The sequence below is a fragment of the Eutrigla gurnardus genome (assembly GCF_963514095.1).
Source record: "Eutrigla gurnardus genome assembly, chromosome: 7".
Taxonomy (NCBI): domain Eukaryota; kingdom Metazoa; phylum Chordata; class Actinopteri; order Perciformes; family Triglidae; genus Eutrigla; species Eutrigla gurnardus.
The window spans coordinates 19,813,649-19,935,544 of NC_139921.1; the positions used below are offsets into that span (position 1 = coordinate 19,813,649).

The 121,896-nt window shown below is 42.5% G+C and overlaps 4 protein-coding genes across 8 annotated transcripts; 1 reads left to right on the plus strand and 3 right to left on the minus strand.

Annotated features, from left to right (window-relative positions):
- Positions 1-23,975: 23,975 nt before the first annotated feature.
- On the minus strand, positions 23,976-63,472 carry dcdc2c (doublecortin domain containing 2C; the record flags this gene model as incomplete). 4 transcript variants are annotated; one of them, XR_014597423.1, is made up of 12 exons in its annotated part: positions 48,686-48,805; positions 49,892-49,947; positions 54,607-54,705; positions 54,963-55,091; positions 55,532-55,632; positions 57,342-57,471; positions 61,119-61,167; positions 61,294-61,449; positions 62,010-62,141; positions 62,276-62,352; positions 62,645-62,693; positions 63,192-63,472. XR_014597423.1 is itself a non-coding variant. In XM_084013432.1 (11 exons), the coding sequence occupies 10 exons, from the start codon at positions 63,470-63,472 to the stop codon at positions 54,616-54,618; spliced, it is 1,194 nt and encodes a 397-aa protein (XP_083869558.1). In that variant the 3' UTR covers positions 23,976-24,233; positions 54,607-54,615. The 4 variants fall into 4 exon arrangements, 2 of the variants coding, with proteins under 2 accessions (XP_083869558.1, XP_083869557.1); XR_014597424.1 differs by lacking the exon at positions 48,686-48,805 and adding an exon at positions 51,957-52,026; XM_084013432.1 differs by lacking the exons at positions 48,686-48,805; positions 49,892-49,947 and adding an exon at positions 23,976-24,233.
- Positions 63,473-64,946: 1,474 nt separating this feature from the next.
- colec11 (collectin sub-family member 11) lies at positions 64,947-67,897 on the minus strand. The gene is made up of 7 exons (XM_084013327.1): positions 67,695-67,897; positions 66,997-67,158; positions 66,818-66,889; positions 66,270-66,341; positions 66,142-66,195; positions 65,917-66,012; positions 64,947-65,749 (listed from the first exon to the last, which is right to left on the minus strand). Exons 2-7 carry the CDS (start codon positions 67,127-67,129, stop codon positions 65,358-65,360), a joined length of 819 nt encoding a protein of 272 aa, XP_083869453.1. The 5' UTR covers positions 67,130-67,158; positions 67,695-67,897; the 3' UTR covers positions 64,947-65,357.
- A 1,210-nt stretch (positions 67,898-69,107) lies between these two features.
- myo6b (myosin VIb) lies at positions 69,108-99,796 on the plus strand. 2 transcript variants are annotated; one of them, XM_084012770.1, is made up of 33 exons: positions 69,108-69,247; positions 72,057-72,204; positions 73,926-73,995; positions 74,084-74,157; positions 74,554-74,683; positions 74,834-74,939; positions 75,109-75,164; positions 75,259-75,356; positions 75,442-75,606; positions 76,279-76,359; positions 77,868-78,048; positions 78,151-78,295; positions 79,763-79,920; positions 80,198-80,289; positions 81,023-81,095; positions 82,146-82,273; positions 83,052-83,147; positions 83,410-83,580; positions 85,204-85,242; positions 85,337-85,430; positions 86,005-86,135; positions 86,297-86,374; positions 86,495-86,624; positions 87,673-87,763; positions 88,233-88,383; positions 89,594-89,802; positions 89,916-89,994; positions 92,813-92,973; positions 93,111-93,161; positions 95,496-95,599; positions 96,993-97,127; positions 97,879-98,097; positions 98,591-99,796. In XM_084012770.1, exons 2-33 carry the CDS (start codon positions 72,088-72,090, stop codon positions 98,788-98,790), a joined length of 3,813 nt encoding a protein of 1,270 aa, XP_083868896.1. In that variant the 5' UTR covers positions 69,108-69,247; positions 72,057-72,087; the 3' UTR covers positions 98,791-99,796. The 2 variants fall into 2 exon arrangements, with proteins under 2 accessions (XP_083868896.1, XP_083868897.1); XM_084012771.1 differs by lacking the exon at positions 93,111-93,161.
- A 695-nt stretch (positions 99,797-100,491) lies between these two features.
- On the minus strand, positions 100,492-121,559 carry impg1b (interphotoreceptor matrix proteoglycan 1b). The gene is made up of 18 exons (XM_084012772.1): positions 120,932-121,559; positions 116,864-117,079; positions 115,287-115,453; positions 115,129-115,157; positions 114,853-114,887; positions 114,697-114,743; positions 114,439-114,585; positions 113,270-113,328; positions 112,836-113,029; positions 112,371-112,748; positions 110,444-111,090; positions 109,937-110,026; positions 105,161-105,380; positions 104,115-104,325; positions 102,578-102,763; positions 102,266-102,449; positions 101,555-101,638; positions 100,492-101,082 (listed from the first exon to the last, which is right to left on the minus strand). Exons 1-18 carry the CDS (start codon positions 120,996-120,998, stop codon positions 100,999-101,001), a joined length of 3,045 nt encoding a protein of 1,014 aa, XP_083868898.1. The 5' UTR covers positions 120,999-121,559; the 3' UTR covers positions 100,492-100,998.
- Positions 121,560-121,896: the final 337 nt, after the last annotated feature.

Genomic DNA, 121,896 nt, shown 5'->3' on the forward strand with positions numbered 1-121,896 from the left:
TCTAGAGAGGAGGGGAGGTGATAAAAGAGAATATTCCTCAAGGAGGATCAATAGTTGTTATTCAGACCTGCATGGGTCCCTCCATAGGAAGCACTGACACTGTCCTAAGAGTCTGCCGGCTGTATTGATTTTAATTTATTTTTAACTTAGTGATGGATATGGGACATGTCATGAGAGAGAGGCATTGGTCAAATAATTACCAACATCTATTCATTAATTGGAAGGCAAAAGAGATAGAACACTCAATATTCATTACGGCCTGCAAAGACTTTGCAAATGTGCTGTCTGACACAAGGATGTCAGAGAAATATGTCGATCACCTAATCACGCAATGCAAATCTGTCCCCGCGAAGCAAAGTGCACACAACACACCGGTTTCTCTCCATTTTTAGAGGAAAAATAACCAACTTCAAAAAGATTACATATTGGATTACGCTTTATTATCCATCCCATCTTCTTGATTTTTCCTGCTAAAGAGATTTTTACAATGTCCTGAATATTGATAATCAACACACATTGAGCAAGACATGCTTTAAAATACCACTGAAATGATTCATGATTCAACATCGCCAGTAAAAAAAAAAAAAAAAATCTATCACCATTAAGCAGCATTTCTGAAGAAGAAGAAGAAGAAAACATTTCTTTTTTCGTCTGGAGGAACAAATATTGACGCGTGTCGTGTGTGTAGCGAAGCTGTTTGGTCAAAGTGGCTTCAGGCAGAGACGGGACGCTCCGACGCACACAAGAGGCGACGCTTTTCTGAAAAGCTTACAGATTGTGTAAACAATCTGGTTTATGAAATTAAATCCCAAATAATGAGCTGCAATTAAACGGATGCACTCTGTGAGAGAGGTAAATCTAATTAGGCAAACACGCAAAATGTGCTCAGAAGTTTCAGGCCCCCGCCCGAATTTGAATCAGACTATCCGGCAGATGGAAGGTGCGGCGGTTGTTGCTGTAACAGAATCGGCAGCCTTGTCATACATATGCCGCATGAATATATCATCAGAACCTGTAACCTGCAATAATTCGCTTGATTGGCTCAGCGAGTGAGAGTTCCTTTGGTGTGCATCAAGTCAAACTGACCAAAGTGGCCTGTGGGTTCCCGCGGACGGGCGCCCGTGGTTATTGAGCACAATCACAACACTAATTATCCTGCATGCAAGCTACTGCAGGGCTTTGCCCTTTGAGGGAGGCAATCAAACAGCTGACGAAAGGCTGAATAATCACACTGCAGTGAATGTGCAGGGCACAGCACGTGTGTGTGCGAGTGTGTTGAATACCATACATGAACTTCAGTAAAGCTCACATTATTTCTCAGATGCCTTTTAGGTGGCAATGCAATAACAGTGGGTTAAACAGGGCAATGCAGTTAAAATACATTTGGTGATTTTTTTTTTTTTTTTAGAAGTTGTGCTTGGATGACAGTTCATGTTTGTTTGGGGATTTGAGAGAAAAAAGCAAAGAGGCTGTGCGTCTGTGTGAGAAACCAAACAAATGGCCCCCATGAGCTCTTATCTCGCCTCGTGTTGCATCATAAGCAACGTTGCCGCCTCCTTTTTTTTTCCCACCCAAGCTAGGGCAAGGTCGTGGTTAAGTTATGATTACTGTATGATGCACTCAGTGAAGACGCGCTATAAAGAGGTCTCTGCTGAACCATAAAACTGTCAGGATACATCACAAAAGCGTCAGATGCAGCCGGCGCGACATCGCAACAACAACAAAAATAAGACGCGCTCGCCTCTCCAGGCAATCATCACTTCTTCAACTTGACACAGGCAGAATATTATATTAAAGGAATATGAGTTGGAGGAAAGAAAGACTTCATTGATTTTAAAATATCTTGCTTCGGCTATAGGGCCGTGCAGGGTAATGATCAATCATTTGGCCTCTGACTGGCCTTCCTTAAGCCTCTTCTCTACAGTACCAAGCCGACAGTAAGTCACCAAAGAGAATCCACTGATTTAATACTTGACTGTTCAATCCATTTAATGCTCCCATCATCTACCGAACTGGAGAAAGTCTGGTTCTTTCTGGATACTGTGGATAACGACGATTTGTTAAAGTAGCGCGCAGACTGTACTTTAAATACAGACAGAGCTATTAAGCTGTAAAAATTCATTCATCAGCAGCTGCAGTATGTAGCTAAACAGATTTAGCTTTTAGCATAGCAGCGCAGTCTGCTTATTTCTCAGAGAAGGAATGCTACAACTAGACACAAGCTAAGTTCCTGCCTTGTTGTCATCCAAGAACACTTAAGGTGGGCTGATCTTAAAGGTGGACCAGCGCTATTCTCCCTTACGACAAGCTCCTCCTGAATCTCTTAGCTTTAATATTTCTTTTAACTCTGTAACTGATGAACCACGATTAAATGGTTAAATATTAATATAGCTAGAGCAAACTCTGCTTTGTTTGTATCAGGAAAACACAAAGTTGAATGTATTCAAAGTTATTGTTAGAACTGTAATGGTATTATCAAGTACTCATATCAGTACTCGGTATTTAAGTATTGGAAAAAGAGTGATAAGGGTGCATCCGTATTTGTCGAGGCTTCACATTCTGGTGCATAATACGCCTTCCGTCATTTATCTTTCTGTTCCCACGACAATATACTGAGAAAATGGGAATTTTACGTATATAATATATTTACATTTATATATTTATTGTAACAATAGGGACGGCCCACATTTCCCATCATGCTTGGCTAGGGCCTAATGCCTGATTAGTTCATTAAGTTTGCTGTTTTAGGTCCCAAAATGCAAATGTTACTTTTGTTAGCGTCATTTTTGTGCTGGTTTATAGACCATTAGTGAAGCTGCTGTTACATTTCTTGGGGTTAGGGTTAACAGCTGCTACATTGATTTGGTTGATTTGATTTTTGATTTGGCCCTGTGTTCTGTGTATAATGTAATACCAGGTGGTAGTGCTGTTCTATGCAGCAAATGTTTTCCATCTACATGTATGTAGTGCTTCGTGATACTGCTGCATCTGCGATAGGCTAGTATTGAATTAATTGACAACTAGCCAATTAAATCTGCCAGTTGGATACATCGGTCAGTCAATGGCGAGAGGCAAACAAAATGTAAAGTAAAGCAATCTTCTGAAGTTCTATATTAAATGTTACCACAAAAGGTGTCTTTTCTGTACTTTGAATTCTAACATAACTGAGAGCAAATGTGCCATTACACTTCACTGGCACCTGACATGGTCTCATTTCAAAGCGATTAAGATACTTGTCACATTTATTTTGCTGGGAAACCATCAGTGAGAGGAATACGATTTTTTTTTTCTTCAAGGTCCCTGTAGAGACCAAATTTTGACACATTTCCACACTCAGTTTGAAAGCAGGACGGTAAATCACACTACACCACAGGGGCCGTGAAGCAAACTGCACTTCGGTCCAATTTTTAAGCCTGGCTCCAAACCCCCACCCCCTTGCGCCTCAATCCACTGGCCCAATAGAGGAAGGCAGCCTAAATGCACCATCAGCACTGAGGTTTGGCTGAGCTGCTACAAGGGTATTATGTTCCAAATTCTATCCAGCTGGAGTAAGGAGAGGCTTGCCCATCTCCTTTTTTTTTTTTAACCCATTCCCAAATCACACAAAAAATAACCCCTGCTTCTTTTGAACGCACTTCATCCGTACCCGTTCCTGCCTTCCCTTTCTCTATCAGCACAATTCAACATTTAAACAATCATGCGCCTGAGAAGTAGCGTCTGAAATTTGGGGGGCACGAGGGAAAGCCTTCTTATACTTATATTGGACCGGGGGTGGGGGGGTTTGACAGAGAGGGAGAGGGAGAAAAGGGGGAGAGCTGCTGGGGCAGGTGAAAGCCGTCCGCATACAAGGTGGCGATTAGGGGAAAGTGGCCCTGTGTGAGGCAAGAGGAACATCTGTGCCTATTACCGCAGCACACAAAAGACCAGGAGGGGGGGCAGGGGGAAAGACCACGGTCTCCAACATGAGCAGGGACTCACCAAACACCACAGGCTGAATTGCATGGCCCAATTTGGGGCTTTCAGCGCTCCTCATCATTAGCATTTGAAAAAGCAAGGCAGGAGCTAACTCAGTGAGTAACTCCTAGGTCGGAGCTGGAGTGTGACTTAAGAGCTTGGAGGAGGTAGAAGCCCCCCAGACCCGACCCCCAAACCCCATCCCATAAGCACCTTTCAGGCAGAGCTCTGTTGAATGGAACATGACGCGGAATCATATTAATGGTACCGCTGCTTAAGATTCAGGATGATTAAGCAAAAGTCGGGGGAAAAGAATGTGAGAATTCAACACAATATGGGAAATGGCTATTATTTGTGCTGATAAAACTTCAGGAATAGCACTCTCGTGAAGCTATAATATTCCTTTCCAAGTAGTTGTCACCACAGCACACATCCAGCAGCTTCTAACCATGAGCCGACTTGCTCCGCAGAGAGAGAAAAGCGTGTGATGCGCCGCATCCGTACGCATCACCGCATTCCCGTATCTCAGCATGGCAAATGAATGTTCAATTTGACTCCAACATTTTTTGAATAACCGTATTTCAAAGTGTGTCAACCTGGTTCAAAAACACAGCTAATGGATGGCAAAAGCATGAAAAATAAAGCAGTCGTTCTGGTGAGCCGTGCATCAAACTTGTATACTGGATTGCACTCTTTTTCTGAATTGAGAACACTTGGGAGGGAGATGTATTACTTATTTAAATGCCACAAGGCAATATATCTGTTTGCTTAAATATTCCAATTTATTCCAAGACAGTAAGTGCCTTGCTGGAGTGAATTATGGATGGTAAATCAAGACACTGAGTTATTAGTCATGACACCATAAGGTTCCGTCTTAGTCTATATGTCTCTCTTTGAGATTCTTTAGATGGAAAATATTTGGCTGAAGAGAAATCCAGATAAGAGGAACAGACTACACCTACAGCAGGCAACATGAAATATTATAAAAACAGGTAACGCAAACTTGAGTTCACAGCAAAGCGAAAAGGAGAAAAATGAATTATGATAGGATTTACTGTTAATTGAGACCACTGCGGTTCCGTTTGCCACGAGGAAGGTCATATGAGAAGCAGACCAAGCAGAGACATGCAGGTGGACTTCAGGCTTCTTCGCACCTTCTCCTTCTTTTGAAAAATGACCTTCCTTTTTTGCCACAAGGCCGGTGCCCAGTAACGCTCTCTGTGGGACTCATCTGTGAGAACAAACACGGCGCCTCTTACAGCCCAGAGCCAAGCAGTCTCTGTTTAAAAGAGAGAGAGAAAAATGGGTTCGATATTTTTTAACTATTAAAAAGAAGAGGGAAAAAAAAAAGTGTTTTCAATGAATTTCGCCTTAGGTTTCAATTTAAGCACTTAAACACAAATTTGTGTTCTAGGTCACTGTGCACAAACTATATGCTTTAATTGAATATTTACAACGCTGCTTGTTTAATTTTCAAACCTGCGATCGTGTGCTCCAAGGCCGAGAGTATTACCTGATTAACTAAAATTTTGGAATGCCCTGAACCCCAGCTATAATGTTTCGGTATTCTGGATGCAAAACAGGAGCCTTGGAGTCTGTTCATTTTCAGTTGCGGCGGTGGAGTACGATGGTTATGTATGTAAATCACAATACAGTCCCAGTATGCAGTACTTGTAACAAGTTGGAATTTCAAAATAATGCATGATTACCCCCAATCTTAACATTTTGAGCTCTTAAATCACTTTACTCTCACAAATAGCACTGCCTTACGGATGGGAACACAAGAGATTGAAGTCGGTGGGAGATCAGCAGGAAGGGCTGACCTTTTTTTTTTTATTTTACACAAGAGCATTTTTTCTTGATCTTGAGCTAGATGTCTAAAGACATAACAATACATTATGCATGTTGGGAAAAGTCATTTGGTCCTATCTGATGAAATCCTGCATTAGCGAACATTAAAGCAGGTAGGTTCAAAGGCAGGGTCTTCACGCAACTATGACCACGCACGCCGGAACGGAGAAGATCAACAAGGAAGCATCCCCGTTACTTCAGATGGCACGACAGCATGGGGTTCTCATCATTAGACTGTTTGCGTTATCGGCCCACGAGGTGACAATGGTGAAACATTAAAGCGGGGGGGTTTTGAACTGAATATTAAAACCCTCCACATCGTCGTTTGAGGGAACCACTTTCAAAGGGCTTCAGGATTTCAGGGCACATGAATGTTTGATATGCTGCTGGAGGAGCGATGCATTCGGCTACGTTGTGCTTAAGAGGCACGCGGTCTGAAGGTCATCAGATCTAATTGTCAAATGGACCAAGTCTTGGGCGTTTGCAACAAATCCCCACACGGTTCACGGGAATGCCCGATATCGCAGTGTTTTCGTCAGCGCATTTTCATGTTCGACTGAAAATAAAGCAAAAAGAAGGGCATTTAGGTCAAGTGCATTGGAAAGAAACACCGATAGAATCCAAACATGGCAATGTGTATTGACAAAACAGTCACATTGTCTCTTCCATAACTGTGAAGGTGTGTATTCTTTGATACACAATGTGTCTACTGCGTGTCTATGCACTTGGTGAAGGATAATAGTTATATGCATCCTTGCAAATAGTGATCAATGCACACTAGCAGTGCTCTAACCTCTCCATCAGTGCAGCAAAGCAGGCGTCGGCTCAATTCCTTCCCAACATATGATGTAAATGCTCCGTGGTGCAAATTTAATGTGATGTCATTGTACTATTGACATCCGGGGATGGACCGGCGGCCGAGGCTGATTTGTTTAATACCTAGTTGAGAGAATTCTATTGACTTTCCTTCCCCTCCACCCCCTCCTCTGCTTTGCAAGATGAAAACATATCTTCCTACTCAGAAGTTCTGACCTAATATGCCTTTCTAATGTTTTTCAGAAGGACATGCTATATTGCATTGTGTGTGTGTGTTTGTATGCACTGTATGTGTATGCATGTGCGTGTGTTTGGCTCCATTCAGGACTTATATATCGATATAAGCCAGGCTTAATCCTTTCACTCTGATGGCTTCAATGACAGCAGCACACCATCAGATAAGAGGTCATTGAACTGCAGCAGCCACCTCTTCATTCAGAATAAATGGGGTGCACCAAGAGTGCACCTTACTATGTGGCGCATTGCTCTGGTCATAATGAAAATGTAATGCATTTTGGGTTTCCAGCTGCCATCGCTACCGCAGTAGATGGAGCCGATACTGTTGATATTACTCGTGTAACTCGCCCACTTGGCCCCCGCAAATGATGCACATACAAAACAGAACATTTCAGCATTTGGTGTGTGTGAACTTACTCTCAGTGTCTTAAAAAAAAAAAGAATTAAATTCAACCTATTTGTGAGCTTCTTGGCTCAATCTCAGCTGCACATTTCTATTTAATGTACTTGTTGTTCAGCTTTTCACTCTGAAATTGAAAGAACTAGATGCACTTTCTAAATTCCAACTGTCCATCAACCTCGAGGCCGATATCAGACACTCATCGATCAAAGACCAAAGTCACAATAATGCTCTTTCCTGTATCTTGGCACAGCGTGAGCACATGGAACTTGAGATGTTTCCCTCTGCTCAGCCAACCAGTCAGGTTGAAAGGAGCTTCTAGCATGGGGTGTTTTCCAAAAAAACAAAACAAAAAAATGAATTTAATATCCACACGGGTGTTGCTTTTTTGCTCCGTCTGTCTCCAATCTCACTAAGGCACATGAAAACCAGACCACAGACAACCTTGATTGAGGCACAGCTGAAACATGCTAATGCCCTGATTTTGTTTTCATTGGGCGGGCTCCCTGGCTGTGGCATATCATTTGATTTTTGCATGCATCGAATCACTCCGTGTGAGCTGTCACAACATGTGTTTCTGTCTGCTGACGCCTCAACGAGCACTTCTCTTTGAGCAATCATCTGGGGGGGACAACACTGGATGTTTATTTTGGCAGAAATCCCATCATGCATTCATGCCCATTTCCTTTGGTCCAAGTAGTGGCCCTGCATGTCATCGCAAGCTCGACTGGAAATAGAAAAATGCAGATATGGAGGCCTGAGCTGTGCACAAACAGGATGATTTGAAGATCCCCGCAACCTATAAAGTGCTACAGAACCTGAGCAATTTGCAGTAAACTAATTATAATCCAATTTCCTAATCTCTCTCTCTCGCTGTCGTTTGCTATTTTCCACCTCTTCTCTCCACTCTCGATAGTTTAAGCCCCAGCCCATTAAAACAACCGGCGCTTTTAATGACAGCGTGTTAACGCGACACAAAAAAAAAAGAACGTTCTCCTTTGCCTTTTTCTTCATTTAAATTCAATTATCACAGTAGAGAACAGTTAGACAGCAAGAGAATAATAATAATGAGGGGTTTGCACGGGGATGAAGGTGTGCAATGGCCGTGCCGTGACATCTTTTGTTCTGGGGTGTTTTTTTTCTCGGATTGGCAAGATAATGGCGAAGGGCTGGCTGTGAGGGGGGGCCGGGGAAAAGTGGAGCTCACCGCGCAGGTTATCTTTCATGGTGTACAGGATAATCACGGAGTGGTGAAAGCTGGGGAGCAGCAGAGACATATCTTCTTGGAGATCAAGGTCAAAACAACTCAAAGGAAGGTGGAAATTCAGTTTCAAAAACACTCACAGCTGCCTGAAACATATTGATCTCGCTCCTCTTCCCTCTACCTCCAAAGTCATTTCTCTGATAGACTCTGGTAGAAATACATTATTTTCTTGTCATAGCCTCCACAATGGATCACTGTTAAGAATATACTGCGCTTATATAGAGAGGAGAGGGAGGAACGCTAAGAGCGCGGCGTGCTATATTTGAAATAACAATTCACAGAGTGACCTCTGCTTCCCATCAGTCCTGTAACACTTTCCCCATTCCGCAAGCTGAAATTTCCATCAATCACAAACACATGACTACAAAATAAGAGCGTCAAGAAAGTGGACGTCTGAGGAGACAACGGAGCGAGGTGAGCACGGAGAATGCCAATTTGCCGAGCGTGGAATTGCTATAATTAGGGTTTAGGGTATAGATAAATGTTACGTGTCCAGTCTGGACTCGAGCAAGCCTTTTAAAAAATGCATAGCTGCTTTATACACGGAATCACTCTGCAGAAAACTTTACACAGACAGATCAATAACAACGCCGAGCGCTGAGCCCTCCGAGGCATCGCAGTAAGCTCAGCCACTGATGTATCTGAGCCAAGTGGCCTTTGCAACAAAGGGATAGCAACTCCCTCTTATTCCTTTGATTTATGCCCTTGGAAGTTGGCACATATTCCCACCAAAGAGTGTCTAACTATGTGATTGAAGTGCTTGATGTTAAGCAAAATTGTTATCCTTAATTCACAAAGAGATACAGATCAAAGTATATGAGACGGGCTTCAGTGAATAGATCATTTTGCATTTGATTTTAATTCCCTCAAACCGATAAAAAAAACACATTTCCGACGCTTAGCGGGAGGTGATGGGGAGTGACCGCGCTTGTTGGGCCCCAAACGGCGCTGCCAGATTTCATATCAAAAAGTAGGGAATTTAACTCTGTTGCCTTCTTAAAATCGTTTATTGTCACGTCGTATTTGAGTCATCTCGGGCTGACTGACTGCTGGATGTTGTTCACACATTGTCACTTCCGAGTCCTCCACCTCTCCTCCTTTGTTCTGAGCACAAATCCTCCTTTTATTATCCAGGCAGCAGCAGAAAGGTCCTGACCCCACTTCCCTGTTGCAGTATCCTCCATGTTTGATGCCCCCCCCCCCCTTGGATTATTGTAATACTCTATGCACTTGCTTTGATGTAATGACTATGAGCAACTTGTAGTCGGTGTGGAATTTGATGGAGCAATGACCTGGCAGATGAGACAGACAGAACAACAGACGGCTTGTGTCAAATGTATCCCGTGTTTTCGGATTTGTCATACGAGCATGCAAGGATTTGTGGAAATACTTCTTATTTTTATTATTCTGGTCATATTTATGGGTTGCTAAACATTTTTATTTGTCTTGGACAAAGTCTCTTGTACTTACAGCAAGCCAAGTAACTGCACTTTCACAGTAATCACATCGAGTTGAGAGTTGTAAATACCGCAAATGATCCATTGCTGCTATTAATAACCTTGACTATATTGAGCGAGGAGCAACTTGGAAACAATTCAAATGAACATTACGGCCGTGTATACTGTCATATGTGTAAAAAGGTATGGATTTAATCATTGGGTCCATTTGTCAAAGTCAAATTCAAGAGTAGGTGGTGCCACTACTGTATATACTGTACCTCTTATTATCTTCTGCCAGTTTCATTTATTGACTGACGACGTAATTGATTCGCCGACACAATTCCCAAAGTCACCCCAATCAGAAATGTTCCAGAAGAACAACACTGGTGGATGAATAGCTTATCAAGCCAATTAAGTGTTAAATCAGATGAAGATGCATCTAATCATCTATTTATGGGATAATCCTCTGACCAAAAAAATAAAATGTAAATGGCTCATATAAAGCCCAGCATATCATGAATTCTGATGACTTGTGCAGGTGTGTATATAGTGACATGACATCACGCTATAACGGTTTGCATCCTACTAAATCTGAGCCATGGATACAACGAGTCCGTCACTCTCCTCAAGGTTGAGGCTTTTTTCCAGTATTGACGGGGGAAAAAGTAAATTGCTTATGGCCAAAACCCTGACTTCAAACAGCACAGCTGACAATGAAGTCAATAAATGGGTCACATCAGGCAATGCTGGGAGCAGAGGAGGCCAGGCTATTCTGAGATCAGAACCCCCCCCCACCCCCCCAAACACAAGGCATTCTAGGTGACCGAGTTCGTGTTGATGAAACTCACCTGTGTTGGGATCTGACAGGGCAGTTCTACCGAGATTTGAACACATCAATCATTAATGAGAACAATGCTGCTCCGATGACTACACAGGGACCTGCAAGGAGATGGTGACACAGGCAGGCACTCTTTGAGTCCTTCTCCCTGGCGCACAAACGCGCACGGCAAAACAAGCCGTTTTCTTCACGAGAATAATTGCGTGCCACCCTCGACTGTCAAGCTATGTCACTGTCTCGTTAGTGCTGGCGTCGGCTCCGTCGTACCTGGTAGCGTCAGGAAAGGTCAGAGTGGCGGCGTCTGCACTGTCACACTGAGAGCAGGCTGGACACAGGCAGCAAGCTCTGCCTTGTCCGTCTCAGCGGGCCGGGTTATTACACAAACACCTCCGAGGGGAGCTGCTCTGTCTGGTTACAACCTGCCAGCTGTAAACATCATATTTAAAAAAAAAAAAAGACCTTTTTAACATGGATAATGTATGGACTCAAATGAGGCTTAGGCAGCATGACAACATTTTTAAATGTAGCAAGCGGTATAGCGTCACCAGTGTTTGGCCTTGACACAGATTTTGCCAAACCCCCCTTTGGGACACAAAGTCTCGAACACTGGTCTCCTGGTTGAAAAACCTGTGTATGCTTGACCCGTCCGCCTGCTGAGCCAGCTTCACGGCTAACTTTTGGGGCCAACCCCTTTCACTTTAAATCAGCAGCAGGTGGCGAGCAAGGCGAGCCGCGGGAGCCGGAGCATTTATTCACCGACAAATAGCCTCGGCTGTACACACACACGGCTCCGCTCCGTTCACGTCGATAAGGTTACTGATAGCTGTACGCTCGCTCCTTCTCAGTCTCTTGACCGCACGCTGGCTGATGTCGCACCGCACGCAGCGGGTTACCCACGGTAACACATCGGTGGGCTGAACGTGGCGGTGGCAAGACTGGAAGTTGAATAGAATATTTTGTATTTTAAAGAAAGGCAAAACGGGACCCTCAAATTGCAATCACCTCAGTTACAACAATACATCCTAATAACATAATAATAACTATATTCATGGGGATAATAAAAATCCTACTGTTGGGATTGCTAAAAAACTCCGGTATACCATAATACTGTGACAGCGCCCAAGCCTCACTCAAATAAGGGTGATTAAGATTTTGACATCTTTGCGCATAAGTTCTTACATTTTTTCACTTAAATTTCTCATGCAGGATTTTACAACTGATAATATATTACCATTGAAATGATATTTGAACATCCTTCCACAAGATGAGTATCTTACTTACCCTTGTGTAAGTGAGCCCATAACATTGTTAGATTGAAGTAATTTGTGTTAATTACGCCACCGTTTGTGTCCCTATGTGTGTGACTCTTCTCTCACACACACACACACGTACACACACACTCCTGCCATATTGTCAACAGCCGCTCATACTCCATGTTTCACACCGCTGTGCTCTCACCGTCTCGTTTCCCCCTCCTTCGCAGATCAGAGCTCGACTCGCATTAGCAGCCCCCCGAATGTGTTTGGAGTTTTTTTGAAACAGCGGTGATAACAGTATTCAGATTGGGGAGTGGATGAAGGCTGACAGGTGGAGAGACACAAACAGGAAACCTTTGCTGATGCCCTGTCTGCCGAACCCCTCCGATACGTGTCCAAACTCTGACGGGAGTGAGACAAAAAAAAAAAGCTCCACCTAATTTATTTCACTCTGTTGCAAAGCCTTTCATTTTTGTGACTGGCGCCAGCGCGCTTATCAACTGCAGAACTATTAGCTGCATCAAATCAATGTGTTCGTTGCTCTCTCCTGCCTCCATTGCTCTCTTTTCCCCCCGTCCCTCCCCCTTCCTCTCTCTCTCTCTCTCTTTCTACCAGACAGGTCAGATATTAGAAACCTGTATTATCAGGTCTTCCCAGGATGCTGGTGGAAAAGTTGATTTGCAACGCCCGATTGAATCTACTTATCCTTCATCCCTTTCCAACCCCCAGCCAGCTGCCCCAGCAGACAGGAGCCCAATGGCCTATCTACACTGAGGTGCCAAGGAATAAAAATATCTATCTACAGAAAGGAGGGGGGAGAAAGGAGATGGAGAGAGGGAAACGAAGAGAGGGACAGAGAGTGTCGACCCACATGTCAGAGCTTTGGACAGCTTGGGGGAAGCGAGCGGTGGGGGGGCAATGTACTCCTTGCCTCTTCCTATCCCAACCTAAGCCCATCCCCTTTGCAAACCTTTATCTACTTGCATTATACATCCATTTATCAGTCAGCAAACAAAACATGTCACACCCCCCCCCCCCCCCTTCCTGAATCCCACACACACACCCACCAAACCTTTCAGGCAAAGTTAAATTAGTCAAATCCCCCGAAAGGAGGCAAGCGGAGCAAAGGTCACAGAGGAAATTCATTAAATGACTGTAACTTGTGCTAATTGAGGCTAGCTGGCGATAAAGGAGGACGGAGAAAAGAAATATTTATCTGTTGACTGGGGCTGCCATGGCTGAGTGGCCGTCAGCGGCACAAAGGGAGCCATTATGGCTTTATCTTCGTAAATAGGAGGGGGGGGGGAAGTGAGTCTCTGCTTGCAGACGGAAGGATGAAGGGAAAAACGGAGTCGTCGGAGGGAGAAGGGGAGGAAGTGGGTGAGGTGACTGATGAGGAGTGTGTGGAACTGTGGCTGCTGGAGGAAAAAAAAAAAAAGAAAAGGGGGAAGAATACACAGAGTGGCAGCAGAAGGGGGGGAATAGCCACAGAAATGGCGCCTTCATCAGGAGGCGATGGCAGGTTGTGAGGGAGGGGGGCTCAATTTGTGAATGCAATTACTGTAGACCTCCCAAGTTTGACTACTGAATCGAATCAACACTGTGGTGGCAACTGGAGTGCCTAATTTCATTCTGCGTGCCCTTCATTCGCGAGACAAAACGGACAATTAGAGTAATGACTATGGCAGGTGTCGTCGCATAAAGAGGTGTCACCAAAAAAAAACTTGTCTGTAAGTGCGACGGGCTATGACACGTAAAACGCCGCGTTGCCAGAAAGCCGAGTGGCTCGGAGCTTTGTGCGTTGCCGCGGCGACGCGGCCGCAGATCTAAGAGGACAGCTGTCGATGGTGACGCGGGTGTCACCGGGGCCAGATGTGTGGTGTGGACAGGGCTTAGTGAAGTTCAGCGCTTTGACTTTAATCTCAGACACAGTTGCCCCCAATAACAAGCGCTCCGTGTACAGAACTCTTTGAGTTATTGGCACGGGTGCACCTGCAATTAAAGCCCCCCCCAAAACAAACTCCATTACCGTTTTTTCCCCGCAGACGCTTTCTGACGCCTGAGCCAAATGATGTTTGACTTTCGGGCCTTGGAAACTTTTAATGGAGTTCATTCCACAATCAAGCAGGCGGTGGGGGAGCCGAGTGAACTCTGACTTTGTCATATTGATCTCCTTCCAATGTGTTTACTGGCTGAGGTCACCAGCATCCCTTCTCCGGCCTGTGAAGGGGTCAATAATGTCAATACAGTAAATTAGGTAATTCTGCTGTAAAACATCCCCGGATGGTCAATTTCCATTTTAGTAAACTTTATATGCGGAACATGCAATTACGTCCACGCGTCGACATGTCAAGTTGTCACATACTTTCACTGGACAGAGCGATTGAATCGGGACCAGGCGGCAGGATGTGTATCTAAAGGGGCGGATCTATGAGTAAACAAATCACCTTTTGTCAAGTCCAATGATAAATCACTCCTCTGTAGAAGATGGAGGATTAGTGGCGTTTAACCCTTTACTGCCTTTCCTGGATAGAGATACGGGTCGATAGATTATATTTGGTGCTGCTGAACAGTGAATTTCTGCTCTTTGGTCAAATGAAAGTAGACTAGTCAGTAACAATGTTTTTACCCACTGTTTTTTGTTACTTCCTCATTTCTTGTGGTTTTACATATTTTGTATTTTATAAGGTCGATGCATGAACAACTGATGTATGTTTTTTTTTTTTTTTTTTTTTTTTTTTTGGCCCAAAAAAAAACACATTTTCATTCATGAAAAAAAGAAAAGAAATCACAGACAAAGAAATGCACGGCATGTTATCCTTCAAAGTGACATTACATATGTGTGGGCTCATTTAGAACCCACAGGAAAAGCCATCAAAGTGCTTAATTTAATTATGTTTTTAAAATGAATGTCATTAAAAAAAATGGCACGGGGACTCCAGGACCTCAAAAAGGCATTAGAAAACATTTCTTTACATTTGGAATTGTTTAAGGCAGAGAGACAGCAGGGCATGGAAATAAAGTTCTGTGGGCCATAATCAGGGATACTGGTTAATGGTATGCAGCTGTAATCTGGCAATTCAGTAGTGAGGGATTTGCGAAAGACAGATTATAAGAAGAGCGGTCAAAATTTAAACAGCAGAGGCCTAAATATTCTGACGTTTAGTCTATAGTGTCAGTCCAAAAGACTGGATCTGTATATTTCCATAAGGCAACTCAATGGTGTCGTTTATCAGCCAAGGGTTCCACTTTTTCTGAACTCAAGCATCCTTTTTGTTTAATAAATCTTAACCTCCAAACTGAATTGACGGCATGGATTACTTTAGATGACTCCCCTGAGCCACAGACAGTTACTGCATATTCCATGCTGTACTATAATGACGATATACAGTCAACCAAACACTGCACATCACTTTAATCAGCAATCAGTTATTCATTTCCAAGAAAAAGTCTCTCTTTTTACTTTTGGGGAAGGAAGATTATCAATCTGGCGCCTTGGAGTCATTTTCATAGTTTGTGCTTAACAGCAATTATAGTCAAGAATAAAAAGAAGCATCAATGGCAAGTATTACGTGTGCTATAGTTGAATTTACATAAAACGTTCAGCACTTAATAATGGTAATACAGCTCCAGATACAACTTCCGTTCACTTTTCTGAAATATAAGACTACTGATCAGGAGATAAGGCCTGGCACCATTCCTGTGGCCAAGATACTAGGTGGATATTTTTTGCAATTTCTCTCTGCAAGATAGCTCTATAATTCTGGACTGCAAGATAAACAACCCCCCCCCCCCCCCCCAAAAAAAAAGTGCCACAATTTTCTGAAAGCACTGTCCATTTAGTTCTGCCCAGGGTGGACACAAAAGGTTGAGCCAGCGGTGAATATTTGAAAGCTAACGGTAGGGTTTGTGTAATCATTGAGAATGGTCGGGGGGCGGACAGAGGCATCAAGCTCCTGTAAAGCACTCCAGACAGACACACATCACACCAGGCCTTCTGAGATGGGAGTCCTGGGTCGGGCCTATTGCTTGATACCACAGGGGAAATAAACTGCCTAAAATAGGCACGAGGGCAGGAAATGGATTTTATTGGAGAACTAATCAAGGGGGCCGTTTTAGTGGGGCACAATTTAGATTTTGATTGGATTCCTACTGACATCGGGGTTATCAATGTGTCTCATACTGGGACGTGTAATTTGATCTTTGATGTCCACACAGTGGTCTTGATGTATGTACTGCTGCATGGGCAATGACTGCTGTGCATGTGTTTGCTAGAGCAGCGCGCGGCTGTGTGTGTGCACGTACACTGTGTGCGTGTGTGGGTAGATGTCAGGCAGGGAGGTGCAGATAATAGCCTGCTATTGTGGCTCAAGCCACTGCCCTCTTTGGCTGAAGTGCCCTTCCAGTGCAGATTCAGTAAATAGTAATAATATTTCTAATTATTATTCATAGGAGGATGAAGGAGAGCTCAGGAAGAAAAAAAGAAAAGAAGGTAACAGAGGGCGAGCGTCTGTCTCTCAGAAAGCCACAAGGTGAAGATGTCCTCTTTGAGTCAGCGTTTCCTTCTTCCAGTGACCTCAACAAAGAACATATTTTCCTGGTTGAGATTTTTCCTCAATACTATCTAAACCTGTAACTTACTTATTGTTATTAATTGTGCTGTTATTCTTCCTGTATTAAAGTAGCCTTAGCCGTTAGAACTATGATTATTGCTTGAATATGCTACTCACGTACTATAAAAAAAAAGTGCTGAGTAAAATGGTTACATTTTAGGAAATTGGGGAGTAGAGTAGTACAAAGTAAACACTTTGCGGTCTTAGCAACTCTTTATCCAACACAACAGTCGTCCTTAGAATACCCTCGGGAGAATGCACCAGAAAACAGGACATAACTCAAGACAATTACAAACAGGAATTAAAAACAGCTGACACCATAGCAGATGTAACAAACAGGAATTAAAAACAGCTGATATCACGGTGAATGTAACAAACAGGAAATAAAAACAGCTGACACCACTGCGGATGTAACAAACAGCATATGCACAGGAAATCAAAACAGCTGACATCATGGCTGATGTAACAAACAGGAAATAAAAACAGCTGACATCATGGCTGATGTAACAAACAGGAAATAAAAACAGCTGACATCATGGCAGATGTAACAAACAGGAAATAAACACAGCTGACATCAGGCAGATGTAACAAACAGCATACACACAGGAAATAAAAACAGCTGACATCAGGCGGATGTAACAAACAGGAAATAAAAACAGCTGACATCACGGTGGATGTAACAAACAGGAAATAAAAACAGCTGACATCACCGCGGATGTAACAAACAGGAAATAAAAACAGCTGACATCACCGCGGATGTAACAAACAGGAAATAAAAACAGCTGACATCACGGCGGATGTAACAAACAGGAAATAAAAACAGCTGACATCACCGCGGATGTAACACACAGTAAATCAAAACAGCTGACATCACGGCGGATGTAACAAACAGCAGACACACAGGAAATAAAAACAGCTGACATCACGGCGGATGTAACGAAAAGCATGACGCAGCAGAAAAAACATACTGGAGCAGAAAATACGCATGCAGCAACATGTAACTCCACAGGGCTGCAGCCATGAACGTACACAGTGGAGCGCGACGCTACGTTTGCGCAGCGACGAGACGTTGCCCAGCAACGTTACGTTGCCCAGGCCAGCAACGTTCCCCAGCTCTGTGTCAAAACAGCAGTTTTTGTTGTTTCACCTACCTGCTTGTTGTTATTCTGTCAATCTTGCAAACAGCGCAATTCCTCCGCCGTCCGCTCTGGGTTCAAGTTCTCAGATCCTCCATCCCCGCGCGTGTAACCTTCCGCTCAGCCTCTCTGGTCCCTCTGCGCCCACAGTTTACAAACATTTAGGAGCTCGCCTTTTCAACGATTCTTGCGTTGACAGACTGTCCTCACTTACAGCAGAAGGGCTTCGCTCTCCTCACCGAAGATAAATGTTTCCGAGTGAACACAGACGTCACATGCAGGACCGCGCTGTTAGCATTTAGCATGCTAGCTAGTCAGCTGTCCCAGCGGTCCCAGCTGGTCCCAGCGGCACCTGTTGATTACGTAATGTCCAACGTGGGTCGTTTGATCTTGCGTCGCTTTGCGTGCTGGTTAAAGGTAGATGCACCCCTTTTTTTGCCTGTGCCGCGTTAACGCCCCCCTGTGACGGTCAGTGAACGTCACATTTCTAAAATAGGCTACCATTACCTTGGCTTTATTTGCATGTAGCATGGACATGGGAAGTTGATTAAAAACAACGTTTAAACAAAACATCAAATCTAATGTCTTCCTATTAACAAGAAAGCCTGAAATGAACAAAAGTTACCAATAATGTCAGAAAGATCAGAAATGTTTGCAGCATTACATCTCTGGCTTCTCAAACACAGCGGGAAGCTGGTTGATCTTGGTTATCAATAATGGAGAGCGTTAATCGTTGCATGCATAAACTACTGGCTGCATATTAATTGCGATTAAATAATTTCAACAGTGATTGGACTGTTTGCACTCATATTCCATCACTGCAGCAGAGAAAGACTCGACGATGCCTTTTATATATATATATTAAAAAAACCCACACTGAATAAATTCCCAATAAATTAAACAACAGACATGTTTTTTTTTTCTTAAAGCCCTTTTTTATTTGTGTAGATACAGGATCTGTCATTTTCCTCGCTAGCTTGTGCAGCAAAAGCATCATTTCTGTTAATGATTCTGTGTTTATTTATTCATTATAACAATTAGTTCACAAAGACGTGTCAAGCACACCAACAAAACAGCAATAATAATGAGAATAACACAATTACTAATAAAAATGGTATTATCGTACAGCAGAGAAAATAAATAAATAAAAAGTGAATAGAAATAAAAATGAATGTTGGACATTTTTCAGGAGACTAGAAATGCCTCTCCAATAGGATACTCATGTATCTTGGATGTGCACTCATGGTGAATTGTTTGTGCTGTTCCAGCCTTCTCCCGGATCAATATGAAGCCACGAGTTGATGAGCCAATGTGACTTCGAGCTATGTTTCTGAAAGTTTGTGTTGTGGCCTCAGCCTTCACAAACTATCAAATGCTGCTTTAAAAAGAAATTAATCATTGAGCTTCAGAGTAGCTGCATCTGTTCCAGCCTCATCATGGATCAATATTACAGATGAAAAGCTGTATCCCAGCTTTTTTTTTTTTTTTTTTTAATTAAGAAAAAGAATAAGCAAATAATATAAATGCACATCCGTCAGTACTGAATTCACTCTCATTTGAATATTGGCTTCTATCCTTCACTTGTCTAAGTCCTGCCCATACCATCAAGTGTCATGAAAAGTGTTTTTTTAATTGAATTGGACATCTGGTGTGCTGACTAGCAATTTGTGAACTCAATTAAGCTTGTGATAATGTTGGCATGTTCTGTTAAGTTTCTGTCCAAAGAGTGTGCACTTGACTGGACACTTACTGAACCGGCCTATTAAAGGTAAGGTATAAACGTCTATAATGTCCACGCAGCAGAATGGCAGAGGAGGAGGGAGTTTCTGATAACACACAGTGTATGCAGAGGTTACGTGGACCCTGTTCCTGTTTTGCAGTTTCCTTTAACATGTCAGAAGTTTTTCCTATAAGTTTTGACATTGAAAAGTACTTATAATATCCTGTTCTGCCGAGATGAAGCGCGGCGGCCCTTTTTTTTTTCTTCTTCTAACGTGCAACACACTAATCCCATTTTAGTTGCAGCCAACGCTGAGCAGTGCCAAAATATCATCAAAACCAGGCGGCTTTGATGCCCGGGCCAAGACTTTAAAGACAGAGGAATGTGGTAGTGAGGGCTAGCGCCAGGTGTATACCACAGTGTAATTAGGTCTGAATCAAATTATAAAGCATATAAAATCGAATGTCACTTATTAGCAACATCTTTTTTAGCGTGTTACTGTTTCTAAAGGTGCTTGAGGTGCGATGCAGAGAGACCGTAAGCTAGGTTCAAACTCCTCTGCACATAATAAGCGTGGCACTCGAGCGATCCACATGAGCGAAGAGAAACGTTTTTCCAAAAGACGCCGAACTCAAGTGAGACTAGGCGAAGAAGGCATCAAGTCTTTTTCAAAAAGCACGGGCTGACCCCCGAGCTGCTTTTCACGGCTTGACAGCTCATTCAGCGTCCACAACTGTTTTCATGCGTGGGGTGTTCGCGAGATTAAAAGCACTTCAGCACAACATGCGATGTTTGCATGTGAATGGGAGCCATACAGGGAATGTCACATCACTTATCTTTTGTATAAAACTGTGGTGCTCCTCTTGTCAGCCGCAAATAAGCCCATTGTATCCCGCTGATAAAAGGCAATCAAACAAAGTATATAATTGTGAAGTCAAGCATTAATTGCCTGTATAACTACCGCCTAATGCTGAAATAATTAAGAATGTCTCTTACTGGGGACTGGCAATGCAATTATCACCTTGATGATTGCGCTTCACAAAGACATTCAGAGGAGGGAGACAGAAAACGGGAGAGAGGCAAATAACTAAAATGACGGGGATAATACAATTAGAACATGGCTGGGAGGGGGAAAGAAACAAAAGGGAGGCAGCCTGGAGGCTTTTTTTTTTTTCAACTGGGTTGCCATGTCTACACACTTCATTTGCATCCTTATAATGCACAATTATACTAGATAAGTATCCAAAGCTGTGCGAGGAGCTCGGGCAGCCCTTACATAACTGTTTTAGTGTCTTTACGCCTTGCATTACCTCCATGTTTCTGCAAAGAATCCGCTGCTTGACTTCCCGTCTCCAGCCAGCCAGCTAACGCGAAGTTCGTTCAAAGCGAGCAGGTGTCATGCAATGCCTCACTTTGGACATTTACTTAAACCTTTTCCCATTCTGATTCATTACATTTCAATGAGAGTAAAAATGCCCCAAGGTGAGGCGTAATATGGTACCATTTTTAACTACACCTATATTATATAGAGAACAGCTTGTAATGTAATATGTGATATACAATAGTGGACAAAGTCATCATCTATAGGGAAAAAAAGGACGAATGTTCTATTCCTCATTTTGCATTATTAAAGGTGGAGATCAAATGAAATATTCAACAGATGATATGCTGCTTTAATATTCATAGAAATGAACTTTATATTAGAGAACACATTTTTATGGGAAGAAGACTGGAGGCCACTGATTAAATTTCATTGTTTGATCACTATGCAGGGACATTATGAGGTATTACGGAGGCCAGCCGGTGGCCCCCCTCCCCCTTTAGCAAACATTTAGGGGCGGTCTCAGAGGCCACGCCACTTTGGGCGAGGCACATCACAAGTTTACGCTACTTAGATGCATTTCAAAAATAGAAAAACGCCGGCATTTTAATGAGGCGCCTGAAACTTTTTTTTCCCCCTTCCCATGAATAAAAATCAGTGGATGTTAAGGGAAATGTGTAAGTCATAGCATCTTTCAAAAAGCAGTGATACATATTCATGTATTTACTGGCAAAAGACATCACCTAAGGCAATCATGATTCTGTAAATATGAATAAATCAAATAGGTCCCTGTAGTGCACTTTCTGTACTTTTAGAAGCTAGAGTGGTTCTTGTGTTGTTTTGTTTTATTTTGTTTTTCTCATGTTTACATTGGAGTATTAAAGAGTTAATTAAGTTTAAACTAAAAAAACAAACAGAGGCGCCATTACACAACTATCAGGAGAGCCCCCACAGATACTGATTTATTTCAGACGTGGATGAGATGTAGACTAGCGGCTTTATTGGTTATCCTTCCGTCTCTTACTCAACACACACACACACACACACACACCAACTGGTCAGAGAGATCAAGAGAGGGGGGGATAGCGGTCCCTGCTGCGACTCTTAACAAGATGGCATTCTCCGAGGTCACAGAGGTTGCCAGAGTTCGTGTCTACTTTTAAGGGACGTGAAACTCCATTCACGGTTTTCTAACAGTTATCTAATTGGATTAGGTCTCAAAGAGAGGCCCTCCTTTTTCATCCCCGGCTTTTGTCCGTTTGCCTCAGCGTCGAAACAGAGCTTAGAGGGCTCCAGACACTGAGGACAGGCGATGGATTAGGTGAGGTATCCTGGCCAATTAAGACGAGGCCAGGTGTCGTGCTGATTGCGGGAAAATTGAGACCTCCACCTGACATGTGTCTAATTCCCCCCGCTCACTGCCCCGCAACCGCTCATTTGCCTCTCTGCCACACACTGCTTTCCTCTCCCCCTCTTTTCTCTCTCTCTTCCTCTCCACCCCTGCCAAGGTAACCCGAGCTGCCTTCCCCCTGACCCTTCTCTTCCGTGGAGAGCTAATCAGACTCACCTGGAGCTCCCTGGGGCTCGGTTGGCCGCCGGCTCAGCTAGCAACAGCTGATCTCAGGAAGGAATCCCTGAGGCAAGCGCTGCAGGCCTGGCACCCAACACACAGTGACTCAGGATCAGCCGGGGAGATTTTCCAAGTGATGGTTCACTGAACCTCGAGCAGAAATCGCCACGTAGCCATGAGAAGGAAGTGTGTGTGTGTGTGTGTGTGTGTGTGTGTGTGTGTGTGTGTGCACCTGGAGTCTACTAGTTTGGTCCAACACACATGGGATTACAAACCTCGCTGTTTATCAAACAACTCATCTCCCAGGCTTTCTCTGAGTAACTGGAACAAACTTAAACAAGTTATATTCAATATGAACCAGGTGGCCAGAAATATGATTCTAAAAAGATTGCTAATGTTGCTACACAACTGCTTGCAAACAAGTTCAAGATATCAACTTAAAAGGGTGATGTGTTTACAACTTGTTTACAATGCCCCCTAGTGACCAAGAAATCAGTTATTGCAGTTTTAAATATTTCATACTGTATTTATGGAAATGTTTCATATGGAATATTAGTATTGAAGATAGTTAATGCCACAAAGAATTTGCCATTACTAAAAAACACAACCGTATGGCCTTGCTATGTAAACCTCTAACACCTTATTTTATCATTTTAAATATGCAGTACACACACATATATATAGGTATGTGTGTGTGTGTGTGTGTGTGTGTGTGTGTGTGTGTGTGTGTGTGTGTGTGTGTGTGTGGACTTTTCCTTTACACAGCCGTTTCACATGCACAGGCTCACTAACATCACAGTCAAACAAACTGTCAAATGCAAACAACCTCATATGCGATAATACATGTAACACTGATTCCCTTAACTATTTATCAAAAAAGCAATAATAACAACTGCTTTTTTTCCCCATACTATTTGGAGCATTAAATTATTCTAATATAGCCGGGGGCCAACTGAAATGGAAAACGGAAACATGCAGATCCAGTCCATTATGCATTGTTAAACGTTGATCTATGGTTTAATATTTGCCTCCCAACAGCAATGACAATGTGTTATTACCTTGACAGAGGGCCGTAATGTGAGCTGACACGCCGGTGATTATTTAAATAAGCTGCGACAATAAATATGGCTCCACATGATCTGGAATATGAGCCTGGCGGAGGAAGAAATGTGCAGACGGAGGAGTAAATCCCCAAGTTTGGGCGCCGAGGTTATGAAATGTTGAGAGTGAAAAATATCAACGAGGTGCGTCAGAAAAGCGGAGAAAGTGTAATCTAACAGGGAATGATGTGTTCGCATCCGAACGCATTAAAGCATTCTTGTCAACGTGTAAATAACTAACCCTATATGCCGAAAGGCCTGAGGAGTTAATGAAACCAGCAGGGCTGCTCACACATTGGTTAATCCACACAGCTGTGCCGCCTATGTGTCTTTCTCTCTGTGCAGAAGTTTCTCATAAATAGTTACAGAAAAGATACTAAATCAACATCAGATTGTTACTGGAAGTTTGTTAAAAAAGCGGCCACGCGCTGCTGCTGCTGCGAGGCGCCTCGGAAGCAGTTGGCATCCACGCTGGCGAGGGATGCTCGCCTTTTTCGATTCGACTAAGGATGCTCGAGTATTCCTTTGACAGAGACACAATAAGTAGCAATGCATCAGCTAAAACCAACATAAAAAGCCTCTTGCCAAACACCAACTGTTATGAAAGGCAGCAGATAACGAGAGCATACTGGCAACCGCGGCAATTAGAGGAGAAGGGGTTAGCGAGGGCTCCGCCTGTCCCAGACTTGCACGCCCGCTCCCACACCTGTTTCTGCTCCTGGTCCAAACCAAACAGAGAGAGAGAGAGAGAGAGAGAGAGAGGGAGAGAGGGAGGGAGAGAGGCTGGTTACTTTGACGCGGTGCCACCTTAGCCCAGCATCGTCTAATGAGATTAGATGGTTCACTAATGAGCTCTTCAGTGAGGAAAGTCAACTGTGAAGCGAAGGTCAGAAATTTCATCATCCAAATGCGCTGTTGGACTTCAGGAGTCATTAACTAATAACAAACAAATGATTTAAAGGAGCCAGGCGATGGTAGTTTTCTTTTTTTTTTTGTTATTCCCTTGATATGCTTCTCCCTGCTCTCTGCTTTAACGAGCATCTTAAGTATGAAAGTAAAATAAAAGCCAAAGACCAGTTCGCTCCACTTTCGCGAATGGAATTGATTACGGCCGGTCCGTCAAATGCTTTTCAATCAGCAGATATTACGACTGCAGAGTTGTAAAATCATACCTGGAAATTAACAATGCAGCCAGTCATTTTGATATTTTTTCTGCAGATCCAATCATAAATGTAAGCATGTTGTATCCATTACGGCTCTCTGAGAATCTGCTGAGAAAGACAAGCTTTTCCAATAACTTTTTTTTCCTCCCCCTAACAGTGATCTTTCCTGGATGGCCCAGTGGTGAGGTAAGTATCAGGGCAGAAAAGCCATTTTGCTGGCACCTTTAATAATGTGCTGACACAAAGTCATACATGTTTAACCAGGTAATAGAAGGCTGTAAAATAATGATCCATATTGGCTCTCAAGACAAGGTATTAATCTTCAGCATCCTTTTTGCCCCCTTTCTCTGCCACTTCATTCAGCGGGGGTTAAAACAGGATGACCTCCCTTCAAATAAAATTAATTGTTTTTCGGTATTCATTTTATTTGCCATAGAGAAAAAGCTGCAAAGCTGGTGAAATGTTTACCTATATGTCAGCATTTCCTCTTATTGGCACACGACTAAATGTTTTTTTTTTTTTTTTTTATCCCGGAAGGATTTCTTATGATGTGTAATACCCTGTTAACCGATGATGAAATACACTTCATTCAGCAATATCAGGAAGATGTGATCAACATGTAATTTGCTTAAGTGCACAAAACTATCATTTTTTGTATCGCGCTGCATATTTGCCGAAGAAATATTGCACGCCAGAGTGTATTAACGCGAGGAGGGCGCCGTGTGTCTTCGCGCCGGACCTGAGAGATCTTGTCACCGCTATCTCCCGTAATCCGTTTAATACTGTTTATGTCCGTCCAAATTGAACATGTGGGATGGAATGACTAATGTCAGTCTCATAATTTAGTCATAATCCGCGGGACCCTATAGGGGCCGTGTATGGATGCTCAGTCCATGAGTGCACTGCATGAATAGTGATCCATTCACCCCTCACCTTTAAAAGCCCTGATGGCGAGCCCCATTCGGCTGTAACCGCTCCGTCAAGCCCAAACCATCCTTCAGATAAAACAATAAATGTGCACACGTATGCATGTGTGTGTGTGTGTGTGTTTAGAGCTAGTTCCTGCGTGAGGATGATCTCACTGACCCACGTGCTGAAGGAGAAAGAAAAAGAGAGCGCTCGAGGTGATGACTTCTCCACTCACTTAGGGAACTTTGACTTATGAGGTGCACTGCATTTAGCCAAGTTAATGCAAGCGAGGGGCTGTGCCATTAACCTCGGGAAGAGAGGCAGGCCCAGGCAGTATGATGCATTCAGATTGGCAGAGGACAATATTTCACCATGACAGGCATTACCAATGAATAATTAAGTGTTTAATATAATGATCTTGAGAGAGAGACCGAGAGAGAGAGAGATAGAGGAAGGCTGGAAGGAGAGAGAGACAGAGAAAGGAGAAAATGGTAATTCCACAATTCATTGCCCTTAAAACCTATCTGGCATTATTACCCAGCAGCATTGCATGGGGGAGAGGGCTTTTGTTGAAACAAATAGGTTTTTGATGGCTCCGCTAGAGTAGTAACGGTTATTAGGTTTGAGAACTCTTTCATGATGGAAGTGGTATCCTGCCGAGCGGAGATCATGAAATTTTAAGTGGGGAATTTACAGCAGAAAGACTGCGGGACAGTGAGGCCGTCTGGGCCATGCCTGGGGACACATGTGTTACGGTGAAGCACAATGCCGGTCTAATGTCACCTCGGATAAATAGTTAACAAGCTGGAGATAGTTGTGCTTGTTGGAACCGCAGCCTGGCTCACAAAAATATCTTCTCTCTTTCTTTTAGTTTTTGGAACGGGAAGAATTTTTGTTTTAGAGATAAAGTGGGCTGAGAGATGTAACACTTGTGCAATAAGGTCAAATCATACTGTAACAAAAACCATGCGAAGGAGCAGAGTTCTATCAAATAGCAATAACAGAAAACCAAAAGTGATGCGGACATAAAGCAAAACTGTTCAGGCTCCCTCGGTATGACATCATGTCGATACAGTGCAGATATCTGTGCTCCGTGCTCATTTGTTTGAAAAGAAAAGCTGGAGAAGTTGTGCACTTTTGTACTCATCAAGTATTTTAGTGGGAGTGAACTCCATGGCTACAGTGGACACTGTACTGCAGGCTATATCCAAATCTGTGACCTCTGGAAATGTGGTGTTTTTCTACCCTAAAATGACAAACAGTCTTCCTGAAATTGACAGATAGTTAACCCAATTCTACATGCATCACCTTTAAACATGCAAATAAGGCTGCACTGACAATTATACCAGGAAGACAAAACATGTAGCGTATCTCGAGCGCGTCCTTGGTATATTTCGCACCAACTTGGACAATCCCCTCCCCACCCCCTCCGCCTCTAATAAAAACAGATAATAATAAGTGGCCAAACTTCTCAATCAACGTTGTCCTCTAAAAGTGAGCCAAGGACTAAAATTCACACATTAGCATGATTCGCAGTCCGCCCACGGCTTCCAAACACAGTCTTACATGTCTCCGAATGCCCAACAGAGAGCTAATTTCACTCCTCACACTGTGACCTTTGGCATCATATATATGTAGTGCTTGTTGCCTGTATGACAGATTCCCATGCATATTCATAACTACATATGGCCCCGCCAGAATGAAGCCTGTCTACTTCCTGCAGATTCTGTAGCGTGCGCGCGAGGCAGTTCATTACTGAGCGTTCTCAATCGGGTCTGGTCGAACCCCGAGGATTTGATGGTGTGCGTCTGTGAGAGGGTGATGATGGCTGTTGGATGTGCATGGGTTGTATGTGTGTGTCTGGGAGGAGGGGGGGTGTATCCATGTGCGTTTTGTCGTGGGGAACGGGGCTGTTGTGTTGAAAACGGGCTAATAAGTGTTTGTGACGGAGGGGGCGGTGGGAAGCGTGCGTGTACATGGTTGGGGGGGAGGGGGGGTGCGTCTGTGCATGTGCTGGTGTCTTTGAGCGGCGTGTGGGAGTGTGTTTGTGTGTGTTGTGGCACACGCTCACAGGCTTCTCTTGTTTGTGAGGTGAGAAGAGAGGAAAGTGGAGTCCCTCAGCATGCCTCCACCTCCTCTTGCTCCATCTGCCCATTTCGCTCGCTTCTCCATAAATTAAAAAAAAAAAAACCCAGCTACATCTGCTTTGGGGTACATTGTTAGTTGTGTGCATTTGGTGGTTCCTCTGATTATAAAAAATTAAACACTTTTCTGCATTCGATTATTCCTCCCCCCCCCCCGCCCCGACTCCCGAATGGCCCACCTGCAGCAGAACGTGGCCCCCGTGCTACACCCTGCCATGCTGAGAAGAAGAAGAAGACGGGAGCATCCACCTACGAGAGTGAGGAACATCTCAAGTAAAGTAAAAAAAAAAAAAAAAAAAAAAGTAATTAACATCTGTTCGTGGTAATAGAAAGCACATGTGTGAAGCCTGGAAATGCCATTCAGCATTGGCGTGATGATCTGCTTGCACAGCAGTAATCCGCCACAGCCAAACCAGTTTGATAAACACTGACAACAGAAATCAAGTGCGCTACATGTGTTGTTATATTTCTCTCAACTGTGGTGTCAGAAAAAGAGCAAATTAATGTTCATATATTAACTTAAAATAGAATGAACGAGGGGGGAGGGGGATGTCACTATTTCACATCAGCTGTCAATTATACAGTCCCCGTGTGCAGCCAAACTCCCAAATGTGCACTTGTTCCCATCCCCAAATGGAATCACTGACTGGCCTGATGAAATATGCTTTTTGTAGTAAGTCAGCGCATCTGTATGCAAGAAGATGGGTAGCTAAAGATGAATGGATAATTGGGACAAAAGGGACCGCGGGATGGCCCCTCAGAGCAGCCATGCCTTGAGTGGAATAATGAGTGTAATCAGAGGTTGTGGCCACAGCGTTGCCCTATACAGAACACCCAGGTCACTGGGGAGGACCCGTGTTTGTCTTTGACATCAACACACGCGTGGCTCTGGGGCAGTCATATTTGGCCATGGTTTGGTAACTGTGAGCCTCGTGGCGGAACAGGTGTAGCAGGCCGACGAGGCCATCAATCTCTCGCCGGCCCGTCTCTGTAGGATTCAGGGTTAATTATCGTCAAATAAGCCATTAAGGAGACGGATGGACGTGTAGGGGATGAGGGAATGCTCACCTTGGCAAAGAGGGGGACAGCTGGGTGCCTGAGGTAGGTTAAGTTGGCTTCGATTGTGTTGCTAAGGTACCGATTCTAACTTCTTCATGCGTAAATAAAACTGGAAAAATAACATTTCAAATTGACACGTTTACACGATGTTACATTGTGTTATGGTCCTACATTCTTAATTCATTAAAACTGGAGACATATATCGACTTTAGTCACGTGTAAATGGTTGCAAGCAATCAACTAAGTAAAATGAAAGTCACTAGAATCACAAGCAGAGTTATTATTTCTACCTGGAGGTGTGTTTTATTCATAAACATGCAGAGAGAAATATGTGCTTTCAGAGTAAGAAAAAAGAATTATGCTAACTTATGCTAAGTAGTAAAAAGCATCATGTCAAATGTAATTTGAAAAATTCCCAATTTATCTTGTAATTAAATAGCATTTGTATATAGTTTTAGTGCAAAATGTCAATAATATTCTATATAACATGTTACTCTTCAGTCTAATTCGGTGAAATATGGTTATTTTAATCATAAGTTTTGAAAGTTAGCTACATAACGGCTACACATGGCTGTGGCTTGGTGTAGATATGAACTAAATATGAATATTATTACGTCGTGTGAGGTGTAAACTCACAAAGAGCTAGAGCAGCTGGCGTCTGGTGAGCGTACAGATGCTTCAAACACTTTTGCCCAAGAATACGATGACAAACGGTAAAATAATTTGCCCACTGTGCTCGGGTTATCAATACACATGAACACATGCTCAGGTAAAAAGTAATGACTGAAAGAATCAAAGGTTTGAGTCTGTGTTAGAATTACATAGATTCATACCTTTATAAAACACCCTCACGGAGCGCTCCGTTTTATTGCGGCGCACCTTTAGTCTTAACGGTATCCATCTCATTGTGGATTGCTTCATAATGCACAAATGGAAAATGCCATTAAGGGTTTCTTTTCATGCTCTTAACATATTAATTGGCATTGCGGCGAATGTCAGAGCGTACAGTAAATTGTATCCGGTGAAGTCAGTGACACCTGACCTATTGAAAATTTTACAGTGTGCTTATACCTTCATTTATCTACTCAACGTGCCCATGAATATTTAAGGTTGACAATTAAACCCCAGCTGACCTGCGGGACGGGAGCCGGACCCAGCGCTGTCAAAGTGAGGCAGCATAAATGCGCCCACGCAATCACACTCATCAAAAAAACAACCCGAAAATGCAGCCTCCCTGCCTCCCCCCCCCACACTTCCACCTCCCACATGTACACAAAACAGGCGCGCAGGCATAAGAGCTCTGTCACAATGTCACACGGACCCGGTGACACGGCCCGTGTGTGACAGGCACATCACATATGTGTCATGTTTATGGGGGCATCAACAGACGTGGTTTGTGTTTTGTGTATGTAAATGTTTGGGCAGGGTCAAAGTTAATGCATGTCAGTATCCTCATTCACCTTGGTTTGGTGATGCAGGGCAGGACGTGTGTGGGGGGTTGCGACGCTAAACCTGAATACTGAACACTGGATGTTGCATAAAAACAGCACCACACCGCGCGTTACGGCTTTGCAAAAAAAATTAATAAAATAAAATAAAATACATATTTATGTATGTTAAGGTATAAAAATAGGAAGGTGAGTGTCTTAAAGTGGCTGTGATCAATATTTTTTTATCTACAACGGATCACATGACTCCTCGTGTGAAAGGAGTCGCTTATAGTGACAAACACGATTATCAAAGAGTCTGGAGTTCCTTTCATCTCTACGAAGCGTTTAAGCATCTTTCAGCTCATTGTTTTGGTTTTTCCAGCCCTGTGACTGTTTCGGTTGACTGATCAGCATCAATTTCAGCTGCAGCACACAACTGTATAAAAAAAAAAAGCAACAAACATACAGTGACTGGCTGGTGGAACATTTAGCCGCTAAAGATATTTCCCTGGTGGTGGTGGAGACCAAAAACAGAGCAAAAAGGGGATGTTACGGTTACGGAACTTCGCCAATGACCAAATGACTCACGACCCACGTGACTATCGAAGAGCCTCAGGGGACTCATGTGACTAGTTACTGACATGACTCACATGACTAATGATACTAATAACAAGTCACATGACGTGATGAAAAATAACTCAACGCGGGACATAAACCGTTGTCTCCTGGGTGAAAAGCCTATGTTTTTTTCCTTTTTTAACCTATCCACCTCAACCCATGCAGCTCTTCTAGGTCTTTATACTACGTTGCTCTCCCCATCTAACAGTGACGTATCATTTGAAAGCCACTAAAAGGTGCCTCCATGCATCAGTATCAGATGATGAGAGGCACCGAGCAGGCGTTGGTGATCCCCAACTCTCTCATAATTGAATAAAAAGTGTTTGCAAAACATCTAATTATTAACCACAAGGGCAATGTTGTGAAACTTGAAACTGATGCAGCCCAACACTTATAATGTATGGAGTTCAACCAGTGTCTCCCCGATGTCAAACTCTCCACTATATGTGATGTGATCTCGCGCTAACAGCATGCCATATTCCCTGACAGATATCCATATATACAGCCAAAACGTAATAACCATTACATTATGCAAGACAGATCCGACTGATTTCAGATATCTCTTTGCAAAGTGCCCATGCTGTCACCTTATTTTCATCTCCAACCTAGTATTAATGCATTTGTCCCCCTGAATATGGGTTATACAGTAGTCTTAGTTTTTAATGATGTAAATAATGCAGTAATGCCATTGAAATTAAGCAATCTCATACAGATGTCAGCGTCCTTACTTCCATATCCAGCATGAGACACAGCCTCTATAGGTCAGATTACTTTTTCAAATGGTATGAAATATAAATGAACCAAAGCTTTTTCTACCCTCCTAATCACTTCCTTATATTTATATCACAGTGGCCGTGAGGATGGAGGGGGAATGACTTCCCATTCTAATCATATTGTCATACCCTCAGGTTAGACCTTCCATTTTGCATACCAGAATAAAATGGCATTGGAAGGGGAGCCTTGATATACCATAAGTGTTAAATATATGTAGAAAGCATTCCATTTATTCATGCTTCGGCAGTGCATTACATCAAATGTAAACCCTTCAATAAAAAAAATTGTATTTAAGACTTGTTCAAACTTCTTCTAGGCTGTGAATGAAACTTTCACGTCTGCACTGATTCTATACTCAGATGTGAACTCTATTACCTAAACGCGTTCCGAGCATCCATGATGCAGCAATTTCGTGCAAAAACATTTGCTCTAAATTGTCTCACACTTTGACATCCCCGTTCTTGACTCTTTCCAAGCCCAAGTTTCCATTTATGAAAAATGCTTGGTTAGGGATCTATCATTACGACAATCGCTCCCTCACTGTTGTATAATTTCTCCTCAAACACGCCTCATGTGAAAGCATGTAGACCTATCCTGGGCCAAGTATTTCCAGATACACTATTATTTTTACACAAATCGTGATCTCCACCGGCAATCTGCATCTAGCCGTGGTGTAGAAATCAGACACCTGTCGGTGCGGTGGGAGTTTCTTTTTTTTTTTCTTTTTCCTAAAGCAGCTTCCACGCAGCCAGGCATATCAAAGCAGCATAGTGAACATTTTCTCCTTGTGGAGCAAGACAAAGTTAGGTTGTAAAATAGGAAAGGCATTATGGCTGTCAGGCATCGGGGACTAATAACACTGCTCCTTGTTTCCTCCATCATCGCTGACATCTGGGACAGTAATCATACCCTAAACGGAATCACCACGGTGATGACAGCTTTTTAGGATACATCATTTTCTCTAAATACCTCTACAGTATATTACTCTGTCAAGTACGGGGGATATGTAGGACTGGGAAACGGGATTATGCATCTTTCAAAAACACTAAAAACGCACTCAGGACCTTTCTGATGACCCTAAGGTCTCGGACACAGATAATAGCATCATATCAAAATGTTATTATTCTTGTGCCTGTTTTTACATGTATATTGCAGATTGTGGCAGATGAAAGGGTTTATACATCTATTGACTTATTTATCTTTCTTTCTTTCTTTTTTTTGCCCTTTCTGTTAAAGGCAGCGGTGTGACAGCGAGGTTTGAGTTACTAGCGGTTTGGATCGGTCCGTCGTCTAAATATCTCCCCTAAGGATTGTTTCAAATGTGTGATTCCATGTCCTGAGGGAAATAACAGCATGTTGTGAATGCCATATTGACGATGTTCTGTGCTCCGGTGTTTTCACTGTGAGATCTGGATCCACTGTAAAGCACAGGGAAAAAAATGATGTCGCCGGGTCACTGAATCGAATCCATGGAAACTGAGCACATGGATCATGTGAAGACGATGTGAAGGAAAAAGGTGGCTTAAATAGCACGAAATCTCCAAAACACAAGTCACAGTGAAATGAGAAAAAAATAAATTTGACAAGTTCTAATCCTGTGAACCTTTGTTCCATTATTAATTTCTGTTTTTACATAAAAAAAGAAAAAAAAATCTTTTCTTTTCCTGTAAAAAGTTAAAATATTTTTGATGACTCAATGACTAATATCATTTTAGCTTGTTTACATTTCCAAGGAACGTGGTTGAGGTCTCATTTATTCATTTAACCCTCCTCCTTGGGTGAGGGAGGGGGGTGGAGGTATACAGTACTACAGCTCCATATCCCTCCACAGCGTCCCCCCCCCCCAATCCAATCTAATCCTACTCCACTGTATTTATTTGACTTTTATAGTTACTTTTTTACATTAAAACATATGTTTCAGTATACTACTATGAAGTATCTAATGCTGGCTCCACATTGCCAAACAAAAAATACATGCATTTGATAAAAACAGAATGATATACTGATCTGTAATAATATGAGTACTTGTACTTGAATTACATTTTGCTCATAACGTTTCTGTACTTTTCCTAAAGTAACTATTTGAATTCAAAGTTGTTATTTATAATAGGGTATTTATTACGATATTTTTTACGAGTAAAGGACGTGAGTACCACTTCCTCCGCTGGTAGTGCATATGTACAGTATAGCAGTCCACAGGTAAGACCTCCATTTATTCCGAAGCATCTGCACTGCCTCTATTACATACATAACGCTATTAATCCTCGTCGAGCATTTTATGCAAATCCAATTCCACTCTTAGCCCCGCAACTTCATTAATCTGCGGTTGCATCCATCCTGGTACTTCTTGATCGGGCTGCGGCTCAATACCCTTCATTAACCGAACCTTCTCCAGTGGAACATCCAATCTAAACGTGAGTCAGGTCAAGAAGGACCACGCGGCCGGAGATTCCGATTCTCATCGTGTCGACGAGGGCGACGTACACCCATACATGTCTAATTGGCTCATGTGCCCATGTTGAGCAGGTGCTGATAACATCCCACATGCGCCGTTTCTTTACGAGTCCTCCACCATCACCTTCCCCCTCGCCCGAGAGGAGTGAAGAGGGCAAGTAAATGGATAGTCTGCTTGAGATATCCTCAGAGTAATTTCCTCCTGTATGTTTGAGGCTTTTTAGTTGCTCCAGTTGGAAAACCCTCCCCACTCCACACATACACACTTATATAGAAAACATTATTAATATTCACCGGAAATTACCGAGGAGCGCAGGAGAGGGTTGCCATATCCAGATGGATGCCCCTTAAATCGGTCTTCAATTAGTCTCCACTAACTTACATCTTCCAGTTGAATTCTGATTAGCTGATCTGGCAATTTACTCAGCCCAGGCTGGAGAGCTCTTGGTCCCCCTCCTGAGTGCAACCTAGCTGCTTTGGAGTATTGTGGACCTTTGATCAGTGGCCCCTTATTACATATAAAAGCCAGTGCCATTAAATCCCACATTGCCTCATCTCCTTGTCCATAGCACTGTCCCCTCTTCTGTATCAAAGATCACAGGCTCATGTGATAAAAAAAAAGAAGAAGAAAAAAATCCAGTAATGTGTCAAAGTAAAGCAGATGATAATACCTTCTAGTTAATACATCTCACATATCTCTCCAGTGTGATTGTGAACCTGCTGCCCCGTGTTCCGTCTCTGTAGCTAGCTACTTCCCTCTTGTGGCCAACTAGGACACGGAGGTCCACGAGACACTTACTGAGGTCAACATTTTCACTTTCCTCCCTCCTGCTTTTTTTTTTGTAAAGCAAGAAGAAGGAGGATTAGAAAATGTGTACAACACAACAACTACTGACATTCATCTTCAGTGCCGGCTACATGCTCCCCCCTCTGCCCTCAAACCCCCCCCCCCCCCCCTCCATCTCTGTAAGAAAGTGGATCACCAGGGGAGCTAAACCCTGCCCATTAACATATAGAGTCTTTATTTAAATCCCATTCACTTTTCCATCCATTTAGAAGAGTAATGCCAGCAGGTTACAGCCATGGCGTTGCGTGAGGCCCTGATTGAGCTTCAATTTGATCATTTTATCTGATTGTGAGGTAAACAGTATCATGATGGATAAGATCTCATTACAATGGGAAAGTGAGAGTTTAATTTCCTGTACATGTTCCATCTTTATTAATGTCAGAGGCAGCGGGTCGTCAATTGCATTAGGGTGCCTTGATGCTCCGGCTAGGCATCCTGCTTGACACAAATACAGCCGGCGAGCCTGTGTTGGAGGGATTACAATCCGACAGACAATTTCGGTGTGTTACCGCCTCGCGCAGTGTAAAAATAAAATATAAAAAAACACAACAATAGACAGCGTTCAATTAATTAACACTATTGCCTCCAATCGGATGCCTTGAGATTGCTGCCATAGTGGCGAGAAAAAAGGCTGGGTGTAGAAACAGCCCACTTGTTGGAAACCACAGACGAAGAGAGTGACTATCACACCCCGACACCACCACTCCAGTGATAGAGAGAGATGGGAAACAAACCAAACTTCAATAATAAACCTGTCAACACTCCAATCTGAATACCCAGGAGCCATAACTGTCTCAACTCCCCTCCTCTGGCGATAGTCATCATCACGGACCCTCCCCATAGAGACAGCATCTCATCTATCAGTCAGTCACACGCACACACACACACCCCTCACCACATCATCTCTATTTGTCCCATTATATCCTTAACACAGTCTAAAATACCTCTGCTGCTCCAGGCAGGGATCTGTGGAGGGCCGAGGGGGGTCGCCGAGGTGTGTGTGCCATCAGTGGCTTCATTACTAGCGCCGGCTATTGGCTGTGCCTGTCGCTAAGACTCCGAGACAGCCTTGTTTGTTTGCTTCCCCCCCTCCTCTCCCTAATCCTCGGTTGAGGTTTTGACGTGCGGCGCGGTGCCTCGGCTGTGTTACCCACAGGCCTCTGGGAGCCGGAGAGCAGTGGCATGTACCAGGAAAAGAGAGAGAGCGAGGCACGGGAGACTTACACCCCCTGCACCTGATCATTACCATGCTAAATTTATATTGATTGCTGTAGCTTAAGAGCTAAATGTGAGTTATTCCCCGGACTCCCCCCCCCCACCCCGTTCTAGGATCTGTGGTGGTGGGCTTGCTGGTAATCCAGAGAAACCACAACATGTGCACTGTGTTTGGCCATAGATGTTAGCACATATTACGCAGTACCAGGGAGCGTTTATGTAAACCTGACCTTCCAGCGGGGTTTTTTTTTTTAAATGATGGGTTGCTCTTGGATTTCGCATCCCCATCCAACCATGCTTGCGGAGGCTTATACGGGGGAGGGGGTGGGCTGTCCTGAAGGCGTGGGCGGCGGGTTGGGTAGCTGGTTCTTAGAGACAAGTTCCCAGCTTTTTTTTTTTTACTACCCTTGCTCCGCTGGATAAAGTTGTGTGTTTGCGGCGTCTCATTCCTCCTGCAGGCAGCTTTCATCACACATATGCATATGTGCTTGCCCTTGACATTATCATCAGCAGATTTGTGCGAGGGGGCCCCGAGGTAAGGTTGAAATACTGCTGAGGCTTCTGAGAGAGAGTGGCCTGCTTTAGAGTGTCCGAGGGCTAAATATTCACCCGGAGATGGAGGCAGAGGAAGGGGAAAAAAGCTCAGTAACTGAACCTAACAGAGCGGCCCTCAGGGGACAGCAGTAATTAAACAGTGATTAAATTAAGGGGCAACGCGGGCAAAACGCAGACTGATTGACACTCTGCTGGCTCCTCTCTCTCTCTCTTCCTCTCGCTGCCTTCCTATCTCGCTCACTCTCTCCCCCTCTCTGCGGGGTTCAGCTCTGTCGTGGAGCATTGCTTTCTATTGACCTCCAATTACTCAGTCAATCTGAATTCTTCAAGGTCCAATTTTCACAAACTATTTTTTAACAGTGTTAAGAGAAGGGATCACTGCACATCTGCTTGTGCAATAAGGCTGAGCTGCTGGACCGGATCATAACGGCTGAGTAACGGCCAACCCTTAAATGCATAGAGTGTCTTCCAATAATATTAGTGTTTACTTCAGACAAACTCTTAAACTTCTCCCAGTGATTTAGAAAAAGCGGTTTCTTGAGCAGTTTTTTGAGCCTGTAACTGAGCATGTTTAGAAGTGCCTTATCACATACTCTCCTGGGGGGGGGATACTATGAATTACCTTTGGTGACTCCTTAAACCCAAAGCAAATAGACAGACAGAAGGGCTGAGCAACGGCAATAAAACCAGCGTTAACAAAACAATCAGAAAAACCAAGACACTCAAATTGGCTTCCTCTGGATCTGAAAATTCCCCCCCACATCCCCTTGCTTTACCACAGTGCGGCGGATCCTCTGGCCCCTTGTATTGATTTTTATAAACCAGTCCTCGTGCTTATGAAAATACGTACTGAGGGCCCCCTTAAACAATCTGTTAAGTCTTCTGATGGCGAAGAAGCTCCTCTTAGTGCGTAATACAAATTCAAATAGGTGTATGGAGATGGATTACGGGGGGGCAGACGGAGAACCGGGGCCTACTTTAGAGGATGAGTTCAAGATGACAGGTATTGATTAAGTGCTCAATGAGAGCACGCCTATGAAAGGCCAGCCACCGCGCAGCTCATGAAAGAATCATACAGCTCATACACAAGGCTCTCAGCAAACACACGGGCGTGGAGCGCGCGCTCGCTTGTCATATAACGCGCCAAATAGTTGACAACCTTCTCGGGGTTTTCCTGCCGTCAAAAGTCGTTAAAAAAAATGCTATCAAAACTTTTCGCATGTATGCCGAAAAGCCTGCAAGTACTTATATATCTGGTTAAAGGAGGCATCGACGGTGAGCAGATGAGCGTTGCTTTTCGAGACAGAAATGATTTCTTACGCCAGGATCCATTATTCTTCGGTTTGAACGCCGCAGGTTGACAACACGCATTCCTTTGCCCCTGACACCGGTGTTGGAAGGGGCTGGAAAAAGAGGACGGATGTTCTCAACGATAACATGTGAATTTAATTTCTTGGGGAAGCTCGAAGATTTAGCCCTCCCCGAGCATAAATCGTGCGGTTTGTCAGGGCTCCTGACGATGCGGTGGGCGAAAAACAGCCGTAATCGCGACGCCACTGCCAGCCCTGACCCACCTCATCATCCTTGACATTTAAGCGCGCCGCTGTTTCTCTCTCTCGCTCCCTTTCTCACAGTAAACAAATGTTTTAACCCTGATTTGTATCAGTGTTACCAGAGGACACGCAGTGACACAAACTGCGGGAGAAACTTCTGAGGGATGGGAGGGGAGAGAAACACAACGAGGGAGGGGTAAAAGAGAGAAGGTAAAGGGATAAAGATATAGAAAGAGAGGGAGACAGCGGAGCAGCAGGGAGAGTTCGTTCTGGCCAGACCGCCACCTAACAGGGGGCATCTGAGACTAATCTCTAAGGAAAGCTGTCAGGTCTCTGCAGACAATGTTCTAGGGGAAACTAGGCAATAAATGCTTCTTAAAGCCGTCATAAATATGCAGCTTCCTGACTAATAGTCACCGCTCAGACCCGGGTCCAAGCTCATTATCCTTCGTCTGCGCTGGCAGGTGTGCACGCCAAGTTACAGGCAGGATCACTAAAAGCCCCTTCATGCAGCCTCAGTGGGATATGTGGCTCGCCTGTGGGACTAGAAAGCAGGCTCATCAAATCAAGACGTGGTTTTTTTTTTTCTCTCTTCTTTTTTTTCCGAAAGCAGTGTTAGGGGGAAAAAATATCCATACACGACTTTAAAACATTTAGAAAGCACTCAAACAAACCGTAATCGTTCAATGAGCGCTAAGACTTTCATGGTGAAAACCCAAACATTAAGTATGTATGGCTTCTATTTTTTCCCCCCATTAGTGTATGGAACTATATGTGGTTTAAAGGTGGATCGTATGAATAATCAAACGACGGAAACATCTTCAAACATGTCAGGAAGGAGCATTTTACAAACCCATCACCCAAATATTTTCAATATATAATATCAGATCCATGAATAGCTTTGACAAAAAAAAGGCCCATTTGACTTGATTACCTCTTGACATTTCCCCCAATGAATGAAGGCAGGGCTAGATAAAGCAATCACTGCGCTGACAGTGTAAATAAATAAATATGTTCATTTATCCTGGGCTCTAGATAAAGGTATAAGGGCACACAAACGCATGAATGGACAACGTCTCCCAGCAGCCAGCAGGTGCCTGCCTGCCTCCCCTGCCTGTCTGCCTGTAGAGGCTGACAGTACAGCGGCGTGCCCTTCATTATCACCGGGTAATGCTCATCACAACGGCTGTGGCTTTTCTCCATAAAAAAAAAAGCCCAAGTCTCTCTCACAATGAGAAATAGGGGAGAGATAAGGTGCGGGAGACCATTTCTCTTGACATTCACAACGGCAAACTCATCAGTCATGCTGTCAAAGGCACTGGTCCTGGCTAGTTTGGGATTTATGAGAAATAATGATGGGTCGAAAATAGCGGGTAGGGGGGCTTTGCTTTTTTTTTTTTACCTTTAGTTGTATGTGTGTATTGAGGCACGCTCTGCATAAAACCCAATTTCTTTTGTCAGTGACCCTTGCACTGATATCGCATCCAATCTCGCCCCGTGTTCGGGAGCTTCAGCTGGGCCTGTTTGAGTCGGCGCTGACATTTTCCGCCTGCCGTGATAAAAGAGTAGAGCGGGCGATGAGTTTATTTAAAAGAGAGCGTGAGCATTAAGAATGTGTACCGCCGCCCTTTGATTCTCAGAAGTGGCCTCTCTGTTAATTCACCCTATTAAAAACGGCTCTGACTAACCAACATCAACATGGACCTGTCCTCTCCTGGACCTGAAAATGGGATGACAACAATGATAGCCGGGTGTCAAAGACTCACGTTGGCTCTTCAAACTGGTGACAGGCGGTGACAGACGCTCCCGGTGCAATTCTCCCCCCGTAAACACTCCGGGACACGACGCCGCTGACGTCAGAGCGGCGACCGCGATGCACCACGAGGGTCTGCAAATTCAACATCATTTATTAAATTCCAAAGTCATTTGAAAGTGGATTTCAATATTGTCACAAGGGCAACATAGCCAAATCATATAGCAAAGCTGCACAACTATAGATTATAGACTTTTAATGGGATCCCTATGGGACCACACTGCGGGGATGTCCTCAAGCACCACATTATTAGTCAATTTCAGATTATCAAGTTTATTAATTACTATTCTTAATATATCTTTTGAGAGATATTATAGCCTAACTACCTAAAAGCCGCAAATGAAATGCCCGACATACATTTACATTAAATATATTAATGGAGTAAGCTGGGGTGTCGCTCGCCTCTTACTTTGAAAGTCTGTGTAACAAAAAATGAAAAAATATCAAAGTGCGGCATTGCTTGTAACCAAAGTGTCGAGGAATTACTGGACACGAGAGTTGGGGGTGGGGGTGGGGGGGGCAATTCTGATTCAAGTATGTGAATGAGACCTCTTGAGGCTGGAGGGTACTCGGATCTGTGTGGAAATTAAGCCGTGAGATTGTAGCTGAGAGGACGGAGGATTGACAGCCACATTAGCCCCTCAGCACCTCGGCGGTGTCGTGGCCATGGCTCTGCGAAATAGATGGACAGGAATAGCAAATTAAATCTTCTTAATGGTAGCAAGGGATGTACAGTCAGGTTGGGTTTTTGAACCTGCAGGACGGTACGAGCGCGGGACATGGAAGGGGGGTGGGGTGGGGTTTAGTGGGATGAAAATTAAGTGGCTCTGAAGTGTTTTGTTTAATGGGTCCACTCCAACCAACTTCATAAAAAAAAAAAAAAGCGCCGCCATATTTATATCAATTTGAACCAAGCTCCTTCACAATACCTCCTGGCCTGTTCTTTAAACAAGTTCAGGGGTCACGTCCCAATTCTCTCGCCGTGAATTTGGGTAGATTTATTAAACTACAAGACTTACTAACAACACTTGGAACAGCTGCCGTTTATAGTGGCTTTGTTGATGCTTTTTCTCACTGGCTGTTATTTATTTCTGTTTTTTCTTTTTTTTTTCCTTCCCTCTCCAGGTTCAGTGACACCACACTGCTTTGCCACAAAGACTAACCTTAATGTAGACAAAAGCCAAGTCGGCAAATCTTTGCACAAGCAACATGCATGCGCGCACACCGCTGTTAAAAGGGAGGAGGCACACAGAGGGAGCAGGCGTTTTTCAATGCATTTAGATGAGACCTTTAACAAAGGTCCCTAATGCAGATATCAATGAACCAAGGGACCGGGGCCTATCGGAGCGAAATTGGCTGACGGAGGGATGTCACCCCTGTGCATGAAAAATGATGGATCCCATTTGTAAACTTCTCCCTTACCCCGCTGTCCCCCCTGCACATGGACACAGCCCCCCCCCCTTCATCACCTTCTCCCAACACTGGTTATTAAACGAGGAAGCAAACCTATGACTCTGCTGACAAATAACAAGTGGTCCGGCAAAATTGGCACTTTACCGGCCGTTTCTACCGACTGTCAGGGAGCCCGCGGAGGACCTGTGAGATTTCAGTGATGACAGGCTAGATTAACATCACGGACTTTGTTTTTCATCTTCCTTTCATTTTCCGCGCTATCCTCCGAGGACGTCGACAGAATGAAACCAATATCTACGAAACCCGCAAACAAACAACCGGAGCTTTCAAAATATTAGATTTTCCGCGTTGGATTGGACAATCCACTGTTTCTTTTCACTCACGGCCGCGGCCGTGCTTGATTTGAGAAAGCAAAGGCGACACCTACACCCGTCTAATTCAGAAGGAACAGGCTGCTGCATTACAACACGCACCTTTTTTTTTTTTTTTTTACACCCCTGAAATAAAACAGATTTATGTTTCATATATACAACCTCTCAGTTTTTTGTTGAAAGAGCAAGGCTAAGGTCTGAATGCAAACATCAACACGGGGCCATGCATAATACAACAATTTACAGAGCTTGCAGAAATCTTGCAAAGCATATTAAGTGTGATAGGCAACATAATATGCATGCCGGGCATTTCTAAGGAAACAATGATATATTGCTAATCATCCTGAAATGAATTACTGCCCGTTTTAGAAGTGTGTTGAGTCAAAGGTGCCGAGGTTAATATAGGCAAACGGTCTCTGCCGAAAAAAAAAAGTGAAGACTTCCCAGTGGAACGCGATAGTCGGCCTAAACGCTGATGTTGTGCTTTTTCGGTGATGGAGTGACTTTGGGAGGGTTTTGTGGACTGCCAGTGTTCAAAGCTGTGCCTTGAGGGGTAAGGGGGTAAATTTGCTAAGTTAATCACATAATGAGGCCAATTAAACACTGGAGAACCCAGGTGAAATGGGAGCTGCCACAGAGACGAGGCCCTGCTGCTTTCTCTGGACAAGAAGCTGGACGGCCCAGTTCAGCTTCTGTAATCCTCTACTAAGTATTCATTCAACACTTATACAGTAGGTCATTCATGTATGTACAGTATGCTGGATTATGTTTCTGTAATGGGTGAATGTATTTAACAGGAATGTGTATATTACCATCCAGGGTAGCCGGGATTAGGGCTGCGACCACCGATTAGTTTCCTTATCCATTAAGGTGTGGATTAATTTTTAAGTCCACAGTGATGTCTTTGAATGGTTTAGTCCCACCAACAGCTGATAATACGGTAATAGAGTAATGGGCTTCTACGTGAACACATAATCATCTGCCAAAGTCCGAAACCAAAAATCTCATTGTAATTGTTTCCTCAGGTTGCCAGCTGGCAGTCAGTCTGACCGATCCTCACGCACATCGTTCTAAGGGGCGTAGATTAGCTTCTTCAGGACCGAGTTTTTGAGTGTTACACTTGAACTCCACTACTCAACATTTCATACAATCTTGCCAAAAACAAAATTAAACTCACAAAGCTGTCTGCGGAGCGTGCATATTGGTATTTGCTTTAGACGTTTGCGGTGAGACAAAAAGAGAGCAGACTCTTTCCCCCCCACTATGTCTCCGGGCACAGAGTCTGTGTTATCACAATGGGCCGGTTAAGTGAGGAGTCGACAGGCAGGCAACGGCAGTTTAAGACATGTAATAAAAGGTTGTTTTTTTTTAAGAAAGTGTGAGTCACTGCAACCACAAGAGGTCACCCAGAATATCCTGCAGTTTGCATGCGGCAGAATGAGAGATGAACCGTGGACAGACACAGAGATGCACGGTCACACACAGGTTGCATTATCCTCCTGGAGGAGATATAAATACCCCAAACTTTTACTTTAGTTATCTCATTTTTAATGATTGTTTAGGTACGAGATTGAATTCATCTTGACAATGTTCTTGTTCGTGTCGTCTGTCACACTAGACCCATTTCACCTTAACTTCTGCGAACAAATTGGCTATTTCCTGACATTGCTCCTCTCCATAAGAAACAAGCCTTTCAGTTAGCCAGCCCGCTCTCGGTTTCCTTGATTCTAACTGCTTGGAAGAGTTGTTGACGATTGCTCGAGTGCTCTTGGAGGGTCTAGGGGGGGATACATCACTCCAACGGCAATTAGACCTCCCCGAGTGCTTCCTACATACCTGTAACTTCACCGGCACAGCAGGCCTCAGGTCGAAGTGCGAGGGTAAGACGAAACAGTATATTTATGTGCCATCCTCTTACACATAAGAGCGCTAAGAGCTCTAGAATCTTGGAGTGTCGCCCCCCCTGTAAACCATTTCTATTTGGCGTACAGATTGAAGTGTTGTTAGCATTATGACGCCTCACTTTACGATACAGAAATATCTGCTTTACCTGTTCACCGGGTGGGAGCTAAGGGCCGCGGGTAATAAATGCAGAACAGAAGAAGCCGAGGAGCTGTAGGGCGACCATAAATGAAAAGCTGGATCACTGTCACGGACACAACACAAAGCAATAAGGAAGTGCAGAAAGAGCAGTGCATTAAAACACCAACACGCGAGGAGATATATGGACACTAATGAAAGAATATTTCATCGCCATCAAGGGTTTATAAAAAAAAAAGAAAGAAAAGAGGCCCACCACGATCCACTAATCTGGATGTGGAGGATTTGCCCAGAGTAAGACGGACAAGGGGAAATTAAGGCAGGCACATTTTCACCCGATCATATTGCGATGATTTGTTAATAAAATGCAAAGCGACAGGCTCGATGTGAGACAGCGACTAAAGCGCGCCCATGATTTAGACTTAATCCGTCATTATCCCGCCTTTGAAGTGACCTCGCTGTGCGTGTTCCCACTGTGACCCAGAAGCACACTCGCAGCGTCTTCATTAGCCGGGATGAAACCGAGCCACGGCGCACACACACACACACACACACACACACGACTTTGATGTCCCATCCTGTCCGCACAGACATGCAAATGTACACACACACACACACACACACACATGCATGCAGGACGCCCACTCACACATCACAGATATCCTTATCACTGACTACACCGAGGCATGGAAAAACATTATGGTTTTTAATCAATTACGGCTCTCACCTTTGGGGCAGCACATTCATTACATATGATAGAAGTAGCTAAGGGACAGTATTCCAATTGCGTGCCGAGATTGAAATGAAATAAATTGTATGGTTAGAGGGGAAGACAAAGGCCCACAATTTCGCACAGCCGAACGTCCCCGGCTGGATTTACATATGTCCGCACGGAAAAAAGGCCTCGTACCGCTGATATTCCACTGATATAATTTATGTGCAGCCAGTGATTTATCATGCTTAGATCACCGCGTAGAAATCAAGCGCAGATCTCCTAAAGAGGTTCGGTCCATGCCGCCAGTAAATGATAGCTGTTATAAAAGTTTACCATGGCAATGAAATGGAACGAATCCATCAAAAAGGTACAGATTGCCGTCACGCAAAACGGTGTCCAATTAGAGGTAGTTATGTGGTAGGAGGTGTAAAAGAAGAAGAAGAAGAAGAAAAGGTTGAACACATGCAATACAGTCGCAATACTTAGATGCTTACTATAATTGAAAAAAGGCAAGTTTCATTCGGTTAATCCGACTGTTCAAAGAAGCACCCTGGATGTGTTGCTAATTATCCACACAGTTGTGCAGTCAGCTATACAGCAACAGTACAACAGTAGGGATCAGTACTCTACTGAGTCCTTCTGTGAGTCTATGTACAATAACAGGTTAATTACGTGGTTGCAGGGTAAGCAGTGAAAGGCAGGTAGAGCTGAGAATTAAAAATATCATCAGGCCACATTAGCATATTCATAGGAAGCCTGAATCTCAAATGAATCAATGTTTAGTAAAGAAACAAACATTTGGAAGCTCCTGAAAGAATGTATCACGTACATTCATCACTTTGATAATCTTATTGTAAATCAAAACTCGCCTCAAGTTAAAATTATGCTATGGCAGGTTATTAGTAAATATGTTCTTTTCTCTGTAACCAAAACTGGAATATTTAACCCCATAGGAAAGAATAACTGGTAAGAATGGCCTTATAATTAATTTGGTACATCAAGACCCTGAATATTGAAATTACGGTACAGTTGTCTGGGCTTTTCTTTTCTTTTTGCAGGGAATTCAATCTAAAAAACGACTTCTTTCCATAGTAAATATCCCAATGGATACACGAGTAAATGTCAAGAAAACAAATAACTCACTATGTAAATGAATGCATGTATTTAAGCATGCTCACAGCAAAATGTGTGATGCTTAAAGAAAGAAGCCATCTGTGAGTTTGGCACACAGTCTGCTGGAGTCTATACTTCCTTATATATATTAAAAAAAAAGAAAAAAAAAGGTGTGAGCACCCATGTGGTTAGCTGCACAACACGCATGTTTGCTGCATGGAGTAGGAGTAGATTCCTTTCCCCAGGCAATGGCCCACGTCAGGCCAGACAAGCAGACCGGGTGTTAAAGTGTGAGCCGGGTACACAGAGTAACAACGGGGCCATCTGCCCTGGGAATGCACACATCCATCTTGCTGTGGACAAGCCAGTCTGGGAGCAGATAAAGGAAAAAAACACGGGGCTGGAGAGAGACAGAGGAAGCAGTAGGAGAGTACAGAAGGTAGTCTCAGTAAACAGTAAACTAGTCTGGTGGCACCATCTGCAGACAGGGAAGGCTGAACAAATTACATAAGAACAATATGGCGTGGACATTAGCACCAATACAAATCAATATTCAGCGGAAAGCGGAATCACTACTGAATGACTTAATTCTGCCGTTAACTACCACGGATTAAAACAGCGAGAACCTTATCAATGAAGTCCTCACACTTTTGTACGTTAATCATTTGCAAAAACAGATTTTTATCAAGCACGACATCAGGAAGGTCAGCCGGGCGGACTGCAGTAAGTCTCGGCTCCCACCGTCGTCCCCCGCTTCATAACCATCTGGATAAGACCACAAACACTGCAGTCAGCAATCTGGGTGCAGTGATATCATGTAGCATTTGTTTTTTTATTTTTAGACCATTTCCTCATCACTGTATAATCAGTATATATGGTCTCACAGATATAGCACTCTGTCTCACTCTCTCTCTCTGACTCCACCATACCTTATCACACTGAGAGCTTTTAGCTGTGCTCCCAGCCATTAGCTTCAGACAGTGGGCAGCTACCAGGCTGGAACAGAGACAGAGAGAGGGAGGGAGGAGGTGGGGGGTGGCTTGGTGGCTCTGGATGATGTCAGTGGCAAAGAGGTCTTTTTATAACACCACCTGTCCATCTCGCCGGCGAGGAGTCTCGATACATGTCCCGAGGCACGCCGAGACTTCTGTATAAAATGACCTTCGCACAATTTCTTATTCAGCTTACACAACAGGCGAAAGTTTACAGGCACTTTTGTCCTGTTCAGGCTGCGACTGTGAGTGCCCAATAAAAGATTTCCACAATGGCCACCACGTGCCCTTGAGCAAGGCATCGATCCTGCCCAATAGCTTGAAGACGTTTGCTGTAAAGAAGAATTTTTTCCCCCCACAGAGTCGATATTAAATCTTAGTTTCTTGAAAATAAGTCCTTCAGCATGAAAAAAAAGCAGAAAGAGCAACTGAAGACCAAAACGACGATTACAACAGACTAATTGACCGGGCATCAATTATTATTTTGAGTGCAATAAACTATAATCAATCAATTATAACCACTCGGCAATCATATCTCAGCTAGAATTAGAGTGTACCCATTATTTCCAGACCAACTCCGTGGAGCCCCTGACTGAAACAGACCTGTAAAAAAACGTTCCGCCTCGAGCTTCCTCTCCGAGCAGAATAGCTGATTAGACATCACACTGGGAACAATTGTTGGGCTGCTCGCTGAAGCGTTTGAGCCGGTCGGAGTGGCCGCCGTGTGAGACGACTGATGTGTTATTGACAGAAGGCCGGGCCTCCATGCCCTCCACGGGAGACCTCAAAACCAAACTACTGGATACACACAAGGTGATCCTCACATCGATATCAATCAATTATTCACATATTTGTGCTGGGCTGGAGTAAAAAAAAACAAAAAAAGCAGCTCGACTGCATTTAATAAAAGGCGAGAACCCGACATGCATTTTGCAGGAGGGAGCCCAGCGATTACCCGGCGCTTGATCCTACAATCGTGGCGAACTACCTTTTCTCGTCACAGCGTGCCACGGGGACCGCCATTAAGTGGGTCAATGATTCTTATTGTCTGCATTACAGCCATTAGCTTTATGAAAGAATACATCGTGGGCCACCGGTTCTATATTTGAAGTAACACGCTTGTTTCATTCATTTGCACATTTTTTTTTCCCCCCAACACAAAACCGAGGTCAAGCCTTAAACTTTCCTGCATACTGAGTGCACTTGATCTGAATACATAACTAAGGGAGGACTATTTTTTTTGTGTGGGCGCCTCGGCTCTGCTGAAGAGGAACAGTAGCAATAGCACTGTAGTTATACAAGCAGCTGTGTCTTGTGGCTTTGGCAGTACTTGAGGGAGATCTAGTTTATTATTCCTTGTTTAGTTAGCCTCTCTGGACTTTTTTTCTTTTTCCTTGAAGTGCTTCATATGAAGTATAAAGTAAAGCACCACTACACTGTGTTTAATAGGAGGTGCTTTGGCTGGCTTTAGTACATACCAACACACTCTCTCTCTCTCCCTCATGATACATAGAAATATTAAAGCTGTGCCCCGAGGTCAACGGCAACAGCCCTCATTCTACCCATCGCCGTGCCCTTGTGTTCTTCGCAGCCACCGCTACGAGAGGCGGTGATTCATTCTTTTGATCCACTCCAATATCATTAAGTTATTAGTTGATTTCAGTGGATTTAATCAGCATAGTAATTCCTCTCCATGGGAAGATAAGTCTCTCTCAAGAGCAGTTACGCCGTTCACTATGCCTGCTGATTAGACACAAGCCCCCCCCCCCCCAAAATAATTCATCAGAAAACTGCAAAAAATAATTTATCAAAAGTGCTTCTCACAAAACCCGCTCAGGACCTTTGCTTCTTAATAATTAAACTCCGCAATTAGGCATCTTACCATGCACTCAGTGTGAGGCGCCATGTAATATTCATAACCATACATAATTATGCAATATATTCGCTGAAATAAGAGGCCATATATTCACGGTGGGGCTGTCAAGAGGCAAGACATTTTTATTTGGTTTATAACACTGTTTCATCTTATACATGAGCAGCTGGCTTCTGGAGACGGCGGAGAACGAGGACGTCTGGTCCTTAGCAGTCTGACACTGTATTCTGTGGCCCCGGCTCGTAGAGGAAAGAGAAACACAGAGAGGGAGAGAGAGACGTAAGCACTGAGTGGAGATGCTTCTCACCATGGGAACTGCTAATATCAAAGTCTATCTGCTGGACACAACAAAGGCAAACCTTAGTGGTATCATTCGCTGACCACAGTCAACACAAGATGCAGGGGAAGAAAGAAAAAGGCATTAAATTAAAATGGAGTCGAGATGGGCTGCTGTCTTGGGATGTATTGTATGATAAATTATACATAATGCTCATCCCCTGCATGGTGAAGAACTATAGAGAGAGAGAAAAAAATAGTCCCAGAGCCCTTGATCATGCCTGCAGCAAATAAGCAACAGCAGCGGTCTACAGTGGACGCAGTGTGGACAAGGTTGGCTTTCATCTGGAGACGCGGTTCAAAGCTACGGGTTACGCGCAGAACAAACCGGCAATCAAAGCTAATGTGTAACTGGGCAGTGGTGCACTTCACAGAGCCTGTCGTGTCGAGTGCGGCGGGGTTCACACGCAGACGCCTCGCTCCCGCATCACAATGGCTGATTTTTCAACACACGGTCGTTAGAACTTATTATTTTACGCCATGTAAAGGTTAAAAAAAGAGCAACTTATTACTGTTGGGAGCTGCTGTCTTCTGAAGGCCTTTCATGACATGTGTATGATGAATGAGAAGAAAAGCATACATTTTCCTCCAACTTTACCGTAGTTAACAAAGGCGTGCGCTCTCCCTCTGCAAAGACTATCCCCCAAGGATACCATTTACTCTACAAGGATGGGTGAATGAAGAAGCAGCGGATAAATATGTATTCTCCTAAGATGTATTGTAGTGGGCATCCACAGAATATTAGCGATTAGCGTTGAAAATATCAGAGCTTTGTTGAGAGATTTCAAAAGCACTTAATATCCACACCAAGCATCTGTAATGCTCACAAGTTGTACTAATAACATGGAACATGCTGTATCCCCATATGGTGGTATGAACAATGCTGTGCCCTGCTGTGCACGGAGCTCTGCTACACTCTGCATTGTGTTTTATCTATCTGAGATTAGCCGTTAAATCAATGAGCTATCAAATTGTATTATTTGTACATACCTTTTGAATCAATGTCACGCGGAGCAAAGCAACGGCTGTTAAAGTTTCATTTTTCCTGCAACAAAAGACGAGATAAAAATTGTGCATGTGTGTGAATATATATATGTATACGCACACAAATATAAATATAAATAACAACGTTCAAGACTCAAACAATGCACTCAAAACATGTTTTTTCTGTCCCCGTCCCATGCCACACTGCAAAACAATGACCTTTTAGGGTATGACACAATTTTACTGTCGGTATAATACAGATGTGATTAACATAAATAAGACTTAAAGTCAAATAGGCGTAAAGGTCGTCACTCAGGACTAGTCTCGGGTCTGCGAGGTGATTTACAACAACTTAATTTGACTGTGTGGAGTAATTTATCTGTGACAGAGCAAGCCATGCAACTCTCTGAATGTCTTGTGCACGTATAGCCGACAATATGCCATGACTACACACATCTCATATCTACCCAATCAGTCAAGATGCTTTACAACTTCTGTCAGAGGCCCTAACAGTTCTCGTAAATTACAAGGCCATTGTACACGGTGCCAATAACTTCTGAAGGAGAATCTCAGCCAAACTGAACCGAGTGGTATCTCGCTTTTATACATGGAAGTCAAGATGGAATACCCCGGGTAAAGTATACGAAGGAGCCAGGGGGAAGTACTTTGATGGTAGATTTGCTTTTAGAAACAGACCTCCCATTTTCACTCGGCTGACAAATTCCTTTCAGGGATAAAAACTGCCCCAGATATTGACATTTTGATGCAAAGCAGGTGGCAGGCAGGTTTGATTCTGTTAGAGATCTCTTGCATTTCCTTTCACATCCCACTTCCCCTCCGCTACGGCTCCGAGGCTCCCGGTAAGCTTTGCATCTGTGCCATCTGCAGATCCACTGTGACGGCTGGGGGGGGAATGTGAGGCATGAATGATGCAGGATCATTCATAAACAGCAAACAACAATATCATGTGATATTGGGACAGGAAAAACGCGGGTCTGGAGTCTACGAGCAATAATGTGCTGTGATTTATGTCAAATGTCCCCCGCAGTGTCCAACGATATTCTGCAGGGAAATCACAGCCAATACTAGATCATCGTACGAGGCGGCATCTCAACCTCTAGTGCTATCAATGTGAGGATAATTAAAAGAGAATACATACGTTACAAATCATGCACACGTGTACGAGGGGGAAAAACACTTTTCTTGATAGCGTGGATGGATGGCACGTGAGCGAGGTAGGCAGCATGCTGTTAGCGCAGGATGCAGTGATTTTTCCCGGTGTCACGCTGATAGGGCGAGCCGAGAGATTGAAGTGCAGACGGCGATAACGACGTGCAGGGATTCACATCCCGTTCCATTTAGTCACTTCTAGAATTTTCGCAGGGAGCAGTTGAGGATGCATCGCTACCAACGCCCGGTTTGTAAGCAATTACAATGAAATTGGCTGAACCAGCTGAAAGGCATATTCCCCCTACGAAGGAGAACGTCAAGTTTGCATCGGTTTGTATTCTTAACATCCCCCCATAATCAAATGTGTATAGCACTTATTTTGTGTTTTGACGGATGTGTTCTTCTCTCGATCAATCACATAAGAGTCAGAACATGCAATTCTACTTAAGACTAAGAAGTCTTGGAGGGGCAAAAAAAAAAAAAAAAGGATTTTCATAAGCATTTTCATGGTAACAAGGTACATATCCCTCTCATCCTGTCTGAGTGGTTCCAAATTACAAATGACATGGGAAATATAAAGAGTGGTGAATAATCCCAGGCTCTCAGCATGGCACACCTTGATGTGCAGGTGCCTTTAATACTAGAATAAGTCATCTGAGATTGGGGAGGCAAAAAAAACCACTCAACCAGATGGTCTCCATAAACCATGGCGTAAAGCTCTCCCAGATGTTGAGAGGTGGTTGCGGATCCGGTGACATGCAATGTGAGGGAGGAACTGGTAATGCAGAGTGTATTAGTGGTCTCTTTATGGGTGCATTAGGTGCTGCGGAGGGGAACGCAGGGGCCGCCGTTGCTGCTGCCAGTGAGCTACTACCAGGCTTTATGCTTTGATGAACCTACCCTTGAAAAACCGGGACACTCGTGACCGTATTCTACAGAGCCTGGAAGACGCCTCCCTCTCTTTAGCCTCCTGGAAAACATAAATCAGTTTCTCATATCATCATCTAGTCATATTCAATGCATATGCAGCTCTAATCGGTAAATCTGTCAGCTTTCTCCCCTTTTAGTGATATATCAGATTCGTAATACTCTCCCACATATGCAGTAAATCTCTGACAAAGCCTATGTTTCTTAAAATTCAAAAGACAAAGCTGCATGAAGCAGAGAACTTCACTCGGAAAAAAGGCTGATACGGAAAGTGGAGAGGCGGCTCGGTTGAGGATGTCTCGGTAGCTTCGGTGCATTCCAAAGTGTCATCTCTCTCTTTACCACTAAACAGCGGCCGAGACAGGAAACCGGAATAAATTTCCCCAGTTCATTGTCCCCGCTGAGGACTAGCAGAACATCTCCGTCTGATTAATGGCTGTACACTGTCTAATGAACAGTAATTGAATGGTATAATGCAGTAGGTCCTTAAAAGCCCAGAGGAGTCGTCTTCGTCTGTGTAGCTCTCTGGAAATGCAAGGCGGTGACATTGTCTAGAGTTGATTATAGTTGACCTTGCATGGGGAGAATAAGGCCTTTGAAATGGCTAACCTGAGCTTCGGGGAATAGGGGCACGGGGGAAAAAAGGACTGAAAGACAAATGAAATGGACTTGCATTGGAAAGGGAAAGGAATGGATCGATGCAACGCTCAATAACGATTCGATTTTTTATCACAAAATTCTTAAGAAGAGGAAGACAATTGATCAACCGTCCCTAGTCGTATTGGCATTTCTAACAATATTAATTAAGAAAAAATGCTTAGCTCACTGGTTGATAAATCAGCCAATATTGTTAAATCAAAACAAATGATAGTTGTAAACACAATACCGCGCCAGAGGTCCACATTTCCTCAAAGTGTATGACATCTGAAACATAGACAGAGTCCCCCCTCATGAAATCAATCAACTCCTTAACAGAGTGCACTCTAAAGGAAAACCCAACCTTCAGAAAGCCCAACAAAAGTCAGTCAAGTGATTATAAGAAAAGCTTTGATAAATGTGCATCGGGCTCCAGCCCGCCATCCTTCGCTCTCTTCCACCGAGATAGCCTACCTTCAATCCCAGCGGACATCTCCACTTGGCAGAGATGCTGAATCTCGTTATTCTTTATTTGGCCTGGACCACACAGGTCAATAACACACACACACGCACACGCACACACACAGCCTCACCGGTGTACTATCTGTAAATGTATTCACTATTTAAATTCAATGCAATAAATCATTTAAAGCTTGGGCTGAAAATGTAATCATGTAATTGAATTCGGTCATCAATATCTACTATATACATGCACATATATACGGAGTACATGGGGCATTTCGCAAGCACATTTGAGCGCCGGAGTGGGAGGAAATCTGTTGGAACTCAGCTCAAAGTATGAGTCATAGCAGTGCAGTTATCCCTCATTATTATTCACAAGCCCTAAATGAGGAGGTTGCCCACAGTGAGGCAGCGGCAGTCTGTCTGGCCTCACAGGGGAAATATGAGAGTATGTATCAATGATGGTTAGACTCGAAGTTTTGGTACGTCGCACCTGCAGCATCATTATTTCTGCTCTGGTGACAACTTGTATGAATACACAGGAAACATGAAGGAACACAAAACAAAACTCATGAAAAGCTACATTTTGGTAGTACAAGTAGTGGTACAAGAAGTACAAGGTGTTCTGATTTCCCCAAAAATGTAGTTAAAGTGATATAATTCCAGTGTAAACTGGATATATGTGTTCTGGCATGAGGTTTTCAGCTGGAGAGCTTGCAACAAACATCCCACCTTCTTATGTCAGTCATCGTCAGCTGACACGTCAGCTGACACTGCTTGGCGAGATGATTATTGCAAAAAGTAGCTGAGTCTGTACCAAGGATTATTATTATTATTATTATTTTCCATTATCTAATGGTCCTTTCCTGCGATCCATAGCAAATCTGAATCAGCAACATTCCTGCGTGCCTAAAAGTGATAAGTAATGAATTCAGCTATTGATGAGCTCTTTAGCCAGGGTCATAACTGGCCCCCAGAAGTCAATAATTACCCCAATAAGAATATCTTTATTGCAAAAGTGCATACGGCAGCAAAACCATCACCACACCAAAACATTCCCCTATGGTGTAATTGCCACTGCTTGAAATTATAGTTTTCATTAAAACAAAATGTTCAAGGTTATTGATTGCTTAAATAAGACTCAATATCTTCTCATTTCAAAGCCGAATGAAATTGCTTGGAATAGTAATATCACCCAACTATTGTGTGCATTCATCACAGTTATGCTGCTTCATACCGCTGTCCCCCGGGGATTATTAGAGCAAAATAAGTGTATTTAAATGAGTGTAATTTCTAGGAACCACGGATCCATGCAAAAACATCTGTATACACAGCTCAGCCCCACTTCATCACTGTGAATGTACACAATCACCAGAGTAGAGGGCAGACTGCAAATACAACCAGCTCCACTCTAATCACAAAATGCACACTTCTGTGTGTCTTCTCAGCTTTGTGCTGTGATACAGCGAGTATCTGGGACTACAGCTAAGCTCTATAAACCCTATAATACTACATAAAGTCGTACCTTGGGCTCCTATGTCTTTAATCCTGTGTCTTCAGTACCAGAATTGTGCCCGGTGCCTGTGTCTCCTTGGCTTGACGGAAGGCTGCTCTGGTAAATGCTCTGGTGTACACAATACACACAGAGAGAACCACGGAGACAGAAAAATCAGGTTACAGACAAATTAAACAAAAATATAGTTGCTGGAAGCAGGCCTACGTGACGCTCTTGCATATGGGAGCGCTGATCACCATAATTGCTGGTTAGGCCATTTTTATGTGCCCTAATCCAAAAGCAAATGAAACAAATTGGACATAATAGTGAAAATGAACTGAACTTGGAATAGTAACTTCATGAAAGTAATAATAAAGGGCGCTTACATCCTTCCTGGAACCTGCAGACAAAGACCCCTGCAGACACAAGCTGTCTGAATCATGGAGGGAGGCCTTGCAGGGACCCACAGAACAACTCCCATCCTCGTACTCCTCGTCAACTACCGTGGCCTCAACCTGCAGGGAAGGAGAAAACAAGATCCCTCTTGGCTTACACTGTACTGTACTGCTGTATTGATTTTGCTGAATATTTATATATTTATGCAACTTGTTCTACTGAGAATTTCTGAGTCTTATTCCGTGCAGCAAATGATGCTATGATGTGCTTCGGAGTGTATTCTCTATTCTTTTCAAAGCCCCACAGAAAGCTAAAGCTTAATGGGAGGAACTATGCTTGTTATGGTGTTCAGTGTCTTCAGTGTTCTACAATTTGGAGCATATATTTAACTTAAACAGACCCCGGACATGACCAGGTGGCCTATGTATATATACGGTGATGTTCATAATAGTCTTTTAGAGTGAAATCAATGTATACTTCCTGTTGGATAAATAGGAGCTGTTTAAAGAGTGTATGCTAAATACCTCATCAGGTTGCAGTGTGTGGGGCTGTGCTCTACCTGATCAATAGGCAGGTCCACCTTCAACTGCCGGTCTTCCTGCACCTCGGCGGCTCCTGCCATCTCACTCCTTTTGTTTTGTGCATTGAACACGCTGCCCTCTGAGAAAAGTGATTAATCACAATTACCTCATCGGCTGGCAGTCGCCGTCCCATTCTTTGCGCACACTCTTTCTCCCTTTCTCCATACCCTTCCATCCCTCACTGCCCTCTCCCTTTGCCTCTCCCGTTCAACTCCGCGAGAGATCAATGTAGCTGTCAAGCCATTTATTTATTTAGAGTGGTCCCACAGACGAAAGGGCCACAGAAAGCCACAGCTGCCCTGCCACAAATATGGCCAGCCAGCGTGAACTTTCAGTCCAGGGTTAGTTCCTGACAGTGACAGGTTGCTCTTGATGCATGTGGGGAATAGCACAACGTCACACTGTTTTCCCTTGTAAACAATCTCCTTTTTTTTGTCTGTGGCTGCCGAACAGGGCGGGATGTGAATAATTAAACACACTATTGAGCTTGAATCCACTTCAATAGCCTTAAGTAATTGCATTTAAATAATAAATAATAAAGCATGGTAGATTAATCAGTAAAAAGACAAAAAAAACAAAAAAACAACGCACAGAAAAATGTCTCCGTTTAATAGCTAGTTAAGAGGCAATCATACAGCTACAAAACATTTAGACTTCATTATGTTTTTCAGTGACGCATTACTTTCCAAACTCATTTCAGAAAGCTGGTACCAAAAGCTGTGATCCCGTCCCAGATGATGCTCGTGAAGACTACTCCGAGCTATTGCTAGTATTAGGGGTTCTGTGGGGGGATTGAAGGTCCATGAACTTCCTCTGTTTAACCGTTTGATAATGTGTCCTGTGGGAGGAAGCCGTTCCTATAGATGTGATTTGTCAAAAACGTGGCCGAGGGAACTGCCGTCTGGCCAAGCCACAATTTACAGCATCACCATTAACACAACAGGAGAAAGTCACACATATGAATGGAGGTGTCAAATTGTGACAATTAGCCCATTTATGCTACCATATCATATCATATCATATCATGGTATATGTGGTACAGCAGCGCTGTGCTACTCTGCACAGATGGTAAAACAAACAGCCTTGGAAGAATTGGCTACTGAATTATTGGACAGAGGAAGGACACCCACAATTACCGTGTATTAATGACAAACACAGTTTCACTATTAAACAGCGCGACTGCCACAATGATCAAACCCACCAATCTAAAGGCGTATTTTGTCACTTTTATGCTCTTTCACCGACGTTATTTGTGATTAATAACTTATTACCATGTTGATCCCCCGCATCGGGAGAAAATTAGAGCATTTTGTTTCCCCCCACATAGTTAACAGGGCTTTGTCTATACATATTCAACAAAATGGCCTGATTGAATTCATCTATGATTTAAGCCCCCTTGACGGTGTTTGAAGTCTTGTTCTGTTTAATATTCACAGGAAAGACTGGTGCTTCTTTCAAAGAGCAGGGAGCTGGGTTTCTGTTTGGACTTAAAAGAGGCAGGTTGAGAATCCAAAGAAAGCTCCTTCACCCGCCAAATGTTCCTTTTTTTCCCTTCTCCTCCATGTTCCCAACACACACTTGACTCACATATCCTCACGTCCACACACGGCTGTATGTGTTCCCAAATGAAGCCCTACACACACGCATACACATATAAATTGGTCTTTAAAAGCCAAAAAGATTCTTCATATTGTCTTAGTGAGAAAGGAGGTGTTAGAGGGGATGAGAACACTGGGGCTGGAGAGAGAGAGACGTGTAGAGAGATTTCTATAGAATTGCTCTGCTTACCCCCTGTTGAGTAGAGAACTGGGTTTCTGGACACCTGCCTCTGTTGTTTGGTTCTCTCCGGTTTGGCTTGTTTCTTCATCTGGCCCCTGGCTGTGTGCTCAAGGTCCTCTCCAAAGCCTGTGTGAGCAAACTACATGAAGAGACAAAAGAGAGGAGAAAACAGGGCCACAGATTAAGGCATATTCCCTCAGATTTCTCTGTGATTCATCATCGACTTTTTGCTGTTGTTTTGTAAAAAGAGTAAGAAGAACAAAAGACAAAACACATCAGGGCAAAACTTGTTTCTCCTCTCTTTCCAATGCTTTTTTTTTTTTTTTTTTTAACATTTTCCATTGACCTCAATTTTTCATGAGCTGATATGCTTTGTAGCTCCCCCGTGACTCCTACTGTATTGAATTCATCTGGTTCCAATACATCCCGTGCACAACCTATCAATCACCAGGGAGCGTAGCAAACTAATCATTTATTGATGAAATGGGGCAGCCATGAATTTCTAACTGCATTTGTCTTATTTATCAAGCCAGATCAAACAATGAAAATCCAAACAAGCTTAAAGGGAAAGGGAGGGATTCGTAGGGAATAACTTATTCTTCAGCAGTAGACGGCAGAAGGTTATTGATGGAGAGGTGAGGAAGAACAAAAAAAAGAGAGGCCTCAGTTGCATGGAGTGAAGGAGAGAGAGAGAGAGGGAGATAGAGAGAGGAAGCAGTGGGGAGAGTTTAGAGTGATGTTCAGACAGCAGGGTACACATCTGAATTAATGCTTCCACAAAAGGCAATTTTCTCCTCACGGGCTCCTCATCCCCTCTGTAGGTAGCAAGGTGAGGTATGTCTCCCTCACAGAGACTCAGACACAGAGAGCAGGATCGGCCAGACTTAATGTTTCTTTGCAGCTACAGTGCTCTTTACTGCGGAGCCTGGCTGGATCCCTGGGCTGGCTCGGGGGATAGTGTAGTGATCTCAGGCTTCCACCAGAATACACTTCTGGCAATGGTGTTTGCAAGCTCAGTAACATGGCCTCTGGGGAATGGCAGCGTTGTTTCTTCACTTGTTTGCTTTCTTTAATGCAGACAGAGGCAAAGTCTGTTGATATTCTTTTGAATCTCCACAGCAGTTGGTGGGCTGAGGGAGAAAAATAAAACAACAAAAGGAGGGAGTGAAGTTTGCCTGGTATATTCAGTGAAGGGAGAGTTGAAACAGAGTTCACCCCTCTATCGCTGCAGTGTCCACATAACCGCACGAGATCAAAGACAGAAGAGCGGTGGCACAGTTGCAGTGGTAAGCCGTTAATTCAGTTTGGTAACCTCATTTCGTTTGGGAGTGATGAAACTACTTCATCATAAAAAATAAAAAAAAGTTCAAAATCAAAATACATCTGGGCAATCAAACATTGAACAGCTTGTTTCCCCATGTTTACGGCCTGGTGGTGAGATGTAAATAGATCTTATTTAAATCAACAAAGTTAAATCAAGACTATCCCACTCGGGGAGGGGAACGCGGAGGACGAGGGGCGCTGTGGAGCCAGGAGAGTACAGTACGAGTAGAAGCACGACTGGAAACACGGCAGTGGAAACGCTGAGGTCATCTCGCCTCTCGTTCTGCATTACATTTCTACAGTACCATGTCCTGTGGGAGCAGACAACTGTGTGTATCGGGAGGCCGCAGAGAGAGACTAACGGAGAGGAAGTGAGTGCTGGAGTTTGCGTGAAGGAGGCTCAGGGGGACAGAGCAGCTAACCCTAACCCTAATAATCTGTGCCCCTCTCAAGTGGCAGAGAACAGGAGTCAACACGAGGACACTGTGATATGATAGCCGGGGGGAAAACAGGGGTCCTCCGAACCAATTGGGCCGACCAGCCTCCAGCCAGACTGTGGTATCAATAGGAGCCACTCCCAGGGACGGGTCCTCAGCGAGCAGACACGCTGGCAGCAGCGAGGGGTATAGTTTTCCACGGGGGCATTGCTACACCCCCTCACCGATGACATCATCCAGAAACAGCAGAGAAATGGAGAGCAGCAGCAGCAGCAGCAGCAGCAAGTCATCGCTGATGTCAGGGAGAGTGCAGCTATTAAAAGGTTTAGTCAGCCTTTCTGGGCTGTTTTCACAGGATGCTTCAAGTGAAGTACACGTGAAGCACAATTGCACTGCTCATTATTATCACTATAATATGAAAGTACTTTGCTTTGATGCACATCATTATTCTCTTTTTCTCTTTTGCATTCCTCCCCCCCCCCCCCCCCCCCCCCCCACTATTAATCTTCTCTATATGTCTACCTCAAAAGTTTCTACCTCATCATGTCTGCGAACACCTAACTCAGCATATATGCTCGCTCCCGATGGGAACACGGTGTGCTGGAGAGTTTCAATATTACACTCAGCAGAGCCGTCAGTTTAGACTTCAGCGGTTGCTCCAGACCAGATGTCCCATTCAGCAGCACGGAAACGCTCTACCGCCCAGTGCACAGACAGACACCGTTCCCATACAGCGAGGTTGCACAGCAAGGTTACATTTTACACAGCTTCAGTGGGCATGTTTAAAGGATGTGTTTTACAGGCATTTCAAACCGGACTGCTGTTGTTTTGTGAGGTCAAACTGGAATTAATGACGGACGTGACCCTATAAATGCATGTGTAATCATCAGTAAGCTAAGCAGCCGACAGATCAAGACAGAGTGGGCAATTTTTTGTCGCATGTATCTTTCCCCTCTGAACGGTCCTTATTAACTGGCCAAATCATTTTTACAAATTCATGAGGGTTGAGACATGGAGGCGAAGAGAGTAAAATGCGGCAGCATCATGTCCATTGAATGACTAATATTACAATGAACTGGTGGATGCAAAACACAGCCATAACTCTGTCTCTGTCTCCACCTCATGGTACTGGGGGAAATGGCAAATGTTTCCCCATGTCAAGACTGAACCCCAGTTAAGCAAAGTTTGAGAACAGTGTGGTTTCCATATATTGTTTTATGATGGTTAGATATTAATGAGAAGAAGAAGGCTCGCGATTTCCTTAAGATATTCTAATATATTACTAATAAATATTCATTCAGAATATAATGGTAGTCAACCACATATACAGGTTGAGATATCGCATGGGGCAATTTTTTTCTCCATCTGAAAAAAGTTGGCATCTGCCACAGCACTGTCATCTTTCATGGTTAGAAAAATCAGATGTCAGACACATCTCTCACAGGGCCCCCCCCCCACAATCTCTACCTCAACTTGCTGAGTGGGCATGTTCTCGTCTTCACCGTGTGATTTGGTGTTCATCTCGGGCCCACAGCAGCGCAATCCTCATATGGATTCAAAGCACTTCACTGTCTACTTAATCACAATACAAATTGTCCCGGTTCTGGTTTGAATAAGAGATTTTTTTTTGTTTTTTTTTGTTTTGAGTCAGTGAAGTCCCCTCGGTGCATATGATCTGTCTATGAGGCTCACTGCACTTGATCAAGTGGGCCAGACTTTCTCTGTGGGGATTACCCATCAAAGTGGAAAGCAAAGGTAACTCAATGCCTCCCGCAGACAGTGATTGATGATAGCGCGGTTTCATAACGAATTGCACCCCCACAACAAGTCTCACACACACGTGGGAAATGTTAATTGAAATGCTGTGTGTGCAAAGATACGCTTTTCAACTGTGATACAACCAAGGTGTTGCAGCAATAAACCAGAGGGAATTTAGAGGGGGAAAAAATATAATTATTGAGCATGTCTCGACAAAGTGAACAACCAGATGGCAAACTGCACCCAACTCTGAAGCAATAGTACTCACTGCCTCCTTTGCATGTCTTGTCTTTATAACAGCAGGTAGGATGTTTTCGCTGCAAGGGAAAAAAGGGAAACCAAAAATTCAGAAATGTTCTCTTTGCTCGTCACATCAAAATGGGGAGCCAGAGTTTATTTAAAATATGTTAATCTGCAAAAAAAAAAAAAGATAGGTGTCATACCATTTGATCATGTTGCTTTCCCTGATAAAACCCCTGAAGGGATCGTGGTAATCATATGGGAGGGCTTTAAACTTTTCTGCACCAACTGCAACATAGTGCTGGTTGTTCTCCAGTTCAGCGGGACCGCAGAGAGGACGTCCATCTAATGTGCAAAGCCTGGGAAAGATATACAACAAATTGGAGCAATGCTTTGTGATTTGTTTCGACTATGCTTATAAATGTTTGTGATATTAAGACGGACATTTATGTCTCCAATATTTTTTTCAGTGGTTAATCTTAAGGTTTGCATATTTTACAAATCAATCAAGCAGTTTTGGATAAACTCCTGTGAGCACATCCCAACCAGGCACAGTCCCAATCACTAATTCATTAAAAAAAACGTTACGCTCTGCTAAATGTTACTGCATTTAAACTGACTGGAAAACCTCCACATTTCGACAATCTATAATAGAGCAGCTGATACTTTACAGTGAATCAAGATTCAGTAGTGTGACTTGTTATGTTTCTTCAAATTCTCTATATATATTTTTTGTCTCATTGCATAACATGATAGATATTAATTGGGTCAGGATTCGTACATTTGAAATAAAGAAATCCAAAAGCATAAAATATGTATTCTTTAAAGATGGGTCCTCTACAGGTTGCACTTTTGCTTATCCTCACTGGTACGTGATGTATTTAAAACTAAAGGTTCATAATGACCTGATGTCCATCACCTGTACACAGCACCAGTACGAAGATGCACTTTCTCTGTGACCATGGCTAAAACATTTTCCCAGCTTCTAAGGGTGTACTTTGGGATCCGGATCCGAACCGGGGGAACCAAGACATCTCCATTGGTTAAGACACTATGAAACACACACAAAACATAGTATTTAATTGCTGAAAAGGAAACCCATAGTTTCTATATAACATATCAAAAAACATGCTCATGTTTTACATTCAGGATAACTTTTTCATCCATCTTTAAATCAATACTTACTTTATTGTGCAAGACTCATCGGCAGTTCTCCTCCAGCGGGCAGAAACTACTATTCTGCTGTGAACAACAGGTTGGATCTGAAAATTTAAAAACGAGAGTGAGGTGATAAATAAGGAATGAGGCAAGTGTTGGACTCCAACTCTGTGTGAAAACGAGACCTCTTGAGTTTATTATCACTGTTTGGTTCCAATTATCATTCAGACCACTGTAAGGGGTCAGGGTTTAGACTTAAGTCACCTAGCGATCTCCCACTAAAGAGAGCTCCACATAATAGTATGGCTCACGCATAATACAGAACCTGGAAATAAAGGCGAGACTTAATCTTCATCTTCAGTATACAAGATCAAAGACAAAACAGTATAGTCTTACCTGCTCATGTTTCTGTTTCTGTGGCTTCTTGGTTGTGATTCCACAATAGCTGGAAGGCAATAATAAGCAATGGAAATTATTCATGTGAAACCTACAAATACAGATGGAGGACACCTCTAAATCTGATGATGCCACTTAATAAAACACTGTTTTTACAGCTAAAGGTGGAATAAAAAGTGGTCCAACTTAGACTTTATGCCATCTAGACAATAATACTAGTACGAGGCTTTTAGATACAATAGGGTGTTAACCCAAATTAAAACTTTATTTAAAATGTGTATGTGTAAATGATGGCTATATAACCAGCACTTAGTTTAAATAAATAATACATATTTTAAGGACTACAGTACAGAGTATCAACACAGCCAACTGCCCTTCCAACCAAAGAAGCTAACATTAGCCTGCAGTTAGCTAGCTTACTGGCCGAAATGAATACATTTTCCCAACGGCCCAAGATGGAGCTCGTCCTCGGTTACCTCGGTTACCTGACCTCCCTGCTATCACCACACATACGTCCAGCAAACACACCTTACAGCAAGGTACCTACTCCAGCTTCTTGAACGGCTCATTTCCGGCGGCTACGTAGACACTCCCATGCTTCAAGTCGTCCAACTGCTGAACTCTGAGGCCCAGTCTGGGAGTGTACAGCTTCCTCACGGCGCCGAACGGAGCCTCGATGCCTCTGGTCAAAGAGGTCAAAAACCCGTCAAAGGTCGACAAATGTCTCGGGTTCACGACTATCTTCCTTCCGGGAAAGAAAGCGTCTCCGTTCCTGTAGACAATGATGGTTTTAGTCGGTCGGTCACCTCTCCCCGTCGTGTCCGGCATTCTTTGCGTCAGTTAACAACACAGCGGCGGTTTGAACATTGAACAATAATGGCACGTTGGGTGTCTACAGTAAATGTGTCACTGGCAGGTGTGTTGAGCCTCCGGAGACGTAACTGGAGATAGATAGCATCTGATATGGAAACCAATTCTTCCACACGAGAGGTGTAACGTTAGCTAACGTCTACCCCTGTGTGCAAAACCCAAACACTAGTCAGGTCACATCCAGCTTACATTAGTTTGACCCAGGTTGTGTCATTTAATTGGGTTTCCCTTCAAAATATCAAATGTCTAACAAACTAACATTTGTTATTATTATTGTTATTATAAGGCCTGAGCCTGTTATCTCTGGACCACTTCCAGTGAACCAGATTGGAGGCTTCCTCCCACTATGGATGAGAGCCATTGGTTCACACCCATATAGGACCACTGAAGCTTATTCAGTCACATCTTTCATCCTACTCCACTTTACTTTGTACATTTACCAAAAACTAGCAGATTACTTGTTGACAGCGCTCCTGTTGCTTGTCTTTTAAAATGTTTCCCTTTTTTCTGTTTAATGGAAGGCAAATGAGCAAGCTGAACATCACTATTACCATTCCATGGTGAATATAGCAGTGAATATAACATCAGATGCAGTGTGTGTGTTTTTTTCCCCACACATATCTCTGATTTGCAGGCTATTTTTTCTTTCTTTTTTCCATGGATTATCTGCCAGTAGGCCTACTAGATATAGCTGTCCAAATTGTTTACCACTAAGGTAACCAGAGATTGCACCAACAACAATGGCACCTAATTGGTTTATGCCAGACAACTCCTGGTCAATTAAATGCATAATTCATCTTGGCATTAATTATTCATTTCTTAAGGGACTGGCCCTGCGCTTCATTTGGAGAACTGCATCATGCATATTCAAATTCCTCTTCTTAGAGGGACTCAATAGGATATCATCTCAGCTGGGATGCCTGACCGGAAAAAACAATAGCAGCCGGGGCTGAAACACAACTTCTATCAATCACACAACTGAACCGCAGAGGATTTTCAAACATGAAAATGCCATATTAACCTGAGGTATGTAATGTCTCGTTCTTTTTTTTTGTCATTCAGCAAACATGTTGCTGTCATATTGATGCCAAGTGTAATTAATCTATTATTATTTTAAACTCTCTTGTGTTTAGAGAAAACATTATGTTCCACTAATACACATGTCTCTGCAAAACTGTCAGCGTTAACTTAACACAGCATAATGTTTCATCCACGTGATCAGATTGAATTGATTTTATTATTATTAATGTGACACTTGTGTGAGAAATTGTTACAGTGCAGTACTATTTTCAGCCACTGGGTGGAGGCTGTTTCACACTACTGGGTTTCAGCTGCTGCACTAAATAAATGTAGTCAGCTCAAAGAATGCACAAACACGGTCTTTCTTTTAAAAGTCATCAATGATTTTTTATTTTTTTATTTTACATCAGCTACCACATAACTTCTGATATGAATATAGAATGCAGATTATGTTCCATTGTTATGATTAAAAGCATGCGACTGGAAACAAAATTGTTCTTTAATTTCATATTTCATGCACAAACTGCAGCCTTTCTACATTTGCTTATTCGTCTTGTTTGTTGATGGCCCTGTTGCAGATATTGCTCGTTGGATAGTTTGCATAACATAAAAACTCATTGCCTGGCATGCTGTCTGAAACACTAATGAATCACAAAGTATGATATTAGGGGTGCAATTAAAATGAGTAAAGGCTTCAACAAAAGAATGGCAGTTTTTGTGGGTTGAGAAAATAAATAGCTTATGCGGAAAATAAAATAGTTTTCCACAACTTGCGTGCGGTTTTGTCATCCTATTTACACTTTTCTCTCTAACTGACTAGAACTCATGCACTGTCCTTGTCGAATTCACAAACAAAATACATGGTAGGGTGGCACGCCACGTCAGTCCACTCCCCAGAGGCCACCATCTCGGCACAGTCCTCGTCGTCGTAGGCGTTGTTGGGCTCTCCCTTTCTCCATTTGCTGAACGTGGTCATGGCAGAGAGGTCCACGTAGGTGAAAACACCCTCGCGTTGCAGGTCGTGGATGCCAATGTAGACTCTGCTCAGGCCCGCCTCGGAGATGTACCCGGCGATGGCGGCGTTGGCTGACTCGTCCTTCGGCATGGCCAGGTGCCCCCCCCTCGTCTGACAGTAGACCTCGGCGTCCGAGTAGCGTTTCTCCTCCTTCACCAACAGATAGACCTTACCGTCTGTCTCTTTTATGCCAGCAACAGCTGCAGGGGAGGGCAGTGCTGAAAAATGAGCACTTGTATTTCTATAAATTTCACAGTGACGTGCCCAGCATCTGCAGTTCTATGAGGACAACGAGCAAGGAGGACTGATATGGATTTAAAAAATGTTTTTTTTTTTCAAAACATGCAAACGAATGCTAAGATCATACCATTTTTTATGAATTTCAGTTCAGAGGAGAGCTGTGCCACGAGAATGTCCATTTCTCCAATCATCTTTCTCATTGGTGTGCACTCACATGGAACACCTGATAAGGCAAAAATGTGGGGGGATTATCACACGGGCTTCATTAGTTCTCAAATTTGACCAAACGTGTCTTTCTAATCCCGAAAAATAATCTGTTTGAAAGGATGAATAACATGGCGTAATAACTCACCTGGATCTCCATTAGGGCCCTGTGGACCTGGATCCCCCATGTCTCCCTTTACCCCTGAGACGTGAAATGTCATTATTCATGAAATAAAACTTAATAGATTACTAAATGTGAACTAGGTTTCTCAGTACCTTTCATTCCACTCGGGCCCACTTTTCCATAACGCCCCATCACGCCTTTCTGACCTTTAAGCCCAGTCTGACCTGCAAAGAGGAAAAGGAATATTTTTGTTGCAATGCAATCTACTTAAAAAGTAATATGTATCTTATTTCTGCATCTTAAAAGACCAAAATTGCAAATGAAAAGAAATCAGATTCACAAACCACTATTTTGTTATGCTATATACATTTAATAAAGTCTGTCTGTGCAGTCTCTTTGTAAGTATGTGGACACCCTCCGCTCCTCATTAAGGTCTTCAGTAAACACTCACACAGCAGCGGATTCCGCAACTGATTTCTCCTCCAACCTCTCATCCAAATGTAAACACTTGGCCATCTCTGGATGGCCTGGAAGTGATGTAACATTACTTTATCAGCCCAAGCAATGTGATCTTTACTCCAGATCTTTTTTTTGTTTTTTTCTTTCAGCTTAGTAGTTGTATTGAAAAAATGAGGAGATGCGCAATTTTGGGTTTAATAGTTAATGTTTCCCCCTGCATCGAGACATAAATATTCTATACCAATCTCTCCAAGAGGGCCAACTCTCCCTGGTCGCCCCGGTGCTCCTTTTAGACCTTTCTCTCCAGGTTCTCCTTTTTGCAGAAGAAAGAAAACAAATACAATTTGAAAAATATGTAGACCGATTTTTTTTTAATTGACTAATCATGGTGTGTGTTAGAAAGTATGTAGAACAGCATGCCTTTGAGTCCGGGGACAAGGATCTGAACAGTGCAGGACTCCTCTGCCAATTGCTGTCCATATGACGTCTGTAGTGTCAGTAAACTCAGCACAGACATTAGTATTATGGGCAATAACAGCTTCTCTCCTATCATCCTTTACATGGGCTGGTTGGTGGGCTATACTGAAGAAATAAAAGAGATTAAGACAAGACAAATTATACCACAGAAAGTGCTAAAGCGTGATGTTAGATATAATCAACACAGTATTACAGAACTAAAACAGTGGAATCAGAAATAAAAAAAATGTTTCAGCAGCTAAACGTTCATAATAAATCACTATAAAGTCATTATTAATTACATCCAGTTCCCATGTTACTTCATTCTTGAGAGAACACACCCTACAGAGATAAGTGAACAACTTATTCTTATTCTAATATTAATAAATCACAAGTGGATATTTAAGAATTATGTCTTTATGCTACAAATCTTTGGAAGTTGCAAAAAAGGTACAAGTTAAAAATCCATGTGTACCTTGTAAATGAATTAATGCTTAATAGAAAAAGCTAAGGACTGAAGCAACATCCAGAATAACAGTTGCCTAAACCAAAGACATATTCAATTGTTTTGTTCTAAACTTGCCAATGTCTATATTAATCAATAAAACCCATGAGGGGAAAAAAATACTTTCATGTTGAAAGTATATATCCACATGGCCTACCTGCAGAGGTGTTTCCAGACAGAAGTAGAAAAGTACAGCCAGCTTGCAAAGACTTGCAGGAGCTTTGAACACTGGTGGTCCTACAGCAACATGTCATGTTCCTCCACAGGCACCACAGAATGTGTGTGATAGGACATTCGTAAACAGTTCACAGATAAAGTCCAAGGCGGCTGGGGGGCCCCTCAGATAATTGGCTGGGAAAGCATTCGAGTGATTGACATTCGGACGGGTCCGATAAATACACTCGCTCAACTTCAAACTCAGATATTTATAAAAGCATGTGGACATGTATTTTATTTCTAAAGGCAGATTAACAACACAAAAAATCCTGAAGAGTTAAATTTAACATGTACATCGTTCTAAAATCTGGACTGCAAGTTTAGGAGTCAATCCAGGATTTTACATGATACTGAATGGCATTTCAGCCCCTATTGTTTCCACAAAGTGCACTGTTTCCTTATAATGATCACCCCATCTCTCTTTGCTCTTCTTCTCTACTTTCCTGTCAACAAGTTCATTGGTTTGCGTTTTTGGCTTCAGATGCAGATCTACTTGTCCCCTTTGTGGCCACCTGAGGGAGCCATTGTCCATACAAGCACAGTGGTGGAGCTTCAATGGCCTGGATCTTAGCAAACATGTCATTTATTCATCCTATTTTTTATTTTATTTTTATTTTTTACTGTTGGTGAATATTACAGTAGGTGAAATGAGAATTAAATAGATGTATGTTTCAGACCTAAACTCACCAATATGTGTCTGTGTTCATTAGTCAAACAAACTAAATGGTGGCTGGTGAATAGTTGTTGTTTGGAGACTGTAAAGGATGTAATCTCCCAAAATAAAATGTCACAGTTTAATATGGTCGAGTGGTGCTGGTCTTTGTCCTGCAAATGCTGTCATGGACTTTTTAACTTGCGAAAAGAAAAGTAATATTAGTGTTTACATGCTGTCATCTAGTGTCAGTAATCAGATATGGTCCAATGCTGGAGTGTCAGATGTCCTAATTAGATTTACAAACCCAGTGGCTGCTTTCAATGGTGGATTGGATGTCTCCTTCGAAAATCCCCCCCAAAAGTTTTAGGTTACCCGTCTCTCAAATATTCATGACTCTCAAGGCAATATTTGCTGTCTTTTCATCGCAGCCAGTGAATCGGGTTGAGTTGTGTGCTCAATTTGTCCTCTAACTTCAGTTCTATGAAAAAAAAAACAACAACATCTGTTTATTCTGTGACAACGAGTCAAATTGAACGTTGATTGGCCACTTTGCTGCCAAAAAAAAGAGCCGCTTTTTGATTGTCAGACTAAAACGCGACCTGACACAGGATCTTACGAGCGGTACGTCAACGCACCTTCGGCAGTGTGCAAGCCGGAGTGACGTCACCTGTGCTCACCGGAGGAGCACCGAGCGCTGCTGCAGCGTCTGTCCTGTCTCTGGTCCTGTCCTGAAACAGACGGACTGAGGGAGCTGGTTTGCTGCCACTACAACTACGCATCCGTATGAGGGACTTAAAACGCAAATATTTCGCCCTGATCGTAAATTTGACTCCCTGAGCGTAAGTATTTGTCTAATTTGAACACTTTATTTTGAGCGAATAGTGTCAGAAACAGCCTGATATACTTTGTATTATCTTTGCAGGTACATACATGGAGTGAGTAGCCTGCAGTTGCTGTAGTCTTCTGGATATGATACTTGTGTTTATTATTAACAAGCCTTGTCTGCATTAGTTTAGTGTTACTGTGCCTACACTTTTATTTATAAGGGACTACTGTAAGTCTCTTGCATAGAAGATGTTGATATTTTTTAGGAGGTCTTAAACTTATTTGATCCTTTCTGTGTGCTTAATTCTACATTGTCTGCCATGTTGCCTCCCAAATCTTAAGCCAAAAATCTATTTTACCGTAATCTATTTAAAAAAAAAAAAAGTCCTGCTGGCCTGTTGATATCCAATGCATTTTCCACTTTGCCTTTTTGCCCGGTATGAGAACAGGAAACAAGAGGCAGGAAACAAGAGGCGTGTTTGTGTGTCCTGCTGTTGCTCTGAGCCCGTGTCCATTCATTTAGGTGTGCATGTATGTTTCCCCCCTCTCTGCGCTGGGTTCTCTGTGTTTCTGATTTGCATCGCTGATCACAGACTTGTATTTGTGCTTGGCTTGGCAGCTTCTCTCTTGTAGCGTCTCACCTCACTGTCTGGATTAAGGTCAAATACTAAGAGGATTTAGGGCTGCAGAGTCAAAGTTACTCATGAGGGACTGCTCCCTGTTTTGTTGAGAGAAGTATAGACGTTTAGTGTAGATTTTTAGGCTGAAGGCCATCTCCCTAACTGATATACCAGCTTGTTTGGAGGTCTGCTTTGGAAGTGAGCATGATAATCCCAAAGCTCTTGGTATATTGAGCAGTGCTGTATATTACAAAGACATGTGTTGTGAATGGAAGTCTGCAGCAGACCAACATAGACTGTCCTTGTTGTATGACAAATAGAGTAAGCATGCATTTTCTCTTTATTACACATTATGAGACGTTTCAATCACGACGCGCATATTTGCGGTGTGATTGGACTTGGTGGGAACTGTGGGAACTGTGTGGTTATCAGTCATCTATCAAGGACGGACTTGAAGCTTCTCCGCAGCCTTGATCTCACACTTGAAAGTTGTAGATAACAGACTGGGGAAAGTAATCTTAATCCTCCCTCCTTCTGGTGCATTTTTTTTAAACTCTTGCTTATGTTTTAATGTAGTTTTCTGGTTTGATAATCAAATAATCTGGCATCCATGGAGACTAAGTTCCTGAAAGTTGCAGATGGAGTTTTCCTCGTTTGACCTAAAGTGACCTGTTAGTGTGAAGGCAACTCGTAGGCTCTGCTTTCTACATCCAAAGTTCAAGAAGCCTATTGAATTGAATATTGCTTGTTATGGATCCTAAAGGTTGCATTTATAAGTGTGACCCTTGGAAAATTCTTTGAGTTTTTCGTAGTTTTGGCCTTGGCGGTGGGGTTGCCCCTTTTGATGTTTGAACTCATCCTCTTACTTGGCTGCTGGCCCAGCCTGGAAAAAGACATCCATTGTAAATAAAGATTATTGCTATAATAACACATAAGCCATATAACAACGAGTCGAGATAAGAGCGTGCCATGTCTCCTACCTTACATTGACTTTCAGGGGAATCAGTGATAACATTCAGCCTTGTGCATAGGCACCACATTCTCCAAATCATCCCGTTTCTCCTCTCAGGAATAACACATTTGATGAAATGTCATTTAGACTCCAGATTTCCAACAACTGTAGGTTGTTCCTCCGTTTTAAGGTGCATTGAGCAGATATGACGTGCCTGATAATGAAGCAGTAAAATGGTTTTACTTTAAGCGCCGACACCTTTGTCATCCTGTTTGATGAGAATAAATGATTGACTGCTCTCATGATGAAGCTATGGTGCAACACAAAGGAGTCTCAACAAGGGTTTTAAGTTGTCAAATGAGCTATAGAAGTAATTTCACAAACAATATCACAAATATGGAGGAGCAAACGGTTGCTTACACCTCCAGTCTCCCCCTTGGATGGGTCCGTCTCTGTGCTTCAGCTGATGAACCTGTTGTACCTCGACTCAGTGTCGACGGCTGCATCAGCACTTCCCAGCACCTATCCTCTCTGACATTTGACCTCAATCCCTGGAACTAATGGGATACTTGAGCATTACGTCAGCACTTTCCTCTGATGTTGCCAGCACAAGTTATGGAGAGGAATGATCGACGCTGTTGTACTGGCACTCTGGTGCATTCGCTGCTATCAATTCACAGAATAAAGTTTAATTTACAGTTGAATGTATTCAGTGGTGTGCATTTTATAAAAAAAATAAAAGAGCCAGCTGGCAATACAGCCTTGTACACAGATGGTAATGACTGGAATACCTACACGCAGCTTTAGCCTTTAATTACTGACTAATTGGGATTTAGTTGCTTAAAAGTTAGTATCCAGAAAATACTATGAAAATAACCCCGAAGTGGTTTGATAGCATTGTCTCAGGATTAGCTGCTTTAGCTTGGACACTGTCTGAACATACACCGACAGACCTGAGATGATTCCAACCGGATTGTTTTGGCTGAGCAGTTTACGTCAGGTCACTAGAGATTGCAGGACTTGCAATAAACTCTCTTACGAGATCAGTCGGAGGAATAACAGCTTCATCAGCTGTAGAAGCCATTGGGAACAGGCGAGGGGGGCCAGCTTCGAAAGTAAACTCAGTTTATTTGACATACGTAGCAAAATGCAAAACTGTTGTATTATTTTTTGCATATCTTAAGCCACACGTGTGCTTATCTTCATTCATGTTGCCGCTCTTCCTCTTTTCCGTCTCCTCTCCTCTCCCAGTTGTGCGGTCGTGCCGGACTGGAGGTGAGCCATGGAGGACGGGAAGCCAGTGTGGGCGCCTCAACCCGCCGACGGGTTCCAGCTGGGGATGATCACCGACATAGGAGCCGACACGCTCACCATAGAACCGCTGAACCAAAGGGGCAAGGTGGGTCATCGCCCTCAAAACATACATATGCAAACACAACGTCTTCCCATTTACAGCCAAAGAAAGTCCAGCTGGGGGCTCGTTTTCCTTTCAGGTGGCTCTCTGGCTCGGTTGATATGAGGATTGTTTGGTTCGTTGAGTGACTCACATAAATTGGGTGTTGTTGGCCTTAATCCCAGGAGGGTGCTCATGACACTTACATCCATAAGACACTCATGGAGAACTGCAATGCAATGAGTCAGAAATGAAAAGGTGTTTTTTTTTTCTTGTCTGAAGTACGATTTAGAGAGAAAGGTGTGTAAAAAATGTGAGAAACACGAGAGACCACACGTACAGAGGCATGAATAAATAAAGAGAGCGGCAGCAGGTGCGCTGATAGTGTTGCCTCGAGCGAGAGCTGCTCATTAGGAGGTAAAGGGCACCTGTTACACCTGAGCCATCACGTGTCCTGAGCAAGTAAGCCTCTGATGTTTACATCAGGCGTGTCGTCTCGCAGTTCGAAGTAGCTGATAATGCATCAACCTCTCTCGCCTCTTTCGTTGTGTCTTGTTAAGACAGCAATACCAAGGATCTGGTACTGGAACAGCTACACATGCTAACATTATTAGCATCAAAATGTCTTAAAAAGCGAAATGCTTCTCCAGTAAAAATGCACTGCAGACGTTGACCCTTGTACCAATACGGTGACTGCACAAAAAGGCATACGTGTTTAAAACTGAATGATTCGGAAGTGAATCTCCGTGGAATCGCCGTGAACTTTGAATTATCATGATCTGTTTATAACGAGGCATAAACTCCGTCCCGTTCAGTCGGGGAATGAAAGGCCCATTGAATGTCTTTTTTTTTTTTTTTACTGCAGTGCGAAGCTCATTAGTGCCTCCGCCTGACTGCCTCTTCTTCATTGTCAATTTTATTGGTTAGACATTTCTCACATTGGTTATTACTGTGGAACGGGCATGTCCAGATTGAGCCAAGGTACTGTAGTGGGCACACACAAAGCCGGTTCTGTTTATGCTCGCAGCTTGTTTGTGGTAATAAACCATGCATCAGGGCATAGACTGGGGCCCATTTATATTTTTTTACTGTAGGGAATAACCATTCACCATCATCGCTCCACTTAAATGGTGCCACTTGGTCTGATTGCTTTGTTGTAGGTGCCCTGGTTCCCTAAATGTTAAGAGTTTGGTTTTTTTACTTTTTTTTTTTTTTTAAGTGACTTGATTGGTTACAACAAGATCAAGCTCCACACCGAGCGCCTCTTCTCAACCACACACACACTCACTGACTCACTCAGGTGTTCAGATCCAGTTGCTCTCCCACCAAATTATTCATTATCCTGCCATGTCTCCCCTTGTTTCTCTCACAGCCGGCTTGTTCCATTGAGTTTATTTCCATTAACTCAGACTGTTAAACAATAGAGTGAGAATATCATCAGTAACTAAATTAGCTTGGAAGCATGTTGCACCAAACATCATGACTCTGATCTTTAACCATGATGGATGATTCATGTTTATTCATTCTCGCTTGCTGTGTCTAATATGTCTCTCCCCCTTTTTGGATGCTAATAAACATGTTTTGTGTTGTAATCCTTTCAGAGCGCGATGAATTATCTTGTACATAAAGTTGGCAGAGCTACATAGAGACGGTGCCGCTTGTAGCAATCTGTCCTGGAAGTGACATCATGTGAATGTTATAATAAAGGGAAACTGTTTGTGTTGCAGACCTTTCTTGCTCCAATGAGCCAAGTCTTCCCAGCAGAGGATGATGTCAACAAGCATGTGGATGACAATTGTAAGTCCATGTTTAGAATCACGCAATCGCTCTTAACAAGCTCCATTTTCCAAGAAAGAAAGATGTAATCTGTCTTCTGTCTTTTCAGGTTCCCTCATGTACTTGAATGAAGCCACGCTTCTGAACAACGTCAGAGTGCGCTACAATAAAGACCACATCTATGTAAGTTTTACGTTTATATAGGTGTTCTTGCAAAGTCACTTCAGTCCAGCTGCATCATAAGATAGGAGATAGAGTGACCGGCTGGAAGACAGCAGGAGAGAGGATCCCTGTCCTTTTTTCCCTTGGGGGGGGATACCAGGTGGTAAAGGGGGACGGGATGCTAGAGAAGGGTCACAAAGTCAGACCGGTCCAGACTGATCCCAGTCACTCACTTAGGAAATGAGGGACAGCGGGTAGATGTGGAAAGCAAGACAGGGAAACAAGTAAAGGTGTTTCCCAGCAGCCTCCACTGGGCTCGATTTCCAGTCTGTTGTCTCCTCCTTCAATAATGTGTGCTACTTATTAACTTCCTCTAAATGCACTGCCTCTAACAATACCTGTGTTTATGACTGACAGACTTATGTGGCCAACATCTTGATAGCTGTGAATCCTTACTATGACATCCCCAAACTTTATGGCCCTGACGCCATCAAGGTGTACCGGGGGAAGTCACTGGGAACTCTGCCACCTCACGTCTATGCTATAGGTGAGAGCTTTCCAATCACTGATAACGCAAACATCATCACTGATCAATTTGTAATTTTGGGCTATTAACTTAACTAACTACAAAGAGAAGCAATACTATTTAAAAGTAACAATCGTTGCATTTGAAACCATTTTTTTCCCTTCGTTTTAGCCGACAAAGCCTACAGGGACATGAAGGTCCTCAAGATGAGCCAGTCCATCATAGTTTCTGGGGAATCTGGTGCTGGAAAGACTGAAAATACAAAGTTTGTTCTCAGGTACGAGCCCGGTGAATCACCCAGCGTCCCGTTTTCATCTTCCCTTCACACTCACCTTTGGTCTCCTCCCTCTGATTGCGTCTTCACAGGACATTTTCACCCCTCTTTCCAAACCAAGATCTCTCTCATTTCATTGTTGATGCCATCTAATTTCATCCCCACCCTTTAGATATCTCACCATGACATATGGAAGTGGTCAAGATATTGATGAGAGAATAGTAGAAGGTAAAATGATCAACTAGTACTATCAGTACTGTACGCACCATATGCGGGGCACTGTGATCCTGATTCTGTTTCTTTTCCCTATTTCAAATCTCAGCAAATCCCCTCCTTGAGGCCTTTGGAAATGCAAAGACAGTCCGGAACAATAACAGCAGTCGCTTTGGGAAGTTTGTGGAAATCCACTTCAATGAAAAGGTTCTAGATTATCACTGATTACTTTCTTAGTTGGCCTATAATTTGCTCAAATCTGATTCTAAGACTTCTTTTCTTGTGTTACCAGAATGCAGTTGTGGGCGGATTCGTGTCCCATTACTTGCTGGAGAAGTCGAGGATTTGCATGCAAAGCAATGACGAGAGGAACTACCACATCTTCTACAGGCTGTGTGCCGGGGCGTCTGAGGACATAAAGAAGAAGCTGCACCTGGACTCTCCGGACAGCTTCAGGGTCAGTGGGCTCAGACAGACTACAAGCTGCATCTTATACTTATGCCATTCAATTCAGGTGGAATTAAGTTGAGAGGTCTTGTTTTGAAAGAGACAGAATTTTCATAGCTTTATGTAATCAGATGGACTTTATTTTTTGTGGCAGTTCTTCGGAAGCCCACTAGATGTCACAGAAGCATATTTTTTAGTGAAGTCAAGAGGTCCTCCCAAGTGAAATCAAAATCCCCTCAGTGCCGAAGCACTTCTCAATTGAATTCTTCCCCTTTTGAATGCAATTATCAACTCAACAAGGGGGGAAAGTCAGCGGGCGTAAAGGTGTTTACCCCAGCCTTTATTTACTACATGCTCCGCAAGACGACGCTTAACGGAACAACAAGCAGCTCAAGCTGTTCCTTTAGATGTTTATCACAGTGTTATTATACCGGGTCCCTTAGGTGACACCCACATCAACAGAGGCAATTACCACACGGTATTCACTACTAGTCAGCTGTGGCGCAATATTGGAAGACAACTAAGTCAATCTTTGAGATGATGAAAATCAATACGAATATCCCCACATGGTTTGCCGCCGGGAGTGAAATGCGTTTATACTGGGTGGGAATTTAATTTATCAAAACACTGATTATGTTTGAATGGTTGTAAGCTGATTTTTTTGTTTGTTTCTCCTTTGCAGTATCTGAACCGAGGATGCACCAGATACTTCGCCAGTAAGGACTCTGATAAGCAAATCATGCAGAACCGCAAGAGTCCTGAGGTAATGTTACGTTCGACACATGATTATTTTGGACACTTTTTGGATTATTTGGACACAATTATGACTTAAAATACATATTGGAAAAAATCTGCTGCAAATGTGAAGTACACATGCAGGAACTGGTCAACAGCAATATTTCATGCCAAGAAATGAGTTCAGGTTTGTGTGTGTTTCATGAATTATGTATGCCATGAAAAAGAAACAGTGCCTGCAGGAGATGTGTAATTAATACCATGAAACAATTAGAGGAATAAGTGTGACATTTTGCTCTCTCTGGGACTAATTATGCGTGTTTGTTTCATTTCTTGTTTTCTGGGATAGAATGCTATATTTTCTTTTATGCCAATCAAAGTTTCAGGGAAATCAGGTTAAACTTCATGGATTCACTCGTGGGTTTATGATTGCAATGATTGAAACTTTTTTTTACCCCTAGAAGCTTATCATAACCCCTATTCTTTGATATATTTTTTGATATGTAAAACCATTACCATGTTGTAAACAAATGGAATTAAGATAAGCTGTTTGTTTACCAGGTTTTTAACAGTTCTTAATGTTGAAATATGTGATTTAAATGTCTTCTCATGTTACATTTATCCCTTTTATATTTGTAAGACATATTATTTGACATTAGAATTGCAATGAATGTGACATGGCCTTTATTTAACATGCTTATTAACTTCACGGTTGAAGCTGTGTGGTTGTAATATGTTGCTAACGGAGTCATTGTACATCTGTCCGTCCTTCCCCATGTCTCTGTTATAGGACCACAAGGTGATGTTTCCTGCTCTTTATTGTGTATTTCCCTAAAGTAAACACTGAGACGCTCAGGTTTTACATGCCGCTGTTTATAGTGCAAACAGGAAATGAGGATGCATGCTTCCTCTTTGTCTGCGTGTGTCCGCCAGGTCGGGGTGCGTTTTGGACTGGATGGTGCTTGGATACGATACCATTGAAAAGGATATTTGCTTACTCGGCTTTATTGCAGTCATGCATTACAGGGCTGCACAATTATTGTATGCCATATTTCACAGATTGTTAAAGACATTCTATATTTTTGAAAAAGTCACACAGGAATAAAGTATTTGTTCTCAATACAAAAAAAACTGCGGCTGGTCTCTAAGCTCGCATATCACCAGGAGGATACATTCAGTAATAATTGTACAGCCCTTATTAATTATCACTGGATAATTAATCTCGACTGCTTAGTGTTCTGCTCCATTTCACACTGCATGCCTGTTTTTCTTATTTCAGCATCCTTGAGATGTTGCTAGATATTACATTGTGCCTTTTCTTTGACTGTATTAATACAGCACTTTGTCATTTAGAGACCAAGCTACTGTAGTGATAGTGTTGCCGTGTGCTGCTGGTGGAGGCTCTTTTAACACATTCATGGAAAACGTTTGTATTTGCTTCGCTAAAAATGAGGTTTACTCTGTATTTATCTAAAATACAGAAGGACGTTGTCTGTTTCTGTTTGGATTGTGACTTTTTTCCCATGTGTTTTGTAGCACGTGAAGGTCGGTGCTCTGAAGGACCCTCTTCTGGACGACCAGGCTGACTTCAACAGGATGTGTGTGGCCATGAAGAAGATCGGTCTGGATGACATCGAGAAGCTGGATCTGTTCCGGGTGGTTGCTGGCGTCCTGCATCTGGGAAACATTGACTTTGAAGAAACGGGGAGCTCCTCAGGTTAGACAGATGCTGTAATCACTCATATCAACACACATTTTTTAATTTTCAGAACCATGAATTGAAGTGGTAAGATTTTTTTTGCATGACTGTGTGTTTCAGGTGGTTGTGTGCTGAAGAATCAGTCGGGCCAGACTCTGGAGTACTGCGCTGCTCTGCTGGGTCTGGACCAGGATGATTTGCGCGTCAGCCTCACGACCAGGATCATGCTCACTACAGCAGGGGGCGCCAAAGGAACAGTTATCAAGTGAGAATAACAGCACTCCTCAAAGCGCTTCAAAACGAACTTCTTTTGTTTTGTGTTGAGAAAAATTTGATCCTCTTAGTTCCTGCAGAAGTCGCTGTCACAGATAATGACAACTGAAGTCCGTGCGTGAAACCAGTACATCCGTGGCAGGTCTGAAAATAGCTAATATATCCTGGACACAGATTAACCAAGATCATAATGGACAGTGGCGGTGACGAGGCAGCTGTTGGGACTGTGCTGCAGAGCGTTAAGGTGGTCGTTATTGTGCGAGACGGTGACCTTAAATCCAGTTTTTTATTTTATGGTGTTATTATACAGAGTATATAATGGGTCTATTTATTTCTTAATCACTCACAGCAAACTCCAGCGGGGGAAAAAATGCCACGAATGTAGAGGGATTTGGAGGGATTTCCTGCTCAGGCAAACTGCACTACATGATTGTGTGATGATTTCTCGCGGGTGAAGCGGAGAAGCGTTATCGGCACCGCCCCGTGCTTACTTTGGTGATGATGTGGTGTTTGAGTGATGGAGCCAGGTTTTGATGGATTAATATTTCAGGAGGGCCAGATGCTGGCCTGGCCTGAAAGTGTTTTCTCCACATAAATAATGCAGCCAGTATCTGAGGAGGCAGGCGAAGCATGGCTGCAGTACAGTAAAAGGCCGGTGTCTGGGGAGCAGGTGGAGGGAAGGGGACCTGGCTTTGTCATTAAGCCCCAGACAGATCCACCCTACCCCCAGGAGGCTGAGGGTTACGGTGAGGTTGGTGGATGTGACGGTATCGGGGATGATTGAGTCGCCAACTAGTGTGCATTTGACACATTACATTGGATAACAATGCCTGTCATTGAGATGAATTGTGAGGAGTTCATGTGCTTTTTAGGACTTACTGTATGTCATAGTGGAATGGAGAAAAAGATGGGCCTATTCCCTGGCTGAAGAGGCTACATTAGCCTTAGCATATGTGGACTTTTCCTGTAATGGATGAGGGTTTTTTCCTTTGGAGGGCGGTGGAATATCAAAAAGAAAAGTGGGTTACGAGCTATCGTAGCAAAAAAAAAGACAGGCCATCTCATTTTGAATTCACCTTCTCCCCAGCCGGGACAGGTGAGTTGAACTCTGGGTCACTCTGCAACTGCACTTTGTCCATACAGCCAACCCCTCTAAATAATTAAAGAATAAATTGTGTTAAACGCCATTAGGGATTGTGGTGGAGTCCAAGGTTCATGTTTGAGTTTTTAATACCTCGTCTTTGGCTCAGAAGGTCTCATTTTAAAACAAATCGCCCTAGCTCGACATCAAAAGGGAGAACTACGCTGCAAAGAAAGTATCACATCAACACGAATAAACTTCTTTTTTTTTTGCGACGTGAAAATTGGGTTGATCAGGGGAAAACTAAAAGAAAGTTTAATAACATAATGTCCCAGTTTCGGACTTTCTCTCACTGCCCCACTTTGTGTGTCCCTGCAGGGTGCCTCTAAAGGTGGAGCAAGCAAACAATGCCCGCGATGCCCTGGCCAAGGCGGTGTACAGCCGCCTCTTCGATCATGTGGTCAAACGAGTAAACCAATGTTTCCCCTTCGAGACCTCTTCCAACTTCATCGGGGTGTTGGACATCGCTGGGTTCGGTAATAGAATGTGTTTGATGAAAGAAAGTTTAAGTAGATTTAGCCCAACAGAACTTCCCAGATTCTATGCAATTTGCACATTCTGTCTCCTAAAGAGACAGCATGTTTCTTAATATAAGAACCCTAATGCACACACACGCACTTCATTAACCAGGGCCCTTGCGTGAGAATTCATTTCCCCAGACTGCATAATTAACACGGGCTTTGCAAAAATTAATTGAAATATATGATTTTTCTGACTCTTCTGTTTTTTTTTTTCTTCTCCCACTCCTCTTAGAGTATTTTGAACACAACAGCTTTGAGCAGTTCTGTATCAATTACTGCAACGAGAAACTGCAGCAGTTCTTCAACGAGCGCATTCTGAAAGAGGTGGGTGAGGAGCACGTGGATTTACTCGGTGACTCGGTGTGGTTTTCCTTCATCCTGGGAAACCGGCCATGTCACTCACAAGCCAAACTTACCGGCTCTGACCCTGACACGAGCCAGGAGGAAGCGGTTGGCCGCGCTCCGTCTTTCCTCCACTCTGTTCTCTCACTTACATTTTCCCTCCGTCTCTCCCGCGCTCTCTCATTAGAATGCTAATTTCTCAGGGGACGCGATGAGGCGTGTTTCTCTCCTGTGATCTCTTAACGTTATTCTCTTCCAAGGTCTTCCAATTAACGCGCCGCAATTCTGGCTTAAGCCTCTATCTCATTATCGGAATTGTGTATTGTGTCAGTTTGGAGGGCTTTTTTGTTGTTGTTGTTTGCTTATTGGGTTGGATGATGTTCTGTAGCCACTATATGAGGAAATATTCAGAATCTGTTTTTAGATTTTATATATATATATATATATATATTTATATAAACAATGTTTATTTTTATATGTGTTTATTTTATATATATATATATATATATATATATAAAATAAACACTGTTGCCCATAGAGTTGGAATATTTTGTTTTCAGACACAATCCACCGTTTATCCCTATTTAAATGCGTCACTAATCACTTGGTGAATAATGCATAACATTTCTTCGGCGCTATAAAACACAAGATATTTGCAAATGATTCCAACTTCATGGGCGACCCTATAGTTTAACATTTGGCCTCATCTGTGCAGGAGCAAGAGCTGTATCAAAGGGAAGGCCTGGGAGTGAATGAGGTGCATTATGTTGACAACCAGGACTGCATAGGTAAGTGCTCTGTTACCTTCCCTCTTCAAAAAGTTTACTCCTTCCCTGAAAATGGCCACTTTTGAGGATAAAACAGACATGACAGCCGTGCAATGCTGCAAAATCAAATTATTAAAACATAACCCAGGACTGATGGGATGTCTGACTCGAGCCAAAATCAAAAAGGTATGCGAGTGTGCCTTGGGTGATCTTTGGAAGTGAAAACAGGACCATCAAGTGACACTCGGGGACATCGTGAAGATGAGGACTTGTAAAACCACAAGAGCTGACAGTCTGTTTAGCCCACACAAACCACAAGTTTACGGAAGTGTAACTTGACTACATGTCAAAGCAGCAAAAATACACCTGTCATGGGGGGGCGGACAAAAATACAGACTTGTAATTATCCCAAGGAGATGGCATATCCCTGTTTCTGAAACGAGCAGGCGTGATGAGTATTTATGGGTTTTATGGCCTCTTTTGTGTAACGGTGAAGCCGGTGGAAAACAACGCCCCCCCGTTGTTTTTATCGTCGAGTCTGTCCTCGAGGTGAATCCTCGAATGAATGGGACGGAGTAGTCAGTGTATCAAGGTGAAGCGGTTTGATTTGTATTTCAAAGGCTATGATTATTCAGGTGCGAGGTTAACTGACAGCCGTGAATAACATTTATGACTTGCAAATGACCGTTTGGGTTAGCCATTAATTCACTCATCAATCTTCAGGATTTATGCACAGGTGCTTGTTAATGCAAATTCAGTTTTTTTTATTTATTTTTTTTCCTCCTGGAGGTGCTTGGCTGTTGGATTATATTCCAAACAGCATGCCGCATGAATAATTCAGATACGCGGAACATGTTTTGTGCCTTGAATATTCACATCCAGAAACAGTAAACAGTGGAAATGTCCAATAAATAACATAATATTAACAAACTGAATGGCTTTTTATAATACCTTTATGTGTTTTATTTTTGTTTCTCAAAAAAATAACCTTGCCATCATGTATGTTTTTTATATTGTATGTTTATTTTCAGGCATTAAGATATTACTTATACTGGGACTTCTAATTTTCAGACCTTGTGGAGGGGAAGCTCGTGGGAATCCTGGACATTTTGGACGAAGAGAACCGTCTCCCTCAGCCCAGCGACCAACACTTTGCACTGGCTGTTCACAGCAAGCACAAAGACCACTTCAGGCTGACGGTCAGACCCTCGCCATGTTTCATATTCTCTCCGCAATTATTCTTTCTTTTGTGAGACCAGGTCGTGATGTAACGGCACACTGGTTTTGTCATTGTGGTCCTTTTTTTACTCCCTCCGTCTCCGTCATTGTCACCATTGTTCGTCACTCTGCCTCTATCGCTGCGGGCGTGAAATCCTTTTAGAAATGTAGCCTTGACACCAATTCAAGCTTAAGATTAGAGTTGCCTGGCTGCAGCCACGCTCTACTGCAGGGAGGGTTATTACTCAAACAAACATTATTCTATACAGTTAATAGGGTGAAAGACATCCATCTTAATCTATAGTGCTGAAATATGCTTTACAGTGTTTGCACTTTAGGGATAATACAGTATGGGACCCCTCACTGATGAAGCTAATGGAGCTTAAAAAATGCTGCTTGCTACATTTGTGGTTTTGGTAATGGGGCCCTTTATAATGCTTGAATCAGATAATATGATTTTTTTTTTGTCTGCATGCAGTTATTTTCTTGCAAGTTTGTTAAATAACTACAAATTACCTTGAGTAGAGTTTGTGTGAATACTTATTATATCATGTCTAGAATATTTATTTAATTGTTGCTTGATTTCACTGCACTTCATGGATCCAATTGTTTCATTCTCCAAACCTTGCCCTCCTCATTAAGCTGTGGTGTGGATAAACACGATAATACTGTAGAGGAGGTGATGGATAAGACAGGAGTGGAATCAATGCGTGTGTTTCTGTCGTTAAAGGTGATTTGCCTTCTTCCTCTCCCGCTTAGGTTCCCAGGAAATCGAAGTTGACCATTCACAGGAATCTCCGGGATGATGAAGGCTTTATCATCAGGCACTTTGCAGGAGCAGTCTGCTATGAAACGGTGATTCTTAATACAAATCTTATTATATAGGGACGTTGTGTGTCCTACATAGTTACCAGTTGCATAAGACAGTGTAGTTACTAGCAGTTAAAAGCTATACATCACTTAGTTGTACAAAGTTGCTTTGGTGATGTGTTTTGTGTGCTGCCAGGTTGGGACATTCTTCGTTTTTTTTTTGCATTTTGCATTTTGTATCTGCATAATAGTCTGCACATCACTACTGTACATAAATGTATGCATCTGTGTGTGTGTGTGTTCACAGCCTCGCTTTGTGGAGAAGAATAATGATGCCTTGCACATGTCTCTGGAGAGCTTAGTGTCTGAATCGAAAGACAGATTTGTTCGTGAGCTATTCGAGAACTCAATCACCAGCAAGGACTCCAAACAGAAGGCCGGCAAACTTGGCTTCGTCAGCGTCGGCAACAAGTTCAAGGTCAGAGTTATGGTTTAAGCCCCCTAAACATAAATACAATTGAATAAAACCTGGTCGTTGTTTGCTAATAATAATACTTTATTTTAGTGTCACAAATAATAATTTAATTTTTTTACATACAAATTATTTATCTACTGAATTTATGCTACAAATATTTTTTGTCATTTTAGATTCTGATGTCTTTTATTGTTAAAGTCTTGTAAATTATATATAATTTAGATATTACTTTATTATTATTATTATTTTTTACATAGCTTCATAGGTTTTGCCCAACTGTATTTGTACATTCTACAAATTAAAGCCACAATGTAAATAGATATTTGGTTGTCGAGGAATTTTGCAAAATTACAATTATGTAGATGCACTTTTTGAAATACACTAATTTGCTGCTTACAGGTACTGTCGATTTAAAAGTGTAACATTTAGTAGGATAGTTCTTAATACTCCTTTATCTTTTTAGCTTCTCTTCAGGCTTTTCTTACTCCGATCTCCAGACCTGTTCCGTGAATCTTCACCTTTACAATCTTCTTCCCATCCCTCATATGGGCTCCCCTCTCTTAGATTGAATTTATTCTCCCACCTCTTTCTTCTGAGAAAACCTTCCTTGGTGGATAAAACGGGATAAAGTCAGCTTGAGGTATAATAGAGAGGTGTTAGAAAATGGGGGAGTGAAAAAAGAAAGACACCCAGGCTTTCTCCCAAAAGTGTGTCAAGCTCAGCTTCATGTCTTTTGTTTCAGCAGCAACCAAAAAATCCAACTCCCGCTTCAGACTTGAGGTTACTTTATCACTAATGTAGCTTCTTTACTTTCACCACTAATGCACATTGACTAAAGCACACAGATGATGTGTGTGTTTTGAAAAGCTAAAATGTGTTATATTGAGAGTAAATGTGGGACTAGTTGTCTTTGATTTCTCCAGTTGGAAACATGTTGAAATATATATATATATACCGTCAAAATGAGCAGCAGGCATGAGCAGATGTGATATAAAACTGACGAGTCATGCTAAGGTATTGAATGCCATTACCTTAAACACAGACAGTGGAAAAGTTTAATTTTGTTGCATTTGACACTGTTGGCCACAAAACTAGGTGGGACATTTTGGCACAATGCTAAACTGGTTTAAATTCCATGTAAAGGGCAGTGACTTGTTTTTATTGATAAAAATTACATGTGGAGTCCCTCATGGCTCCATTCTCGGACCTCTTCTGTTCAACAGCTACATGCTCGAACGAGTGCAGGTCATGGAAAACAGATTAATAGAGTATCCCCATACAAGCAAAATAACTGTATCAATCAAATCAATAATTGGATGTAGCAAAATATTTTATCTGATTTTCATCGTCTTTTTCGCTTATGTTATCTTTCATATTCCCTTTTGTGTCTGTTATGCCTTATAACAAGCACTTTGTATTGACTTGTTGTTAAAAGGTGCTTAACAAATCAATTTGCCTTGCCTTGCCTTGCCTTTGTCCCTGCATGACTGTTAACTGGAGTTGCTCCCTTCCCCTGCCTGTGACATTGATATGTGTCACTAACACCTCATTTGAAATGTCTGTCTGGGCTACCTTCTTCAAAAACAAAAATAAAAAAATACTAAACATTTCTGCTTGCACACACAGACCCAGCTAAACCTGCTCCTGGAAAAGCTCCGCAGTACTGTGAGTAATCTGTCAGTTCCATTGTGTATTTCTAGAAAACATTTTCCCTCCCTGCTCAGGATCAATAAGCACTTATTAAACTCTCTGTGTGCAGGGCTCAAGTTTCATCCGCTGTGTAAAACCCAACCTGAAGATGGTCAGCCACAAGTTTGAAGGAGCTCTGATTCTCTCCCAACTGCAGTGCTCAGGTGGGACCAAACACAATGTACAAAATGTACTGTAGGATGAGGAGCCGTACTAATGATATCTTCACCCAGAAGCTCTACTGTTAGGAGGAGATGGATGTTAGGAGACAGGGGATGGATAACAACTTGGAAATGAAATCATATTGGACATTTCTTCATAAAGGAAAGACTCAGTCTTTTCCTTTAGGATGGAGGCATTTTATACTGCTGTGTGTTTCAGTGCAATTTGTCCTCGTTTGGAAAGATTACACACAGCCAGGATGATGTAGACGCTTTCCTTGTTACATAAGATAATTAGGCTGTTTTTGTAAATGCACCTGCGCAGCATGGGTGGGGGGGGGGGGGGGGGGCTATGATGAAAGTGGAAGATTGTTATGAGCTTCCCAATGTTTTAAAACACAAAACGGTGCTAAATTGTCTATTTTTGTCAATGCACGCTGCTACTATAATTGATGCAGAAGTCTCTCCTGTAGAGCGTTCATGCTGCAAAATATTACCGTGGGTTGTAATTCCACAGGAAATCCTGTTGCTCCTCAGACCTTTTTTGGACTTTTCTTGATGTGTTATTCTTGTTTAGGAATGGTGTCGGTGTTGGACCTGATGCAGGGGGGTTTCCCCTCCAGAGCCCCCTTCCATGAGCTCTACAACATGTATAAACAGTACATGCCCGACAAGCTCACGCGCCTGGATTCACGACTCTTCTGCAAGGTGGGATTACATTAATTTAATCATTTCCTCATGTCATGTTATTAGCTGTTTAAAGCCTAATTAGTTGTGTAAAAACTGACCCTTTTGTGTTGGGATTAACATAAACAGTTAAGCGCCCTATATGTTGCTGTGTCACTGAATATGAATGTCTTCCTCTGTAGGCTTTGTTCAAAGCTCTGGGACTTAATGACAATGACTTCAAGTTTGGATTGACCAGAGTGTTCTTTCGCCCTGGAAAGGTAAAGATAAAATCCATTAGCCATTAATATTTTGTAGAAAACTCTAGAAAACTATTTCTTAAACTGCAATATGATAGCTTCAATTGGTGTGTTTTTTAATGATTTGTGTGCGTGCTTCAGTTTGCAGAGTTCGACCAGATCATGAAGTCTGATCCGGACCATCTGGCAGAGCTGCTGAAGAAAGTCAACCAGTGGTTGGTGTGCAGCCGCTGGAAGAAGGTCCAGTGGTGCAGCCTGTCTGTGATCAAACGTGGGTTGAATCCATGATGTCTAAATTGAGTATCTGCGGTGTTGATCAGCAACGATTTTGATCGTCTTCTAGAGTATTTTTAGTTAGTTTGAGGATTGAGATCATTCACCACACATGCTCTGAACATTGAAGAAATTACTACATATTATGTCATTATCAATCAACATTGTCTTCTCCTACGTTATATATGTTTCAGATCAAGAAACTTCCTCTGAAGTCACAAGTTAACTTCCATTTCTTAGTTCTTATATAATATATAGTACATCCTGCTGCCTTATGCTAGTTGGGCCATTTCTAATAGAGAGAGAGGACACAAGTAATAAAACCATGTCCCCAGGTCTCCAATATGCCCTCATATCCACATCATATATGACTCCTATATACAAGCAGCAGCATGAGTGTTGTGTTAGTTAACCTATCTCACTCCCCATTGGATGACGTAGAAGATGCATTTCCCCGCAGTTTATTATAAAGCCCTGATAGCCATACTAGATCATATTTCTCCCGTTTCCATTCATTCTGAGATATTGAAAGCAGCAGCCTCTAGCAATATGGAACGGTACTCTCAAATCAGTTCCTTGAACCATTACACCCTATGCCGAGTTATTGATTTCCACCATTTAACAAAGTGCAGGCTGACTTGCTGCTCATTTGTGTAAAAGCATCAAATGAAACTCCATTAGAGATCCGATGGAACGCTGCCTCTGTCTGACCACACAGTTCTAGTGTAAATGACCTGAGGAAATGTATGTCCCCGGTCCTGGTCATTTATTTCCTTCAACATCCCATCTTCTTCCCATAGTTTCATGTGTGTGTGTTTGTGTGTGTGTGTGTGTGTGAGAGAGAGAGAGAGCACTTGCTTGTGCGTCTGATATTCTGTATTACTTGTCTTTGTCCCTGATAAATATAACCCATTATAACGGTTTATAAATAGCTTTGCCTGGTCTTTTCTGTCTTTTTTAGAGAGAGATATGAAAGAGAGATGACAGGCCACCTCTATACGTCCTCTTTATGTATCTTCTAACTCTTTCATCCTTATCTTTACCAGTCCGGAACAAGATGAGCTACCGAGCTCTGGCCTGCATTAAGATCCAGAAGACTGTCCGAATGTGGCTGTGCAAGAGAAAGTATAAGCCATGGTGAGTCTCCTCCTTCCTGTGGTCCCAAAACACACACACACACACACACACAGATTCACAATGTCTGTTTGTCTGTGCCATTTGCCATTAGTTTTTTCTTTCACACTGTGCTTTTTTATTTAAACTGATTCACGCTTGGTGGCTTTTGATGGCTTTCCTGTGTCGTGCATTTAGGAGTTCAAATCAATCTAGAAAGTCATCTGAGGAGAAATGATGTCTCACTGCTCTGCTTTTTGGAAGAAGAAAAAAAAAATGCACGTCTTGCTGCACTGGGTTGCATGTATTTGGGGGGAAAATGGCTGTTGTGGAAGCATCCGTCCAGATGATGGGTTTTTTAAATTTTTATTGTAATTGGCAGTATGTGTGCGGATGCATGAGAAAAATGCTGTGTGTGCTAACACTCCATATGCTCTAATTTGTTCATGATATATTCATGTGTTAAGTTTGCGTTTTTGAACTTGTTTCGCAGCATCGATGGCATGGGGAAGGTTCGAAACCTGAAGAAACACATGGAGCGCTTCAACGAGGTGGTGAGTGGGCTGAAGGAAGGCAAGCAGGAGATGGCCAAACAGGTCCAGGAGCTGGCTGCCTCCATAGACGCTCTGTTAGCAAAGATAAAGGTGAGTCGGCGTTCACCACTTTCAGACAACCTAAGGATTAATGCTCTGGGGATTTTAAAGCTGCTCGTGTCAACAGTTTTCAGGTGCTTCGAGCATGATATCGTATGAGCTGTTTTTCTTTCTTCCTTTTTTTTTTTTAATCGGGAAGATTTTTCAGAGCACTACCTTTAAGCATGACTGCCCCCGATTTATATGGTTCTCTACGTTTCCCATCTGCAGCTGCGTGGCACAAACAGTCTTCACTATGCCCTTTTCTAAGTGGGCTGTGCCCTTTTCTCCTCCCTTCTCTCCGAATCAATATTTCCAGTCACCTCAGGATACAAAAAGAAGAGCTAGGTGAAGAGGAATTCCTCTCCAATAGTAGAATTTAGAGAGTTTTGCTAAATTATCAAAACTTGCTTAGTGAAATCCTAGCTCACTTATTGGACCCTGTAGGATGGTAAATCATTACAAACAGACCCACATGCCATCAAGACATCATTTTTATCCAACTCTGTAGTTACCTGTGTGCAATCAACGAATAGGATTAGGGTGCTCATAAGTTCCTCAGTGTAAAGCACCTTTCCCCCCCCTCTAACCCAAGCAGCCTGCCCACTCCCCTGTGTCCCTCTGTTAGCATATTAGCAGCCCCGCTGTCGACGCTCATTACGTTTCTGAGTGCTCAGAAATTGCTCCTGGCGCGGCGTCTCTGTGTGAATAATGCAATAGATGCCAATGGCGTGTCATTCAGACCGCTATACGTTGGGGAGAAGACCTTGTCATTTTCCCTCCGCGAGCCACTGTTAGAGAGTCACTCTAATGAATCTTCACAATACGGTGACCTCTTTTGCACCCCCTCCGCCCCCCCCCCGCTGATCGTCTGACAAGTATAGTGGGGAATTGAGCGTTGTGGTCGCCGTGTGCAAGTGACAGTCACGGTGTCAGTCAGCGTCTTCCACTTGGGAAAGTTGTGCCATGGTAACGTTGGAGTGTGTGCCAACTCAGGCGACGAGTGCACTCGGTGTCACTTCTTGGATTGAAAGCAAACCAATTCTTATTCAAATAAATTCAGAATAGTTTGCCATCCCGAGGGAATCTCATCAGCTTTTTTTGATAAACACCTTATTAGTAACTCTGTTCAAGACATCTCACGGCTAAAGTGTGGATTATGGATAGGAATTGATTAAATAGTCGCGCAAAAGACCTGATAACCTGTCATTCCGACCCCTAGGCAACGGTGATGACCTGGAAAGAGATCGACACCGAGTACCAGGGGCTGGTGAAACGCTCAGGGCAGCTGCTCTCCTCAATGCAAAAGAAGAAGCAGGAGGAGGAGGAGAGCGAGAGGCTGAAACGTATCGAGGAGGAGATGGACAAAGAGAGGGAGAGGAGGGAGAAAGAAGAGCAGCGACGCAGACAGGAGGAAGAGGACAGAAGACTGTAAATGATGGCGGGGGTTGGAGGGACATTTTAAGCAAATCCAGTGGTAAAGGTTTGAAACTGTAGGTTTTCTTTCAGTCTTATTAAATATCTATTTTCTCCAAACATTTTAGGAAATCAGAGATGGAGCTGAAGAGGAAGCAGGAGGAGGAGGATAGAAAAAAGAGAGAGGAGGAAGAGAAAGTAATACAGGTTTGGACCATCCTAACATCTTATATTTTAATATTGTAAAAAGTTATCAAACCTTAGAAAAAAAAGACCTTACATTAGTTTGATCATTAGTTGTGTGCACTCATTTCTACTGGAAGTAGATTTATTCTTAGGTGCCTATGTTTATAAAATCACGGCTCCACACAGTCTCTTCTAAGCTTCATGTTTACTCCCAACGAGGTAACCGACCCTTACACCCCTGCAGTGACTGCCATTATAATCACATTTAGGCAAGATGGTTTCAAAGACTTAATCCTAATCCTGGACTGAGCGTGGCCTCTATTGGATCAGTTTCCAGCAGTATAATGTGCCGTATTGTTTGTGTGGAAATGAATCCTGTCAGTGATTTATTATGACTTCTCTCCTCTATTTCCAGGTTAGAAAACAAGCTGAGAAATATACTGGGTTTATCGGGGACCATTGATTGGATTTGGAAAGCAGAGTTCAATCAAATGATGAAATTAAAGTGTTTCGTCGAGTGTTTGTGATTGTGCACATAACGCAATAGAACTCAATCAACTAGTCAATTAATGGATTAATAAATCAACAGAAAAGCTTTTTTTTATTCATCGATAAAAATGCCACAATTTAAATTGTTTTCTCTAAATCTCTTTCGACAGTACCTCCAACGAAACAAGCTATTTTGAAGACGTCACCTTGAACTCATTAAACTTCTGATGAGCATTTTCTCTGTCTGACCTTTTGGTAGATCAAAAGGTTAATTAATGAGGGGAATAATAATTATTACTAGAGAAATAAAAAGGGGCTCTTCCCCACTTCTGACCTCCTTACATCACACCTAGGTCACAAAGGTTTCCTGACTGCATCTTGTGATGCTATTGACAAAAATCTGTCCACAGACAGATTTACAAACACCTCAAAGTTCTCATGTAGTTCACATTTCGCCATGATGGCACAAACACACACTCTCAATTGAAGTGGTGCATTAAAGGGAAACTCTGACATCTGAGACTTCACATAGACCTAAATATGGACTGTAAATTTCCCAGAAGCATTTGAGCACACCAAGATTTTTTTCCCCCTCCAATGTGTTTTCTTGCTTATAACAACATATCGCATATCTTGACTTCAAAGCAAATTTTCAAAATTTCATCTCACAAGGTTATTTTCATCACTCCTCACGAACAAATCCCAAACTGCTTAGAATGTAGTTTAAAGTTTGTGTGTTTTCGGGCAACAGGAAAAAAAATAGCACAAAACCCTTTCTTATGGTTCTCATGTTTCCTCTCAATGACCCGCTCCATCTCCCATGGCAACAGCTGGGTCATGACATTGGTCAGATTCCCAGTGGGATGCCCGTAGTATCTTGATTGATGAGTTCACTTACTGCCGAGTTTCTCCTAACTGAGCTGCTTTATCGCTATCCCGTGTTTTATTATCATGCCTTTATCCATCGCACTCTCATCTAATTTGTCACTTTTTGTGTAATTGCTATTTCGTACCTTTCCTCCTCCGGTCTTATCAATACCGACACACCTGTTCCTCCTCCTTGCCATTGTGTCTCACCTTTCCTTTCCTATCCATCCATTCATCCATCTGTTACACGTACATCACACCTTCTGTGTATCTAAAGCCCTTTTTTTTTTTATTCAGCCAAGGCCAGTTGGACATTTGCATGCTGTCATTTTCCCCTCCTTTCTAGTAGTGACACCAGGCTGTCATGAGCCACATGTCTCCGGAGACTTTCTGCAGAGTTTGTTTATCCGCTGCTCTGAGGCTCAAAGCTGCAGCCGTAAACTTTTTCTAAGGGTGTCTGCTGTGACTTTGATGGCATTCTACTCTTGTGTTCTTTGCTTTTTTTCCTACTGTGTCAAAGGTCACTCATCCCTTCAAACTATGCACCATGATGTCTTTCAACCTAATTTTATTTATTCCGCACCATCCAGTCTTCGACTCAGCAGTATATGTTTTCTGCTTAAAGGGGAACCTCACTCAGTTGAGGACTTACAATGCAATTTTCCCCCTGTAATTACTAAATCTGGAGCTTCTTTTGAAAAGCTAGGACTTATTCTGCAAACAATGAATTTGATTTGACTTTCTTGAAAAATCCACATGGTGAGCTCCGATGGAGATTTCGGGGGGTTTTAGCATAAAATCTGTGTAATAAATCACTTTCCAGCAGAATGCAAAGGTTTCTATAAAAGCTGCTTGCACTAGCTTTAAAAAGGCAGCTCAACTTTTATACTGAGGCCATCACAATTTTAAGTATCGGTTCTCATGCTTCACCCAGACCATGTTTCATAGCTGCTGATTTGACCGTCCTACAGTATGAATAATACATCATTCACTGGAGAGGCATTCATATTTAAAGCTCCTTGGAGAAAAGAATCCATTGTGGACTTCATTAGTGGCCTTTCTTTAAGGGGATGAATATATTCTAGATACACATACAGATATAATATGTATAAGTTTTTATAAAAAGCCCTCTAGGTGCCTATTGGCAATACGGCAACGTTTGTCCTATTCAATATCTATAGTTCCATTCTGTGGATTTAAAAAAATAAAAACCTGTAGTTTTAATCTGGGTCAAACTCATAAAAAAATGTTTGATTGTTGTTGAATGTTTGTCTGCTTTATACCCTGTTGTGTCTAGACCAGTAAAGCTTCATTAGCAGCTCTACAACCGGGATAAATATGCCTAATCAGGCTTGGGTGCACAGCAGAGCTCTAATTGTTATGAAAGGTCTGGCACACAAGGGCTGCATTTGTGTTTAGACAGGATCTATATAGATTTTATGAAGTCACAATGAAAGCTGCTTTGTGTGTTTTTTTTCTAAAGGCCGACTTTGAGGTTCAGTTTGCTCTGGAGCGCGAGGAGAAGGTCCAACGCACTGCCGTTCTGGAGCAGGAGAAAAGAGACAGAGAGCTAGCCATGAGGATCGCCCAGAGTGAGGCAGAGCTCATCACCGAGGAGGGGCAGATGGACGCGAGCCTGCGCAGGTATATGTCAATGCAAAGTACAGTATGCAGTGCACAAAACAAACGGCATGAACAATAACCGGGTTAACAAAGATGTCATTTTGACCGCAGCATGCCTGTATAACATGCCTTTTCCCTGTTGCTGTGTTTTCTCCCAGTGACCAGCCTTTTTCAGGTCTTCCTATCTCTTCATCCTCAGCCAGATTCATGTAAGATGCCGGCACAGGTTTCTATAACTGTCCAAGTTAACCTAACAACAGCACTAATCACTCGCTCCCACGCTGTCCGTCTCATCCTCTGTCGTAGTCTTACATGTCTCCTAACTATAGGTGCACGATTGTACCAGCAATGCAAGGCCAACAACCTTTTCTTTTCTTTTAAAGAAATCAGTCAAATTTAAATGTCTTGTATGTGTTATTTTACGTGGCATGAATCATAGGACATGCCCTTTAGAGGATGATTATGTGCGATGATTAAAAAATTAACCAAAATCATAAATGAGAGGTGGATCAGAACATGCAGGATGTGATCTTTTTTTGTTTCTGCATGCAGCGGCTACAGCTTGTCTGTCCTTCGCAGTGCTGGTGCACAGATCAAGCTCATGTGCTTGACTGTCTATGTGCTTCGCCCGACTCGTAAATTGTTATGAATATGTGTTCACGTCCTCTGGATGCATGTCTATTTTATAACGGATTATGACGCAGGGATCTTTGCTCCACTCAGGAAGAAGCCCGAGAACCAGTTCCCAACTACTTATATTAGAAATATTTACTTGGAGAACCAAAATATCAGAATTGCCTTCACAATGAAAATAAAAAGCCTCTTAATAATAATGAAAAATGCCTCCTTGGTAATAAGGAATTGTGTATGGAGGGGGTTTCAATGAAAATAAACGAAACAAAGCCTGCGGGCACAAACTCTTGCATGGATAGCTCTAAGGTCTGTCCTGGTGTAGGTACGCTAGTGAAAACATTATTTAATATTCACTACAGCTAGGTTTCAGAAAACTCAACATCCCCCTAATGAAGTAAAGTTAATAGAAAAAAAAAAAAGTTTCAAAAAGCACCAGCAGTTCTGGCTGAACCTCCTAAAACGAGGATCAGCATGCAATTTCCCAACGCTCTTAAGCCCTTTAAAAAGGGTGTCGTCATGCCCTGATTGGCTGAGAGGCCAAATGCACCAAGCTGCTCTCAACTCTTAATTAAGCGCCAGTCCCTTACACCCTGCACAACAGGTGATCTGAGTAACCCTCCAATCAACTCAGGGGAACCCTGACAACTAAGTGAACTGGGAAAAGGGAAATGACAGCAAGTGACTGATGGATGATGGCAACTGACAAAATTCAAAAATAGTAGTACACTCCGTTTAATGTACTGAATAAGGAGTGCGATTGAATTCCTATAAAGCCAGGAGAAGTTCTCTCAAAGCTCGCATGGCTCTCATCTGCAGCACTAAATTACATTTGATCCAGAAGCCTGTAATCTCAGGTATACATCGTCGGCTACGATCCCCGTGAGTCATATGACCCCCGAAAACCGAATGGAAGTAAAGAAGTTCCAAAGGTCACGTGTGTTACACGTGCAGCTTAAACTCATTAAAGCCTGCATGCAGTAGAAGTATACACACTTGGTTGCTAGGGAACCACCTCCACCTGTTCTACAACCCACGGCCACCGCTTTGCTCCCACTTCGTCTTTCCTCAGCTGGTCACCATCACACACCAGCACACGTCTCAGCCATGATCCTGAATCATCCTTCCAGTCCGTATGAATTATAGAACGGTAATTGTGATCTGGCTGATGATTCGTAGATCAGTAATCCTCTTCTCTGAGACTGTAAATAGAGGAGGTAAATCCTTGGCATTATTGAATTAGCAGCCTCAACTCAGCAGGGAAGCTGGGGAACATGAGCTCAGACTCGCTGCGACAGAAGAAGCCGAAACTCCGCTATTATCATTTCCCTTCACGTTTCAGTCATCTCTCATTCCTGTTAAAATAACCCTGAAAAAAAACACTCAGAATACCAACAGACGTCAGTCGGCAGCTAAGTAACATTCAAACAGATTTGCGCCGTTGAAACGTTGTAGACTGCAATGATGTGGACCAACTCTGCTCTTCAGCTCCCCCGCTGACCGGCCCTCTAATGTGAATTTAATTGGCTGCGACGACGAGGAAGGGCTGGAAAGAAGCGAGGCATCCGTTTTCATTTCTCAGCGAGGGCGGTGGACTTAACAAATCCTGTTTTTTACTTTTAATATTCATGTATTTTGTCTGCCATTGAAATTCCACAAAGATGATTCGATCCAGTTTAACTAACCATCAAATGTGGCTGAGCTTCTAAGGAACTGTTTCTCCTGTTCTTTTAGAAATTGACACCTCCCTGATTGTACCACATAAATTACATTCAGCGTTGAACAAAAAGAAAAGAAACCTCAAACTGTTTATCTGTTTGTCCCATCTTGTCCCACCCATCTTCACACCTCCTTTTTCTTCTCCCTCTCTCTCTCCCTCTCTCTCTCTCTCTCGCCCACATTCATCTGTTCAGGGGCCCTCAAGTGCAGGCAACCAAAGCTGCTGCCGGTGTGAAAAAGTACGACCTCAGCAAGTGGAAGTATGCTGAGCTGCGAGATGTCATCAATACATCCTGCGGTGAGAAAATCCCCAAATCAGTTCACCGACTAAGCAGTGGGGTTTGCACACACCAAGGTGGTAGAGCTCTTAATGAAATGCATGATGCAACTCTTTCCCTCCTTCAGTCCAAATGTTCACAGTTGTCATTAAATCTCTCAGCAGCAGCTCATGTTTTGGCACTTTTGGTACCCCAAAAAAACTTTCATCTCCAACCCCCGTGTCGTTTTTTTGCTCTCCGTAATGGTCTGAACAGTGAGTGAGTGTTTAAAGAGCGACGGCTGCAGCTGTACGGACGAGAGTGTGGACACAAGATGCCTCGCTTGAAAAAAAAACAACCAATCTGAGGATGCTCCCACAGCTGCTGCGACTCATCAGCATGCTTTTATTGGTGTGGAGAGGAAATTATCACCATTACTGCCCTTCCTAGTCATTCCCCCGCCAACCCCCTCCTCAGTGGGCTCGAAAAGCAGATGCCTTTCTGCCTTCCCACTTGTCGATGCCTTGATAATTGCCACTGTATGCAGTACTCCGATCAGTATTAGGGACTCTGATATCCCTCGTGGGATTCCAAGGACATCTGGCTAATTTGTGGAACCGATTTGCTTTGGTGGTTCTGGTGGTGGTACCTAAAAGCTGAAGTCCAATTGATTATAGTTGTATGCTCACTTAAAGTCAGTACACCATTAATGTTTGCTTTGTGTTTTATTATCGGGAATCATAAATACATTTTCCCAATTACTTTTAGTGCCTCTTACCTGTAATCTAGATTGTTTTGGTGTGAGTTGGAGACACAGAAGACATGGAAATGTCTGACTTGAGGGGCTCAAAGCGCCAAAAATAAATTTGAAAATATCAACAACAATGTTTTTTTTCCAGAAATCATAACCTGGTTACTCAAGATAATCCACAGACCTGACCAGTTTCATGTAGAAACTATTTTACATCTTGTCATGGATGAGGGTACTGTAGTAAAGAAAGCCTCCGTCCTGATGTTAAACTTAAGCTTAAAGGGTAAAAATAATGAAATCAGAAACATCATGTCAAAGGGGCACGATACCAATTTCACATATAAAGTTACTTCACTCGCCTCAATATATTTCTACTCATATTCTAGAAAGCCTGCATCACAAACTGGAGGCGTGGGGTTTGAAGGGAGGGTCAAATTATGGGAAATATACCCATACTAGAGACAAAAAATTGTCTGTAAATTTCATGGAACTAGTACTCCTGTAACATTTTTAAGACACATAATATAATACAATTTCTTCAGATGCTTATGGAATAGTTCATTTCAAGCTCTTGATATCACAAAAAAAAAACAACAACATGGGGTGAAAATGTCATACTTGTATGTTCCATCAGTCTTTGTTACAGTGATTTTTGTACTCATGTTGTCCTGTTGTGTGGACAGACATTGAGCTGCTGGCGGCCTGCAGAGAGGAGTTCCACCGCCGTCTGAAGGTCTATCACGCGTGGAAGTCCAAGAACAAGAAACGCACCGACGACGGAAGCGATCAGAGGGCTCCGAAATCCGTCACCGACTACGGTTAGCGGAGAGCATATTCCCTCCATCCTCTTTTTGCTCTCAATTATTGTCATTGAACGCATCCCCTGTGGATATTCCCGCAAAGATCTGTTCGTTCACAAAGCAGCACATAAACACACCATGCATTTTGAGCATGCAGCCCCAAGCGCATTCATTACAGGTGTTTCATTTCTCCACTGTCCCGCCTCTCGCTGTCACTGGCGATATTGACCTGCACACAAATAACCCGCCTGTGTTTCCCAACATTCAATTAGCCGATGAGACGCCGAGGCCCGAGAACGCAGACCGCCTCCTGTCTGGCTCTGTCGGAAATATTTGTTCTAATTAGCTAGTAACTGCCAGCCATGCCTCGTCGGGGTTGGGTAGCACCCCGTGTGACAGCTAACTGCTCAGCTCTTTGCTCATTTCGTTTCTCAACTCAACCGAGGGTGTTCTGTGCCACACAAACACATTTAGCTGCTTTAAAGCTTACTGCTGCTCTGCATTTTAAATATTACATTTTTCATGGTGGAAATTGATTCGCTGTCGCTTTTTACCCGCCTTTCTCTTTTGATATGACAGCTCCTGAAAGCCGTGCTAACTTGGGTTCGGTTCTCGGCCTAAGCGGGGGGTCTTAACAAGTCCGTTTCATAACCATGTGATATTTACAGTACTTGGACATTTCCCCAGTCTTCTGCCACTCTCAAGTGTCAATCACAGCTTCTTTGTTGTAATATAATATACTATTTTAATGTTCACACTCCCCCTGCAGCTGAACAGAACCCGGCTCCTCCGATGACTGCCCAGCATCAGGAAGTGGCCATGAACCGCCAGCAGCGATATTTCCGCATTCCTTTCATTCGGCCCGCAGACCAGTACAAAGATCCCCAGAATAAGAAGAAGGGCTGGTGGTACGCCCACTTTGACGGGCCGTGGATAGCCAGGCAGATGGAGCTTCACCCGGACAAGCGGCCTATTGTGTTGGTCGCAGGTGAGTGCGCCGACTTTTGGAAATACTGTTGTTCTGATTTAAGGTTATTGGTTATTGTTGATTCAAATGTCTTTTATTTCTTCAATTATTCAGACCTTTCATGACATTTTAACTTGTGACCCCTTCAAATGATATTATTATTTATATATTATATTTACTCATGACCTCACCTCAGGTCATGGGTGTAGTAGAGTTGGGATTTTTTAAGGATTTTTGAAGAGCTGAGATTTCCAAGGAATAACATATCTCTTTATTATCTTATTAGGCTTCCCAATCCCAGAGCCCTGCGGGTTTAGTCCATACAATGTCAGAAAAGAGGAAATTATCTGGGGGTTTTTTAAATCATACAAATGGTTTAGGTCTTAATGGTCTCTTTATGTACAGAAGTTCGGTGAGTAAATGTACTGCACACAGACGACTGGCTGAAGATAAGTACATGTATCTTAAGAACATCCTTTCAGTAAATGTCTGTCCTTGTCCGTCCGCCACTCAGGAAAAGACGACATGGAGATGTGCGAGCTGAGCCTGGAGGAGACGGGTCTGACCAGGAAGAGGGGGGCGGAGGTCCTGCCCCGGCAGTTCGAAGAGTTCTGGGAACGCTGCGATGGGATTCAGTACCTCAAGAAGGCCATTGAGAACAAGCAGGCCCGGCCCACGTACGCCACTGCCATGCTGCAGAGTCTCCTCAAGTGACCCGCGGCAGCGAGATGAGCATCCAGCAACATGACGCTGACACACAGACTCACAAACGCAAACAAGCGCATTTGAGGGTGTACCTGCTGTTTGAAGTAACCACGAAGAAAGATGCTTCTTATACGATTGATAGGCATTCAGTGTTTCATCTCCTTTTAAAATAACTGGATGCTCTTTTTTTTTTAGTTTTTTTTTAACATATTTTATTTTGCAGTGTAACACCTTATTGGTTTAGTTAGTTCAATCTTTAAGCTTGAATGGAATATCCCACTGTGAGGCCTTAAACTGCAATATCTCTGCACTACACCCAGGAAGTCTTAATTAACATATTAGATATTAACCTGAAACCTTGACGGTCTGCAATAGGGACAATAAATTAGATGTTTCGAAAAAACTTGCTTTTAATATAGTGTCTTTCAAGTCATGCTTTATTCTCTGCATATTAATGCTTTCCTTATTGTTATACTGTATTTAAGTAGAATACAAGTTATTATATTTCAGTCATCCATAAAAAGGTTTGACGCGTGAAGAAAAAAATGGGACGACCATTTAATGGCAAAAGTTTTTCACAACTGCACACAATATAACAATTCCATATGGTCGTAAGATCTATTTTTTAAGAAAGCTGCTGGATGTATTACCATCTTTCTTCTTGTAATCCATCTATTATTTGCCTGCTGTATACACAACTTGTTTTTGTATTGTTGTTCATTTGTTACGCAAGTAGTTTTCAGGTTTGCAGTTTTGTTGCTTTGGGGTTGTTTTACAGACAATAATGCTAATTGTGTGTGTTTGTGTGTGTGTGCTCATGTTATATTTTATTAAGCTGATTACTTGACTCCTGTGTTGGTTAGCTCGGGATCAGACAATCACGCTATCCCTTTATTTACCGTAGGTTCACTGAAGGATACAGCAGCCGACTGTAACTAATTATTCACTTTCCAAATCAGATGTGCTTGTATCTTGGCCTTTTGCGCTGGAATGCTGTAGAAAATAAATGCATGACCCCGTGTTCCTGATGACTTTTCTTTTTTTCTTACTAAGTTACGATAGATTACCAACTCATGAGGGTTAATTCAAGTCAAGCAACTTGTTTACTTCCTCTATGACAAGTGAAAGCTACCGCTAGCATCTTAGCACAACCGCCCGATCAATAAATACCCATAAGATGACAATTTGGTTCATAAAAATGAAACCAACAATAACCATCAACAGCCATCTCCCTAAAGACCTTAATGAGGCGTATAAATAAAAAATAAAAAAATGCATACATTCATGGGAAGTTAGCTAGCATAAATGCCGTTTGTTAGCATCGTAATAAAGTAGCAAATCTGTGACTTTATAAACTTGCAAATGTGAGATTTTTTTCTTGGAATATTGCCGCCTCTCTAGGCTCCGTTTTCTCTCTTTTTTTCCCTACAGTGGCCCTAAATACGCTGTCGTACTAATTTAATTTCCAACCTTGGTTATTAGGCCTACATAAAGTATTTTTCACTGTGTGTCGTTAAGTTGTTGAATGATAGGTAAATGCTGTGGAAAATGTTTTTCTTAATCTGCTGTGAGCTGAGCTCTCAGGGCCACCATACAACTGACTGCAGTTAGACATCTTTGAGCTGTCAAAAACCAACAAAACAAAACATCTTTTTATGCAAAAAACATTTTTATTTCTTGCTTTTTAATGCAAAATGTGTGTGTAAAAAAAAAAATCCAAATCTCAAAACACAAACGATTAGTTGGAAGAGTTGTTTTGAATCGGACAGACTGATAAATACAGCTCAACTGCTTACATACATTTCTATAAACAATATGTCATGATCCAAGTCAACAGCTTATACATTCATTCTCTTTTTGGGACACAACAATGGTAAAGTATGGCGTTTAAAGTCTAAACTCAAGATACCACCATGTGTATCGGCTTGTAAAATAATAAATACCTCATTGTGAGGAAAGAACAACCTTTGCCAAGGGTATACAGGAAATGTTCCTACCATTCAATATATAGAATAAATATTAGGTTTCACTTTAATATCCATAGCTCTCCGTCTAACAAGACACTGATCACTATGAACAATTCATCTCAACACCTTTAACACCTTTTGACGCGTCTAACGTACCACAGCATCCCATATACAGTTAAACAGCAACGTCAGTCTTTGCTACCACGTGTCTCAGCGTAGTCGGACAGCTCCTCCGGCGAACGCAGTCTCATCAAAGAACTGTTACTTCAAAACATTCGTTATCTGGCGCCCGTAAATGACAGCATGTTCTGTATTCATTTGGCGGCCTCCACGTCTAGAAGGGACAAGAGGGGGAAGGAAGAAACTGCTTATTTCGGCTGCACGCAGATATTTCCTTCGTATAAATCAATCAAATATTTACTTAAACTCAAGAACGGGACTACTTTTCATTGGAGAATCACTGATCAACCCAAATATGGAAATCATTTCAAGCTTAATATTTGATCACTTTCCTCGTAATCATGGTATAGCTATTGTTTAAATGCTCCACAATGATTTGGTTTGTAAGTGAAAAATCATCAAGGCTGTCACACACAGGTGTTTACCTTTGTATGCATCATAGAGCTGTAAAATATGTGATGCAAAGGTTATTGTACAACACTTCAAATGCATATTGAATGTTAAAAGCATGAGGTATTCAAATATATATTTTAGTCCTATTTTCTGAGCATGTTTTGTGATAGCAACTTTTTCTCCCTTGAACTTTTCTGACAGGATATTTTGGGATTTGATCCATCGGTCCTCACCTCGTTGTGTGGTATACAATGATGGAAGTCCACCATTTCCGAGACTAACTTTTCGGATCTTGTTGTGTAGAGTTGTCTGGGGATCTGCAGAGACAGAGAGTAGATGGTTTTTACAGTGTGCTTCATTAATATATCATAGAGCCAGAGGCGATATGAACAAAAAGCAGGCAACATAACCATTATAAGGATCTGCAAGAAAGACAATTCTACCACAGAAGGTTATAACTACGGCTGCTACAGCAGAGTTCAGTGTAAATGCTATACACCTTTGTTGGATTCGGCACAGAGCATCTTCAAAGATGTGAACTTAAAAGTGATTTTGAAAAATCTGTGGATCAAGGCCTTTAAGCAACTACTGAAGTCCAGTTAATTACCATTAAAGCCACACTGAGCCGTGTTTAAGGAAAACTACGAAATGCACCAGACAGTTGGTCCACTTTGATGGTGAATTAAAAGTTAGATGCGAAGCAAAGATGAAGCGTGCGGACGTCGAGAAGAAGGAAAAACAAGCCGATTATTTGCAGAGAGTATTTTAGAGCATATTAGTTTATATTACTTTGAAGGTTTGAGGTTAGTGCCTTCGCCCAATGATAGCTGGGATCGGCTCCAGCCCCCCGCGACCCTGAATACAGGATAAGCAGTAGACAATGGATGGATTGATTTGTGGATGGGTTTGAGGTTAGTAGTTTTAGCACATACGGCACGGTGTACCTCAATACTCAGATGTATGTTTTCAATTGAGGCAAACTGCTCTTGTTCAGACTGTTGCGATTGGGACGAAGCGGAACTTGACGGATATGGCAATGTGGACACTTGAGTTAAGACACCGTCATCGTTCTCGAATACGGGGTTCACCCTCAAAGTGTTCTCAAAGGCATAGGGAGCAAGGGTCTGCCTACAACGTCAAAGGAGATGAGGTGGTGAACAAACAATGCACAAAACACAAAATCACTGTAAAAGCAATGCCCTGAAATAAAAAAAAAGGGTTAGAAATGTGACGAATAAAAAGGGGCTTGTACTTACACCAAAGTTATGGCCTTTCTGGTCTTTATACATTTCTTGTTAATGAACATCAAGATGCCTATGATGGCACAAACAAAGCAGAGGCTTCCCACGAGGCAGGTTATGATTAACGGAGGGTCTATCGGCATCGACACCAGCTCGTTGCAGTGCTTTCCGTGGTAGTGCCAGTATTTGCCTACAGGGCATCTAAAAGGGATGAGATTACATTTATACACAATAGAGAGAATTGCCCTGCAAACACAACCTTTTCACTTTAATTGCAAGGCACAGAAGGAATGCCAAAAAATGTACATAATTACTTTTACCAGCTGGAAAATAGTGTCACTTTAATAAATACATCATGCAATTAAAAAGTTGTTAAAAGTTAATTAAATTAAAGTTAATAATCCAATTTTTTTCTTCAGACGACAAAAAGAAACCACGTCTCTAATTGAATAATTGCATGATCCCTGCATTAAAGGAAAAGTTCGGAATTTTGGACATAGGTCCTCATTTCCAACTTACCCGAGGTGATATAGGTCGGTGGAGACCGTTTTCAGCACAATTGGTCCAGTCCTTATATTTGCACAAGTCACCGTTGCTAACTGGTGTTGAGCTAGCGCACGTCAACGGTAACATCCAGCCTGTCTCTAAAAACAGCTTTAACTGCTCCGCAGAACACCCGAGACAAATGTATTATAACGTCGGACTATCGATGTACATGTCAGTGTTGGTAGAATCATTTTAGAAATTAAACCAACCTTGCATTTTCAATGATAAAACATTTTGAGGGACTAGTTTCTCAGCAGCAGCGGAATTTTACTTTGCGTGTTAGTAGTAGTGCGTAAAAACGAAACCTAAGCGCCCTACAGTCGTGACAGCTAGTACTCGTAGCAGCGTTAAAAACATTTTTTAAATTATTCTACCAACACTGACATGTACATCGATAGTCCGACGTTATAATACATTTGTCTCGGGTGTTCTGCGGAGCAGTTAAAGCTGTTTTTAGTGACAGGCTGGATGTTACCGTTGACGTGCGCTAGCTCAACACCAGTTAGCAACGGTGACTTGTGCAAATATAAGGACTGGACCAATTGTGCTGAAAACGGTCTCCACCGACCTATATCACCTCGGGTAAGTTGGAAATGAGGACCTATGTCCAAAATTCCGAACTTTTCCTTTAAGTCTTACTGCAGCATCCTGTTTCAGCATGATTCTATCAAACTAGGGAAGTGAGATTCTCTTTCGTCGTGACTTTAAAAGAAAATTCTTTCTCTCGCTGTTTAATTCTTGGTGTATTCATAAAAGGTCAGACATCCAAGATTTATGATCTGGCTGCTGAACAGAAATAATAATTGTGAGAAACTTATCCTCCCCACAGCGTTGATATTTGCTCTAAATTCATCTTCTGATTGTGAGAAAGCAAATGTGTCTCAAATCTTGAATGCCCTTTGAGTCCAAGTCATTTATAAAGACTTTCATTCTCGGGTTAAAATGCAAAGACAAGCCGAGGGCACCGGCCGTTTGTGTTTCCTTACATTCGTCAGCTTTTGTGTACCTGCAGGTGGCTCCATGCCCTGGGATTATCTCACACAGGCCTCCGTTCTCGCAGTAGTCCGGCTGCAAAGTGCAGGCGCTCTGACACGGCAGGCCGTCCACGGTGCTGTAGCCCGGATCGCACAGACACTCTGCCTCTTCAGTCCAACTGTTCACGACGCAGCGCGAAAACTCGTTGCAGGCCAGGAACTTACAGGGGTCCGCTTGGTCGGCTGAGACCAACAAGAGAAGAGAGGGAACATTAACATTACCGCACTGTCTACCTGGAGGAACAAGGATTTGCCTGATGCCAGTGATGGTAGTTTCAACAAGGTGTGGTTAATGAGGTGACGTAGAGCCATGAACTCTTCCAAGCAAATCACATTTACACTGCGGAGTGGGGAGTTATGGACAGGCTCTCTGACCTTGTAACGAGAGAGGTGGGCCATATTCGGAGAAAAAAAAGTGGCAAATTTACGAGTTTGTAAAGTGTCAGATTTGCCAGTTTATTAAGATGCTAACGACAGGCATTTATGCAAGCTAACGTCCCATTGATTGTACGCACGTATTTTTCAAATTAATACATCACAACGCGTGACAACGCCTTGTTACGGTCAGTTAAGGTCGTTAAGGTCTTTAGGGTGATGGCTGTTGATGGTTATTGTTGGTTTTATTTATATGGGCCAAATTGTCATCTTGTGGGTGTTTATTGATCCGGCGGTTGGGCTAAGATGTTAGCGGGAGCTTTCACTTGTTGTCTTAGCGACGGCAAACATCTGGTGTTAGCGGAACCAAGCAACTTGTTATATCGGCTATATAGATTTATAAAGTGTCAGATTTGACACTTTATAAATAACTTGTTTATATCGGTACATAGCTGATATAAACAAGTTTAAACAACTTTACAAACTCGCAAATTTGCAACGTTTCTTTTCTCTGAATATTGCCCCCTCTCTCGGCGCCGTTTTTTTTTTTCTTTTTCCCACAGTGGCCCTAATAAGCCATCGTACTCCTGCAATGCCTGAGAAAAAACAGGGAATTTACTGCATATAGGCGAGGACATGTCACCTGGTTCCACTTCCAAGGAGCGGCTGTCAATCTCAATGTCGAGCCGTTTGGACGCTGCGCTGCAGAAGTCCTCCAGCACGCAGTGGACGGCCTCCGTGACGTTATACGGTACCGGCTTGTCCAGTTTCATCTTGCTGTTCACCACGACGCTGCCGTTCCTGAAGTTGAGAATTTTCAGCTGCTTGAATCCAGTCAAATTGGATTGTAGATAAGGCAACAGCTGCGAGGGAGAAAGAGGAAAGCAAATTATTATATATTATCGAAAATCTTTCTCAACTATTCTCTAGGATGTGCTGAATTTCATTAAATGTAAAAGATTAGTTTTCTGTGCAGTTAGTGATCAGTGAGTGAAAATAATGTTCCTGGAAAGCAAACATTGATTTCATCTTTGAGGGTAAAGTGGGAATCATTTTCAAACCCAACATGGTCAAAGAGCCCCACTTGGATATTTAGGTTAATGAAACGATGTCAGACTCATGCGTGCCCTGTTCGTGTCAAGTGTCTGTAACGATCCGCCCAGGGCAGCAGAGACCACATTTACCTGTGGCTTTATTTCCACAACGACAGGACTGAGGTTGTCGTAGAACGGCTGATTCTGAATTATTCAGGTCACATTTTACAGTGCGAGTGCTATGAATAGTTCATAATTAAATTTTGATGCAAGCATGAAATCCTGCCATTTCTGCGCCGACTGTGTAATTAGATGCAGAACAGAATTAGTGATAGGTTTATAAGCATCGGTATGAGAACACAGGATGTACTATTTCTAGTCGGTGCAGAGAATCAATCTATAATACATCATGTTTAGCGAAGGCTTTTTATTTTAAGTGCCTAACAGTACAGTCAGGTCAAGTATCTCTGCATTATCCCCACGTACGCTGCCCTACATAGTCGACATGGAGAATATATGAGCCAAACTTCAGTGTCACGTCAGAAGCTACAGGCTAGCATGTGATTTAATCACTTCCAACTTCCCGTTTCCTGTAATCAAACCAACATCTTCATTACTGAATTTGTTATACTACATAAATAAAGAGATTATGTCAGCAAAACAAAATATATAGACATTAGTAATATAATATGTTACTCAGAGTAACAAAAACTGCCATAAATCACTTAAATCGTAAATCAAATGTATTAAATTAATGCCAAAAATGCACAGAATTATTTAAACAGCATGAATGCATCACCAACTCCTGGTTTTAAATGAAAAACATCTATACAGTCAAATCAAACCTATGCAGTCACATTTGAACTCCTTCCCCATTGTTGAATTGAAAAATCGTCTCACAGGCTTTTAGCTCAGATAAGTGAGAAACCAATCTTAAGACTATGGACACAGACTGATGACGGTGGGGATTTTTAGGTGTGTGGGGGGGCAACCAGCTAAAGTAATGGCCCTGCATCAATGTTCATCGATCTAAAGCGCTCTCCTTCCAGCCACTTCACGTTGGCCACAGACGGGGCAAACATCAAACCGCGGCGCTGTGAGAGGGAGAGATTACGATGCTCGGGCTGGCCTGGCTGTCGAGCGGGAGATAAGAGGCCTTAAGGAGCTCTGTTCTGATCGGGTTACTTCACTTATCACTGGCAGTCAGTTTACTGGGGGGCTAGCTCCCTATAGCTAATAGTCTCCGAGCAAGTACAAGGGGCCCGACGTCCCGACCAAATGGGCAACAGTCTGCAGTACAGCTGGACAACACAGCTTGCCGTTTGTTCATCCATTTGTCTCAATGCAAAATGTCAAGTGTAATGTACACTGTAGATTAGATAGCAATCTGTAGAGTTAGCTCCGTCGCCTCCCACTCAAGGTCAAAGCCGCGTTCTCTGACAACAAACCTCAGTGCGGTCTGTATTGTGGACTAAGGAGCAACATACTGGAGACAGCATGACACAAACACACAGCCACAAACACACAGTGATCGCGTCTTTGACACGATCACATACGCTTCTCTGAGGTTACACATGTATCTACTGGTTCTTGTTTGGGGAAACCTGATCAAACATCCCTTCTCTCACACGTTTATTCAAAAGATTTATGGTAGCAAATACAGTCATTCAACCCTCCATGTCCGATTTTTTATTGGTTGCTTTACAAACCAGTAGGTACAGGAGTAATGGAGGCAAAGGCAAAAAAGGGGAAATTGCAAGCCACTGTAGGCTAATGGTTCATATATGTATACATATGAGACAGTGAACGTACAGTATGACAAATGGGGTTCAATATCCAGCAAAACATTACATTATGTCCATTTAAATGGGCTGCAGAATATATATTATTTGATATTACTTCCTGCTACTTTTCAGTGATTTATATGCCAGCTCAGACTGGTTTGAAATACAGGGTCACCCATAAAGTTGGAATAATTTGCAAATGTCTTGTCTTTTATAGTGTTATGCATTAATTAATTCCACCTTGGTAATTGGGCCACATAATTACTGACGCATTTAAATAGGAATAAACAGAGGATTGCGTCTGAAAACAAAATATTCCAACTTTATAGACAACAGTGTATTTGTTTAAAGTCGTCCCTCGTCTGCCTTAATAGCCCATTTAAAGGAAGATATGTTGACTATTCCTAGTGGGATGGTGAGAATATTAGATAGTATACGGTAAATACTTACCACTTCAAATGTCTGACCGGGAAACTAAATAAATTTGATTAATGAGGAAAGGTGCAGTAACCACGGTTTGGGCAACCATTGAAGAATTGGAGATGGAGTGTTATTTTCAGTATTTAGGACTTGTATGTCATTTCTGTCTACGTATCCCTACTACTTCATATAGTATTCCCTGATCCAGTGCAGACACTGATTACTACTATATAAGCCATGAAAAGTAATTGCAAACCATAGACTGTATATAAGAAGTCATTGTGACATCACCTATTCCTCCACCTACACTTCGGGATATTGGTTTCAGCCATCTTGGTTTTTGGCTTTTTGCAACCAGAAGTGACACAAGAGGGTGGAGCTAAGTCCAACCGGACACTAAATAAGACATTTTTAGTCGACCAAAACGGTTACAATTAACTTCCACAGACTGAAAACGCACTGTGAAAGGGTTAAAGATGTAAGACGAAAATGTAAGACTCCAAAATTCGACCTGTCAATCGCAACTTAGCCACGCCCTAAATGTGTCCATTATTTACAAAATAGACATCATGCTTTATTGGAGAAGACTTATACAATAGCCATTAAGACCATAAGGTCCTGTTTATAAAGTTAACTGAAATAAAAACAAGAAGACTCTCCCCATGGCGGCTATTAGAAAGAATGCAGGTGTTCAGACCCAGGCATTGCCGCCCGTTGGAAACGTAAAACTTAATCTGTTTCAGAATACAAAATCAAATTCATAAAATGACTCATTACCTTTTCACAATCTTTCTGCAACAAATAAGTGAAAAGTTGACAAATGATCAAAATATAGCACATTATTAACTATTTATCTTAACCCATAGGCTGTATCATCAAGGAAACAGAGAACCAATCCCACCTGTAGCAGCTCACATTCCCCTCTATTCCTTTGGCATTGCAGCTAACACACAATCCAATTTGTATCGATACACCTCCTCGGCTTGAGGCCGAGGCCTTTACATAACACACGGCACAGGCCTAAAAATATTTCTTCTCCGTCAACCTCCGGGTTAAGCCTTGAAATCAAAGGGGATGTCAAGACGCTTCTTGTGTTGATATACCAGAATAAGGTTCAGGTTTTAACAGACAAAGCCCCCACCGGCTTCCCAGCAGCTAATGCTAATTTAAAACTCCTATTTAGAGGAAATAGAGCAATGTACCAAATGGAAAAAAGGGAACATTCCACACTTTATTTCCCCACAAATGCTCCAAAACAAAGTGGCCTCAACCAATCTGTGATCTATTTTATTTGATTGTCTGCCTATAGAAAAACATACAAATAGTATGTCTATATGACCAGATAACCAACACTGTTATACTACTGCTGCAACATGCATACAGATGTAATCTGCCTGATGTCGCACTAAGCAGATTGGAACCATTAATAGCACAATGTGTGCGTTGCTGGAAGTGATCAGAATTACTTAAAGCTTCTTACCACAAGTCACAAACCTCTGAGTCCTACAATGACTAAGGCAGACCCAGGTGTCATGGTTCTGGACTCGTTTGCTCTCCACCATGTAGAGCAATGCAGTTTTAGCATTGCCTGACCTTCCTGTACAGGTTCACTAAGCCTATTATCACATCATTCTGCTTCACATTAATTCATTTATTTGCTCTGCAAATGTATCTTTAAGGCTTTAAAACATGCAAGAAACACTGATCAATGAAACAACACACATATGAGCGACAAATGTACAAAAATAAACTCTGGATTTTGCTGCTGAGAAACTAACGAGCCTGACTAGACTTACACAGATAAACACAAGCTTGTGGTCCCAAAACTGATAGATAATGGGTCTATAAATAAATGTGAGTCAAACAGAATCTAAACAGTCCCTAAAAGCCCAATCTTTCACACAATTCAAACAAAGTAAGGCAAACACAAGCTTTCCAACATCAGAACCAGAATTACAAAAAAAAAACAATAGACGTGAGCAGCTGCAGCACGAAGGTCTAATGGGTAATGTAAAGACAGAAGCAATGCTGAAAACTAAAAGCAGAGTACTTCAGAAATGTTAGGTGCTTTCAGATTGTTAGATACGATACTGCATTTTTGAAAAGGTTAGTTAAGAAATAGAAAGGTCATGTTCTCTCTGAGGCATTGGAGAAGTAGTTCCAATATGGAAAAAAAAATACCGGTATGGAAGCTAAAGTCTTCTGTCTCCCAGGCCCAGATTTACTGGAAGCTCCAGGGTTTGGCGAGTGTCTGGACCCAGAGTGCTGTGTCTGAGTGAAACAGAATCATTTCTTTATACTAATGACACAATGGCTCCTCTGAAATTAAAGCATTAGCATACTGCAGATTTGATCAAGAATTTGGCGCTTAGTTGAAGCCTTATCATGCTTTAACACTTTAATAAAAAAGTAAAAATTAGTTGAAGAAAAAATATATATTTGATAATTTACTGTTCATTTCAGAATGTAAAACTGTGAGGATAATTGCATCCTCATAACAAGATTTAGATTAAGCATCAACTTGGGGCTATTCTACTCCAAAAAACCTAAAATATTACCTAAAAATTAAACGTTTACAGTATAAACATGTCATTTCATCACACAGTTCAGCTTGGGCTACGAAAGCAAAAAATATGAGAATGAAGCATGCACAAGCATGATATCCAGCACAAAAGCTTGTGTACCTACCAGCTCGAGAAAGGTATTCTCCAGGGATTTATACTCTGGGGAGCTCTTGTTGAACAGGTCATCAGAAAACATCATGTTAGTGACCCTCAAGCTAAAAAAAACCACTAACTCTTTGCCCTTATCCACTGCGGTCATCACAGGCGTGCTGGCTTTTCTCATAGCCGGTGCAGCCGTGGATTCATACGGGCGTTCATCGGACTCAGAGGGGAATCCGCTACCGCTCTCTTCTTCCAAAGGCTTGGTCGCTTCCGCCTCCATCCCATTCGGAATCGACCCTACATCGCCTTGAATGTTTGGATTCTCAAGCGGCGGGTCTGTTGAGACCGGGGTGGCCGCACTCTGCCCTCCGCTGGTCTCGTCTCTGTCCTCGGGGGCTTCGCCACTCACTGCGGGGGATGGCAAGGACTGCACGTCTGTTTCTGGTTCAAGGCCTTGGAAGACATCCTGAGATGATGGTGTTGAGACTGGCGCTGCTTCCATCACAGGTATCTCAGTAAGCGTGGGATCTGTAGACTCTGGCAGGTCCACGTTACCCTCAACAGGTGTATCGGTAATGACTTCTTCTGGTTGGATGCTTGGAGTTGCTATGGGAAGCTCAACGTTCTGTTGCACTGGATATTCCTCAGTGACGCCTGCTGGTTCAGATCCTTGTAAAATAAAACACACATGTTTTCAGACCAAAGGGAGTTATTTTGTGTATAAAAGACATGTACATTCTTTGTTGGATAGGCTACTAATCAGTGTTTTAATATTATGCTATTTGTAGAATTAAATTTGGGTGGATTTGCAATAAATCCTAGCCTACCAGAATTATTACATCTCACTGCTTTGATCATTTCACAACAAGTTTAGGAGTTTATACATTTTTCAGATAAGAAGATTTATACCACTCTCATGTTTGTGAGTTAGAGCTTGGGGCTATTAGCCTAACGTAGCATTAAGACTGGAAGCAGAAGGGAAACAGCTAGTGTGTCATCACAGTGAGGTTGCCAGGCAACTAGCATCTCTGCTACGCATTTAGCCCAGACTCAGCTTGACAAACCAGGTATATTTAGTATTTTTAGAAAGGTGTTTGGCTGCCCAGCATGAGTCTGTAATGACTCGACCATCAGCAGGTCGCTGCTCGTTAATGGGTTTTAATATGATGTATTGGCTCAGCAGGGAGCATCTCCATGCGCAAAACCAAACCATCAAGTCTAATTGTACTGCCATTTTCCATTTCCTATGAGAGGTGAATGTTCTGTGTAGATATGTGTCAGCAAAACAGAGAAAATAGGTCACTCTTTATTTGGACAGTCCATTGCTAATGTCCGTTCTGAGGGTTCTGTAATTTTAATGTGTCTAAAAATGTCCATGTGACACTCACAATAGTGTAAATTAAGTTCAAGGTACTCTTAGGGTTTGTGGTGTATTTTAGAAGAGAGGCTAGTAATCTTCCATAATGTGTCTCTTCACCACCCAGTAGGTGTGGATCAATGCTAGACTAATAAAATAAAGTGTTCAATCGTAATTAGATAAAATGAAGCACGGTTTGAGATTCATTCTTAATTGTTTGTCATCTATTCTTTCCTTCTCCAATCCAATTAAGAACTTTGACACGTTTCTGTTTTTACTACTTTTATCGAATTACTTTTAATGATTCAGTCATTTCTTTGACATCATCCATTCAAACACAATTAAAATGTACTTCTACTTCTTACTTTCCTAGCCTGGGAATATGTTATTTTTACATATATCGTAGATCATAAAAGCATCCTCCTGCTACTTTTTGTCAATCACTCTAAATGGAGTCCAAACCTCAATCTAAAGTTTTGCTACTCAATAAAGCTTTGAATTCTTGAAGGCCTCACTCCTGAAAGTAAACATCCTGCATTTAACCTGAAAAACATTTGAACTTTGAAGTCTGTCACCCGTTCTTCAGCCTCACCTCCATCCTCACGCTCAGTTGGTGGTGTCTCTCTCGCTTCTGCCTCTGCTTCCTCTTGCTGCCCTGTGATAGTTTCCAGATTTGTGTCCGGGGCCATGATGTCACCGGGCGCCTCGGCAGAATCTTCTGTGGACTCCTCCTCTACCGACGACATCCACGGTGTCTCATCGATGACGGCGGAATCGCTCTCTGGGAGGATTTTTGGGATGAAAGGCACAAAGGTATGTGTTTCTGGTTTGACTGTCGAAGCGTCCAGAAAGTTGACTGCCACTGCCACAGTGGGGAAGAAACTCTGGATGGGAGGCTTGTCCGTCACCACGGATTCAACGCCATCCGACGGGTTGATGCCGAGCTCGGCGACTGAATACACAGTGGTTACTGAAAAGAGTTAAAATATGGATACAGCTTTAACATTCCACTTACCCATCATTTCATTCAGTAAATGTAACGTGATATCATGCTCACCAGTCTCAAAACTCAGTGTCTGTATGTCCAGCGGTAGTGACGGTTCCTGTTTTAAGGCCTTTACGATGATTTGCTTCAGTTTAGGAGCATGGACATCTTCGTCAGTCTCGGGCGCCTCCAGAGCCTCGGGTTCATCATTGAGCTCCGTTTCTCCATTAAAGACCACGGCGTAACGCACAGACACATCCTCTGAGCTGATCAACACAATAGGAGAAACTCTCATCACAGATCTCCTCACTGGTAATGGAGGTCTGACATTTATGAGTCATATCCCAAAGGAGGATGTTTTTGGAGATGTTATTGTTTCATAATAAAACATTGTCATAAATGTCACTTCAGTGGTGAATGTTTGTGTGTTATTTTGTTAAACATCAATCAATTTCGCAAAACAGAATTACAAATCATAAGAAAGCCTTTAATAAAACTGAACTCACCGAAATCCCAGAACACGGATCGCTTTGAATCCTGGAACTTTTTCAAACACACGAAGCATCTGAAGAAAAGGAAAACAAGAGAGTGCGAATGAAACGTGAGCATTTTCTCCCTCTTGGTTTGCCATCCAGTCAAAAACATGTATCTCTACGTTTAGTGATTAAATAACCGAAAGATTGAAAAGTTGACATTTTGGAGATATAAAAATACTTTTCTTGGTTGTACAAGTAAATATATTTGAGTTTTTGTAATTGTTTTTCTAATATTTTATAGACAATTTATCAAGAAATTAGTCATGAAAACAATAATGTTAGTTGCTGCTGTAAAGGCTCAGTATTGCAAGTAATGGCCATAAACACAGAAAGGTTACATTAGAAGGTTTACTGTACCTGAAATTAAAAAAAAAAAGGGGGTCCGTCAATATATGGTCAATCCAAACAGCAAAAATGTATCAATAGGGGAAAGGCATGCCAAAAATGCAAACATATGGTCATAACGAGCAGAAAGTGAAGAGAAGTGACCCATAAAGTATGTGCCAGAGAGCTGATTAAGGGATTGGGAACAGGTGTGGAGGTCAGGTGGTAGCTAAAGTTGGAAATACTGAAGACTACAGCAGGACTACAGCAGGACTACAGCAGGATGGGGAGGGGAGGGGTAACGTTGAACCTGAACCTGATTTCTGTAGAGGTTTCGTTGTTTAGCTCATACAGCCAACATTCAGTTATTTAAAATAAATTATATAGTAATGCTTTTAGATCAGTAGATTCTTGGACTGTGTTTACAGCCTCGGTCGATGCTTTCTTACTCAGAGATAATCTATATGATTAGATCTTACTATTTCAGGCTTGTGGTCATTTAGAAGTCTTAACTAAAGTCCCTTGGGTGCAACCTTAAAGATGTTAACTCAATCAGGGAGACATGTGCACTAAGTACAGTGCCAGAGAAGCAAGAAGACATCTTGCATAATGATACAACACTGTCATAAGAACAAGGGAAAAGAGATAGAGGAAGATTTTTCTTTGGTGACACAGCATGCAATGCAAATACATCTCATCTGCTTCTTTGCCAACAGAATTTCAGGGTTTCATCACCCGTCAATCTCAGTGAGATCTTAAAAAGCTTTTCAAACACAGCTCCGCGTCTGTAAATTTAACACTCGGCTCTCTCTCACCCTTTCTGTGAGCTCCCGCGTGATGTCATTGTACGGCGCCGCCGGGTCGCTGAGCAGCCTGCTGTACATCGGATCCACAATGGTGACCCTGAACTCCACGATGTACTCTTCGTAGTTCTCTTTGATCATGTTGGGCTCCTCCTTGTTCTGGCAAAGAAAAGCCAAATGGTGTTGTTGTTGGACTGATCACAGCTGATTTGGGCTTGTGTGCTTAGATTGTTAAAAGAGTAATATATGAGACTTTGTGGGTTAACTTACCACGTCAGCCTCAGTGGGTAACAGAATCAGCGGGGGTGTCCAGGTGCCTGCGACAAAACAGCAACTTGCTAGTTGAATTTAGGACATTTTGAAAATGAATCGATGTCATTGAATTGCTTTCAGGGAACAGTATTGGTGCGTTAGTGTTCAACTCACAATCCCTTCCTGACTCTGTGGTTGTAGCGATAACTCTGAAAAACAAAATAATATTTAAAAAAAATTCAGGTAGATGTTGCTGTTGCAATATTCACTGTTTGCCTGATATCACCAATATTCCTTTTTCTGGAAGGAGTGGGAAATGTTTAGTTGGTTCGAACATCCTTTTTTTCAGAAAACACTAATTATTCACCATTTTCCACTGAACATTGTTGCTTTGCAAGTGCATTGTGTATCACATTTAACACTCAATATAAGAAGGTAGTTTGCACATACCCTTCAGTGCCAGCTTCATCAGCTACTCTCTGGAGATGAGAAACAAGATAATAACCATCACAGATTTACAAGAAAACGGCATCGCAATATGAACATACTGCCATAAAAATTGGACTTCCGTGAAGGAAGTTCAGCTGTGTTCGTGGTGCTGGACTCACTCTGGCCACCATGTCCAAATGTTCCTGAGAGCTGCTGAAGTTCTGGGCCAGGTCGTCCATGCAGAGGTTTTCGTGCTGGCAGGTGTACAGCCAGGCGCTGTACTCCTCTGAGTTTGGGACTCGGTCCAAGAAGATTCGGAACGCTTCCCATATCGCTTCCTGACAAACTGAACAGATGTCATGACTTTTTTTTTTTTTTTTTACAGAAAATATGAAAAAGAAGTATGATGGTAAGACATCATTATGTTAAAAATATACTCATTCATATGGAGGATGACTAGGCGTGGCATTTCATATATTTGCAACAAGGACTGACACAAATGAAATGACAGCATGGCATAATCAGAGAATTGTGGGTAGGCCTGTTCGATTAATCGATTTTAAATCGTAATCGCGATTATTTAGTTAGGACGATGTTAAAAACGTGAAAATCGTTAAATCGATTTTTCAAGAAGTTAAAGTTCTGCACTTTATTTATTCATTTTTGTTTAATGGACACACCTTAAAATACATGTGAAAGTGAGGTTTTTCTCTTAATCCCAAAGGGATTGTTTTTTTGTTTTTTTTTTGTTTACAAGAGGTCTACAAGAAGATAACATGGAGCGAAGCCAGATGGCAAAAGTTCATTAATTGTTCTTTCTATTAATCATTTGAGGGATTTTTGGGGTTTGCACTCAAATCCCAATGGGGAAATTATTTGCAAAATGTTCAATAAAAAACAGCATATTTGAAATTATTTCTTTGCCTTTTGTCATTTCACAAAATAATCGCAATCGTAATCGAAAATTGGATTTTGAGAGAAGAAAATCGGGATTTTATTTTTGGGCAAAATCGAACAGCCCTAATTGTGGGTACTGATATTGGCATCTGTCCATATGAGGAGTTTGCTTTGCTATTAAGATTATTGTTCCCCTCAGTGCAACTTAACACGTGAATACACGGCACAGTCTACAGTGACACAATAATACATCACAAGACATCACAAAATACATTTAACATGATATAATTGGGACAGCACAAAAAGGTAGGAATGCCTGTTTGAGTAAATGTCAAACTCCATTTTTAATTTTTTTTTTGTGAATACTACATTGTGAGCACAAAGAGCCCCTGAAGCTACAATATGTTTTACCTGCCTCTGTGGGGGAAACACGCTCCACATTGTCTAATATCTTGATGCCTGTGGGAAATTTATTCTCTGACAAACTCATTTCTGGAGCGAAGCGATTGTTCCAATACACCAAATTAATCTGCCTCATTTTAAAATCATACACCACGGCAGCTGTTGTGGAATAATTTGTATTACTTTTCCATTGTAACAGCCAAGGTGGAAATCTCTGCCTCTTAAATCATCTGCAATCCATCTCTCTTGGACAAAGGATATTTGCATAGTACTTCATTATATCAAGTGCTTCAGTATGTCTATCCCTAAAACGGCTTCATTACGTGGCATCATTTAAATGTCACCCGGCTTGAAACGAGACAAATATTAAACATCTACATTAACCTTTGTTTATGTGTATGTATGGCAATTAATAAGATTTGGAGAATCTCACACATTTCAAAGTCTGACAGTTTACCTCTGAGCTTGTAATAGGCCCGATGGCTGCCGATGACTGCCTTCATCGTCTCCTGGGGACACACTTTGACCCCCGTGGTGAGGAGTGCCGACCTCTTTGTCCGACGTCCGTTCTGCTCTGCTCTGACATTTGTGGTGTGTCCGATCGGTCTGGGGGCTTCTAGAAAGTGTCGGAACTTCACATCCCTGAGCCCGGAAAAGCCGTGGTCATGTAGGTCTGCAAGAGCAGGTGAAGATGAAGGTTTAGTGAGAAAACAAGTACTCTGCACATGAAGTTTGAGTAAGCAAAACATTTGAGAGCTTCGTGATATGGAGCTGAAATTTCGCCCTCAGAACCGTTTCTGTGGATGTGTTATGTTAAGTAACAACCGATCGGTGACAACACAAAGCCAAAGCACTTGTACTAACTGCTCTGTAGTTAGGGACACTTTCAATTAAGGCAAATGGGTTGTATGAGGAGATAGGAGTTTGTTTCTTTGGCAACTGCAATATTAACAGCTTCACAGTTCAATTAATTTTTAATAGAAATCATGCAAACACAAATATCTTGCTTATCTATCACGAGGGTATATTTAAGACATGTTGCTTTTGCCTCTATGGAAGAAAGTAAAAGCACAATTCCAAGCAAGCAAAAGGTTATTTTCAAACAAGGCACCAGTTTCACACAGAGATCAGTTTAATTGTATCATATTGGGCTTGAGACATTTTAAATATTGACAGAAAGCTTATCTTATGAACTTGGTTGTGGTGACAGGGGTATTGTGGGTATAATGAAAGAACACTTAACTGTAAAACAACCCAGTCTCATAAAAGTGAATATAGTCAACAAATCTAGTTTAGTCAACGAAACCTCTCAGTTGAGTTCAGGAACAACATCATGATTGGGCTTAAAATAAGTATGTACAGTCAGGTTTAGGTAGCAAAACCGCTTAGTTAGGTTTAGGAAACTTCTGTTTGTTTGACCCACCCATAAGTAGTCTTTCTCACTGTTTACTACTATACTAGCTCTTTCTGTGGATGCCTGTCGTGTGTCCACCATGAACAAGTTTCCTCACTGACTTTTCATTAGCATTGCTTTCGTGCCACCAACACACAATGCATTGTTAACAAGTTGTGACCATTTCATGTATTTTCAGTATTTAAATGGCCTCTGCTGCAATTCTTACCACATTCTTCTCTCTTGCTTGTCCCCCATATTTATGGACACAAGACTAAACCACTGGAAGTGTGAATCCAGGGATCAAGCAGTTAACAGCAACTACCATTGAGGAGTATTCAATTGGACAAGTTACCCAATGGCCTCTGCCCAGCCGTCTTACTGTAAGCTAAATACTGCTTGCTCTTCCCTCTATGAACAGCATCTGGTTTTGCAGTGAAAGGTATATTATACACAGAGGGGCCGTAAGTCTATCTTGGGAACATTCGGCAGAAAGAAGTCCTCTGTATGTGTGATGTTGTATCCCTTTAAGGTGCAATGAGTTACTTGAGCTTTTGAAATTCACTGTTGTATAAAAGATGTCTGGGGCCTGAAGCTTTGAAGAGGTGGCTTGTGACTGGACGGCTGTCATTTTCAATTCTTGGAAAGTGCATGTGTAGAGAAAGCAAATGCACAACCCTCGCTTCTCCCGAAGGAGCAGTTGCTGAAATGCCCTTGGGCGTTTTGACCCCCCGCCGCATCACTGCAGCTGCTCAGTGGCTGTCTGTGTGTGCTGGGCAGCATCCAGGTGTGGATGTGCCGAAATGCACGCATGAGGATTACAGCTGGAAAAGGGTGTGCGTGCACAGCAAATCTTAAAGCGATTAAAATGAGGTACAGGTGGAGCCGATTTTAGTGGTTAACAATCACGGCACATGAAGCGATAGTAGACATGAACAGTGACGGGACTATTTCTTGAAGAATAGCACTGAGGTGCTGCGCATATGAAGAAAACTGCCCTAATTCTGTTAACCTTAATAAAGAAAACAAGCTCAGCCACCGTGGTATTACAGGAAGGTAAGTCCACACCACAAGCCAGTGTGCTAGCCAACACTTTCATACACAGTCACCCCATTGAATAAAGCTATTTTACAATAAAGGGACTCATTGTGATGCCAAGTGGCAAACCACAGAGGGCTTTCTAAGACAATAAGCCAGGATGTATTAGCCCCAAAACACAGACTTCAGGTCATCGGACCCAAATAATAAAAGGTGCCTCCTCTGGATTATGGAACAGAATAAAGGTAACAGAAAAATCAAAAGAGCGAGTGTAATTAATATAATCACTGTTACATTGGCATCAGACAGAGCTTAGAGCAGCTTTTCAGATGCCCCATTTTTATGACGATAAACAAAACAGGATATCTTCTTGCATTAATAACGCATCCCCTTTACAGCCATTAAATAGTGCCAAAGAAACCTAGTCACAAGCAGAGGAACAATACAGGAAGTCCAGAGGGTGTCGAGCAAGTGTGTGACGATCACCTTCTGCTATGGGATCCTTATAATATTTTTTAATCTAACCCAAAATAATTGAGACAATAACCAGTTATGAAAGACATCATTGGTTTCAGCCATAGCAACGCTAACATTACAAATGACATAAATTATGTTGTGGGTATCAGATTTTGATGATTACTACTAGAGTATAAAACTAATTTGTTTGTTTGTTTGTTATTAGATTTAAATGTGATGTATGTGGTACATGTCCTTGTACGATGTATTATTAACCAACTCGATGCTGAAACATGGAAACATTGTTGTGCCTCTCACACATTGTACTGTCATAATGTTGTTGTGACATGACTGTGTTGTGGTGAGAAGCTGTTGGTGTTGCATTATATTATATGTACATGTACAAATACATCCACCTCCTTTATGAATTCTAGCAGCTCAAGTAGGTCTGTGCATGCCTGCTGTGCAACTAGTCATTATTTAGGAATTAGAATTGGAAAAACAGGTGCAAAACAAGGCTTTCATTGATATTTTGCGTGACATAAGTGGTACAGTAAGAAAAGCAGAAAAAAATGTGTTAATCACTGTATTACAAGTAAATAAACTCTACAATGAACAATATTGTTTTTCTCAAATCCAAAATTGGCCCCACACCAAGAACATGCAAGGAATGTGCGGCCATTGGTGTTACACCCTGTAGCTTTGTCGGGCAAATATCCCCCCCCCGTTTGTCAGGCAGACCCATTCACCTGAAAAACGTTCCAGTTCCAAACATTTCGGCAAGTCAGAGGGGCGCCTGAAATGTATCTAAAGCGTGTATTTCCATTAATAGTCACACAAGCAAGGCAACATTTAAATGGGATTTTTTTTTTTGGAATTCAGTAAGCTTGAAGCCTGACTTGCACATGAAGCGACACGAGGGCCCGAGCGAGAGGAGGGAGTGTTTGAGCAAGGCCCTAATGCCTGGTGCAGCCGCAAAAAGGCCTCACAGCAGAATTACAAGCCAGAAAAGATTAGCGTCCTGCGACACTGGAAACAGAATGGCTTTTGTTTTCCTGCAGGATAATGAGCTCACCCGGGTACATCCCACTGAACAAGACAACCAGTGCGGATGCATTGGCTATGACTGGTGAAATGATGCGATCTTTCCCTATTATATCTCTGCCTGTTTAATTCATAGTGAATATTCATGACCTTAAAAGTGGCCCCCTGGCTGCTTGACAGTGTTCTGAGAATCAAAGATCTGATTTGAGGATGAGCCAAAAGGCTGTAGTTTGTGGAGAATACTTTTGCAGAATCACACACAATTTTAACTGGAAAAACATGTTGCCCTTGAAGTGCATCGCCTCCCCTTCAAATCTCCTGTCATGCAATAGAATGACCTGCAGGAAGGTCTTTACAGCAAATAATAACTTGACATTAACTAAACAAAGTAATGACAATGGTGACCTTTTTCACTTTCCAAGTTCAGTCTTTCTTGAGGTGTACTTGCCAAAAGTGTAGACTTAAAGATTTAGACATGATTTAGACATGGAACCTTCTGTGTGAAAACAAAGAGCATGTCTTTCTCCAATCATATTGAAATAAACATATCCACTCAGTTAGCAGGAATACCCACCTCCCTTACAGGATTCTTACCTTGGATTTGACTTGCTTGGAGGGTAAAGAGACACAAAGTGAAGAATAGTCCTGACTTCAAAAGCATGATGGGCTAATTTATGTGGTTTTCAAACCCAACTAACGCTGTCATTTGTAAAGAGACTGTTGCAACAACATGATACAATCCAGAATCTCTTTATCTTGAGTCCATTAGCGAGTGTGCAATGGTCTCCCCATCTGTGCCGACAAGGTCTTCTGCTTGTTAGCACGTGCCAAACGGAGGTTGTCCAGTCCCCTCTTATCCGTGCTGAAGCTCAATTCTTCAACAAAAGTTAGTTCTTGGACGTTGGATCCCTGCAGGCAACCGAGATGGACGCATGGGTGGCTGAGCAGAGGGAGCGAGGAACGGTAGCAGAACAAGAGATGGTGAACGGATGGAATTTTTGGCTCAGGAGTTTCCTTCTACGGCGTCAGTGTGACAACAGTGACAAGGTTAAAAAAGCAGGATCCGTTTTGCGTCTAATCCCTTTACCTTCTTCTTGCTGCTTGTAATCCCCGAGGGGCCACGTGGCCGCCTGGCCTCATCCTGTTAGCTACCTTCTGGACCCTCATCTGTCAGCTGAACAAACTTGGGGATCTGCCAACCAGCGTAGACCAGATAACGACTCCCGACAAGTCGTCCCCAAAAGAATCGTTGATACCGGGATTCTGTCTGATTGTCTTTTCCCCCTCTCAGTTTAGGTTCCTCCTTCCTGGGTGCCCACAGCAAATCCCTGCCTCAGGCCAGCGATTTTGGGTGCCATGTGAGGTCAGGATTGCAGTGTTGTTCTGTGTTGTGTGCCTCATTCCTACTCTCAGCCAAGTTCAGGCCTCTTTTGTTGCAGTGAGTACTGCTAACCCTGCTCCTTCCTCTGTTTGTTGGCTGTTGGAGATGCACCGTTTGATCCTTCTCCCCTGTTATCTGTACTGTGACCTGTATGATAGAGGACCCAATGAAGCAATCT

Excerpts from the sequence above, each read along its gene's own strand:
- colec11 (XM_084013327.1), bottom strand. The coding sequence starts at position 67,129 with ATGATAGGAGAGAAGCTGTTATTGCCCATAATACTAATGTCTGTGCTG. Across the intron at positions 66,196-66,269 it reads GGGCCCGAGTGGAATGAAAG|GGGTAAAGGGAGACATGGGG; the intron begins GTACTGAGAAAC and ends TTCACGTCTCAG. Across the intron at positions 66,013-66,141 it reads GGGCCCTAATGGAGATCCAG|GTGTTCCATGTGAGTGCACA; the intron begins GTGAGTTATTAC and ends TTGCCTTATCAG.
- myo6b (XM_084012770.1), top strand. The coding sequence starts at position 72,088 with ATGGAGGACGGGAAGCCAGTGTGGGCGCCTCAACCCGCCGACGGGTTC. Across the intron at positions 89,995-92,812 it reads AGGAAGAGAAAGTAATACAG|GCCGACTTTGAGGTTCAGTT; the intron begins GTTTGGACCATC and ends TTTTTTCTAAAG. Across the intron at positions 98,098-98,590 it reads GCCTATTGTGTTGGTCGCAG|GAAAAGACGACATGGAGATG; the intron begins GTGAGTGCGCCG and ends TCCGCCACTCAG.
- impg1b (XM_084012772.1), bottom strand. The coding sequence starts at position 120,998 with ATGCTTTTGAAGTCAGGACTATTCTTCACTTTGTGTCTCTTTACCCTC. Across the intron at positions 117,080-120,931 it reads CCAAGCAAGTCAAATCCAAG|ACCTACATGACCACGGCTTT; the intron begins GTAAGAATCCTG and ends CTGCTCTTGCAG. Across the intron at positions 102,764-104,114 it reads GGGCATGGAGCCACCTGCAG|ATGCCCTGTAGGCAAATACT; the intron begins GTACACAAAAGC and ends CATCCCTTTTAG.